Consider the following 144,179-nt stretch of genomic DNA (forward strand, 5'->3'; position numbering starts at 1 on the left):
GGAGCCTCCAGGTAGGCTAGCAGGCAGGTAGCAGATGTGCGCTCCCAGGTGAGCGGGCAAGCTGGTCCATAGACAGACTGACAGGAGTAGGAAGGCAGACCGTCGGACCTCAGGCTAGCAAGCAGGTAGGAGGAAAGTCAGGCAGGAAACAGACAGCAAACTGGCAGGTTTCTGGCAGGTAACTGGCAACGGGACCTGAGGGCTGAAGCAGAGTAGTGAACAGTGCAACAACATTGCTCGGGCACCTCCATTTTGGAGGAGGTGCCTTATATATGGTGAAGTCCTCCAGCCATTGGCCGGGGACTCCTTAGGACGGCGCGCGCGGCCCCTTTAAGAGGGAGGGAGCGCGCGCGCCCTAAGCACAGTGGCCGGGAAGGAGCGCGCGCTGCCAGCAGAGCGGGAGGAGGACGCCGGGCTCGGAGCAGAGGGGTGAGGGGAACAGCGTCCCTGCCTAGCAGAGGGCAGGGACGCCGGCGCTACTGTCAGAAACAAGTCATACAAGAACAAGAGGGAATATACTAGGTAGCTCCTCCCTCCACATTTTGCCTGAACTTAGGTTACCTAGTTCCAGACCGTTTCTAGTTAAAACAGGAATGAACCAAGACAGTTGTCTCTCCAGTTACAGACCTGGCTTGTGTATTTGTTTTTGTCTGACTTCGCTGCTCCTGACTCAGGCTTCGTATTCTGCTCCTGTGCTGCCCAGCATTGACCTCGGACAGTCTGTGCCCTCTGTACTTCTTGTTGTGCCTGACCTGTAGGTCAGCTGCTGCAGGTCCGGGCACTCCCCTGAAGTGACACCTGGAGGCTACCCTAACGGCCTAAAGGCCCCGTCACACTTGGCGACGCTACAACGATCCCGACAATGATATGACCTGTCAGGGATCGTTGCTGCATCGCTATGTGGGCGCTGGTGAGCTGTCAAACAGGCAGGCTCACCAACGATCAGGGGAGCAGCGACATCGTGGAAAGAATCTTTCCACGATGTCCTGCTCCTGGTTACCAGCCTGCTGCTGAAGCAGGCTGGTAACCATGGTAAACATCGGGTTACTAGGGGCACACGCGCACCTAGTAACCCATTGTTTATCATGGTTACCACTCTGATACAGTGAGCGGGAGGTTACCGCTCACTTTAGCAGGCTGGTAACCACGATAAACATCGGGTTACTAGGGGAACACGCGCACTTAGTAACCCGTTGTTTATCATGGTTACCACTCTGCTACAGTGAGCGGGAGGTTACCGCTCACTTTAGCTAGCTCGTAACCATGATAAACAACGGGTTACTAGGTGCGTGTGTGCCCCTAGGAACCCGATGTATATCATGGTTACCAGCCTGATCGCTGCTCCCGCTGGTCACACACAGCGATGTGTGCTGACCAGCGGGAGGGCAACGACCAAAAAATGGTCCAGGACACTTTGCAGCGATCAGCGACCTCACAGCAGGGGCCTGATCGCTGCAAAGTGTCACACATCGCTGGTGAGGTCGCTGTTGCGTCACCAAAACCGTGACACAGCAGCGATCTCGCTAGCGATCTCGCTATGTGAGATGGGGGCTTAAGTCTATCCTCACTATCAGAGGCTCTAGTGAAGACCAGATAGCCACTTAGTTACGCCCCTCCAAAAAAAGACCGGCCACACCCACCACCATCACATTTGCTATAAAGACCGGTGGAGAAAAAGCATGGAATGGAGAAAAAGAAAAAATATATATTTTCCTACCAGCCGACACTGCCACCATTGTCAGTAAACATCCGGTGCCAAGTAGAAAATATGGCCTTGCACGCAACCAGTCATAAAATGCTTGGCAAAGCATTATAATAAATGAAAAATTATTTATACGTGCACTCACTCTTCTGACTGCAAATGTATAGTTGTGGCAGAAGTGTACACCAGCACACAACTGTAATTTCTTCTGTGGTTTCCACAGGTCTTGTACAAATGAAGAGGTGGTGCAGTTCCCTGAACAGGCCTGCATTTCATGATTCACTCTGAATTTATAGCAAGAATATGGATAGCATTTGAATAAAAGATAATTTAAGACCTGATGATTCTTACGACACTTTCTATTATAAAATTGTAATTTTGCTTATATTTTGATGCACAAAAATAAACACCCATAAAGACTAAGACATTGTTGGAAACATTTACTAAAAGAGTGATTTTATTACAGCAAACAATTCATTTTAAAATATCCATTTAAAAAAATTAGCAAAATGAAATTTTTCATAACTATTGACAGTAGCTTGTAGTTTAATGTTAATGGAGTTTATAAGCAAACTAGGAATACCTAGGAACAAACTATAGTGAGATTGTGGATACACACTAAACATGTCTGTTCAAACTCAAGTGTCAGCCCTTCCTATGTTCTTTGAGCAGCAGTTACATTTATGTCTTGTGTCTTAAGGTGCGTTTAACTGGGCAGATTTATGCCCATGAAAGATTTACATGGTGCAATGGACTGCCAACACCAATTATTTTCATACTGGCATAAAAGATTAAATCAGTCAATAAACAAGCATTTTGCTGGTTCAGCAGTATGCTCACTCGAGCTGAAGATCAGGAATGACTGTTTTGTATGAATGCTCGATCACCGATTCGACCTGTGTAAATGGGCCTTTAGTAAGAAGTTACAAATTGGAGGCTTAGTAAAGAATACATTGTAATAAAAGAGCTTTCTATTTATGATTTGTCATTGTAGATTTTCTTCATTACAACTACAAAGTGGTGCTGTCACAATGTCAATAAAGTTATGGTTACTTTTAAGTGATACTATGCAGCAGGTATAGAAATTGCCCCCTTCAGTTGCTGCCCTCCGGCCACACTATTGGCTTCTCTTAAGCCTATTTCAATTATAATATGATAAATCCATTCAGAAAGGAACACTAAAAACAGAATTTTTAAAAAAAATTATACAGTGGTGTGAAAAAGTATTTGCCCACTTCCTGATTTCTTATTCTTTTGCATGTTTGTCACACTTAAATGTTTCAGATCACAAAACAAATTTAAATATTAGACAAAAGATAACACAAGTAAACACGAAATGCAGTTTTTAAATGAAGGTCTTTATTATTAAGGGAAAAAGAAATCCAAACCTACAGGGCCTGTGTGAAAGTGATTGCCCCCTCCCCCTTAAAACATGGTTTATCACATCTTTGGGAAGCTTAGCTCAGTTTCCCTAGCCACACACAGGCCTGAGTACTGTGACACCAGTTATCAATCAAGAAATCATTTAAATAGGACCTGCCTGACAAAGTGAAGTAGACCAAAAGATTTTCAAAAGCTAGATATTACTCTGCGATCCAAAGAAATTCAGGAACAAATGAGAAACAAAGTAATTGAGATGTATCAGTCTAGAAAAAGTTCTAACGCCATTTCTAAAGCTTTGGGACTCCAGCGAACCACAGTGAAAGCCATTATCCACAAATGGCGAAAACATGGAACATTGGTGAACCTTCCCAGGAGTGGCCGACCAACCAAAATTACCACAAGAGCGCAGCGACAACTCATCCAAGAGGTCACAAAAGGCCACACAACAACACCCAAAGAACTGCAGGCCTCACTTGTCTCAGTTAAGGTCAGTGTTCATGACTACACCATAAGAAAGAGACTGGCAAAAATGGCATGCATGGCAGAGTTCCAAGACAAAAACCACTGCTGAGCAAAAAGGCTTGTCTCAGTTTTGCCAGAAAACATCTTGATGATCGCCTAGACTTTTGGGAGAATACTGTGGACTGATGAGACAAAAGTTTAACTTTTTGGAAGGTATATGTCCCATTACATCTGGCGTAGAAGTAACGCAGGATTTCAGAAAAGAAACATCATACCAACAGTAAAATATGGTGGTGATAGTGTGATGGTCTGGGGCTATTTTGCTGCTTCAGGACCTGGAAGACTTGCTGTGGTAAATGGAATCATAAATTCTGCTGTCTACCAAGAAATCCTGACGGAGAATGTCCTGCCATCTGTTCGTGACCTCAAGCTGAAGCGCACTTGAGTTATGCATCAGGTAAATGATCCAAAACACACCAGCAAGTCCACCTCTTAATGGCTTAAGAAAAACAAAATTAAGACTTTGGAGTGGCCTAGTCAAAGTCCTGACCTTAATCTGATTGAGATGCGGTAGCTTGACCTTAAAAAGGCGGTTCATGCTCAGAAACCCTCCAATGTGGCTGAATTACAAAAATGTTGCAAAGATGAGTGGGTCAAAATTTCTCCACAGCATTGTAAAAGACTCATTGCCAGTTATCGCAAACGGTTGATTGCAGTTGGTGCTGCTAAGGGTGGCCCAACCAGTTATTAGGTCTAGGGGGCAATCACTTTTTCACATAGGGCCTTGTAGGTTTGGATTTCTTTTTCTCCTTAATAAAGATCTTCATTTATTGTACTGCATTTTGTATTTACTTGTGTTATCCTTGCTAATAGTTAAATTTGTTTTGCGATCTGAAACATTTAAGTGTGACAAACATGCAAAAGAATAAGAAATCAAGAAGAAGGAAAACACTTTTTCATACCACTGTGTGTATGTGTATATATATATATATATATATATATATATATATATATATATATATATATATATATATATAGTCATATTTTCTTCACAACAGAAAATAGGACACAGATCCGAAGATGAAAGTTAGAATTTTTCCATTTCATTTGAAAAAAATTAAGTGATGGTAGCAACACAGACAGCATAGCCAGAACAATAGGCAGAATTTTAGAAAATAGCAAAAGGCAATGGTACTCACCAGCCAAGGTTTCGTGAGTGTGTGAATTGCACCCTACTGCAAGTTTCATCTGTGTGCAGTTTTAGTGCTAAGCAGTCGCCCCTCCAGTGGGAGTGGGTGAGGGCGATTGTTCATCAGCATTCTGCACCTGTGTTACCTCCTTCTAACAAAAGGGGGCCGGCCGTGTCCTGGTGTGCATTTTTTCTTGAAACCTTGGCTGGTGAGTACGATGGTAGCAACACATTTTAAAAAATGTTGGGAGAGGGCCACGTCTAACATTGTATAGCATCTCTTCTTTTTACACTAGTCTGTAAACGCCTGGGAACTCTGATGTAGGATTTTAGCTGCAGTTCTGGGTCTTTGATGGATTTTTCATTTCATAATGCGACAAATATTTTCTATAGGTGAAAGGTGCAGGAGGGCAATTCAACACCCAAACACTTCTGCGAAGTTTTGCACTGTGATGGATGTGAGCATATAATGCTCAGCATTCATGGTGGGTTTGAAGATGTGTAAGCTGCCCATGTCATAGGCACTAACGCAGCCCCAGATCATCAGAAATGTACGCTTTTGAAATATGCACTGATAACAAACTGGATGGTCCCTCTTCTTGAGTCAGCAGGGCCCTCTTCTTGAAGTCAGCAGGGTATGACATCCATGGTTTCCATACAGGATTTCAAATTTTGATTCATCTGACCACAAAACAGTTTTCCATTTTCCCTCAGTTATTTTAAACGAGCATTGCCCCAGAGAAGACCTCAGCGTTTCTGGATTGTGTTAATAAATAGTTTCTTCTTTGCATGATAGAGCTTTAACTTATATTTGTGGATTGCACAGAAAACTATGTTCACATTCACAGACAATGATTTATGGAAGTATTCTGAGCCCATGCAGTGATTTGTATGACTGACTCATCCCTGTTTTAATGCAGAGCCACCTGTGGGTTTGTAGACCACAAGCAATCCAATAGTGACTGTTGTCTTGCCTTGTCACTTGTGCACATGGATTTCTCCAGAAACTCTGATTATCCCACCATATACATTACAAAATATCATAAAAATATTCCAAGTCTTTGCAATTTTACACATGCTTGTTTTGTCCACAGTCATGTGTCTTAGTTGAAAACTTACCCTCCAGCTGTTTTTCATTAGTACCACTCGCTTTTCAAGCCTTTTGTTAACGAGGTAAGAACTTTTATGAATGTGTTTCTGCCATCAATTTATAAATTAGTTAATTTTTTAAAATTAAAATGGAAAAAGGTCAAACCTTCACCTTCTGATCTGTGTTCTGTCGTGAATAAAATATGGCTATAAGAGATTTCCAAATCATTGTATTCTTGTATTCCTTACATTTTACACAGCACCCCACCTTTTTTTTAATTGGGCTTGTCATTTCATTAATCCGTTCTTGATTTAGTGTTCCTTTAATATGGTCTACATCCAAAGTCGAGCTTTACTTTAAGCAATGTTAGCAACAATGATACATAATAGTTTTTTTATGCACCTTACATTTGTGTGGATAAGACTTGTTACATTAGTAGCCATTCTTGTCATATGTGTTTTTGGCTACCTTTATGTTTAACATGATATGTGTTGTATTGATGCCCACAACAAGGTCACAGACACTGCTATTTCTATAATTTAACATGGATGACATTTTTATTGCAAAAGGCAATAAAGTTAAGGGTATTAAAAGAGGTTTATCCTGTCATTTTGACAACTAGGTACTATCTTGAGCTTATGTGCTCTGAATTAGAGTATAATACTTGGTCATCATGTTTCATATTCCAAAGAATGTACAACTCCAGTACGAATGTATCCTACATATATATGTATATATATTTATAACTATATACAAAAACATGTCAATAATGTATTTTTGCACTTTCATTGAAAGTTTAAAACAAGATAAGATTAGGCTGGCAGGATTACACCAGTTCAGGTGCATAGTTTTGTTTTCTCAACAAATAAAACCTTGTAAAAATAGGTATGATGACTCAGTCAAAACTAAAAAGAAAACTCCTTTACATGGCATTTACCTTGTAAAGTGTAATACTTTTCTTGGAAAACATGAATGGTATATAAAAGAATTATTCCTGGTACATATGACTGTAGCTTAAAGAACACATTCTGATCTAGCCAACTTAAAACATATTTCACTAACATGTTTCAATACTGCTTAGCTGCCCTAAAAATATAATGATAACACAGATGTAAAAAAAAGTTGGTACAAAACAGTACTTTTTGTTTCTTGTCTTGCTTTAACAGCGAAATACTGCTTTATGGCAGTCACCTGGGAAAATGGCCTATTCATCTACAAGTTAACTTACATCAGGCCACTTTCTATATCGTTGCCATCAAGTCAGTAGTGCATCTGGAGGAATGTCTACAGCTCTTCGTGACATTTACAAACTTGCTTCAGGTTCTTCTTTTTTCGTAACAGTTTCAGATGTATTCACACTGCTGTCTGTATTGTCTTCTGCTTTCTCTCCTCTTCTACCTTTCTGCGATGCAACAATAGCCCCCTTCTGTAGTATTTCTGTGGTTTCATACTCTAATACCTCTGAAGGAGTTAATGGATCCAGGTGAATGCTACTTGGCTCACTAATGTCAGAACCTACAGAATCTTGAGCTTGCTTAGTTAAATATTGCTCAAACCCAGCATCATCACCAGCAAGATCTGAATCTGCAAGACCTTCTTTCAGCACCAAACACAAATCAGCTTTCTCGGATGTAACCTTTTTGCTATCTGTAGGTTCACTTAGTTCTGTATTAGTTGTTTCAAAACATATCTTCTCTTGCACCATGTCACAGTCGTCTTTATTATGAAAGTCTTTCGGCTGAACTTCTTTTTCGGATTTTGGAGAGCAGCTGCCTGGAGATTCAATGGCTGCATTTCCTTGCTGCACAGATGTATTGCGTGTGTTACTTAACATTATACTTGTATGGCCTAGAGAGGTCATATTGCTTTCACATGAATTGTCTTCTTTCTTTGTACACTCATCTTCCATGCTAAAAAAAAAGTAATACACAGTTATTAATTAAGTGAAGTGTATACCATAAGATATTAAAAAAAGCATACAAGCACAAATAAATACTGCTAACAAAAATAACTCAGACATAATGTATATTTTTCCCGCAGAAAATTTATTTAATAGAAAGTTAGTTTTGAAGGAGTCTTCCTTTTAACTTTAAAAGGCGCGTCCAGCACCACATCATTAAACAGGTTGTACATAGTACTGCAGCTCGGAACCATTCACTTCCATCTAGTGCAGCTTCAGTACCAAACACAACCCATGTACACGTATGGCAGCCATGTCTTTCTGATCCTGGACAACTTTCCTAAATATCATTTATTTACTTCATGCCTATACGTCTATGTTAATCACAGTTTCATTGTTTCTTTATTTAGACTCTGTAAACTGCTGTTATTTGCATCGCGGATGGCTCTAGTATAGATTTTAATTTAGGGTCTGTGTCCTTTTATTTGCATTTTGCATGGTTCTACTCAGTGACTGACCATGTAATACAATTATATCTGGTTACATTATTTTTACGATTTAATAATAAATGTAGATAAAAAATTGCGCCAAGGCTTCGCAAATTCAAGACGAGTGTTATCTTTAGAAATACATAAGAATCTTATTTTTTTTTCAAACTTCTTGAGACATTAAATATAATAGGTGCTTTTTCTATTAACTGTTAAAACTGCATTAAACACTAGAACTTTAATGCTACATTGAAAGTTCAAGAAGAACAGAACATGTTCAGAATTACCTTTCATCTGTTGCATCAACATAAGAGTCAGTATTTTCCTCCTGTAAATATTAATCTCAATTAGTAAAGTCACATGTATGTGAACCAACTCAACTAATATATTATTATACAAACACAATACACAAAAGAATATCTAATATTACTTAATTATCGTCCCTGCTTAGTCAAAATATTGTAGACTTGCTAGTGGTATCTAGTTGCGAAATATTGGGTTTACAGATTTTCAGATGAAAGAGTAGTGAAATTTTATGGCCTTTCTTGGAAAATAAGGTTAGCACACAAATAGAAGTGTAAACCGTTCTAATTCCATTATTGCTGCAATTGACTATTCATGGCAATACTTCTGTATACGGTCTCATTCGTATAATAGCTAACAGAAGAATAAGCATCTGGTATCAGATCTGATTATTATAACGGCCCTGTGAATCTCTAGGAGTGCACTTTTAACACATATGTGCAAGAGGCCTGAACAAGAGTCTACATAAGCCATATATAATAATAAATAATAATACTAATAAGCCGTTCTAATAAACCATGACATTTAAGTGTAAAGGGGACTGATCATTCTAGCTTTAACTAATGTGTGACTTACGGATATATAAGTATTACAGGTTTAGAGACAATCTACTTCAAGTTAGTGCAGCATATCTGCCAAAATTCTAATTCAGGGGTTTGCTTGATTTTTTCCGCAATTTAATTTGATGCAAATTTAATGTGCTTCAATATGCCTGGAGGTCTTTCTAAAAAAACAAACCCCCTCTCACCTTGCCGTTCACCTGTACCAATGCCACAGCCCTTAAGACCAGTCTGCTGCAGAGCTCCCTGCGGCCTCTTATGTATTGCTCTTTGTCCATCTTAACTCTGTGCATTGCCTCCTAGACGAGTAGGCCACTGATATTACAAAAAGCATTGCCCGAAGCTTCTGATGCAGCGGCTGTGGTGGCAGGACATGCGAATTGCAAGTTGAGTTTTAGTTAACGTTTTGCAACCTAGCTTTGGCCCTCTGTAAATCAGCAAAGTGGCATCCAGACACCATAATTTACACAAAGTGAATCACAACAAAAATTCAGATTTAGGAGAATCTGATCTTTCATGTAAAAACAATTTGCTTATTTCTATGGCGCTCCAGTTCTCAAAATAGCAGCTGATGGAAGAACAAGTGACCATACATCGCTATCAACCTCCTCCAAATGAAAACACTTCACTTGTGAAAGATGCTTTTCAGTTGGAAAAGGCTGATTGACAAGTCTGTCCACATGCCCCTTCATCATCATCAGATAAAGTCTGTAAGAAGGGCTGCACTAACAAGTGTCAGGGGTGGGGGGACATGTAATACTTATATATAACCAAGTGCCACAAAATCATTTCCCCAACACATTTGTAACATAAAGATAAAGAGGACAATCACTTTATTATGCAGCCAAAGCCGGAAAACTGTGCTACCATTTAATGAAGGTTATGTCAGGATTTATACTGTATGTTTCTTTATATAAGTTGTATAGGCTGTTCAAGCTCCATCCACCAGCACTGGTTAGTAATATCTTGTATGGTCCACTCTCCTTTGTCTTATTGTTATGGTCATTACACATTACAGATAATAATAGTCCTTATTTATATAGAGCCAACATATACAACAGCAAACACAACCAGACATTACAGTGTAAAGTCCAACAAACATTTCAGTTAACAGTTGGCCAATACAGATGATTTCCTACATAACAAATGATTGTTTGTTTTGACCAATGGCTGACTGATGAATGTTCGTTAGTGCCAAAAAGCCTGATTGGGCATGATGGATTTTTTTGGCTGATCACGAGCACTGGATAGATCATTGGCAAAAATAATCTAACATCGCCAATTCGCTCTGAGATGCTTTATTTACAGCTAATGAACAATCGTTGGTCTAACCACCGGCTCACCTTGGTCTAATGTATAAGTGCCCTTAAAAAGTAACAATGCAATAAATAGGAAATAGATCCCTGCTCACAAGAGCTTGCAATCCATGAGGAGTCAGGGGTGACATGAGATAAAAGTGGTTGTTTTGCACAATGGTCCATCCATCCGTTTGGAAAATCATGGTAGTACATAAAGCTGGATGAGCCAGGCGTATAGCTTGTGTGCGCATATGAGTGTATGGAGTATAAGGTTGTGTGCACAAGTTCCAGATTTGGTGCACTTTTGCCATGCAGATTTGCTAGCAAAACCTGATGTCAGCAAAATCAATGAGAAACCTGAAGTGTCAGGCACACGTTGAGTATTTTTGACTTGTAGATTTGGTGCAGAAAATATTCTGCAGCATGTCAATTCTCTGTGCGTTTTGCCTGCGTTTTCACCCATTGAATACACAGAAAAAACGCAGGCAAAAACGCAAAGTATCTGAGACTGTGTTTTTCTGCCAAGAGATGCGGAAATGGTGCAGGAATTTCAGCATACAAAATACTAGACGTGTGCACATACCCTTAGGGTTATTCCTAAAAAAATAATGGGTCAAGTTGGGGGGAAAATGGAGAAGTTACATTTAGGAGAGTGTGAAAGGCAGAGAAGGATTTTAAGCAAGTGAAAATAATATGACTTGGAATATACATGGATGGCAATGGCAAGTGGCATAAAGACATCAGCTGCCATAAAAAAATGAAAATATATCTGTGGCCATAAAAACAATATATGTCCATGTACTAATGTATGTAATAAGAGTACAAAATTTAATTTTGTTCCATCACTTTCCCATATCTATAGAACTGCCCAACAAGTTTTTGCAAACAAACTTGTTTTGCATCTTGAGGCTATGGCCCCACTATCAGTATTCGGTCAGTATTTTTCTCAGGAGTGGGTGATAAATGCAGAATTGGTGACTTGTTTCTATTATACCTTTTCTCTGATTGTTCCTCACCTGGTTTTGGTTCCCACTCCTGAGAAAAAATACTGACCAAATACTGATAGTGAGGCCATGGCCTTATGGACATTCACAAAGACTAGTTCCTAATGTAGAAATAAATAAATGTACATAAATAATTCACTGAAAAAATGTGATACTGCTATAAAAATAATAATCCTAAGTACACAATGTTGCAGAAATTCATTTTTTTTTAAAGAATTCCAATGGTACTAAATATGAAGTTGGAAAACCCTCCCCCACTCCAAGGAGGTCTTTCATGACTTTATGTGGGACATGATGGGCAAAATAAACAAACAAAATAAATAAAGACGAAATAAGAAAAATACCAAAATAAATTAAAAAAGCCACTGCTAGACCACTCCTTTAAAAAAAAAACAATAAAAAAACTACACATTTTAGAGGCAAACATATACAGTATACAACCATAAAAAATACAAATGTAAAAATGACATAAAAATTAGGCCCCAAAGATCATGCAAAAGAGGTCAAAATTAGTTGAATAACCCAGAAAAAAATCGTTTGCTCTCCTAAAACCGAAAACCCCCTCAGAAAATGCACCTGATAATAAATGGGAGAAAAAGGCGCAGTCCAGATCTGGTTAAAAATGTATAGCTTTTATAAACATACAGGTTAGATGTCCATTTAAAAAATGTATTTTTTATATATCCGCAGGAAGGAAGATACTTCATGGGCATTGTCTGAAATCTGAAAAACTAGTTCATGCTGCGTAAGTAAATGTCTGATGTAAATGTCCACTTGCGTTTTCTAAAAAACAATGTTCATATAAAGTAAAAAATATTTTCATACCTGTCCACTGATTTGCTTCAGCTTTACTGAAGAATGAAGTCTTGATCTAAAAAGAAAGATTAATAAAGTAGAAAATAAGATTATTTGGTTGAAGAAAAATACACAATCCACAGAAACATTGTGGCAAACATGTAGTGAGTAGATTTTATTACATGTGGCACAATTGTTAAACTAAAAGAAAAACAACATATGATAAAGATAATAAGTAAAAAGAAGATCAAGAAAGGTAGTAATGTCTTATATATATTGTACACAATCTACTTTAATCCACTACACAGAGAGTCTAATCTAAAGTACACAGGGAAAATGTTTCACAGGAGTATTAAGTTATCCAACTCTTATTTAAAGAATCTCTTATCAGATAAATCCGCTTATTTCTCCTCCTGGACTGATCTTTCACTTAAATTCAGGGATAAAATCTGCATTCAGTAAGGACAGATTTCCCCATTAATGAAATAGGGGATGACAGTTTGTGCTTATAAGATTCTATGAAGAGAGAAGAGGGGAGAAGTAGGGATGAGCTAAGGGCAGACAGACATTCTTCTGAATGTTCTCCTGAAACAGTTACAGTACTCCATAGAACTTTATGGGCACCAATTGCCATCTGCCATCTCCAATCTCTGTAATGGGAAAATCTATCTTTACTGAGGAACCATTTTATGGGTGAAATAAGAATTTTGAGAGTGAAAGATTGGTCCAGGAGGAGAAAGAAACAGATTTCGCTAATAAGATAAATTGCAAAGTTTCTTATTTTCATGTGCAATTTGTGATTTAAGAGAAAAAAAAAGTTTTTTTTTTAATGGCCGCAAAGCAGAGAAAGGCATTAAGTTGTCAAAATAGCTTACATTTACCTAGTAAATTCCCCTCCACTCCTGGAGGTCCAGTGTTTTTTTTTAAATTAATTAACTATAAAGCCTATGCATTGTAATATGCAGCCAATCACTGTCCTCGTTGTCAATGGTCAAATGCCTACTGCACGGTCATCACAAATGAGTCTAGTGATTGGCTGCAGCAGTCATATGTGCATGAACAGCACATTAGTACAGTTTACAAAGACTGTGGGCTCACTGGAGTGCTGGCGCTGGTGTGAAGGAATATACCAAGTGTGTATAAATTTAATTTCTTATTTTAAAGCATTTTATGCTGTGTCGCCATGTTAAAAAAAAATTTGGACAGCCCCTTTAGGCTGTGTGCCCACGTAGCATTTTTCAAGCGTATATGCTGCGGAATTTCCGCAGCGTAAACGCTTGAAAAACGCATGTATATCCGCACCCCATGGTCCCCAATGGGATTCCGCAAGTTCTATGCACATGCTGCGGATTTTTCCGCAGCGTTTATGCCGCGTTCAAAAATCCGCAGCATGTCATTTAATTTTGCGTTTCCGCAAGCGGAATTGCCTTTGTCCAATGCATAAAAAACGCAAGGCAATTCCGCATGTGGAAAACGCGTGATAAACGCGCAAAAAATGCGCGATAAACGCGTGCGGAATTCCGCATGCGTTTTTCCGGGAGAGGACTTGCATTTATGCAGCAGAAATTTTCTGCTTCATAAATGCAACGTGGGCACATAGCCTTAACATAGCAGAAAGGAGAATGATATAAGGGAAGGATAGCTTGAAAATGTCCAGTTAATAAGGTTAGTGTTTTTAAAGGCATCTATAAGGACAGATGCATAAAGCATAATAAAACAAAGAGAAAATAATATATATAGTTATAGGTTTTAAATGTTAACTATCTCACCGATTAAAATACAGCCCACCCAACTTACATGGATGAAGAAAATATTTAGACTGTAGTGTATAATTATGTATATATTTCAGCAATTGCCAGTAATTACCTAACCTACCGTACAGCACTATGAATGATTTATTTATTCAAGATACACTGTTGAAGCGATAAGATTGTTTGACAGGAGTGTCCTGTAAAGTCATCAGTTCTAGAAGTCTGGCTAACCTTTAACAAGGATTTTTCTTGCTTTAAGAAATACCAGGCAAAATATTCTATAGTGACTGCAGCAATGAAGTTAGTTGTTATGTGCTGAACTGCTGCATCTAGCCACCACACCTGTCTTGTGGGGTTATTTATCATGGCCTAAATGATTCATGACAATGTTCACTTCTGTGATATTAAGCATACTAGGCTATTTTGTTATATCTCTGCCTAGTGAAAAAGATTAAGTGATATTTTGTTGCAATTTAAGTATCATATTTGTGACTACATTTGTTTAAAAAAAAAAAAAAGACAACTACACAACCCAATAAAGGGTCACCGATCAGTTTAAAGCATTCAAACAACAATAGTAAAAAAAAAAAAGAATAATAAAAAAAATTCAACCTGTAAGAAGTAACTTTTTACAGAGAATTTTCATATTAGGGTTCGCTCCCACTTGCGATTAAATCGGACAAATGCAATCCGATAAAAACAATTATTAATCAATGATTCTGTGCTCATATGTGTTTTTTTTCAGCTTTGATCGGATTGAGTTCAGACTGAAAAAAAACCCCCGCAGCATGCGGAATTCGGATTGCACGCACCCATATAAGTCTGTGTGCGTGTGAAACATCGCACTGCACTCTGATATCACCCGAGTGCAGTGCGATTCCCGTCGACACCGGCAAAAGAGGAAATGGAGAAATTACTTTCTCTGTCTCTCCCGCAGCTGTGCTGCGACCCTTTGATGAAAGAGGATCGGAGCACTGACACTCGGCTCACACTCGCAGCAGAGCAGGAGCTCTCGCATCAAATGTGATACGCTAGTGTGCCTCTGGCCTTCCTCTGTTACCATGGCTTGCACTAAAGAAATAATATCACACATACCAGCCAGCACTTATTCCAATCATAAGTAATAAAATCAAATTGTTGATACCCAAGTGGTAAACTTTCTCCTTGCGTAGATCGCCAAGTTAGAATGGGAAGACTTATAGGACATGCAATGCTCCTCTGTGAATTTAAAACATGCAAATAGCGTATTCTCTTCAGAGTCAAAAAGGGCAGGAACTGTAGTGTCACCTATTGGATGCAATCCTAAAATTCAATATCTTTCTTTTAAAATGGAACCTGTCATCTGATACATGCTGACCAAACCACGGGCAGCATGAATCATATCCTGGCTGCACAACTGTAGCATGGTATATTTTACTCTGAAATGCTCAGAAAAAAATATACTGTAACGAATTGGCCGGGGACCGTAGCCGGAGACAAGACTAGTCCAGATCCATCCCTGTCTGGCTTTACCCAGCACTGCTAGAGGTGATTGACAGGTCTCTCGTTATGGCATCCTGCCAAGATAGCTGTGCAGTGTCTCGAAAGAGCTACAATGAGGGATGATGTCATGGAAAGTGATTTAATTACAGTGCAGATAGCTCATACCAGGAAGTAGCAGTGCCAAGGGCTGTATAAAAAGGCCTGAGAAAAGATATATGCTGCAGAAGGGGCCTCTGTATAATGAGTTCTGTATATAGGGGGCTGAGAGGAGGGATATACTGGAGCAGGTGGCTGAAAGGAGGGATTTACTGCAGGATAGGGCTGTGCTTAAAGGGTTTGAGAAGATATACTGCATAAAAGGCCTGTACACAGAGGATAAGATAAGACTTGTGCTTGCTGCATACTGCAAAGAAATCAGTGATGTGAAACTGCAAATGCTGCTCTATTGATGCATATGACAGAGAATCATCTTTTGCTATATGCATCCATAAAACGGCATTTGCAGTTTCACAAAACTGATGTTAGTAGCAGGCAAGAAACACAGATCTGCACTGCCGTTTTGGAGGAGTGCCAGAAGATTTCTGCTAGAACCAGCTAAAGACGTAAAACCACAATACAGCTATACTGATGTATCTGGTAGATTACAGTGATTCTCAACTCCAGTCCTCAAGACCCACCAACAGATCATGTTTTCAACATTTCATTAGTATTACACAGGCAATAATTCCATCACCTGTGCAATACTAAGGATGTCCTGAAAACATAATCTGTTGGTGGGTCTTGAGAAGTGGAGTTGAGAACCACTGTTGTAGAAGATGAAATTGTTCAGGCCAGGTACTGTATTGGTACAGGGAGTGCACAGATGCTTAGAATTAAATTCTACACTTATATTAGCTTGATGATAACTCGGAGGAGTGGGGCTAGTCAGGGTCACAAAGGAAGGGGAGCGGGGTGTACAGCACTGAGGAGAAGCAAGTATTGTTGGTAAATTTAGTTGTATCAGATAGTAAAAGGACTGAACACATTTTAGCCTAATTGCCTTAGCGTAAAATAAAAAGGTTAATATTAGATATGTTAGAATAACGTCAAATGGAACTTCTCAACACAATCCCCAAACGTCTCCTCAATGTGCAAGCCTTGTGGGGATGAGTTAAATGAGAAGTGGTCTTGCAAGAATAGGGAGGCTGAACAAATGGTGGTGGGCTCCTATTAATTATACAGGATAGGTGCTATATAAGTTATTGTGGGAGAAAACTTTAACATACAATTATAATTGAGAGATTTTCATGAGTATGACAATATGGAAACAGATCTTAACATAATTCAAACAAGGTAAGCACTATGCTAAGCAAAACTATGGCCCACATTTATCAATGTATTGATGCATTCTTCTTGCCGCATTTTACTCCAAAATTATGTCTCACCTGCTGTGTGACATTTATTTACAGCTGCGGCAAAATTTAGAGCTATTTGTGCCATGCATGTCACTTGTTATAGCTGAAGTGAAAAGTGGATGGTTTGCTAAGGATTATGCACATTTATGAAATATAACTTTTCAAAAAGACAAAATTCTCTGGCGTAAAAAAAAGTGGCATCATTTTATCCGGTTAACGGCAGAAGGTCAAGCAGTGAGTGTGTCCGTTTTATCAAAGAAGGGAACTTACAGTCATAGATGTGTCACAATGTAAGTCAAAAAAGCAGTTTAGCTTTAACGTAGAAATGGACTAGAATGATGCCACTTTTGATAAATGTGGGCCTATATTCTATGCCTTGAAGCCAAACACTAATGTTATAGCACTTTGAGGGCAGTAAGTAAAAGTCTAACTTACATAGACATGTCTCCTTGATGAGTTGAGGATAATATGGAAACTGAGATCAAAAGAAAAAAAAAAAAACATGAATTCACTTTAAAAAAAAAAATGTCACTGTTTACAATACTAATGATTAAATTAATAGTGATGGATGAGAAAAGAACTATAAAAATAAATAAGAAGGACAGAGGACAATCTGCTCTTACCATTTTCTGTGACCACTTGGCATGAATGAGAGGGATTTTCACTCAAATGTTTGGCCATGTCATCTAAACCAGAAACGTCAGTCAGGAAATCACAGTTCAGGCACACCACAGTTATACGCCTAATAAAGCAAAAATAGTAGTTGTTATAGTTGTTAAGACATTTATGCATGTAAACAAGTAATTTATCTTCATATCCATATGTCAGAAATAGCTTTACAATGTACATCCAACTTTATTCCAAAATTGTTTTTAGGTCCAAAAAGTGCGGAGTGTGAGGTTTTCCCCTCATACATTTATCTCCGATCTAAAGGATAAGTGATAAATGTGATATTATTAGGGTATTCGCCACAGATTACAAGCAAGGCCCCCTTCACTCGTCCGTATAAAACCGGTACTGGAAAAACAGCACCGTTGTCCGTGTTTTGGATCAGTAAGTCATCAGTGTGCCTGCAATACCACATTTTCGTAGGTTGTATTTTTTTTTAATGGACATTCGCTTTATGGAAAGCAACAGTTAATAAATTAATCTGAGAAACAAAATACATTTTCAAAGATATATACAGTCCAAAAAGAGGTATTCAATTTTAAATATTTCATACCCATTGGCTTAGTGGCTTAGGACGGCGGCATCAGCATCTCTTGATAAGCCCAGTGATTGGCTGCAGCATGCACATGTGTTGAAGTCATGATACCACCGATGCAGCCAGTCAACAAAGACAAGAGAGGCATTGCTGGAAAAGCAGTGGGTGGATAACTGATTATATTATTCTTCTCTAGTGCACTCATATGGGCATAAAATCATTTCAAACAGAAGACCAGGCAAAATATTAAAAAATGTTGTGTTAGCATCTGACTTCCAATTAATAAAATACCTTTTGTCAATAGGGCCCTTCTTAGTGACCTTGGAACGTTTGCTGGAATTCCTGCCGTGACAGCTACATGTGGAGAACAAAAGATTAATTTGTTATAATGTCTGTGAAACAGAGAAACCCATATTGTAAAATTTGTATCTTACTAGCGTCTCTATCATTTTGTAAGAACATGTCAGATATGCCCATTTTAGTGCTGTGTACTTGAAAGTATCCCAGCATTAATACATTCTAAACAACGAAATACAAGCAAAGGAAATGAAGAGTTTAGTTCTGAGATATCGGCCTCCTCACTTACCTCAGCGCATGGCTCGTATACGCTTTATTACAGTTGGTACTGAACTTGCATTTGCTGCAGTGCACATACGTGTGAAAATGACCTTCAAAATCTACCACTTGACGGCGACACTCAATGCATTTATGTATTCCTGGAATAACCCTAGTCAGGACAAAGATAGAAAAAAGAACATCTAGTTCTAAAGATAGTAAGAGAGCAGTTTAACAAGTATTTAATTGTTTAGTGATCCATAGTATTCAAGTTTACTGTGTGAAGTATAAAAAATATGCAGTGAAAGTGGATATATCACTATATTTCACAATAGAAACGGCATACTTTATTAAATAGATCTCCTAGACCTGATGAAACTGTTGTACTTCTTACTTTAAATGGACATATAATCTTTCTTGAAAGTTTCCCTACCTAATACTAAAATTACATTTTGAGTATCACTACACCAGGACTTATAAAATGCTTGTTTTAATTTTAGTATTATACAGTCAATCTGAACTGTAATATCAAAGTTAGTACACTAGTCTCCACAGGTATAGGAGACCTATTTAACCCCTTCACGACCGCCGATGTTGGTGCTTTCTGGGCTTTGTGCAGCGCCGACATTTCTCTACGATCAGCGGTCTTGCAGTGTTTGGGACCCCCAGATTCCTTCAAGCACTGGGATTACAGTGCAGAGCGATAGCTCTGACCAGCGACATCATCGGGACCGGATTGGCTCAGGTCCCAATGATGTTACTCTTGTGTTATCTTCTAGATGCCGCAATCAATAGTGACCATATAAAATTCTGTGACACTTGTGGTGTCAATATGATCATTGCATCCCTAGATGAATTAATTGGGAGGTGTAGTTTGTAAGATGTGGTCACTTATGGGGGTTTCTGATGTTCTGACACCTCAGGGGCTCTGCCAATGTGACATGGCACGCTCATACCATTCCAGCAAAATGTGCACTGCAATATGGCGCTTCTTGTCTTCTGAGCTTTGCACTGTGCCTCAATAGTATTTTTCGACCTCTTATGGGGTATTGGTGTACTCAGGATAAATTATATAACAAATTGTACTGTTGGTTTTCGCCTACTATCTGTCTTGAAAATTACAAACTTGGGGCCAAAGCAGCATTTTAGTGAAAAAAAATGGTAATTTTCGATTTACTCAGCCCAATGTTAAACAATTCTGTGATTCGCCTGAGGATTAAAAATACTCACTACTCTCCTAGATGAATTTCTCAAGAGGTGTAGTTTCCAAAATGAGGTCACTTGTATCGGTTTCTGCTGTTTAGGCATGTCAGGGGCTCATCAAGTGTGACATTGCGTCTACAACCTATTCCAGCCAAAATGGTGTCCCTTCCCTTCTGAGCCGTGTACCCAAACAGTAATTTTCCACAACATATAGGGTATCGGTGTACTCAGGAGAAATTGCACAACAAATTGTATAGTCCATTTTTGTCCTGTTACCCTTGTGAAAATGAAAAATTTGGGGCTAAAGTAACATTTTTGTGGGGAAAAAGTTAAAATTTTCATTTTACCCCTTCCTTTCTTTCCTGTGAAGCACCTTAAGGGTTAATAAACTTCTCAAATGTGGTTTTGAGCACTTTGAGGGATGCCCTTTTTTAAAATGGTGTTACTTTTGGGTATTTTCTGTCACATAGGCCCCTCAAAGTCACTTCAAATGTGATGTGGTCCCTAAAAAAAGTAGTTTTGTTGGAAAAATTAGAAATCGCTGATTAACTTTTAATCCTTCTAACTTCCTAACAAAAAAAAATATGTTTAAAAAATGATGCTGATGTAAAGTAGACATGTTTGAAATGTTATTGTGATATAACTATCTGGTTTAAACTGCGTAAAAATGAAGTTTGAAAATTGTGAAATTTTTGCCAAAATTACGATATTTTCACAAATAAATGCAAAAAATAGCAACCTAAATTTACCACTATCATGAAGTACAATATGTCAAGAAAAAACAATATCTCTGAACCACTGGGATATGTTGAAAAGTTCCAGAGTTGTCTCCACATGAAGTGATACTGGTTAGAATTGAAAAAATTGGCCTGGTCAGGAAGGTGAAAATATGCTCTGGTGTGGAAGGGCTAATAATGTGTGCAGAGTGTATTGTGAAATTTGGAGACAGAAGCACTTTACACCAATATACTATTGCACAAATACAGTGGGAAACGATTCAATTACAGATTTACATGTCCTTCTTGGTCTCGTCCATTTTTCTTTGTCTCTCAAAATAAAAGTGTTGCTGCCAAATTTGTTGTATTGCATCATTGGCCAAGTATCCTGTAAGTTTTACCGCTGCATAGCTCTATGTAAAACCAGAAAGGCATTTTCAAAAAAGTAAAACAAAATTGAAACCATTCATTTCAGACCAAAAATGACCACTCGATCTTCGCCGTGACGTGTGGCTTAGCTTGGGCTTCCAGTGATGGCCTGCAAATTTCTTGTGCGTTATAAATTATTTTATAACTGCAGAGTTTAACAACAACGAAATAAAAAATCCAAGAGAGCAGATCAAGTTTCCATCAGGATTTGCATGTGTAACACCTGTTCTTGTAATGAAAAGGTGCAGATGATAGGCCAAATAAGACCAAATTTGTCTTTATGGCAATAATTTCTAATAACTGTCAGTTTTAGATTGTGTCCTATTGTGCAGTTAATAAAATGATGGGATTTCTATTTATTTCATTGTGTGAAAATAGTTTCTTGGATGCTATAACTCTATTATCATAAAACAGATATTTTTGATAGCATGGTAAATCAAAGGTACCTTAGGTTTTGCAAAGCTGTATTAATTATTTTAGTTCTTCTTGCAGGGTTCACAGATGCAGGCTTTTTTATAGGAAACTTGACTTTTAAAGGATGTGTAATTTTTTTAGCTGTTAATTTCCGATTATTGCTAGGGCCCATAGTTTTCATTACTGGAAGAGATTGGGGTAGCGTGTAATGAGGCAGCTGAGGAGAGGGGTGTGGTGGAGTTGCTGGTAGGTTTCTGGAAATAGAGGAAGTGGGAGAAGAAATGGGAGAAGAAACTTGATTTGAAGATGCTCCAACAGATGCCCGAATTGTGACCTGAAGTTATAAAAAGAAAAAAAATGGATATATTTGATGTATATATTATTTAGCCTTACTTTTGCAAAAGTGTTCTTAAGCATATGTTTTGACATGACAATAAGAAATTACAAAAGGGTCATAAAAGTAGGGTCAAGTAAATTAAGCCCCCAGTGAATTCCTGAAGGAACAGATGCCAAAAATCCCGTCAATAGAGAGATGGCCGCAGATTCCACTCTCCCATCTAAAATGTAATGTTTTTGATTCGTGCACTTTTGCATAATACTCATTAATTCCAATACAATATTTCTACCAGCTTAGACAAGTTCATCAAAAAAGCTTAAAATACAATTCTTAAAACAAAAGCTTAACTTAGTAAGCAAGTGTGACGAAAAAAAAAGTGTTTAATGGGCTGTATGTGACCTGAGCTCACCCATTTTCTCATGTGGTAAAAATGGCTCTCAACACACCTTTGTTCCTGGAGGAAGACCTTCTAGTTGTTTTGGTTTCTTAAATGTTCTGTGATGCTGAGTTTTATGATCCATTTTCTCCTTACAAGTCAAAAACTGCAATCTGCACTTAGGACATCTTAAAACACCTTTATTCTGAAATGGAGAATGTAAGGATTTTTTGATAAAAGAATACAAACAGTGTTCGCATGCATAGAAGTTTTACGTAGAAACCGTAGATATTTTCACTAATAAATATAATACTGACAATTCCCCAACTGTAACTAACCTGGTGCTTCATAAAATGCTGCATGTAAGGCGTTCCAGACTTGATAACTTTTAAACAAAATGGACATAACAAACTTTTTGTGTTTTCATGGGTATTTCGAAAATGATTATCAACATCAACAAAAACTGAAGACCTGTAATTGCACACCTACAAGAAAAGGGTAAAGTAATTAATAAAAAGTGGATCTTGAGATGATATGACAATTTTTTCTATACAGATCATCATTTACATAGATCACCAAAGTTTTTTTTTAATGTAGGATTGGGAAAAAGAGTGATGATTGTTGTGATTGATGCGTGAGGCACTGGGTCATATAGACTATAAAAGAGGTGCCCAAAATTCCATTTATAGTGGATAAAAATATTTGCTGTTAGTAAAAAGTAGAATTATATCCATAAAACACATTCTGGAAATATAAATAACACTTCTTTAAAGGGAACCAGTCATGTCCTTGAACGCTAATAACCTGCAGATATGAGGTTAATTGGCAGGTTAATTGTGTTTTAAAGCTGTGCAGCTCCCACACTGAGAGCCTGGCTGCTGGGAGGAAATTAACTTTATTCCTACCGGCAGCCTATGGCTTTCAGTCAGAGGGTGTGGCCTACGCAGCTTCAGTCACTGCTCAGTATACACAGTGGGTACAGAAAGTATTCAGACCCCTTTAAATATTTCACTCTTTGTTTCATTGCAGCCATTTGGTAAATTCTAAAAAGTTAATTTTTTTTCTCAATAAAGTACACTCTGCACCTCATCTTGACTGAAAAAAACAGAAATGTAGAAATTTTTGCAAATTTATTAACCCCTTTCCGAACTGGTACATAATAGTACGCACCACGTCCGCACCCCCTGTTCAGCGCAGACTCCTGTGCTGAGCCCGCACTGAACCGGGAACATGTCAGCTGATTTATACAGCTGACATGTGCCCGCAACAGCTGCGGGTGGAATCACGATCCACCCGTGGATGTTAACCAGTTAAATGCCACTGTCAATCTCTGACAGCAGCATTTAACATTGCCGCACATGAAGTGCGGCATTAGCCCCACCCATCGGTGACCCCGTTACGTGATCGCGAGTCACCAATGCGTGGGCATGACAACCCGGGGTCTGCAGCAGACCCCTGAGGTTGTCATGTAAAGATTGATATGAGCACCACCTAGTGGTCAGCGCTCATAGCACAGGAGCATTTCTACTACATAGAGGCGATCTGCTCATAGCCTCTATGTAGCAGAGGCAATCGGACTGCTGCTTCTAGTCTCCTATGGAGACTATTGAAGCAAGCAAAAAGTGTAAAAAAAAATGTTTTTAAAAATATTAAATAAATTAAAAAAATATATAAAAAAAAAAGTTTAAATCACCCCCCTTTTGCCACATTCAAAATTAAAATAAAAAATAAACCCGACATACTCATATTTGGTATCGCCGTGTTCAGAATCGTCCGATCTATGCAAAAAAAGAATTAATCTGATCGGTAAACGGCGTAACGAGAAAAAAAATTCCAAACGCCAGAATTACATTTTTTTTGGTTGCCGCAACATTGCAATAAAATGCAATAATTGGCGATCAAAACATCGGATCTACCCTAAAAACATCAGTCTGGCGCGCAAAAAATAAGCCCTCTCCTGGCCCCAGATCCCGAAAAATGGAGACGCTACGGGTCTCGGAAAATGGCGCCATTTTTTTTTTAAAGCAAATTTTGGAGTTTTTTTTCAGCACTTAAATAAAAAAGAACCTATACATGTTTGGTGTCTACGAACTCGTAATGACCTGGAGTATAATGATGGCAGGTCAGTTTTAGCATTCAGTGAACGTGGTAAAAAAAAAAAAAAACAACAACTGTGAAATGGAATTTTTTTTGCAATTTCACAGCACATGGTCATAGGTATTCAGACCCTTTGCTCAGACACTCATATTTAACCCTCCGTCAGGGGCAACTGATCTGACAGGCGCAGCTCACTTAGTTTCATTTCTCTATTTTCAGTGGTTTGTCTGGGAAACACCCTCCTCCCAGTACCTTCCTAACTTTAAAGGCTGTGTGAAACCTGAGAAGCCATTTATTACATTCATATTAAGGTAACTGATCACTTTTAGAGCATTGAAATTTAAAAAAAAGGAAAATATAGCCAATTTTCTAGCCTGTGCCTGACAGGCGCAATGCCTCTAAACTCGTTATGAAACATATTGCCCCTGACGGAGGGTTAAGTCACATGCTGTCCATTTCTTTGTGATCCTCCTTGAGATGGTTCTACTCCTTCATTGGAGTCCAGCTGTGTTTAATTAAACTGATAGGACTTGATATGGAAAGGCATACACCTATCTATATAAGACCTCACAGCTCACAGAGCATGTCACACCAAATGAGAATCATGAGTTCAAAGGAACTGCCCAAGGAGCTCAGAGACAGAATTGTGGCAAGGTACAGATCTGGCCAAGGTTATAGAAGAATTTCTGCATTACTCAAAGTTCCTAAGAGAACAGTGGCCTCCATAATCCTTAAATGGAAGAAGTTTGGGACCACCAGAAGTCTTCCTAGACCTGGCCATCCAGCCAAACTGAGCAATCGTGGGAGAAGATCCTTGGTGAGAGAGGTAAAGAAGAACCCCAAGATCACTGTTGCTTAGCTCCAGAGATGCAGTAGGGAGATGGGAGAAAGTTCCACAAAGTCAACTATCACTGCAGCCCTCCACCAGTCGGGCCTTTATGGCAGAGTGGCCCAACGGAAGCCTCTCCTCAGTGCAAGACATATGAAAGCCCGCATAGAGTTTGCTCAAAAACACATGAAGGACTCCCAGGCTATGAGAAATAAGATTCTCTGGTCTGATGAGACGAAGATAGAACTTTTTGGTGATATAATTCTAAGCGGTATGTGTGGAGAAAACCAGGCACTGCTCATCACCTGCCCAATACAATCCCAACAGTGGAACATGGTGGTGGTAGCATCATTCTATGGGGGTATTTTTCAGCTGCAGGGACACGACGACCGGTTGCAATTGAAGGAAACATGAATGCGGCCAAGTACAGAGATATCCTAGATGAAAACCTCTTCTTCTGGACCTCAGACTTGGCTGAAGGTTCACCTTCCAACAAGACAATGACCCTAAGCACACAGCTAAAATAACAAAGGAGTGGCTTCAGAACAACTCTGTGACCATTCTTGACTGGCCCAGCCAGAGCCCTGACCTAAACCCAATTGAGCATCTTTGGAGAGACCTGAAATGGCTGTCCACCAACGTTCACCATCCAACCTGATGGAACTGGAGAAGATCTGTAAGAAAGAATGGCAGAGGATCCCCAAATCAAGGTGTGAAAAACTTGTTGCATCATTCCCAAGAAGACTCATGGCTGTACTAGCTCAAAAGGGTGCTTCTACTCACTACTGAGCAAAGGGTCTGAATACTTATGACCATGTGAAATTTCAGTTTTTCTTTTTTAATAAATTTGCAAAAAATTCTACATTTCTGGGTTTTTTTCAGTCAAGATGGGAGCAGAGTGTACTTTAATGAGAAAAAAATGAACTTTTTAGAATTTACCAAATGGCTGCAATGAAACAAAGAGTGAAAAATTTAAAGAGGTCTGTATACTTTCCGTTCTCACTGTAGTGAGTGGCAGCTGTATCCCCGCCCCGGCACTGACAGTTGTATCTGTACTGATACACTGCTGAGCTGGCTGTCAGTCAGTGCTGGGGCGCGATTACAGACACCACTCACTACGCAATGAGCAGTGACTGAAGCCTCTATGACTGAAAGCCGGAGGCTGCTGGGAGGTTTAAAATTAATTTCCTCCCAGTAGACAGGCTTTCAGTGCTGCAGCCACACAGTTTTAGAATGCTATTAACCTGCAGATTGACCCCATATATGCAGGTTAATAGTGTTTGAGGATATGACAGGTTCCCTTTAATTTTTATTCCATACAACCTACTGAAGGGAGATTGAGATTTGTGTAAGTGAAGAAAAAAAAACACATTCATAAGTGTCTAAATCCTGGCCATCTACAAGGCACACCTACTTATTATTCAAGTTTTAAGGCAAGGCCTCAAGGGGTTATGACGGAGTCATGTTCCGTTAAAAAAAAAAAAAATCTGTTCGGTTGACTGCATGTGGTTTTTAAATCGAAAAAACATGCTTTGACAGCACGATTTTTTACATGAGCCAATTTATAAGGTCAATTTAATCAACATTACCTTTTGTCATCTGGCCTTACTCTTACAAACTGATGTGCATGGTGCAAATGGTTCTAAACTTTACTGCAAATAATTATTAAATCTGGCTCACAGTAGACTAGACATCATTTTGTAGTAAAATGTGCCATAAAAGGCTCAAATACATTGATTTAATATATGCCAGTTAGTATTCAGGAAATGATCTATTGAAAGAATTGTACATATTCATATGTCAACTACTAAGTATATGGTGTGCAGGTGGAAGAAGCAAAGTCATCAAAGAAGGGGCCGCAGTACTCGATGAAAATAATTTTACAGTCCTTACCTGACAAACATATGGCATCTCCCCAGGTTTATGACTGTCTTTCATATGTTGTAAAAGAATCTGTTCGGAATCAAATGATAATTCACAGATCTTGCAAATGGCTGGAACAAAAACAAAATGATTTTGTTATATGGGACATTTTTCTAGAAAGAAGAAAAGCTTTAGTCTTACTCCATAGTGACCTGTGCATTTTACCACAAGATTCCATGTAGTTTCATCCATTCAGAATTCAACTTGGTTGTCACTGAAAACAGGTAACTTTCTGCAGACACTAGTCGATGTAAGGCCGGTTTCACACGTCCGTATATTTCCGGTACCGGAGATCTCCGTGCCCCGTGTGTGTCTCACACGTGTGGCAACCGTGTACCGCATCAGGATCACACGTACCGGCGCCTAGGAATCAGCGCTATAGGTAGCGCTGTTCTCAAGCGCCGGGTGCTGAACACTGCCCTCATCATGGTTACCTGCCGGCGCTGCGATCAGCACCAGCAAGGATGAGGGTAGTAGTAGTCTGCAATGATGAGGGTAGTAGTAATCTGTGTCCTTGTGTAAAAATAAGATTAAAATAACAAAATCCATATACACACCTGTCCGCAGATGTCCCCCGCTGTAATCCATGTGACTGATCAGCAGAGGAGCCTGGGAGAATGAGCCGCTGCAGCGAGCGGCTCCGGAGCTGTGCTTAGTGAGTGATAGGGCACCACTCCTGAGCTCAGCTCCGGGGCCCGCTCCAGCTGGAGCGGCTCATTCTCCCCGGCAACAGCGGTCAGAGGATTACAGCGGGGGACATCTTCAGACATGTGAGAATAAGGATTTTATTATTTTAATCTCATTTTTACACAGGGACACTGCGGGAGCAGACACTACTACCCTCATCATTGTCCCTGCTGGTGGGATGGCAGGGAACCATCATGAGGGCAGCGCTCAGCACCCGGCGCTTGGGGACAGCGCTAACTGTACCGCTGATTCCCAGGTGCCTGTCTGTGTCACACTGATGCACTTTTGCGGACCGAGCATCCGCAAAAAAACGGACATGTCAGCGTGTGGAGCACACGGACACACGGTCCGAGGAAATACACTGATATGTGCGCAGACCCATAGATTTGAATGGGTCTATGTGTGTCAGTGTCTCCAGTACTTGTGGAAACTGTCACCACACGTACTGGAAACACGGTTGTGTGAAAGAGCCCTAACAGTGTCCTGGGCTTCCACAATGCACTGATTTCTATTGACTGGAAATTGCTTCAAATTCGGAATGTAACTCAAGATTGGTGCAAAGTATTTTTACTTTAGTTAAGGGATTATTCCCATCATTAATTATCACCTCTACACAGGATAGGTCATTTTTTAATTTTTGGGGGTATGACAAATGGACACCCACCAATCAGAAAGATATCACCTATCCTGTGGAACGGTGCTGTCAGTGCTTGTAATAACCTTTCATGTAAGCCATCGCCCATGGACTACAACATGAACAACTGCATGGCTCTGCTCACATTCAGTTTTAGCCATCTATCAAGTATACATTGGGAGCATTTGAATCTTCTGTTGGATGTACTGTATAAGTTGCAAGACATATAGTGGCAGAAGTTACCTAAAGGAACCCACAGAAAAAAAAAAAAAAAGAGCGGTATGAATTTAATTGCTGTTATTATACGCAGCATAAAACATAACGGCAATATACATCTGCCCAGTGCATGAATTCTTGTCATACAATGGGTAGTTAGAGCATTATGGCTACCTAGCACATACAGTACAGACCAAAAGTTTGGACACACCTCATTTAAAGATTTTTCTGTATTTTCATGACTATGAAAATTGTACAGTCACACTGAAGGCATCAAAACTATGAATTAACACATGTGGAATTATATAATTGACAAAAAAGTGTGAAACAACTGAAAATATGTCTTATATTCTAGGTTCTTCAAAGTAGCCACCTTTTGCTTTGATGACTGCTTTGCACACTCTTGGCATTCTCTTGATGAGCTTCAAGAGGTAGTCACCGGAAATGGTTTTCACTTCACAGGTGTGTCCTGTCAGGTTTAATAAATGGGATTTCTTGCCTTATAAATGGGGTTGGGACCATCAGTTGTGTTGTGCAGAAGTCAGGTGGATACACAGCTGATAGTCCTACTGAATAGACTGTTAGAATTTGTATTATGGCAAGAAAAAAGCAGCTAATTAAAGAAAAACGAGTGTCCATCATTACTTTAAGAAATGAAGGTCAGTCAGTCCGAAAAATTGGGAAAACTTTGAAAGTGTCCCCAAGTGCAGTTGCAAAAACCATCAAGTGCTACAAAGAAACTGGCTCACATGAGGACCACCCCAGGAAAGGAAGACAAAGAGTCACCTCTGCTTCTGAGGATAAGTTTATCCGAGTCACCAGCCTCAGAAATCGCAGGTTAACAGCAGCTCAGATTAGAGACCAGGTCAATGCCATACAGAGTTCTAGCGGCAGACACATCTCTACAACAACTGTTGAGATGAGACTTTGTGCAGCAGGCCTTCATGGTAAAATAGCTGCTAGGAAACCACTGCTAAGGACAGGCAACAAGCAGAAGAGACTTGTTTGGGCTAAAGAACACAAGGAATGGACATTAGTCCAGTGGAAATCTGTGCTTTGGTCTGATGAGTCCAAATTTGAGATCTTTGGTTCCAACTACTGTGTCTTTGTGCGATGCAGAAAAGGTGAACGGATGGACTCTACATGCCTGGTTCCCACCGTGAAGCATGGAGGAGGAGGTGTGATGGTGTGGGGGTGCTTTGCTGGTGACACTGTTGGGGATTTATTCAAAATTGAAGGCATACTGAACCAGCATGGCTACCACAGCATCTTGCAGCGGCATGCTATTCCATCCGGTTTGCGTTTAGTTGGACCATCATTTATTTTTCAACAGGACATTGACCCCAAACACACCTCCAGGCTGTGTAAGGGCTATTTGACCAAGAAGGAGAGTGATGGGGTGCTACGCCAGATGACCTGGCCTCCACAGTCACCAGATCTGAACCCAATCGAGATGATTTGGGGTGAGCTGGACCGCAGAGTGAAGGCAAAAGGGCCAATAAGTGCTAAGCATCTCTGGGAACTCCTTCAAGATTGTTGGAAGACCATTTCCGGTGACTACCTCTTGAAGCTCATCAAGAGAATACCAAGAGTGTGCAAAGCAGCCAGCAAAGCAAAAGGTGGCTACTTTGAAGAACCTAGAATATAAGACATATTTTCAGTTGTTTCACACTTTTTTGTTAAGTATATAATTCCACATGTGTTAATTCATAGTTTTGATGCCTTCAGTGTGAATGTACAATTTTCATAGTCAAGAAAATACAGAAAAATCTTTAAATGAGAAGATGTGTCCAAACTTTTGGTCTGTACTGTATGTTCCAAGACCTGTCCTGAAGCATATACCAAATGTGTTCACAACATGTAAAAAGACAGACTATACATAAATTTATTCCAATTTTATTCACTAGCAAACAGGGCTGTAGAGTAGGAGTTGTGGAGTCGGAGCCCATTTTGGTGGAGTTGGAGTCGGTATAAAATGGACCGACTCCAACTCCTAAAATATATAATAAATTGGGTATAGTAGTTCAATGCAGTCTGTGGGGAATATTTTTTCATAAGAATTTGGGAAAGTTATGAAATGTCCTATAAATGTCTGTCCTATTCCTGATCTAAGGGTCTAGACTTTTAGCTGAGATGAATCTGTGCTACGGTAAATTTATCACTTAAACATGAGCCATGTATGAGGGAGTTGGAGTCGTGGTGTCGGTGTCATGAAAATTGAGGAGTCGCAGGTTTGGCTTACTGACTCCACAGCCCTGCTAGCAAAAGCCAAAGAATTATTAATACAATATTTATAGAGAAACTTTTAAATAAGATGAAACAACAGCAATTAATTTTCTCAGTGGAGCTATACAGAGAAGGGAAAGCCCAAAAATCCCAAATTGTTGAACACACTTTTATAGAAAGCTCGGTGGTTAAACATCGGGTTAGGCATTTGACAATGAATTCACTCCACACACAGATAAATAGAGAAGTAGATGAAAGCATCACTCCAGAGTGTTCCCCAAACAAGTTTATTCACCAATATATCAAGAAAATGCAACACTTCAGCTTTCCCATAGAGCTATTTTCAAGCACTCGTTGAAGGATGACCTTTTACTAGTTTGCTCCACTTTCTCTAATTCACTTTAAATGTATATATACAGGAAGGGTAAATGGCATTCAGGCCTTATAGAAAGGTCAGTATATATTTGATATCTGTCTTTCTAAGACATCCCATACAAATCAAGCAGGGAAATGTAAATATTTCCTGCAAAAGTGCACATCATCAAGTATTAGATGAGAGGATCAACTCAATGCGAATCAAAATTAGTATTGCAATCTTGGGAATTCACCCAGTGAATCAGAACAATTTTTGATTCACTTTGTGTGAATCATCAAAAATGCCCACCACTGTTTTACACAATGCAGAAAATTACATCAGTCAGAGAAAGTTGACAAGACGTCAGGCATGCCTCGCAGCTATCACATCACACGGTATAGCACAGCCAATTAAAAGGGACTATCACACACTCTATAATAAGCAGAGAAAGTGAATGAAACAGCCATTTTGGGGTGAATCTGGATAGTGAGAGGACATCAAAGTTTACAGCTTAGCAATACAGATAAGGTGAGAAAGCCATAAAACCAGGGCTGTGGCGTTGGTAACCCAAACCACCGACTCAGACTCTTCAATTTCCGACTTCCGACTCCACAGCACGACCTCACTACTGAGCATGTACATAAAGTGCAGCACAGATTCATCTCAACTAAAAGCCGAGATCCTTAGATCAGGAACAGAACAGGCATTTCACAACTTTCCCAAATTGTTATGAAAACATTTACAGCACATACTGCACTAAACTACTGAACGCAATTTATTATATATTTTAGGAGTCGGAGTCAGTCCATTTTATACTGACTCCACCAAAATGGACACCGACTCCATGACTCCAACTCCACAGCCCTGCATAAAACAGTGGAGAAATTCTATAGATGGTGTGTGTTGTACAAATGCAGTAGTGAAGATTAGTTTTGTCTGTGAAAAAAATAAAGCAGAAATTCAATAAGGAGAAGGAAAAAAATAAACAAAGAAAAAAAAAGGAAAGAGAGAAAAGAAAGACAGCGATAGAAAGAAAGAGCTGTCAGCAATAACTGATCACAACGGTGAATATAGAGCTGCATTTCAGTTGCACATTTTTTTGATTCTTCATGCAGAAGCAAAACAATATTGTTTAAAGAAAAAAAAACTAAACTCGCATGTCTGCCAGACAAAGTGTGCATGTCACAAACTACAGTACAGAGATTGTGTACACCTGTTATTAGTCTAATTTGACATCTATACACGCAACTCCAATACTACAGCCTCTTGCTGCTGCTGCTGCTGTTTTTAGAAAGTCTACCAAGCATTTCTAGTTTAGTCCTTTTTGGGAACGGTAGAAATAATTGTGTTTAAAAAATATAAGAATTTAAAAAAACATGCATTTAACTGCAACTATCTACTTCATGAAGTGTGCGCATCACAAACTACTGATTTTTTTGCACATCTGTTTTCGTCAAATTTGGTAACTGTACATGCCACATCAATTTCTGAGAAATGTACCTAGCATTTCTAGTTCAGTCCTTTTTCAGAAGAGAAGGATTGTGGTTGAAAACAAACAGTTAATTCTATGGTAGTAAGAAATTAAAAATGTATGGATAAAAAAAGTAGTAAAGGTAATGGACAAGGTAATGTAAAAGGAGAAAAAAAAAAACACAGCACATGGTAAAAATAATATGGGAGAGCAAGCAGCAGCCACATCACTGTATTATTCTTTCAGGCAGTATTACTACAAAACGCAGGTCACAACTCGCCTCCTTGACTTTGGCAGGCATATACGTGGGGAGGAAGCGGAGGTCGTTATGGAACATACAGGTGCATCTCACTAAATTAGAATATCATCAGAAAGTTAATTTATTTCAGTTCTTCAATACAAAAAGTGAAACTCATATTATATTGAGCAGGGGTCTCAACTACGCGGCCCGCATGCGGCCCCTCCGACAGCTTCTTGCGGCCCGCAGGCACAGACCCCGTAACGATCGCGTCTCTCTCCAGCCGCCGCCGACATCAGCGCTGTAGCGCAGTGTATTGCCACGCAGAGACCGGCTCTCTGCACAGCAATACCAGTGTCAGCCGCAGGCCTATCAGAGGCCAGCAGCTGACCTCTGCGCATGGCAGTGACGTCATACGCCGCTTCGCTGGGACGCAGATGTCAGCTGCTGGCCTCTGATAGGCCAGCGGCTGGCACTGGTATTGCTGTGCAGAGAGCCGGTCTCTGCGTGGCAATACACTGCGCTACAGCGCTGATGTCGGCGGCGGCTGGAGAGCCGTGATCGTTACGGGGTCTGTGCCTGCGGGCCACAGTTGCATAAAGGACGCCGAGGGAACGGAATACAGGTGAGAATCTTTTTTTTTATTTTCTGTCATGTGAAATACAGCACAGGGGGGCACTGTGCGCAGTATGGGGGGACAGGGACCCTGACGCAGTATGGGGGGACAGGGACCCTGACCGCAGTATGGGGGGAACCTGGATGGGGGACATGTCTGCAAGATAAGGACCTGGATGGGGGACCATGTCTGTAATATGGGGGACCATGTCTGTAATATGGGGGACCTGGATGGGAGACCATGTCTGCAATATGGGGACCATGTCTGCAATATGGGGGACCTGGATGGGGGACCATGTCTGCAATATGGGGCACCATGTCTGCAATATGGGGGACCTGGATGGGGGACCATGTCTGCAATATGGGGGACCTGGATGGGAGACCATGTCTGCAATATGGGGACCATGTCTGCAGTATGGGGGACCTGGATGGGGGACCATGTCTGCAATATGGGGGACCTGGATGGGGGACCATGTCTGCAATATGGGGGACCATGTCTGTAATATGGGGGACCTGGATGGGAGACCATGTCTGCAATATGGGGACCATGTCTGCAATATGGGGGACCTGGATGGGGGACCATGTCTGCAATATGGGGCACCATGTCTGCAATATGGGGGACCTGGATGGGGGACCATGTCTGCAATATGGGGGACCTGGATGGGAGACCATGTCTGCAATATGGGGACCATGTCTGCAGTATGGGGGACCTGGATGGGGGACCATGTCTGCAATATGGGGGACCTGGATGGGGGACCATGTCTGCAATATGGGGGACCTGGATGGGGGACCATGTCTGCAATATGGGGGACCATGTCTGCAATATGGAGGACCATGTTTGCAATATGGGGGACCTGGATGGGGATCCATGTCTGCAATATGGGGGACCATGTTTGTAATATGGGGGACCTGGATGGGGGACATGTCTGCAAGATAAGGACCAGGATGGGGGACCATGTCTGTAATATGGGGGACCATGTCTGTAATATGGGGGACCTGGATGGGAGACCATGTCTGCAATATAGGGGACCTGGATGGGGGACCATGTCTGCAATATGGGGCACCATGTCTGCAATATGGGGGACCTGGATGGGGGACCATATCTGCAATATGGGGACCATGTCTGCAATACTGGAGACCTGGATGGGGGACCATGTCTGCAATATGGGGGACCATGTTTGCAATATGGGGGACCTGGATGGGGGACCATGTCTGCAATATGGGGGACCATATTTGTAATATGGGGGACCATGTCTGCAATATGGGGGACCTGGATGGGAGACCGTGTCTGCATTATGGGGAACCTGGATGGGAGACCATGTCTGCAGTATGGGGGACCATGTCTGCAGGATGGGAGACCATGTCTGCAGGATGGGAGACCATGTCTGCAGTATGGGGGACCTGGATGGGAGACCATGTCTACAGTATGGGGGACCAGGATGGGAGACCATGTCTGCAGTATGGGGGACCTGGAGGGGAGACCATGTCTGCAAGATGAGGACCAGTTCAAAAGGCGTATAGAAAATAAAATGGTATCACTAAAAATGTCACTTTGTCATGCAAATAATGTGGCCCCCCGAATTAAATGTTTTTCCGTGTGCGGCCCATATGCCCATCTGAGTTTGAGACCCGTGATATAGAGTCATTACAAACAGAGTGATCTATTTCAAGTGTTTATTTCTGGTAATGTTGATGATTATGGCTTACACCCAATGAAAACACAAAAGTCATTATCTCAGTAAATTAGAATACTTTGTAACACCAGCTTGAAAAATGTCTTTAAAATCTGAAATGTTCGCCTACTGAAATGTAAGTTCAGTAAATGCTCTCAATACTTGGTCGGGGCTCCTTTTGCATCAATTACTGCATCAATGCGGCGTGGCATGGAGGAGATCAGCCTCTGGCACTGCTGAGGTGTTATGGAAGCCCAGGTTGCTGTGATAGCAGCCTTCAGCTCGTCTGCATTGTTGGGTCTGGTGTCTCTCATCTTCCTCTTGACAATACCCCATAGATTCTCTATGGGGGTTAAGCTCAGGCGAGTTTGCCGGCCAATCAAGCACAGTGATACTGTTGTTTTTAAACCAGGTATTGGTACTTTTGGCAGTGTGGACAGGTGCCAATTCCTGCTGGAGAATGAAATTTCCATCTCCAAAAAGCTTGTCGGCAGAGGGAAGCATGAAGTGCTCTAAAATTTCCTGGTAGACGGCTGCGCTGACTTTGGTCTTGATAAAACACAGTGGACCTACACCAGCAAATGACATGGCTCCCCAAACCATCACTGACTGTGGAAACTTCACACTAGACCTCAAGCAGCTTGGATTGTGTGCCTCTCCACTCTTCCTCCAGACTCTGGGACCTCAATTTCCAAATGAAAATTGGAACTCTGGGACCTTGTGGAGTATGTCAATGACTGCCTTCTGGACATCTGTCAAGTCAGCACTCTACTCCATGATTGTGGAGCCTACTGAAACAGACTAAGGGACCTTTTTAAATGCTTAGGAAGCCTTTGCAGGTGTTTTTTTGGTAATTATTCTACTTTAATGAGTGGTAGAAGCAATGGTGGTAGAAGCATTGATACTTTGGCGTAAATTGAATCAATAGTTACTTTGATCGTAAGTGCGATCATGGTAGATGCTTGATTGTTTGTGAGTCAACAGGAGTATCGTTACCATCAAGGAAAGGGATGACTATTGGATAGCCACGCTCTTAGACCCTCGCTGTAAAAGCAATATGGGGGAATTTTTTTCCGACTTCCGAAAGAATCAAAATGGTGCATTACTAGGATACGCTCTTTTCACTTATTCGGCAATGCTGTAGCAGAGCAGATGCCTGCCACCCTCATGTCTGAGTAGGCAATTTCTTTCCACTTCCCCACCTATGCCATCACTACCTGGACAATGTCATTTTTCGGGGAGATACCCCAAGCACTAACTCCATGGACTTCTGGGTTAGCAGGCTGGACCAGTGACAAGAACTGGTCCAATTTGCTATGGGCATACTGTAATGTACAGCCTCCAGTGTACTGTTAGAGAAGGTATTCAATGAGGGATGTGGCTTTATCACGCACAAGTGGGACAGATTGTTTTCTGCTAGCATGAAAATCTTACATTTGTCAAAATTAATCCGGCATGGATCAGTGACAATTTTCATTTGCCTATGGCTAATACCAACGATTAGATCATTCATTGTGTTCTATATTGTGCTATTGCTGCCGCTGATTATGGCGCCCTCACAAGGCAGGGCACCTCCTGCCTGTCCATCATGTTACCGTATTTTTCGGACTGTAAGACGCACTTTTTTCCTCCAAAATTTTGGAGGAAAGTGGGTGGTGCGTCTTATAGTCCGATATACATAAATACTTTGGCTGTGGGTGGTGGGGGATGTGGGGGAAGTGACAGTGGCGGAGTAGAGGTGCACAGGAGGCAGCAGCCGCCTGCTGCAGCCTACACTATGCTCGCTACTAAAGAAAATGAATATTCACTGCTCCCCACTCCCATGGGTGTGGTGAATATTCATGGCCTTTAATAGCAGGCACGCTGACCACCAAGCGCAGCAAGAGCCGCGCTGCGGCTACAGTGTGCGCGTTATTAGGGAGAATGAATAGTCACTGCTCCCCACGCACGCAGTCCCGGCGTGGGAAGCAGTGACTATTCCGGCACAGAGCAGAACACAGCGCTGGAGGAGAGGAGGTAAGTATGATTGTTTATTTTTTTCTGTGTAGCGTGACGGGGATCAGGGAGTGTCAAGCATACCAGGATGAGGGGGCCATACATACAGGGAAGAGGGGGACCATGCATACAAGGATGAGGTGGGGCAATACATACAGGGATGAGGCATGAGGGGGGCCATACATACAGGGATGAGGCATGAGGGGGGGCCATACATACAGGGATGAAGGGGGTCATACATTCAGGGATGAAGGATGAGGGGGGCTATACATACAGGGATGAAGGGGGCCATACATACTAGGAAGAGGAATGAAGGTACCATACTTACCAGGAAGAGGGATGAAGGTGCCATACATAACATGATGAAGGATGAGGGGGCCATGCATACCAGGATGGGGGATTGGGGTGCCATGCATAAAAGGATGGCAGATTGGGGTGCCATACATATCAGGAAGGGGATGAGGGCCACGTATAACAGGAAGGAGGGGTCCATATATACCAGGATCGGGGATATTAACAGAATTGGGGGACATTACCCCTATAAGTGTGTCAGCAGCAGACCACCTCCCCCTTAACAGGGCATCATGACCACATTTTTTGGTTCATTTTTTTTCTATTTTCCTCCTCTAAAACCTAGATGCGTCTTATGGTCCGGTGAGTCTTATAGTCCGAAAAATACGGTTTATACTGTGAAGTGGCTGCCGATAGAGAGACACAAATCTTTTTCCTATCCATTGTGTTCTAAAGCTATACTGTGTTTCTGCTGGGAACCCTACCCTGCTCAGGGTAAATCAATCTAAATCTGAAACTGCTCCCAAATAAATTATAACTTTTCAACTGCTTGTAAAAAAAAAATCATTGTTTCTTTATTTTCCAAACAACAAACCTGTTGCTGCTCCCAAAAAAGGGATAATTTTTGTACCAATGCTTGTCAAACATGGCTTTTGCATACCCCCTGTGTATAAATATCAACATAGCAGGCACATTTACCCACAAAAGAGAGAGATTTTGGACTATTTTAACATTTTAAAAACCATGAAAAGTCTGTCCGTGCAGTGTGTTATTAAATAAGCTGTTGGCAGTTACTGTCCGATTACACATAGCTATATATGTTGAGGTCACTGATATTACTAAGGCTTTGTTTGTGTTAAAGAACTTGAAAGGGATTGGATAAAAATTCTAGGAGAACTCAATATGCAAATTGCCTCTTCAGAGAAAAAGAGGACCTGTACTCTATAGCGCCACCTATTGGAAGCAGCAATCCTACAAGTCACACTCAACCCTTTAACGAGTCATGAAATATGACTTAGGATAAGAGCCAAATCAGATTCTCAATTTGCAGACACGGTGTTTCGGGCTGTTGGCCCTCGTCAGTGCAAAGTATGAGAACTGATTTGGCTAGGTGAGAGGCTCTGGACTGAGGTCTAAGGCTGCGTGCCTACGTTGCGTTTTTCAAGCGTTTTTGCTGCGGAATTTCTGCTACGGAAACCCTTGAAAAACGCTTGGTAATACGTGCCCCATGGTCCCCAATGACAATCCGCATGTTCTGTGCCCATGCTGTGGAATTTTCCGCAGCAGATTTTATGTGCGGAAAAATCCGCAGCATGTCCATTACTTGTGCGTTTACGCATGCGGAATTGCCTACTCAATGCATTAGAAAAACGCATGGCAATTCCGCATGTACGAAACGCTTCAAAAACGCGTCAAAACCGCGTGTTAAATTCCGCACACATTTTTACTGACAAGGACATGCAGAAATTAAGCGGAAATTTTCTGCTTCATTTCTGCATCGTGGGCACATAGCCTAAGGGGTAACGTTTCTCCTTATGGAGAGTGAATGTTATATACAGTGCTGCTCACCATTATTGTCACCCCTTTATTTTTTTCATAGACAATGTACAATACCTTCAGAAATAAATAGAGATGTACCAAAGTTACAGTACAGACCAAAAGTTTGGACACACCTTCTCATTTAAAGATTTTTCTGTATTTTCAAGACTATGAAAATTGTACATTCACACTGAAGGCATCAAAACTATGAATTAACACGTGGAATTATATACTTAACAAAAAAGTGTGAAACTACTGAAAATATGTCTTATATTCTAGGTTCTTCAAAGTAGCCACCTTTTGCTTTGATGACTGCTTTGCACACTCTTGGCATTCTCTTGATGAGCTTCAAGAGGTAGTCACCGGAAATGGTCTTCCAACAATCTTGAAGGAGTTCCCAGAGATGCTTAGCACTTGTTGGCCCTTTTGCCTTCACTCTGCGGTCCAGCTCACCCCAAACCATCTCGATTGGGTTCAGGTCTGGTGACTGTGGAGGCCAGGTCATCTGGCGTAGCACCCCATCACTCTCTTACTTGGTCAAATAGCCCTTACACAGCCTGGAGGTATGTTTAGGGTCATTGTCCTGTTGAAAAATAAATGATGGTCCAACTAAACGCAAACTGGATGGAATAGCATGCCGCTGCAAGATGCTGTGGTAGCCATGCTGGTTCAGTATGCCTTCAATTTTGAATAAATCCCCAACAGTGTCACCAGCAAAGCACCCCCACACCATCACACCTCATCCTCCATGCTTCACAGTGGGAACCAGGCATGTAGAGTCCATCCATTCACCTTTTCTGCGTCGCACAAAGACACAGTGGTTGGAACCAAAGATCTCAAATTTGGACTCATCAGACCAAAGCACAGATTTCCACTGGTCTAATGTCCATTCCTTGTGTTCTTTAGCCCAAACAAGTCTCTTCTGCTTGTTGCCTGTCCTTAGCAGTGGTTTCCTAGCAGCTATTTTTCCATGAAGGCCTGCTGCACAAAGTCTCCTCTTAACAGTTGTTGTAGAGATGTGTCTGCTGCTAGAACTCTGTGTGGCATTGACCTGGTCTCTAATCTGAGCTGCTGTATATGTAAGTATATAATTCCACATGTGTTAATTCATAGTTTTGATGCCTTCAGTGTGAATGTACAATTTTCAAAGTCATGAAAATACAGAAAAATCTTTAAATGAGAAGGTGTGTACAAACTTTTGGTCTGTACTGTATATCCTCGGGATTTTTTAAATTAGTGGTGCAAAGTAATACAACAATAAAACATTGTTTTTCAACTTCTATGTTGCAATTTCAAAGAAAAAACTGAACAACCAGCATATGCAGCAATAAAGGCACCCCTAATTAATACTTGGTTGCACACCCTTTGGCATTGCTCACAGCCTCTAAACGTTTCTGGTAGACATCCATAAGCTTCTTGCACTTCTCAGCTGGAATTTTCTCCATCTCTGGGTCATTGTCTTGCTGGAGGATCCATGATCTTTGACTCAAACCAAGTTTTCTTAATCTGGGTAGGACATTTTACGGTCAAGGCTTCCAGTACCAGACTCAGCAAAGCAACCCCACAGCATTATGGATGCTCCACCATGCTTAACTGTTGGTAAGGTGTTCTTTTCCTTATAATCTTCATTGCGCTGTCTGTAAACAAACTGTTGCTTTGCATTGCCAAAAAACTCTTATTTTTGTTTCATTTGTCCACAGAAATTTTTCTCAGGATTGTGGTTTGTCAAGGTACTTGTTGGCAAAGATCAGTTGTTCCTTTTTATGTCTTTTCTTCATCAATGGTTTCTTACTTGGCCTTCACACAAAGCTCTGCTCGGTTTAGTGTGCGGTGTATGGTACTTGTTCAAACCATGACCCCAGGCTGTTACAGGTTGGCCTTCAAGTCTTTGAGGAGGCGTTTTTTCCACCATTTGCACCAACCTTCGAAGACATCTCTTGTCAATTTTCCTCTGTCCCCCGCGCCCAGGGAGGTTCTTGATTGTTCCATGCTTGGCAAACTTTTTCATAACATCGCGCACTGAGATACCAAGATTTTTGGAGATGGCCTTATACCGTTTAGAAGTCTTGTTTTTGCTAATAATAGCTGTTCTGATGTCCTCAGACTGCTCCTTTGTCTTCACCATTGTGACAAAGGAACAGGGTCTACCATGTGGCTTTTTAAAACACTGAAGTCATCATTCATTGGCTAATTCATGTTACATGGGCACCGACAATTAATCACAGGTGAATTTCTTTTGTTATTTACCACAGGCGAGTCAAAATGTGTTAAGATACTAAATTAATGTAAAGGGTGCCAATGCCATATTTTTCCCTCTCATTGTTTTTTTGTTTTAAATTACTTTTTATCATTTGTTCTTTTGTATTTAATACTAGTGCTCTTTACAAAAAAACTGCTTCACTTGATTAATTTTTTTTCAGGAGATATTCCACATTATGTACTTAAACTTCATGGGTGCCAATAATGATGAGCAGGACTGTATGTCTTTTCAGACAATTGAAGGCTCTGCACTTAGTACTTGCGATTTACGTAAAATCTGTTCTGACAAATTAGAATTTCAAAGGATTAGCTCATCTCTATAAAATAACCCGGAATGAAATGTGAGGACAATGACACTACAGCACATAGAATATATGTCTTGTCTAAAATTACTTAAAATTAGTGTTGAGCGAGTATGGTCTGTTAACCCTTTCGGCGAGTATGCTCGGGCCGAGTATTTACAGCTGCTCTGTGTTATGTTTGAGTCACTCCCGTGTGCATGATTTGCGACTGTTTGACAGTTTTAATACATGTGAGGAATGTCTATTTCTTTCACATTCCTCACATGTAATAAAGCTGTCAAACAGTTGCAAATTATGCACACGGGAGCGATTCAAACATATCATCGAGCAGCTGTAACTACTCGGTGCTCACCCGAGCATACTCGGAACAGAACATACTCGCTCAACACTACTTAAAATCTCTGTCGGGCTAAACTCAAGATGCCACTGGTTTCACCTGAAGATCTTAAAGAAATAAATAATATGTACGTTGTAAATGATAATAAATGATAAGTTATGATTGGATTACCTATCACATCTCTGACGCATTGCGTAGCCACAAAGGTTTTGTTACATTTATAAGGACAGGTTTGTCCAAAATGGTGATTTTATGGTTCACGACAGATCTTCCTTACCTTTCCATGCCCATGTCTCTTCTGCGAAAGAAGGAAGTTATAAATGTGCCTTTGCACACTTGTAACTTACTGATCCTGTACCAATCTATACAGGGCAATGTTTTCCTGCAAGAAGCAATTATTGTTAGACTGCTTCTGACAGGACTAAAAGTCGTGTTCTGGGACAGAGGCTCTGTACTGTTGAATCTGGGACACTTGGAAGCCTCACTAGAAGTGTTCAAATCCCAATTTTGAGCACCACTGTCATAAAGTGTTAGCGCTAAACTTGTTCTAATAGTTTTTCAATATAAATATTAAAAAATAAGAAAACTATAGATGAAATTTGAAACAACCATCAGATATATTGAAAATAAAAACAAACAGGACATCAATGGCTTAGAAAAAAAATACTATTTTGTTTCTGTTTTTGTTCGAACCATGCCAAACATCAAGAGAGAAGATACTGTGAAGACATGTCTTACTTGTGGATTCATACAAAGTGTGAGAACTCTCAATGTGGCATTGCAGTTGGAACGGAGTGGAAAATTGGCGGTAACAGTGGTGGCAGGTGGTGTGGTTTTCCCAACTTTCTGTGCTTTGCTTCTCGAGCTCCAAATGATGTTTCATGTGGTTCATGAATCTACCATACACAGACAAGAACAGGTGCATTATTGGTAACATTGTATGCTGAAACAACTGCAAAAGTAAGAAAAGTGCAAAAAAAAATCAAACAAAGTTGATTTACATCATAAATACATAGAAGTCTGTATAAACCTTAACTTTTTCAGCAACATAGAAAAAAACAAGAAGATATACGCAAATCAACATATGCAATTAAGGGACTGTGCATTACTACAACCCTTTACTTACATTAAAAGGTGTGGTTCAGGTTTATCATGGAAGTCTGCAATCACTCTATTCAAATGCAGACTTGCACATGCTGTGCGCGCTGTGAGGATTCTCCTGTGTCAGTGGTGAGAAAAAGCAGACAGTTGACCGCAAGTATGTGATATGCATACTCCCGGCCACATTCCAACTAAAGATACCATGCACGTCTAGTCGGAATGTGGCCGAAAGTATGCATATTGCATACTTGCAGTCACATCACCACTTTGTCTCGCCACCGGCACCAGAGAATCCTCATAATGTGCGCTGTAAGGATCCACAAGTCTGCAGTGAGAGTGACTTCAGACTTTTGAGGAAAAACCTGGACATATTTAAAGGGAACCTGTCATGTCATTTGGAGCATGTAAACTGTCCCCAGGTCGATGTTAATGATGCGATGTGCATCATTAACACGCTTTTTTCATGAAAATCGGCGATATAAACCTTTGCCAAAACCACTTTTTACAATTATATCTTACTTGCATGTTTAGTCATAGAGGTGTTCTTCACTGCATTCAGTCACGCTTGTCACCACCCACTAAATTTGAATTATGCCCCCCCCCGTTTGCGCAGACGTCACATGAATATTAGTGTTCAAATCCTGTGCTTGCGCACTGTGTAGTGTGAGCCACGCTTGCGCAATGTGTATGCCAGTATCCGTGCTTGGTCAATGTGTATTCTGAACCCACGCTTGTACAGTGACGATCAGCGATCCACCGTGACGAGCGTGTGCGCAGTGAAGCTGTGTTTAGTTCCCAGCTTTGTTGACTGTGTGTGCATGCGTCACGGCGGATTGCCGATCGACAATGGGCGGGTTCAGAATACACATTGCGCAAAGCCTATCCCCATGTATCCCCCAACGAACTGGGGATAGTTTACATGCTCCAAATGACATGATAGGTTCTCTTTAATAGCATGTTTAATAACACATTTAGATATTAATGGTTTGTACAAGAGAAACAATTGGTTTTTACATGGTTGCGAGTATCCGGCACTTAAAGAGAACTTTTTGCTCTTATTTTATTTCTGCTTCTCCCAAGAATACAGATTTTTATTTTTTTAAATCCGTCATATGGTTTTAAATGCCCATATCTCTTGAACTGCACAGTGGATTTAAATAAAATCAAAAGCGGATTACACAGTGGAGCAGCAGGAAAAAAAATAAAAAGGAAAAACTGGCCACTTTTAACAAAGTGACAAGTCTTCTTTAGAAACTTGCAATAATAAAGTACTGTCTTTTAAACTCGGGTGCTGTTGAAGATAATGGATTATACACAGGCGTTAACTTCACGCAGAAATTTGTAGGTTAAAATTAAAAGCAGGGCTGTGGAGTCGGAGCCCATTTAAGTGGAGTTGGAGTCGGTATCAAATGGACCAACTCCTAAAATATATAATAAATTGGGTACAGTAGTTCAAGGCAGTTTGTGGGGAATATTTTTTCATAAGAATTTGGGAAAGTTATGAAATGTCCTATAAATGTCTGTCCTATTCCTGATCTAAGGGTCTAGACTTTTAGCGGAGATGAATCTGTGCTGCAGTAAATTTATCACTTAAATATGAGCCATCTATGAGGGAGTCGGAGTCGGTGTCATGGAAATTGTGGAGTTGGAGGTTTGGCTTACCGACTCCACAGCCCTGATTAAAATGACAGAATTTGGTAGCCTGATGACCAAAGCAAACTGAGGTATTCTGGAAAAACAAATGATTGACAAGATTTGAAGCTTGATTTGGTTGTGAAATCAATTTAAAAGTATTTTCAACCTACAGAACAGAAACATGGCTTTATAGAGCATGATTTATCTATAGTCTCAGGGCACAGGACTCTAAATGCACTGAACTCATGCAGTACTACATTTCCCTTGTAACACCATTACTTATAAAATGCACAATCCTTTTAAATATTTTGCTGTTTTTTTATTGCTAATATTTCATAAAATGTTATTTTTCATTGTTTGCTTAATTTTAACTGAATTTCTGATAAAGAAAATAACCAGAAAAAAGTACTAAAAAGAAACTGAACATGCAGGAGTAGCTGTGAGATTTCTGCAACAACACTAGCCGAATTGTCAATGCATCATAAAATGCTTTAAAAAGGGGTGCTCTCAAGTTTGAAAGTTACCATCTATGCAAAGGATAAGGAAACTTTCCAATCGCTGGGGGTCCAACTGCCGTGGCCCCCACCAATCCTAAGAGCCCTGCCTAAATGGAACGGAAGTCGATCATGCACACTGCCTTTCCATTCATTCTAATGGAGGGCCAAGATCAGCCAGTCATGGGATCGGTGGGGGTCAAGAGTACATATAATATGCCAAGTTAACCCAACATTGGCACCAGAGAAATCATAGATACTACAACAATCATACAAAAATTAACTAAACTAATCATACAACACTTTTATCAAAATTACAATTTATAGTCGTGCTATTTTACAAGGGGAAAAGACAGCAGGCAAAAAGTCATGACTGACATGTCTTGAATGCATACATTAGTTCCCTGCTGTTTGCAAGACAAATTGCCTGTGCCTCAACCTGCATCTTTGCTTCTAAGTGTATGTAATAGCGATTTTAATGTCTGCAATTACATGAAGCTTTTGTTTTCCTTAATGATACTAGCAAAGGCAAATCTGTTCATTTTAGCTTGCAGACTATGCCCTTTGTAGACTTAAGCCATTCTTCAGCTTCACATTCTGCCATTTCAGCTTCTCTTTGCGGGTCTGTATGCAGAGGAACTATGACCTTCTCTGCCAAGCAGAGGTCCTGAGACAAACCTGTCTCCCTAATGAAGACGATCACAATGTCCTTTTTCTGCTGATTTAGAAACCAGAAGTTATTCAATCAAAACAGCACAATCAAATAGCAGCTTTTATCACAGGCAAAAATACAACAATTATTCATGTGTAGTCCCCAAACAGACTTGTGCTGATTACTGGGAAATGTAATTAATCTGAATGGCAGAGTGCAGCACAAGCGACTTTTACTTGTGGTTGAAGATTCTTCACTGAACACAGTGGGGTCATTTATGAGATCTGACATTATGCCCTTTAACCAGCAGCTATACAAGATAATTCATATATCAGCAAAGTTATGCTCCTCACCGGCCTCCCGCCCTAGCTATGCGGCAATCATCTGGTATATGGGAATTTACCATTTATGATAAAAACATAGCCTGGTTTCATATCTATACCAGCATTATAGAGCACACATTTCATGCCACAAATTTAATTGAATTTTTTATGCTATCTTTATTTGGCTAGGTGTCTGATATACAGCACTGTGCAGAAGTTTTAAGCAGGTGTGGGAAAAAAATGTTGCAACTTTAAAAAAAACTTCTATTTTTTGAAGGTATTAAGATAATTTTGTTATCAATTAACAAAATGCAAAGTAAATTAACAAAAGAGAAATGTAAATCAAATTAATAATTTGCTGTGACCACTTTTGCCTTCAAAACAGCATCAAAGCCTCAATTCTTCTAGGTACACTTGCACTCCGTTTTTGAAGAAACTTGTCAAGATTGTTCCAAACATCATGCAGAACTAATCTTCTGTGGATGTAGGCTTGTAGAAATACTTGACTCTTCATGTAATCCCAGACAGACTCGATGATGTTGTCATCAGGGCTTTTTGGGACCATATCATCACTTCCAAGACTCCTTGCTCTTCTTTATGCTGAAGACAGTTCTTAACCCTTTGTGAATATGGACATAACTGTACATCCTGTCCTGGGGTGACAGTGGGTGGATAATGCTCAGGAGCTGAGCTTCCTCCATACGCGACTGATGCCGGCTATATTTAAAGGGGTTGGCCACTACTTTTACACTGATGCTCTATCCATAGGATAGTGCATCAATGTATGATCAGCCGGGGTCCCGCACGCAGCACCCCCGCCGATCAGCTGTTATCTGTGCCGCCGCCGGCGACCGGAAGTGCTCACCTGCGCGGCTCTGCTGTCAACTGGTAGTGGCCGTCGCGGTGTACAGCAGATCCACCTCCCATTCAATTGTGGACGTATGTTAGATATGGCATGAAAACTGATAGCCCAAAAATGGATAGCAGATCAGGAGCCTATGATATCAGAATTTATTGATAAAGTTAACTGGCTAGTAAATTTGGAAAAAGACATATACCTAAAAAGAGATGCTATCTCTAAATTTGACAAGATATGGGGTCTATGGATTGATGGCTCTGGTTTGACATCTAGTGAACTGAGGACATTTCGCCTCTGCTTGCTTTGAGTTATGTTTATATGATGCCTCAAATTATACTTCTTTGAAAATTAATAAAAATGTTAATAGTACTTCCAAAAGTTATGTGTAATTGGATTGACTATTGTTACTATGTTCAAATATTTGTTCATCTAATTATGCTGGTTTTGCAGTGCCAGGATGTATAAATAACTCATGTTTAATTAATGCTTCTTAAGTTGGGTGGAGAACTGTGTTTCTCCAATGTTTGTCTGGTTGTTGTTGTTGTTTTTTTATTTTTACCATTGTGAACATCTTTATAAAAATTAATAAAGAACATTTGATTTAAAATAATTTTTTTTATATATATAAAACGCCATAATGAAAAAAAAATAAATCAGAATTGCGTTTTTTTCAGTCACCAGTCTTCCTTAAAAAATGTAATAAAAAACAATCAAAACATTTCTTGGATCCCAACATATTATCAAAGGAATCAATAGCTTAAAGAAGTTGGCCACTACTTTTTATGATTGCCCCAATCGATGGACCCTGTGCCCCTAAGTGTTTTTCTAATTACCCCCTGCTGTCCTTCTTGCTTGTGAGCGGCGCTATCACTGGCCGCTCACAGGCATCACGTGACCCACAGTGGATGCTGGGCTGTGGGCGTGGTTACCCAGCGCATCACACCGCGCGGAGAAACCCCGCCCACAGCCCAGCATCCACCGCGGGGACCGTGTCACTGATGTCACGCCTCACTTGATGTGACATCAGCGGGGGGGTCACGTGATGCCTGTGAGTGGCCAGCGGCAGCGCTGCTCACAGGCAAGAAGGACAGGAGAAGGTAATTAGAAAAACACCTGGGGGCTCATAAAAAGTAGTAACCAACTCCTTTAACATGCAAAAGGCAAGCCTTTACACAGCTCCATTGATGGAAAGGTAAAAACAATACAGAACTCAGGAACGGTCAATGGATTTTATTTTTTACAAACATCTGAATTTTTTTTTTACCACTTAAAAGAAACCCCCCCAAAATTATTATCATTATTTTGTGTTTGGGGGACAATAGGAGTCATCAATAATTCTGTGTTTGAGGGGTCATACTGTGTTGGGGGCCATGGGGTGTCATTATTCTGTGTTTGGGGGATCATAATGTGTTTAGGGGTACAGTGAGTGTCATCATATTGTTCTGAGGGAGTCGTCATTCTGTGAGGGCTATGGGGGATCATTTGCACCATTATACTGTGCATACTGGGCTGTGGGGGTCATCATGCAGTTTGGGGGCTGTGGTGATTATGATGTGCTTGGGTTATGGGGGGGAATCATACAGTGAGGGTCATAATTCTGTATATAGTGAGTTGTAGGTGATCATACCGAGTGGGTGTCATTATTCTATGTATGCGGAGGCCGTGGGGTCCAAGATGCTGTGCAGTGAGCTGTGGACCATCATACTGTGTGAGGGGGCTGTGGGGACATTATACTGTTTTTTGGGGGAGTTGTTGATAGTACAAGGGTTGAATAACAGAAGCAGTATGACTTACTATTTATTATAAACGATAAGAATCAGTAAATTATATTGTTTTGATCTGCTCAGTAATAGGCAATAAAATTAATATAAAATAATATGTTAATACGAACATTGAACAGAATTAATTTCAACATTCTGATTCGGCCCTCCACAAGTCTCAGTCTCTAATGTGGACCCTTGGGAAAATGAATTGCCTACCCCTGCCTTAGAATAAAGTTAGACTATTGGCCATTATCGGTTGGTTAGGCAAAGGTGTATGATGGTCTTCTGATTCTTCCCCGACAGATGATGGAGGAGGTCAGGGTTGGGAAGTTCACATTATAAGACCTGATCCTTTGTTATTTGTTAGTCTGGTAGCAGCTTTCTCCCTTTTTGCTTTTGAAAACATATGAACTTTTGACTAAGCTGAACGTTCATGTGTAAGGAGAAGTCAAAGGAGATAGCCATCAACTGAAAGATCAGCCAATATTTTTTTAATCTGTTTGGGGGTGTTAAGGGTTACTCTCAAGTTATCCACCATCTATCCAATTTCTAAGCAGCATTTGAATGAGATCATGAAATATAATTCATAATGCTGGTACTGTAGTGTGCTGTGAACTTTACATCCAGAAAATCTGTAGCACACCTCACCCATTGTCACGCCAGGTGTGGGAAAGACTTAGTGCAACACAGAGGGAAGAGAGAAAGGGAGCCCAGACACTAGGGAAAGGGGTGAGTGGAGACCTCCTAGTCTGTACTAATGTCACCCTGTCTCAACTACCGTCCCTATATTGCTCTTCACTAATCGCGTGCCTCGCCCTGACTTTCCCTGGCATATGGCTAAGGCTAGGGAAGGAAGGAGATGAGCATTAGTCGATCTCCACTAAACTCTATAGACAACAATGGTAGACAAACAGGGGGGAATTGCTTAGCTTTAGACGACTCCAAACAAATGTGCACACGGCCTCAAGCTCCAGAAAGGACGAAGTACAGCTCTTGCTAAAGCCTCACAAGTAGTAATGAATATCGCCGGCACCTCCCTCTCAGACACACCAGGTATTTATACACCCAGGCCAGTGAGCTAATTAGCCAGAGGGAGGTAGCCGCTGGGTGCTAGAGACTGCCAGCCTTTAAGAAGATGTCTGCAATGCCAAACGTAGAGATCTCCTGCAATTAACTGCCGGGCGACTGTCTGTAAAATCTGACACACTTGTGACACCTATGTGGACATACCTTTAGGATTGTTAACAATAATACAATTTAGTTTATGACCATCTTCATGCCTTGTTTACTGCAGTGAAACATTATGACTGGGATGGAAAATGATAACTAAAAGACTTGGGATCTTTTCACCTATGTACTTTTACTTCTACTGATAGTAGAAGCCCTAGCATTATGCCAGGTCCATCATACAAACACTGGTTGTAATGGCACCTGACAGAAACTTGTTTTTTTTGTTGAGGTTTCTGTCATTCTGGCCATCAAAACGAGTTGTAAAGTTTATTGATTCCCCGTTGAAAGATACTAAGGCAAAGGTGAACAAGCCTATTTTCCAGCTTTTTTATATAAAAAAAAAAGAGGTGAGGAGTATGCGACAATTTTTCGTTGTTCATGTGAGGTCAGTGAAAAACACTGGCACATTATAATCTTTGAGGCTATCCAAATGAGATTTTTTTTTGCTGCAAGTGAATGGCTTCGCAAAACTAAATGCTCAGTACTTAGATTCCATCCGTATCTGTATGTATCTGTCTATTTTCTAATTATTGGTTGAAAAAAAAAGAGGCTTTTTTTGTATAGGAGAAAAACAAATGACACACAAATGTTAAAAAGGTAAAAATAGACACAGAGATCAGAAATGCATGAAAATCAGATTCAGCATACTGAAGAAAATCGTCCACATTTTTCGGATGAAAAAGTCATAATGGTTTTCAGTCACAAAAAGCACCATTCTTAAAGAGAAACCGTTGGGTGCCTCAAGTCCCTCAAACTGCAACCATTAGATTATCTATGCCCTATTCCCGCATTTTAATAAAGTTCTTCATGTCCCTAACAAATGCTCACTTCTGTGCTAAAACAAATTTTAATGGATCTCTCATCATATGCTACTTATGTAGAACTAGTTAGAGGGGGTGTCAATTCACACAGATACTGTAATCATGACCTTTTCGATATATATTATATGAAAATGTTGTGCCCAGAATATATTTTAGTTTTATTTCTAAAGATTACCAACTCTTAAGCAAATATTCTGCACTTCTGGTAGAAATTCAATTAATCAAGTACATTTCATGTCCCATTGTTGTCATGACATTTACTGTACATATGTATATTTAATGTATTCTACAATTCGAATAAAATAACTTTGTTACCATGTAAAATAACTACTTTTTTAATTTATTAGTATAGTGTGGGCATAATGTTTATATGCTTGCATTCTCACAAGTGAAAAGCTTAAACTGTGCTTTTTCCTTCAAAAAAATCATGCAAAGATTGATTGTTCAGATATTGATGCACAGTGAAATTACCTCTCTTCAACGATCACACATCTATAATAACCGTGGACTCTTGGCACTTACTTTATATTGTTCTTGAGAAGTTTTTGACAGCTAAAACACTTGAATGTGGTGTGAGTCTTCTCTTCTTGATGTATCAGCTGAAAATCTCCAGCATAACTTCCATAATAAAAGTCACTAACAAGCATGATCAACTTTCCTTTTTCAATATCTTCCGTTGTATTTAGTGGTTTGGAAGCATCAGGGTTTATTACTCCATGGAAAAAACTCTGCATTTTCTCTGGACAACAATACTGTGATAAAAAAAGAAAAGGGACATTTAAGGACTCAGCAATGTATTCTGAGGACAAAAGATTAAAATTCAATCGGCCCAAAAAATCACAATAGCCTATTTTGAGGACATGAATGGCAGGTCATGAATATTAGGTTAGTAGGGGGTCGACTCTGGGAATCCTTGCCAATTTGCTAAGTGAAAAGGGTATGTCTAAATTAATGCATCTACTAGATCTCTGTTGCCGAAAAGGTAGAGGCACAGGAGAGCTGTAAGTGTAGAGCCCACTCCACTGCACTTGCAGCTCATTAGCATACTATTTCAACTATGGATTTCTCTAAAGCAAGAGAGGTAAGGATTTACAGCACCTTTACATACATGCTCTTTGCTTGGGGGTATACAATCCTGATAACAGGTTGCTGTTAGTGATGAGGGAGCGTGTCCTGTTAACCCTTTTGGCGAGAATGCTCGGGTGCTCGCCGAGTATCTTCGGTGTGCTCGAATGTTATGTTTGAGTCACTCCGTGTACATGATTTGCGATTGTTTGACCGCTTTAATACATGTGAGGAATGGCTAAGAAACAGGCATTCTTCACATGTATTAAAGGTGTTAAACAGTCGCAAATCATGCACACGGAGTGACTCAAACATAACATTCGAGAGGTTATATTTATTGCTAGGAAAGCAATAGCACTAAGATGGATGGGGGGGAAGCCTCCCACTATCAACCAGTGGAAAAAGTTAGTGAATAATATAATACCATATGAGAATATATTATATAGAAATAGAGGATGTACCCAGAAGTTCAAAAGGATCTGGGAAAGATGGTGTGACTCGCCCCTAACACACCTATCACCTAATACCATGACTTCGTCAATCTCACATTATGAGCCCTGATATGTGCTCCTTTAAACACATGGAAAGTGATATATGATATATATATAGACTAAAATAGTGAACTTCTGATATAGCCATAATTGGTACGTGTACTGAATTTTGATAAAGAACTAGCTAATTTAGTACAGAGTGCAATGCTTCATGATGGAACCTATGTTTCAATCTTTAATTGTTTACTCTAATTATTGAGAATGTGATGTTACATTTATGTTACTGTATTGAATGGATAAAGGTAAATGTTTGAATTATTCTGACCTTATAATATGACATTATATGTTTGTAACTTTTATCCTGTGGAATCTTTCAATAAAGAGTTTAAAAAAAAAACATAACATTCGAGCACACCGAAGATACTCGGCGAGCACCCGAGCATGCTCGTAAATCTTCAGTAACGAGCATGCTCGCTCATCACTAATTGCTGTATCATTACCATTACCAGGCAACAAAGGCAACTGTATGCTTCACACATAGTGGTAACAGTTTGCATAAGACCACTTCTTGTTCCTGCGTGAAAGTGCCCCTGTGCACTAGGGTAAGATCCGCACAAACTCACATTACCGCACAAAAAACTCCGCTGAACACTTTTAGAATCATAACGCTGACAGCGCACACGTCATCCAACATCAGTGACCAAACACACAAAACCTCCATTGGCTGAATGGGCAAAAGTTCTCAGACACATTCCAAAATCTTGTAGAAAGTTTTTTGGGTTTTTTTAAGAGTGGAGTCTATTATAACTGTAACTTCATATTAGAGGTTGTCCACCTTTAGGGACAATTTTGTTTTCACCTAAAAATGCATTTGGGGCTTAAAGTCAATTTTGCAATTGGGTTTCAAGAAAAATTTTGCAGTAGGTGATATGCTGCACAAAAATACTGATGTGTGAATAAGGCCTTAACTGTAGGCAAGCAGATGACATCTTCTGAGATACCTCAGTGACACGAATGAAAAGGTTTTTAATTTGTCCGTCCACTTAAAGTCCATTAAGTTGTTAAGATAATTAGAAATTTTAAAATGTGATTATAAAACTGACACAAACTCATAATATTTTTGTCCTTTGTTTCTTGACTATTTGATTGCCTGAAAAAGGAAATAAGGTATAGTCAGCAAGCATTATTACCGTCATGTGTTTCTTCATAGGCTCCAGAAGGTTGAAGTGTATGTTGCACTTTGGACATGCCCGAGGGAATGGTGTTCCATTTTTTGTTGGAGTTGTGGCTGCATTAGTACCTAGATATGGGAAAGATGAAACAACCGTCAACTTGTTCTTTAGGGAAATACTAGGTAACAGACATCATTTTAAAATACCTTTAGCAGGTGTATTTTGTAGTAGGGTAGGTTGTTGTTGTCTAGCAGGTGGCGACATTGGGTTAGAAGCAGTAATAAATGCTGTAGCCGGCCTTTTGTCTGCTATATTCTCGTTGGTTTTGGGCTTTTTTGGAGAGACAATCAAGTCAGCAGTTGAGGAGCGTTTTTCTATTAATGCATTTTCATTTCGTCCAATGTTTGCTTTAAAGAGAAAAAAAAATAAAGACAATGACTCACTTTTCCATACATCAATCATACCAAGTCATATAGACATTTAAAGTTAACTTATTGTCATGCTTGTTTTTTTGTAAATCTTTAGTAAATTAGAATATATGAAACTGTGCAGTATTCAGTATTTATTATCCAGAAATCTGGTCAGTCTGAAAAATCAGTTTAGTGAGAAACAGTAACTACTGAACACACAAGTAACTACTGGACAGGTATGAGAAGGGGAGGCGTTACCTGCAGTAGTTTTCCCTCATAGTGCATGTAAGGCTCCTGCTGTGAGATGAGATGGGGAGCAGTAGAGACAATGTATCCAAACATTATCCAACTATTAAAGCTGGATTCACTATATATCGCACACCTACAGCTGTCTAAAAAAGGAATGGAATTGTGCTGTTTTTTTTCTTTTACATACATTTTTCTCTCTTGTTGAACAGGTGTAACTCTGAGTTATTGTTTTTCCTGGTATTCAATATCAGAACATTAACAGCTCAAATTGTGTGGATGTAGTTGTCATTTCAAGCATAAAAATCCATTTTGATACCTGCTGCGTTTTGCATAAACATAGTTTGTTGTGTTTTCTGGGATTGCAGTAGCAAAGGCTGCTGAAGACCTGGTGCTAGATTGCGGAGGTTCTGTGCCATCGATGGGACTGGAGGAGTAGGTCTATGGATAAAACTGGGAGCTGTCCTTGCTGGAGCTGAAACGGGGCGGAATTGGGGTAAAGGTTGCAGTGGCCGAACTAACGGAGAGCAGCTTCCTGTAACAAATATAATATACTAAATTTACCAAAATTACTTTGGTAGATAGTCCTAATGAGCGATTTCCATAAATAGTTTACCAACCTATAGGCCACTGAAAAGCTGGCACATTTTATAAATGGAAAATATACAGAATTATAATTAAAGAAGCACTCACCATCAAAGTTTTTATCCTCGTAATATATTGCAGTCATCATATTATATAGCACTGTGTACTTACAATTGCTCATTTTGCCTTTCTACCCAGTTAATTCTTCTCTTTTCCATTAGGTCTATGACCTCACGTGATTAAAAAATGACTAGCTGAATCCTTCTAAACTCTATGTAGAAACAGGAAGTAAATTTTTCCAGGATGAGTCATGAGTCACTGCAAAAGTCCCTGGTAGGGGGTAGGGGGGAGGAGGGAGCATCTGGATCAGGAGGTGAATGAAAAATGTAAGGAAAGAAGACTTCCTGTTTCTACATAGAGAAGAGAAAAGAAGAATTTACTCTGTAGAAGGGCAAAATAAGCAATTGTAAGTGCACATTGCTATATAATATGATGATTGCTATATATTAAGATAAAAAATTTAGTATTAAATCTGGAAGGGAGCATACTTCCCAATATTAACATTTTCGCAGACAAGCATCCAATGATTTTTTCATTTTATCGTATGCTCGACCTATTACAGATTACTACATCTTTGCTTACACTTTTATTAACACTCAGAGTAATGACTATCATCTCTGGTCTTAGGAAGCCATGACCTGTCTATATTACAGCATATGCTCCATGTGCAAACAATATGTCCCACATAATTCAATATTTCATACAAGCTTGCAGTTAATTTACCACGTTAAATATATATAACGTGACTTTCTTCTAACAGATTAAAGTTTAATAGCCGAATGTAAACCTGCACAAACACTAGGGAACTAGAAAGGCAGCATACATTTTATTCAGAAGTACTGACATACAACACAGCTTAGGTCCTGCTCGTATCAGCACAATTTTTCCCTTCCATTGGGTTAAAATTGTCAACGATGGCAGAAGAGTAAGTTTAGTAAAGATAAAAGGAAAATCTGATTTTTTATTTCCTAAATTAATATAAATTGATCCGTCATACCCATCATGGATACTATAAAATTTGAACCCATGAAACAAATTTGAAATGTTTTAACAGCATTGTCTTTCCATTTTATGTGACTGTAAAACATTGCGATGAACAAATACAGCTCTGGCAAAAATTAAGAACCCACTGCAAAATTTTCAGTTTCTCTGATTTTTCTCTTTTTATTTTTGAGTAAAATGTACATTGTTGTTTTATTCTATAAACTACTGACAACATGTCTCCGAAATTCAAAGCTAAAAATTTTGTATTTATTTGCAGCAAATGATAAAAGCGTCAAAATACTAAAAAATAAACAGTGCTTTCAGACCTCATATTACTCATGTTTTAACTCAGGAACAGTTCAAAAATCAATACTTGGTGGAATAACCATGATTTTTAATCACAGCTTTCACGCGTCTTGGCTGCTTTCCACCACTCTTTCCATGCTTTCCAATAGAAAACTGTTCAGTGGTCTCTTAATTTTTGCCAGAGCTGTATATGACATTAGTTACCATCCATTGAACGTCTGGGCATTACAATTAATGAACTGATGACCCATGATCATATAATTCTGAAGCACACCAAAAAGTCATGAAATCTGGCCATTTTTGAACATGTCTAAATGGGAAACAGAAGTTTTCAGGTATGTGCACACAAGGTCTTTTTCAAAAGCACCCAGAGAATGCTCAAAAGAACAAGCCTATGCTTTTCTGTAAAAACAACCTGCTGTTTGCATGTTCAGGCTTTCGAGCGTCTTAACTGCTTCAGGTTCCCAAATGTCGTCAAGAGGTTAAAAGAAGTGAGCTTTCCGTTCTACAAGCGTTTTCCGCTCTATAGACTTTGCAATACAAGTCAGTGGGAAGGCTCAGAAGAAGCCTGGGAAGTTTTTTGAGCATTTTCTCAGTGTTTTTTTCTTGAAAAAACGTTTGTAAAACTGCACTTAAAAAAATAAAAAAACACCACTGGAAAAACGCTTAAAAAAACTGTAAACTGTCAAAAACGTGAAAAGGTGTTCTGTGAAGAACAACAACAAATGCTAAAAAAAAAAGACACTTCGGGAAAAAAATACATGGGTGTTTCCGGAAGCAGCTTCCTCTTGAAAGGCTTGACTGAAAAACACGTTGTGTGCACGTATCTTTAGTGGATTACATAAAACCATAAAGCAATCTATAAAATAATAAAGAAAAACCCATACCTGCTGGAGTAAATGTTTGCAGACTTTGGTATTGTGTTAATGATGTGTTTGGTCGCAACGTATACATTACATTTGAATTGCTAGAGGAAACTTGGGGAGAGTTCATGATGTAATTCTGAGGGAAAAATTATACATGTAAATATAGCAAAAATGACAGCAAAGAACACATAACCAAAAATATAAATAAAGTCATTGTACACCATTACTTTTTTCTCCCCATTTACACTTAAAAAAAAAAAAAAAAGAGGTGACAATAGATTCAGAACAGGCAGGAATCCTAAAGCATGAACCACCATTCACCTTCAAGTTATAACCTACGGATTAGTATGTACAAAAGCTCATGCAGACAACCAAATGTTTCATTGGAATTTCCCTCTCTTTGGCTTGTTCTATATGGCAACTGTATCTTGCAAAACTCAGCATGCCCTACTTTTACCTCCATTAAAATGCCCAAAATAGGAATGAGGGTTGAGAACAAAAAGACAAAATACTGAATAAATGCTAACATTAAGACACAGTTATACATGGACAAGAAATGCTTTATTTCTTGTACCGTATCACATCCATATTTTTTTTTTTTACTTATGCATGACCAAGAAAAAAACTATATAAAACAGAACAAAGTACAGGGACACCTAAACAACACTTGGTTCCCAACAGGGATACAACAAAAATCAAAATCATTTGAATCCTTAAGGCTATATATACACACCTTAGAACCAATTAAGCATAAGGAGAGCAGAGAGGACAAACCGCACCCCGCCACCCCAGGTATATTATTACAGAGATGATCTGACGAGGTATGGCACGTCACCCTAGGTTCCCAGAAAAACAGTAGGATTGTGAGACAGGATGAACAAAAAAGACCAGAGAAACAGGGCAGGGGTGCAATAGGTGATTATCAAAGTAGATATAAAAGTTGGTCACATTCATCTGGCAACACATAGTTCACCATAAGGGGGTTCTGATAATTGGGAAAGGAATGGAATTCCAGGTGTCATGGATTTAAATCACAAATATCACATACCGGGAGTGACTCAGAACCACCCGCTGTGATCCTTGAAGTGAATAGCTCTCTGCTGCCCCCTATCGTCCGGACAATTACACTATTGGTTGACGATCAACGGAGGAGGCCACAGGCCGTTCGCACTTATTGGACAACTAACAGTGTGCATATGGTATATACACCTCCGGATTCCAACACATGGAATATGTGTAAATACCCCCGTACAATCACCGCTAACTCCACAATAACCCCAGACTACTCGCTGCCACTACCAGTTGTTTTTCATTCAAAATACACAGGCTAATGGGAGGCCTGGTTTCTGGTAGCGTATGGCTTCGAGACATGGTTACAGAACAAAAAGAACAGAACTATTAAATTTTATATTTAAGCCAAAAGGAAGCAGTGTTTATAAAAAATATACAAAAGATTTCACAAAGGGGACAAAACAATACAGCATATACTGTTGCAGAAAATAAAAGGGATTAACAAGAAAACTTGTCAGAAACTCTCAGAAACAATTCAGTTTAGACAAAGGAGAGTGTTTCTTTTGAAGAACGTCCAGCGGACAAGAATCATGCATACACCGAAATGTATCTCTCTACATGAACCCGGATCATAATTCGGCTTGATCTCTTATCTGCCCCTGAGTCCCACCCACCCACTCCCCCGTGATGACCTCACATGGGCCAGGTTGTGGGCTGGTCTCAGCCCTTCACGATTTTATGAATCCCCAACTTATGAGATAACTCCTCTCCGTATGATCGCAGAAGCTCGAGATCGATGCCATATTTTCCATCAGGATTTTAGCTTTACTTAGATAGTAAGCATGGAATAGCTGTTGTCAGTTATCTGGTTAATGTGGGGTTACAGTTATGAAAAATGATGCGTCTTCTTCCCTTGTTAGCCCCGGTGCTGAAAATGTATGTTTCATCAACATCGGATTTATACCAATTTCGATATTCAATATTTCCTTTTGGAGACATATGTCTGTTGCAGGTGCAACACTTCTTTTAGGGACAAAGGTTTCTAGTGTAAATGTAAAATATTTCCTTTGAAATGACAATGGATTTCCTGCTGACAAAAAGGTTTCTTCCACTGCCCTGCTTATGTATAAACACATGTACTCTTTTGTTGTTCAACTTTTAAAAAGATTTCTCCAGTCTAATTTAAATCTTTGTCTTTCTCACAAAAATGCACCTTCTTTCAGTCATCCGGCTTCAAAAGGCCTCCATGCATTTTGACTATGATGGTTCACATCTCATTGTACATTGCCATTTACATAAAGGCAGCTTTAGATTGCTAGCTCCTGGTTCTTTACTGCAAATGGGAGAGGGGAGGAGGGAGAGGGGTTTGGTATCAGGTAGTCTGTTACTCTATCAGCTATATGTTCCCCTGCAATTTCATGTGGCGTAGAGATGTTAATATTTTCTACAACACATATTTCTATGACACCTACTTTTTTATGACACCAGCCATTAAAGGAGTTGTCCAGTACTCCAGTATATGCCAATGTGTTTTAATGATACATAGAAGCTTCTTTCTAATAACCTCCTAGTGCTGTTTCTGCCTGTGAGTGGCCGCTCACAGGCAGCACCTGACCCCCGGCTGCAGCCGGCTCTGACATTCGCTGACGTCATGACAATTCCAGGCTGCAGCCGAGGGTCCCTCTTCCGCGTTCCACCGGCGGCTGCTGGGTTGTGGGCGGGGTTACCCCACGCGTCACTCCCGGCATCCACTGCGCGCTCTCCCTGTCCCCATTCATTGAGAAAGCGTGCGGTGGATGCTGGGTGTGACGCGGGGAATAACCCCACCCACAACCCAGCAGCCACTGCGGGGACCGCCTCACTTGACGTGACATCAGCGGGGGGGGTCACGTGTTGCCTGTGAGCAGCCACCGATAATGCCGCTCACAGGCAGTACTGGACACCCTTTTAACCCCTTTACGACCTTGGAGGTATAGGTGCGTTCAAGGTCTCCTCCCCGTTTGATGCCGGCTCTGGCGATAAGCCCGCATCTTTTCCGACACATGACAGCAGATCTGATAAGCTGCCATGTGCCCCGCGGCTGTTAACATATTAAATGCCGCTGACAAACTCCAACAGCAGCCCTACTATGTGTAACACAGGCAATCAGATGATCGCAGCTTCTAGTTTCCCATGGAGACTACTGAAGCATATGAAAAAAAAACATGTTTTTAAAAATATTAAAAAAATATAAAAAAGTTCAAATCACCAGCCTTTCACCCCATTCAAAATAAAACAAAAAAATCAAAACTACACATATTTGGTATCACCGCATTCAGAATCGCCCGATCAATATAGAAAAATAATTTATCGGTAAACGGTGTAACAAGAAAAAAGGAGTTAAAACGCCAGAATTACATTTTTTAGGTCAGCTTGCTCTTAATCACATCTCTAGCACATGGGATTAGCACCTAGAAAGATATTATGTACAGGAGTTGGAAACTTGTACTATTGTGATAAAAGCTTAGACCTGGTCTCATGACAGTGGGAGTGGATTGACAACTTACGTGGGAGAATGGAAATTTGCTTCCTCTGTTCTCTCAATAAGGAGAGCCCTAAGTCGGCCTCCCATAATGTCATAAAGTGGAGGGATAGTTGGTCCGGCGGATAAGAAAAAGTGAATGACAAACTGTTTTGAGAAACTCTAGTTTCCTCACAAGCTAATTCAAAGGGTGTCCTGTCACTATTAGATGAAGATTTATCAGGCACTCATGAATGGAAAACGAGGTCATCTAATCCAGGAGGGAAATATGGATTCCCCAAGACCGGATACAAAGAAAACTGCGATATAATACGAGAGTGAACCATTGGGTCTTCACAACAGGTGGGAGTATGAGAATGGTCTTTTAGTCATTTTAGAAATTCTAGATCCAACCAAGAAGAGGATAAAGGGAGTATTTTTGTAAAACTTTGCTCAATCTCACACAAGGTACCAGAATAGCTTGTACCTTGTGTAGTCACATTCATATTTCAATAGGTCGTCTGAATGAGACCTAACATACAGTATAAGGGAGCCATATTGATTGAATTTCCACCTCTTTAAATTTATAGTTCATTGTACAGCATAACGAAAATCAGGCAGAAATAAAATGTGGTTAACCAGCGAGCATTTAAGTAGTTTTAAAATTAAAAGCCACAATTTAGAAGAGTCTTATCAGAAATATACACACACACGTATATATATAAGATCATTGTTTTGCTGACAGGACAGAAAGGTGCTGCCCAATACATTTTTCTGTCTTGACAAAAAAAGGGTATCCTAAAAACAAAGGAAGGGTGTACAAAGCCTGACATGTACTGTATTTTTCGTATTATAAGATGCACTTTTTCCTCCAAAATTTCGCCCGGATGTACCTGCTGCGGTTGTGGATGGGAGGTTGTGGGAGCGGCAGCAGCGGAGGAGTGGGACACAGGAGGAAGGAGCGGGCTGCTGCAGCTAACACGTGTGCCCGCTATTAAAAACAATGAATATTCACTGCTCCCCACACCGATAGTCCCTCCCACCTCTATACACTGAAGCCGGCGCGAGAGGTGAGAGGGACCATGGGAGTGGAGAACAGTGAATATTCATTCTCTTTAATAGCGGGCACACATGATCGCCCAGCCACTGCAGGAGCCGGCGGCAGCGGCTAACAGTGTGATTTCTATTAAAGAAAATTAATATTCACTGCTCTCCACTCCCATAGTCCCAGGCATGGGGAACAGTGAAAATTCCGGCAGCTGACCTCGGCGTGTGAGGTCGCATGGTAGTGACATCATGAGCTGTGAGGAAGAGGACGGAAGATAATTAGAATCCTTTATTTTTTATGTGTGCAGCGTGATGGGGTGCAATATATACCATGATGGGGGGCCATGTATACCAGGTGCCAGGATTTGGATGGGGGCAATGTATATCAGGATGGGGGCCCATGTATACCAGGATGGGGGACTATGTATACCAGGATGAGGGGGGTGCATGTATACCAGGAAGGAGGGGGGGCATGTATACCAGTAGGGGTGGGGCATATATACCAGAAGGGGGGAGGCATACATACCAGAATGGGGATCATATATACCAGGATGGGGATCATATATGCCAGGATGGGGGCATAAATACCAGCATGGGGACATATATATATATATACCAGGATGGGGGATATTAGTACAGAATTAGGGGACATTACCCCTATAACAGTGTCAGCAGCAAATCCCCCCATAACAACGCATCATGACTACATTTTTTTGCTTCAATTTTTTTCTATTTTCCTCCTCTAAAACATTGGTGCGTCTTATAGTCCGAAAAATACGGTACGTCTTGCTGTGTAACAGTTTTACAATTTAAAATGTGATTTATCAGTGATTACCTGATTTAGTATTACTGGCTGTGCAGTGATGGTAGCAACAGGTCGTAGAGCTGGCTGAGACACAGAAGGAATTGTAGGATTTCTACATACTGGAAGAGCGTTTGGAACAAACGTCTGAGGTCTACAAACAGTCTGCATGACTGGATTTCCCCTGGGTGGCTGCTGTGCTGGTATACATCCAGCTGCAGGTCTTCTTATAGGTTCTTGCATGCCTACTAGTCTTGGCGATTGTTGAACAGTGGCAGAACTATTTATTGGTCTTGTAACCGTTTGGTACATAGGTCTTACTTGCTGAGTTACAGTCTGTGTTGCAGCAGGGGGTTTGAAGTGGTTATTAGACATCTGAAATGAATTGTTACCTACAAAATAAGATAAAAACTAGTGAAAAGGAGTCATTTAAATGAGAAAACATATGAAGAATTTACTGTAAGTATAAAATACCTCTGTTAGGAAGACCATTCTCTGACTGTGCAAAAGAACCATGTTGTCCTTCTGTTGTCTTGCCTGCTAAAATTAATCACATGTATGTAAATATATTTGCACTAAAGACACCAGTCACAAAACGACTACATGACATATATACATATACACCAATAATTATAACACATGTTTAAAGGTTATCTCAAGATAAATCCTCAGGCGCGCTCCTAAAGATTGACAGTTCGGACCAGGGACATGGTTGCGCCTTGGTGTGAAATGAGCACTCTCCCAGGCTGCTTTGTCTCTGCAGCACGGGAGAAGCTCAGCTGCCTGAAGTTAGCCGAAAACAGAGATGTGGTCAGCTTCAGGGCTTCGCAAGGAGTAATGTAGAGAATAGGACCTGTTGTTGCTGCACGCTCAGTGCCTAAGTAACGGCCAGGCAGGGACTGCAGTGTGGCCAGCAACTTTGGCATCCAGTTGTACCCCTTTAAATAATTTATGGTAACTATGCCCTTTCTCTCCACACTGTTCTCTCCTATTGGGGTAGCTTTGCATGTGTTAAAAATTATACATTTGGTGGAAACCACTGTTGGGTTTTGCTTTGAGTACTCATGATTTTGGCATTTTTTTTTAAGTATAATTAAATCGAGTAAAATAAAATAAGAAAACATTAAAAGAAATGTCACTAGGCTTTTGCCACCTAATCTGAGAACATCATAATACAGGGGCAGAGACCATGATTCCATCAATATGTCATATACTGGGCTGTTTGATGTAGTTTTAATAAAATACTATTTTATCAGCAGGAGATTCTCAGTATAGGACTAGTAAACCTGCTGCCATGTAGTGCTCCATATTCACAATCTCCTTATAGCTAGCTCTACCCCACCTCTGATCATCAACTTTTTGCCTATGCACAGTGTACACTGGAAGTTGCCAATCAGTGGTAACTTTAGCAAGCTGGAATTAGAGTCTCTGCCCCTACATCATGCTGCTCAAAGATGGAGTAGCAGAAATCTGTTGACAGATTCCCTTTAAATTCACTTCTATAAGTTTCTATTTGAAGTATATGCATGCAAATACATGCTGGTCTGAGGAAACATCTGTCCAATTCTGAAAGGTGTCGTATTCCGTATTCATTTATACAATAGCATTATTTATTCCCCATTCTGTATCTTTATTTTTCACTATTAAAGATGCATGGGAATTTGCAACCAGGGCTGTGGAGTCGGAGTCGTGGAGTCAGAGTAGGAGCCCATTTTGGTGGAGTCGTAGGAGCCCATTTTGGTGGAGTCGGAGTCGGTATAAAATGGACTGACTCAGACTCCTAAAATCTATAATAAATTGGGTACAGTAGTTCAATGCAGTTTGTGGGGAATATTTTTTCATAAGAATTTGAGAAAGTTCTGAAATGTCCTATAAATGTCTGTCCTATTCCTGATCTAAGGGTCTAGACTTTTAGCTGAGGTGAATCTGTGCTACAGTAAATCTTAAACTTAAACATGAGCCATGTATGAGGAAGTCGGAGTAGTAGAGTCGGCGTCATGGAAATTGAGGAGTCGGAGGTTTGGCTTACCGACTCCACAGCCCTGCTTCCAACTATCACATAAATTCCAACATGACTGGATAATTTTAAATGTATTCTACGTAGACTGCATCCAACTTTATTCCTAAAAGAAATTGTAGAAGAAATGGCACATTCAAGTGATTGTAGTTCTAATAAAAGAACAGTTCTAACAATTGCTGTTCCTTCTGATATTTCTTATTGAAATGTAACAACAACTGGATGTTACTATTTGTCCTGTGAATTAGGCGTGTTTTTACACCACTGATCCAATCAATATTCAATCTAAATGTGTAACATCCAGGTAAATAGCAACCATGGCATATAGGGGTTATGTAGTGAGGGCTTTGCCAATAATTTTTACGGTTGCTCAGTATGGAGTTAGGTAGTTGTCAGCGTATAGAGCTTTTAGAGTACATAATGGCAGCGTGCATCAGCCTAGCTTTTTTTCACTGCAATGAAAACTATATTGAACTATGCTTTTACTACTGAGGGATTCCATAAAATATTATATAAAGGGCAGCATATGTTCTTTATTTTGAGAGACAGTGTGAAACCAAATAGCATATGGTTGTATACTTTGAGGGGGAAGATTCCGGTGTATTCACACAAATTTAGAGTCTAAAGGAAAATTATTTCAGAGAACCACATTGTATGTAACAAGTAACTATAAAATCACAATGTAAGCAATAAATACAGTGAATAAAGGAAAATTAACCTGATATATTAAAAAAAACAACAATAAAATACCATTGTTCTAAAATGATGAAGTTAAATCATACAAAAGCAGTCTGTGATTAACAAATTTTCTTAGTATATACAGTGCAAGTGATTCCTGTCATCGTATATCTCTTGTCCTAATTGTAGACAGATTCATGTACAGGTGCATCTCACTATATTAGAATATCATCAAACAGTTAATTAATTTCGGTTCTTCAATACAAAAAGTGAAACTCATTCTATAGAGTCATTACAAACAGAGTGATCTATTTCAAGTGTTTATTTCTGTTAATGTTGATGACTATGGCTTACAGCCAATGAAAACACAAAGGTCATTATCTCAGTAAATTAGAATATTTTTGCATCAATTACTGCATCAATGCGGCGTGGCATGGAGGCGATCAGCCTGTGGCACTGCTGAGGTGTTATGGAAGCCCAGGTTGCTTTGATAGCAGCCTTCAGCTCATCTGCATTGTTTGGTCTGGTGTCTCTCATCTTCCTCTTGACAATACCCCATAGATTCTCTATGGGGTTAAGGTCAGGCGAGTTTATTGGCCAATCAATCACAGTGATACTGTTGTTTTTAAACCAGGTATTTGTACTTTTGGCAGTGTGGACAGGTGCCAAGTCCTGCTGGAGAATGAAATTTCCATCACCAAAAAGCTTGTCAGCAGTGGGAAGCATGAAGTGCTCTAAAATCTCCTGGTAGATGGCTGCGATGACTTTTGGTCTTGATAAAACACAGTGGACCTACACCAGCAGATGACATGGCTCCCCAAACCATCACTGATTGTGGAAACTTCACACTACACCTCAAGCAGCGTGGATTGTGGCCTCTCCACTCTTCCTCCAGACTCTGGGACCTTGATTTCCAAATGAAATGCAAAATTTACTTTCATCTGAAAACAACACCTTGGACCACTGATTAACACAAAAAGTCCCAGATCAGGCATTGTTCATATAAATACCGGGGTGCACAGCCGGGGAGTCACGGCCCTGCAACCCCATCCAACTCCAAGTTAAGACATTTAACAAATCAGGAGGAATACGGAGTATTATGGATGCAAATAAAAACAATTTTTATTGGGTATATATTAAAAGACATAAATAGATAAAATGCAGACAGAACAGACAAAAAAAAAGCAGCAGTCCAGGTCTTTTTCTCCTTGGCCCAGGTAAGACGCTTCTGCCGTTGTCTATTGGTCATGAGTGGCTTGACACAAGGAATGCGACACTTGTAGCCCATGTCCTGGATACTTCTGTGTGTAGTGGCTCTTGAAGCAATGACTCCAGCAGCTGTCCACTCCTTGTGAATCTCCCCCAAATTTTTGAATGGCCTTTTCTTAACAATCCTTTCAAGGCTGCGGTTATCCCGGTTGCTTGTGCACAAAGTCCTACCACAGTTTTTCCTTCCACTCAACTTTCCATTAATATGCTTGGATACAGCACTCTGTACTCTGTGAACAGCCAGCTTCTTTAGTAATGACCTTTTGTGGCTTACCCTCCTTGTGGAGTGTGTCAATGACTGCCTTCTGGACATCTGTTAAGTCAGCACTCTTCCTCATGATTGTGGCGCCTACTGAAACAGACTAAGGGACTTTTTTAAACGCATCGGAAGCCTTTGCAGGTGTTTTTTGTTAATTATTCTAATTTACTGAGATAATGACTTCTGTGTTTTCATGGGCTGTAAGCCATAATTATCAACATTAACAGAAATAAACACTTCAAATAGATCACTCTGTTTGTAAAGACTCTATATATGAGTTTCACTTTTTGTATTGAAGAACTGAAATAAATTAACTTTTTGATGATATTCTAATTTAGTGAGATGCACCTTTATGTTTTCATACTGCTCTGTCCTGGCAGCTCTGCTGCATCTCCATTATTTCATGTTATGAATTAGAAATTTGTATGTCTTTTGCAACACTTCATTTTTGTAGTGCTTTTTTTTCTTCAGTTTATGGTGAACCTTATTTATATGTATAGTTTTTTTTTCTTCCTTCTTTAAGAAAGTTGTGTACGCCTTAACTTTCGGCACAAACTTGTAAATTAAATTGCTCAATGTTTTTCCATAATGGCTTTCTTTTGTGTGCAAAATTATAAAAAGAAACTGTATCAGCATTTAGGTTGTGATTATCTGGCAAAACTGACCCTAGTGAAGTTAAAGGGAATCTGTCAGCAGGTTTTTGCTATTTAATCTGAGAGCAGCAGAATAGGGCACAAGAGCTTGATTACAGGAATGTGTGACATATTGGGCTGTGTGCTGTAATTTCAATACAATCAGCATTTTATCAGCAGGAGATCAGCTGGTCTGGCATGCATGTGAAATGTAGTTAAGTAGTCATAATCAGTTTAACCCTGCCCCCACCACTGATTAGCAGCTTGCTGACAATGCACAGCATACACTGGAAGCTGTCAGTCAGGGGTGTGGGCGAGCTCAGCATTTTGACCACTGCTACATCTACATTAGACAAAACAGGAATTCTATGAAAACTACACCAAGCAGCCCAATAAGGGACACTGGAATCAGGCTTTCATGCCCTATAGTATGCTGCTCTCCGATTATATAGCAAAAACCCACTGAGTTTCCCTTTAAAAGAAAATTATTGCAAATGTAGTTTCTAAATCAGTAACAGAGATTCAAATGTTACCCAAATTTGCATGACATCTTTACTTCAGCAAAAATACAATTTATAAAATAAAAAAAAGACAAGTTTTAATAAAAGTACTTTGATTTTATAAAATAACACAATTATTTTTGCGCACATACATTTTGGATACTGTAAAAGTTTGGGCACCCCTGGTCAAAATTACTGTTATTGTGAACAGTTAAGCAAGTTGAAGATGAAATGATCTCTAAAAGTTAAAGATGACACATTTCCTTTGTATTTTAGGCAAAAAATATAAATTATATATTTTCATCTTTTACATTTTAAAAATGACAAAAAGGAAAATGGGATGATGCAAAAGTTTGGGCACCATTGGAGATTTGTGTGCTCAGATAACTTTGAGCAAGGTTTCAGACCTTAATTAGCCTGTTAGGGTTATGGCTTGTTCTCCATCATTATTGGGAAAGGCCAGGTGATGCAAATTTCCCAGCTTTATAAAACCCAGCCTCCTCTAACCATGTGCAAAATACAACAGCCATGGGTTTTTCTAAGCAGCTGCCTAGAACTGAGGCCCATAAAGCAGGAGAATGCTATAAGAAGATAGCAAAGCGTTTTCAAGTTGCCCTTTCCTCAGTTTGAAATGTAATTAAGAAATGGCAGTTACCAGGAACAGTGGAGGTCAAGATAAGGTCTGGAAGACCAAGCAAAATTTCAGTGAGAGCTGCTCATAGGATTGCTAGAGAGGCAAATCAGAACTCCCGCATGACGGCAAAAGACCTTCAGAAAGATTTAGCAGACTCTGGAATTGTGGTACATTGTTCTACTATTCACAGAACAGACACCTACACAAATATGGCCTTCATGGAAAAGTCATTAGAAGAAAACCTCTCCTGCGTTCCCCACCATAAAATTCAAAGTCAGAAGTATACAAAAGAACATCTAAGCAAGCCTCATTTTGGAAACAAGTCCTGTGTACCAATTAGGTTAAAATAGAACTCTTTGGCCACAATAATCAAAGGCATGTGTGGAGAAAAAAAGGACACAGAATATCAGGAAAAGAACATCTCGCCAACCATTAAGCATGGGGGTGGATCAATCATGCTTTGGGGTTATGTTGCACTCAATGACACGGGGAACATTTCACAGGTAGTGTCACGATACTAGTGGATACAACTGTACACCAGTAGCTAGGTCAAAGAGACTGCAGACACAAGGGTTAAACAAGGGTTAAACAAGTGATATTGTATTGATGATTTGAATGCAATATAGCATAGAAGTTCAGATGAGTCTTTAGCCAATCCAACAGACAATAGCGGCAGAGCTTACACTCGGCAATACAGCATGCAAAGTCACTGAGCAATGAGAGCACCAAGATGTCCGGCACTGACAGACTCTCTTGCAGAGCAGAGGAACACAAGCTGGCGGGAGTTCTTACATAACCGCAGGTGTAGTCAGATTTCTGAAGTCGGGTGTTAGCAATCACTCGGTCACCAGGCGGGGATCCAGACGTGCAGGTCGGCAGAGGACTCCGCCGTTAGGAAAGGACCAACAGGGATCGTAAGTCCAGGCTTGAGACTGCAGAGGAACAAGGTCCACAACATAATACACAAGCAAGGAAACAGTGCTGACTTTATATATAGCTTTGGCAGGAAGCAAGATGGCCGATGTGAAACATAAAGATCCATGTTAACTAAGGGCAAAAGAAACAACAGATTCCAGGCCTAGATCCTGACATTACTCCCACCTCAAGAACGGCCTCAGGACGATCCCAGACCAGGCTTGCCAGGGTACCTTTGATGGAACTGCTCAATCAATCGGGATGCATTAATATTATCCACGGGTTCCCAGGAATTCTCCTCTGAAGAATAGCCTTGCCATTTAATCAAGTACTGCAATCGATTTCTGTAGATTCTCGAGTCCAGAATCCTCTCGATGATAAACTGTTCTTGACCATCCACGAGAATGGGATAGGGAGGAGGAGATGAACGTCCTGGAAAAGGATTGGGTACTACAGCCTTAAGTAAGGAAGTATGAAAGACAGGATGTATCCTCATAGTTCTTGGGAGTTTTAAGCGACATGCGACAGCACCTACCAACCCACTGATCCTATAGGGACCGATGTACTTCTGTCCCAACTTAGGGGAAGGGATCTTCATCTTTAATTTTTTTGTAGACAACCAGACTAAATCTCCTACCTTGAATGTTGGTGTTGGTTTGCAAAATCTGTCAGCTGCCTTCTTGTACCTATCTTGTGCGGAAAGCAAAGTCTCTTTCAGAAGTTCAAGGTTCTGCTGAAGTGAAGAGATCCTGTCGGCAACTGCTGGTAATGATGTATCTACCGGTAATCTGGGAAGAATGCTAGGGTGATATCCCAAGTTAGCATAAAATGGTGACTGCTTGGTGGAAGCACTCTGGGCATTATTATACGAAAATTCAGCCAATGGGAGTGGTCTTACCCAATCATCTTGTAGATGGCCAACGTAACAGCGAAGGTATTGCTCCAATGTTTGATTGGTACGTTCTGTCTGCCCGTTGGACTGTGGGTGGAAAGCAGAAGATAAATTAACCTCAATGCCTAATGCCGAACAAAAGCTTCGCCAGAACTTTGAAGTAAATTGAACTCCACGGTCAGAAACAACTTCATCCGGAACCCCGTGCAAACGAAAGATGTTCTGGATGATTAGGTCAGCAGTGTCCTTCGCAGAGGGTAAGCCGGAGCAAGGGATGAAATGGGCAGCTTTGGTCAGGCGATCGACCACCACCAAAATCGTACTCTTTCCCTCGGAAGTGGGCAGTTCCACAATAAAGTCCATGGAAATGGACCCCCACGGGCGAGACGGCACCGGCAAAGGCTGTAGCAGACCTGTAGGGGAGGCATGTGGGATCTTGAATTTAGCACATACCTCACAAGATGAAAAGTACTTCTGAACATCCTTCCGAAAACCTGGCCACCAGAAGAAGCGAGATAAGAATTCTTGAGTCTTCTGAATTCCTCTGTGCCCCGCAACCTTAGAGTCATGAACCAATCTCAACACTCTTAGCCTCATGGTCTCAGGAATGTAGAGGCGCCGTTCCCGGGTCCAAACTCCATTCCTAAAAAGAAGGCTTACCTCATCAGACGGCTGAGACAGGAAAGAGTCGGAGTTGTAAGCCTCTTTGATGACCTGCAACAAATCTTGATTATGAATGACTCCTACAAAATTGCGATCAGAAAGTATGGTCTTAGGTGGAGCATCTGGAACAGCATCAGTGGAGTACATCCGAGATAAAGCATCTGCTTTTCCATTGCGAGAACCTAGTCTATAAGAGATTGTAAAATTGAATTGGCTAAGGAAAAGACTCAGCGGGCCTGTCGTGGGGTCAGACATCTTGCTGACCGGATAAACTCGAGGTTGCGATGATCCGTGAGGACAATGATCGGCTGTGAAGCTCCTTGGAGAAGATGTCTCCACTCCTTGAAGGCGGTGATGATAGCCAGTAATTCTTTATTTCCTACATCGTAGTTCTTTTCGGCTGGAGACAGTCGCTTGGAAAGGAAAGCACAAGGATGAAGTAAGTTCTTCTCACCTGTTCTTTGGGACAGTACAGCCCCGACGGCACAGTTTGAGGCATCTACTTCAATAATGAAGGCGAGTTCCGGATCAGGGTGGATCAGTACTGGTGCCGATGTGAACTTGATCTTGAGCCGAGAGAATGCTTCTTGGGCTTGAGGGGACCAAATAAACGCTGTCTTCTTCTGTGTCAGCCGGGTGATGGGCGAGATGATGTCCGAGAAGTTCTTGATAAAGCGTCTGTAAAAGTTAGCAAACCTGATGAAACTTTGGACCTCCTTGACGTTCTTAGGGATCGGCCACTCCTGAATCGCCTTGATCTTACTGTTATCCATGCTCAGATCCCGTGGAGAAATTACATATCCTAAGAACTGGACCTCAGTCTTGTGAAATTCATATTTCCCCAACTTGATGTATAGATGGTGTTCCCTCAAACGCTGCAGGACAGTTTTGACATGTTGCTGATGTTCCTCCATGGAGCTAGAAAAAATCAGAATGTCATCCAGATAGATTACGACAAAAAGGTCAAGAATATCTCTAAAGATATCGTTTACTAGATGTTGGAAGGTTGCTGGGGCATTACAAAGTCCAAATGGCATGACCAGATACTCAAAGTGTCCATATCGAGACCTAAATGCTGTCTTCCATTCGTCTCCAGGTCTAATACGGACTAGATTATATGCCCTACGTAGGTCCAATTTTGAAAAGAGCTTGGCCTGGCGGACTCTCGAGAAGCTCTGGAATTAATGGCAGGGGGTAGCGGTTCTTGATGGTTAGTTTGTTAATTTCACGGTAGTCAACACAGGGTCTGAGGGATCCATCCTTCTTTTTAACGAAAAAAATGGGTGCGCCGGCTGGAGAGGATGAGGGGCGTATGAAACCTTTGGACAGATTCTCATCAATGTATTCTTTGAGGGTCTTGAGCTCAGGACCGGACAAAGGATAAATATTTCCAAAGGAAATGGCAGCAGCAGGTAGGAGCTCGATTGGACAATCATAAGGGCGATGTAGTGGCAACTTGTCTGCATTCTTTTTATCGCACACATCCGAAAATTCTTTATAAACTGCCGGTAACCTTAAATCCGAAGATGGGTCACCTGAAGATGGTCCACTCAAATCCCCAGAAATTACCTCCCTAGCTGGGAAGCGCAATCTCTTGGTCTCCCAGTCAATAATGGGATTCTGAGCCTGCAACCAGGGTAAACCCAAGATAATAGGGAAGTGTGGGGAGGAAATCAGAAGGAAGGGCAATTTCTCCTGGTGGTCATCTCCCATGAGAATCTTCAGGGGCTCAGTCTGCAGGTCCACTGGCCCCGAGGCCAAAGGAGAGCCATCCACAGTCTCCATCAGAATAGAAGATGCTCTTTTCTGTGATCGGATTCCATATTCATTAGCAAAGGAGGTGTCCATGAAGTTACCGCTGGCCCCAGAATCTATCATGGCGGAACTGTTCACCCAATGTGAGTCAATCCAGATTTTGATAGGGAGATAGCAATGTGAGTCTTTTTTCTTACTGTAGAGGTCTGAAACTGCAGAAGACAAAATAACAGCATTGATAGGTAGCACCGTTTCGGATGTAACAGAGTTCATGTCTGAAAAGTCATAGTCCGGAACAGCTGCTGCAATTCCGGGTGGCCCTGGTTCGGAAACCTCGGAGCGTGAGTCTGAGAAGTCGCGTTCTATCATGGCTGCGGTTATTCTGCGAGAACGGCTGGGACAATTGATAATAAAATGTCCTGACTTTCCGCAGTAGAAACATAAATTCTCTTTTAAACGAAATTCCTTCCGTTCGTCACTTGCTCGACTTAGTAGGGAATTTACCTGCATCGGTTCAGGTGCAGACTCCTGTGGACCTGGATCCAGAATCTCCTTGGGAAGGAAAGGTAGAAGCGATTTATTGCTGCGGTTCATCTCAGACCACCTCTCTAGTCTTCGTTCGGAGATGCGAGCATCTAGGCGAATACAATGATTGATGAAGTCGCCTAGAGCGGTGGGGGCCTCCGCACGTGCAAGCTCATCCTTGATAGAACTGGACAACCCCTTCTTGAATATTGAGTACTTTGCTGCACTATTCCAGGGGGTATCCTGGGCCCACCTTCTAAAATCCATAGCATACTCAGTCACTGGGCGTTTACCTTGACGCAAGTTCAGCAGGGCCGTCTCCACTGTAAGGCAACGGTTCGGATCCTCAAACATCTGCCCCATGGCGTTGATAAACATATTGAAGTCATTCAGACATGCATCCTGCGAATCTATCAAGGGGTTCGCCCAGGCAAGAGCCTTGTTAGTCAGCAACATGATGATAGTCAATACTTTGGATCGATCCGTAGGAAACTGTGTGGCATGTGCAGCAAAAAATAAACGACACTGGTTCAGAAATCCACGGTACTTATCTCGGTCGCCACCAAACCTGAATGGCGGTAGTTTGGGAATGGCAGGGACTGAAGTCTGGGGCTGTGCTTCCAGGGCCGCAACCCGCGCACGCAATTCCTGAATGGTCTGACCAAGTACTTGCACATCAAATTTTGTTTGACCCTCTAGGCCTTCTATTCTGATCTTCCATGTCGGCATCTCAGCGTGTACAGAAACAGTGACATTATTAAGCTTCTTAACACGCAAGTCCAAAGTCTCTGACCCAGCGGCATCCATTTTAGCTGGCTTGTGTATCCTGTCACGATGCTAGTGGATACAACTGGATACCAGTAGCTAGGTCAAAGAGACTGCAGACACAAGGGCTAAACAAGTGATATTGTATTGATGATTTGAATGCAATATAGCATAGAAGTTCAGACGAGTCTTTAGCCAATCCAACAGACAATAGCGGCAGAGCTTACACTTGGCAATACAGCATGCAAAGTCACTGAGCAATGAGAGCACCAAGATGTCCGGCACTGACAGACTCTCTTGCAGAGCAGAGGAACACAAGCTGGCGGGAGTTATTACATAACCGCAGGTGTAGTCAGATTTCTGAAGTCGGGTGTTAGCAATCACTCGGTCACCAGGCGGGGATCCAGACGTGCAGGTCGGCAGAGGACTCCGCCGTTAGGAAAGGACCAACAGGGATCGTAAGTCCAGGCTTGAGACTGCAGAGGAACAAGGTCCACAACATAATACACAAGCAAGGAAACAGAGCAGGTGCTGACTTTATATATAGCTTTGGCAGGAAGCAAGATGGCCGATGTGAAACATAAAGATCCATGTTAACTAAGGGCAAAAGAAACAACAGATTCCAGGCCTAGATCCTGACAGGTAGAGGGAAGAATGGATTCAATGAAATTTCAACAAATTCTTGATGCAAACATAACACCATCTGTAAAAAGGCTGAAGTTGAAAAGAGGATGGCTTCTACAAATGTATAATGATCCTAAACACACGTCAAATTCCACAATACACCACCTCAGAAGGTGCAAGCTGAAGGTTTTACAATGGCCCTCACAGTCCCCTGATCTGAACATCATTGAAAATCTGTGGTTAGACCTCAAAATAGCAAAGCATGCAAGACAACCAAGGAATCTCACAGACCTGGAAGAATTTTCCAAGGAAGAATGGATGAAAGTCCCTCAAACAAGAATTGAAAGACTCTTGGCTGGCTACAAAAATCATTTACAAGCTGTGATACTTGCAAAAGGGGGTGCAACTAGGCACTAACCATGCAGGGTGCCCAAACTTTTGCATCGTCCCATTTTCCTTTTTGTAATTTTTAAAATGTAAAAGATGAAAATATATATGTGTTTGCCTAAAATACAAAGGAAATGTGTAATCTTTAACTTTAGGCCTCTTAAAGATCATTTCATCTTCAACTTGCTTAACTGTTCACAATAAGGCTGTGTGCCCACGATGCGTTTTTTAAGCGTTTCCGCAGCGGCAAAAACGCTGCAGAAACGCTTAAAAAAAACGCATGGTAGAAGGCCTGCCATGTTCCCCAATGATAATCCGCATGTGCTGTGCACATGCTGCGGAAATTTCCGCTGCGGATTATCATTGCGGAAAAAAACACAGCACTACCAATTATTTTGCGGAAGTCCTGCGTTTTCGCCGCCATTGACTTGCATTAGACCGCATGGATTAAGCATCACTGTATATGTAGATGCGCTTTCCATGCGTTCTAATCTACCCAGGTCTAGAGAAGAGGAGACTCTCCTCCGTACCCGGGTACCATAGAAAACTAAAAAAAAGAATAAAATAAATATATACTTACCTTCTGATGGCCCCCGCTCTCCTTCTCTTCACTTGACGGCAGTTCGCGAAGGACTGAAGGACATGCGCTGACGTCATAATCATGTGACGGGTCACGCAACGCTGACGTCGACAGGTCCTTCAGTGTACCGCTGCCGGCAACCAGGACGGTGAAGCAAGACTGCGGGGGCCATCGGAGGGTAAGTATAGATTTATTTTTTATTTTTTGACATTCTCTCAGGTCACACTATATAAATCCATGCTATTTGCATGGATTTATACACTGTGTTCCAAATTATTATGCAAATAATATTTTCTCAGATTTTCCCAAATTACCTATATGAATTGCAGTCATTGTGATTTTCCAGTCAAATAACTATTAGAGTACAATTGAAAGGTTTTTGTACAAACTGCCTATGATAACAGTACATTTTTAAAAAAATAAAAAACTCAAACTGCACTCAAAATGCATGTTCCAAATTATTATGCACAGCAGAGTTTTCAACCTTTCATTTTAAATAAAGAACAAAAAAATGGTCATTTTTGAAATTATAAGCATTAGCAGGTTATTACAAACTGAAATCAAACAGTTTTCAACTCAAAACTTTATTCTAGGTGATGTTACATTTGCACATAGGACCGCTTGTTCGAAAGGAGCTTCTGAACTCTCTCGTCCATTGAATTTGTCAGGTTTTGGATGGTTTCTGCTTCAATTGTTTTGCATGAGGACAGAATACCCTCCCAGAGCTGTTGCTTAGATGTGAACTGCCTCCCGCCATCATAGACACTCCTTTTGATGATGCTCCAGAGGTTCTCAATGGGGTTGAGGTCAGGGAAGCATGGGTGCCACACAATAAGTTTGTCCCCTTTTATGCCCATAGCTGCCAGAGATGCAGATGTGTTATGTGCAGCATGAGACGGGGCATTATCATGCATGAAATGATCTCGATGGTCCAGATGGATGGAGTGGAGGATGGCTGGTTGATGGACACCCCATGCAAACACGGCTAAGGCGCTAACAAGGAGGAGGTGGAGTAATGTTTTGGGCTGGAATCATGGGGAGAGAGATTGTCGGCCCTTTTAGGATCCCTGAAGGGGTAAAGATGAACTCCATAATGTATGTTGAGTTTCTCAAACAGCACTTCCTTCCATGGTTCAAGAAGAAGAACCGTGCATTCCGCAGCCAGATCATTTTCATGCATGATAATGCCCCGTCTCATGCTGCACATAACACATCTGCATCTCTGGCTGATATGGGCATAAAAGGGGACAAACTTATGGTGTGGCACCCATGCTCCCCTGACCTCAACCCCATTGAGAACCTCTGGAGCATCATCAAAAGGAGTGTCTATGATGGTGGGAGGCAGTTCACATCTAAGCAATAGCTCTGGGAGGGTATTCTGTCCTCATGCAAAACAATTGAAGCAGAAACCATCCAAAACCTGACAAATTCAATGGACGAGAGAGTTCAGAAGCTCCTTTCGAACAAGCGGTCCTATGTGCAAATGTAACATCACCTAGAATAAAGTTTTGAGTTGAAAACTGTTTGATTTCAGTTTGTAATAACCTGCTAATGCTTATCATTTCAAAAATGACCATTTTTTTGTTCTTTATTAAAATGAAAAGGTTGAAAACTCTCCTGTGCATAATAATTTGGAACATGCATTTTGAGTGCAGTTTGAGTTTTTTATTTTTTTAAAAATATACTGTTATCATAGGCAGTTTGTACAAAAACCTTTCAATTGTACTCTAATAGTTATTTGACTGGAAAATTACAATGACTGCAATTCATATAGGTAATTTGGGAAAATCTGAGAAAATATTATTTGCATAATAATTTGGAACACAGTGTATAGTGTGACCAAGTTGACAAGCACTTTCCAAGTGATGCTAAAATTGCTTGGAAAGCGCTTGTCAACCCGCATGCGGAAATGCAAGTGAAGAACGCTTCACTTCCGCATGTCCCTGGCAGGAAAACGCATGTACAATCCGCATGCTTTTTCTGCCAGAGAGATGCAGAAACGCTCAGGAAAAAATCCTGAGCATTTCTGCATCGTGGGCACATAGCCTAACAGTAATTTTGATTAGGGGTGCCCAAACTTTTACATGCCACTGTATCTAGAGTGAAAGTATAATCCTGAAATGGAGCTTCCCACTGCAGCATGATCAAACTTTCACCTTTAAATCAAATATACAGTGCCTTGTGAAAGTATTTGGCCCCCTTGAACTTTTCTACCTTTTTCCACATTTCTGGCTTCAAACATAAAGATATAAGATTCTAATTTTTTGGGGAAGAATCAACAACAAGTGGGACACAATCGTGAAGTGGAAAGAAATTTATTAGATATTTTAAACTTTTTTAAAAGATGAAAAACTGAAAAGTGGGGCGTGCAATATTATTCGGCCCCCTTGAGTTAATACTTTGTAGCGCAACCTTTTGCTGCGATTACAGCTGCAAGTCGCTTCGGGTATGTCTCTATCAGTTTTGAACATCGAGAGGCTGAAATTCTTGCCCATTCTTCCTTGCAAAACAGCTCGAGCTCAGTGAGGTTGGATGGAGAGCGTTTGTGAACAGCAGTTTTCAGCTCTTTCCACAGATTCTCAATTAGATTCAGGTCTGGACTTTGACTTGGCCATTTAACACCTGGATGCGTTTATTTTTGAACCATTCCATTGTAGATTTTGCTTTATGTTTGGGATCATTGTCTTGCTGGAATATAAATCTCCGTCCCAGTCTCAGGTCTTTTGCAGACTTCAACAGGTTTTCTTCCAGAATGGTCCTGTATTTGGCTCCGTCCATCTTCCCATCAATTTTAACCATCTTCCCTGTCCCTGCTGAAGAAAAGCAGGCCCAAACCATGATGCCGCCACCACATTTGACAGTGGGGATGGTGTTTTGAGGGTGATGAGCTGTGTTGCTTTAACGCCAAGCATATCATTTTGCATTGTGGCCAAAAAGTTCGATTTTGGTTTCATCTGACCAGAGCACCTTATTCCACATGTTTGGTGTGTCTCCCAGGTGGCTTGTGGCAAACTTCAAACAAGACTTTTTATGGATATCTTTGAGAAATGGCTTTCTTCTTGCTACTCTTCCAAAAAGGCCAGATTTGTGCAGTGTACGACTGATTGTTGTCCTATGGACAGATTCTCCCACCTCAGCTGTAGATCTCTGCAGTTCATCCAGAGTGATCATGGGCCTTTTGGCCGCATCTCTGATCAGTCTTCTCCTTGTTCGAGATGAAAGTTTAGAGGGACGGCCGGGTCTTGGTAGATTTGCAGTGGTCTGATACTCCTTCCATTTCAATATGATCGCTTGCACAGTGCTCCTTGAGATGTTTAAAACTTGGGAAATCTTTTGTATCCAAATCCGGCTTTAAACTTCGCCACAACAGTATCTCGGACCTGCCTGGTGTGTTCCTTGGTCTTCATGATGCTCTCTGCACTTGAAACAGACCCCTGAGACTATCACAGAGCAGGTGCATTTATACAGAGACTTTATTACACACAGGTGGATTCTATTTATCATTACCAGTTATTTAGGACAACATTGGATCATTCAGAGATCCTCACTGAACTTCTGGAGTGAGTTTGTTGCACTGAAAGTAAAGGAGACGAATAATATTGCACGCACCACTTTTCAGTTTTTAATTTTTTTAAAAAGTTTAAAATATCCAATAAATTTCGTTCCACTTCACAATTGTGTCCCACTTGTTGTTGATTCTTCCCCCAAAAATTTTAATTTTACATCTTTATGTTTGAAGCCAGAAATGTGGCAAAAGATAGAAAAGTTCAAGGGGGCCAAATACTTTCACAAGGCATTGTAGATGGTTAATTTTGTTCCAAAATGCACCCGTAAACAAGTGCTCACAAGTATTTCAAAGCTAAAAAAACAGACAAATATAGATCCTTTCCATTTTTTTCTCCGTGTTTAAGATTCAGTCCTGGTAATGGCATACAAACACTGATGCAAAGTACTGACCAAATCTGCCCTGTATAAATGAGGCAGCCAATAACTTCAGCCTTTTATCTCTATTCACAGTTGATGAACAAGTATGCCTTCGTTTAGCACAGTAGTTTATAGCATGTAAGGCCCCTTTAACACATCCGATTTCACATACGTATGTGTTCTATCCATTATTATTTTTTTAGTCTGAGTCTTATTTTTTTGCAGACCATCAGACATGTCCATCTTAGATGGTTTGATCAGCAAATCAAATCAAAGTGCATGGATCACTCTCAGAAAAAAAACCCAAACAAAACACTAGTGAAAGAAGACTTTGATATAGCTAGGCAAGAATTACACAAACTGTAGATTTTAGAGGGCTAATCTGCCCATCTACTAGGCAATCTGTTGCAGAAATCGGAGTTTCAGATGGAGATTTGTATAATCTGAGCTACCTATACAAGGTGCAGTAGTTGCAGCTGGCACCGGGGCCTGCTGTCTGAGATAGCTCAAAGACAAATCTGCCACTGGTGTCACGTAGTAACAGTCCTTTGTTTTGCTGATGTTGCAAACATTTACTTTAAATGTCTCACAGCCCCTGAGATAAAAGGCCTCTAAAATTATGGACTGCTGTAAAACTGGCACAAGCACTACTATAAGTATTTATCCCCATACTCTTTACTTGATGAGTGTCCAAATGCTTGGATCATGGCCAGATCATTATATTTAATCTTTATGTCTGTAACAAAGCATTTGCAGATGGAAAAGGACCCCATAGATGACATGTAATTACCATCAACACATTCAGTAGAATGAGCTTTTAAAAGGCATAGTGAATAACAGGAACTCTCTATTGTATATTTTTGGGGATTGAATTAGAAAATTCTTCATATAGTGTAAATATTTTTCAATATTTTCCCTTAACTGAGAAATCGTAATATACTTATTGACCATGTCATGGCTAAGATGCACTTTTTAAGTGGTACTTTTTTTCAGGAAGGCAAAGGAAAACTTTCAGCTAGAAGAAACTTGTTTGGAAGCTAAGTGAATTGTTAGCAGTTTCTGACAGCTAGAGAATCGTTCAACTTTCATAATTAAATTATGCAAGAATATATACAAAATGTAAAACACACACAAAAAAAGATTTAGCACTTACTATTTATAAAACATGTGCAAAATGCATATTCTCAATATAGTCCTCATGGACAATGGATAGCTCGCTCAACATTTTACAATAACGACACAAATGGAACTGGCCAAATTGTGATTGTCTGTAACACCAGAGAGATGAACGAGAGCAGGTGTGCACAACCTGTGGCCAGGGGCCACATGCGACCTGTGATGGCATCCTAGGAAGCCCCCAGCCATCCTTAGCACCCCCATATTTGGGACTGCTCTTTATTCAGTACTCTAGAAGGTAAGAGATGGGAAAGCATTAATGTAGCTCTCTCCACTGTAGTCCATAATGAAATTTGCATCGCTTCACCCTTTCTGTAACTCAACTATAAAACTGGTATATTTATCATGTCATATTAGTTTTGTGATTGAAATTTGTATGACGTTTCCCAGTAGAGACGCTTATTTCATAGCATAATACAGGTGCATCTCACTAAATTAGAATATCATCAAAAAGTTAATTTATTTCAGTTCTTCAATACAAAAAGTGAAACTCATATGTTATATAGAGTCATTACAAACAGAGTGATCTATTTCAAGTGTTTATTTCTGTTAATGTTGATGATTATGGCTTACAGCCAATGAAAACACAAAAGTTATTATCTCAGTAAATCAAAATAATTAACAAATAACACCTGCAAAAGTCTTCCTAAACATTTAAAAAGGTCCCTTAGTCTGTTTCAGTAGGCTCCACAATCATGGGGAAGTCTGCTAACTTGACAGATGTCCAGAAGGCAGTCATTGACACACTCCACAAGGAGAGTAAGCCACAAAAGGTCATTGCTAAAGAAGCTGGCTGTTCACAAGTGCTGCATCCAAGCATAGTCATGGAAAGTTGAGTAGAAGGAAAAAGTGTGGTAGGAAAAGGCGCACAATCAACTGGGATAACCGCAGCCTTGGAAGGATTGTTAAGAAAAGGCCATTCAAAAATTTGGGGGAGATTCACAAGGAGTGGACTGCTGCTGGAGTCATTGCTTCAAGAGCCACCACACACAGACGTATCCAGGACATGGGCTACAAGTGTCGCATTCCTTGTGTCAAGCCACTCTTGACCAATAGACAACGCCAGAAGCGTCTTACCTGGGCCAAGGAGAAAAAGACCTGGACGGTGGCTCATTGGTCTAAGGTGTTGTTTTCAGATGAAAGTAAATTTTGCATTTCATTTGGAAATCAAGGTCCCAGAGTCTGGAGGAAGAGTGGACAGGCCACAATCCACGCTGCTTGAGGTCTAGTGGGAAGTATCCACAATCAGTGATGGTATGGGGAGCCATATCATCTGCTGGTGTAGGTCCACTGTGTTTTATCAAGACCAATATCAGCGCAGCCGTTTACCAGGAAATTTTAAAGCACTTCATGCTTCCCTCTGCCGACAAGCTTTTAGGTGATGGAAATTTCATTCTCCAGCAGGACTTGGCACCTGTCCACACTGCCAAAAGTACCAATACCTGGTTTAAAAACAACAGTATCACTGTGCTTGATTGGCCAGCAAACTCGCCTGACCTTAACCCCATAGAGAATCTATGGGGTATTGTCAAGAGGAAGATGAGAGACACCAGACCCAACAATGCAGATGAGCTGAAGGCTGCTATCAAACCAACCAGGGCTTCCATAAAATCTCAGCAGTGCCACAGGCTGATCACCTCCATGCCACGCCGCATTGATGCAGTAATTGATGCAAAAGGAGCCCTGACCAAGTATTGAGTGCATTTACTGAACATACATTTCAGTAGGCCAACATTTCGGATTTTAAAATCATTTTTCAAGCTGTTGTAAAGTATTCTAATTTACTGAGATAATGACTTTTGTGTTCTCATTGGCTGAAAGCCATAATCATCAACATTAACAGAAATAAACACATGAAATAGATCACTCGGTTGGTAATTACTCTATATAATATATGAGTCTCACTTTTTGTATTAAAGAACTGAAATAAATTAACTTTTTGATGATATTCTAATTTAGTGAGATGCACCTATATTTGTATAGACTCTTATTGGATCCTTTTACTACCATTTGCTCCCTATTCAACCTTGTATATTTGAAGACATTTATTAAACATCAAGTACAAACATGAAAAAACTTTATTTTTTCGACAGTGAGACTGCGGCCATACACAGTTCCAACGTCCAGCAAATCCAAAAGTGTCGCTTTTTAACCCTTTCCCTACATCCGAAGAACATGTAGGGGTGCATGGAGCAGCCTTACTGCTGAATGGAGCTTGACTTTTAACCTGTTAAATGCCACTGTCAGTATCTAACATTGGCATTATCAGGGTCAGTAAGGGGGTGCATTATTATATGCGGGTTGCTATGACAGCCAGAGATCTGTAGAAGATCCCTGTGTCTGCCATCACGGAGCAACAGTGAAACCCAGCCTGTGGATGGGTTTCAAAGTAGACTATGATATTTCCTATATCCAGCAATACTGAAATATTGCTGTATCCAGTACAAGAAAGCAGAGGATTGCAGGTTCAAATCCCCCTAAGGGATTAACAAATAAAGTAAAAAGTTTAAAAAAAAAAAAAAAAAAAATCGAACATTATGTAAAACGTTCCAATGAAAACTACAACTTGTTAAAGAAAAAACCCTCACACAGCTCTAAAATTTAAAACTCAAAATATGGCAGATCAAAAAGAATTTTTTTTTTTTTTCAGTGTATTTACGGTAGAAAAGTAATAAAACTATAAATTTCTCACTGCTGTAATCGTACTAACCCATGGAATAAATTTAACATTTTATCTGTGCAGGAAATTAAGAAATAATATTCATGACATAAAAAATAAAATAAAAAAATAATTGCTGAATTACATTTTTTTTCTCTTCTATTTCTCTTTATACAAAGTTAGATGATAAGTTATATACACTCCAAAATGGTGTCAATAAACCCTCATATGGTTATGACGATGATTTCCTGATAAAATAAACTGTTGCATTATTCTGATCATTACCTGGATGTTATTATATGAGAATAAGGTTGTAGTAGACTCCCTGACAGAAGTTATGCCGCTTATCCATGTTATGTAAATAAAAGCTTATAACCTGATGTTAAATTCATCCATTGGTTTTATAAATTACTCTTTTGAAAGCTGAAACCCTCCCAAATTTGGTTTAGGTTAAGAAAATAAATTGGCATCAATGCTGAAATATTGATAATTTAATGAACACAGGATGGTTCGATTTTGGCAAGACAAAGTTTTGTCGCCCACAGAAAGTATTGTGATATTCAAACAAATAATTATCTTAAAATACAAATATATGTTGCATAACATTGATGAATGAAGTTGTGGTGCTATTAGTCATATTTAATATTTTGTGTGACTTCCATGAGCTTGAAGGACTGCATCCATGCGGTTCAACAATGATTCATACAATTTATTAATGAAGTCATGAGGAATAGCAAAGAATGCAGTCTTACATGCCTCCCAGAGTTCATCTAGATTCTTTGGTTTTGTCTTCCAAGCTTCCTCTTTCATCCTACCTCAAACATGCTCAATGATGGTCATGTCTGGTGACTGAGTTGGCCAGTCCTTGAGCACCTTGATCTTTTTTGCCTGGAGGAACTTTGTTGTAGAGATGGATGGATGAGATGGAGCACCATCCTGCTGCAGAATTTGACCCCTTTTATGATTTGGAATGTAAGAGGTAGCTAATACTTCTTGATATTTTAGACTATTGATATTGCCTTCCACCTTGCAAATGTTTCGCACACCCCCATACTGAATGTAACCCCAGACCATGATCTTTCCACCACCAAATTTAACTGTTTTCTGGGTGTATTTTGGATCCATACGGGCTCCAGTAGGTCTCCTGCAGTATTTGCGGCGGCTGTGGTGTAATTCTACTGAAGATTCATCAGAGAAATCCACCTTCTGCCATTTTTCCAGCGTCCATCTGTTTAGCAGGCTTTTGGACTTTGCAAATGCCACAGTTTTTTATTTGCCTTTTGTTTAGTGCTGGCTTCTGGGCACTGATTCGACCATGGAGGCCATTTCGAGACAGAATCCTACAAACTGTTCTAGTTGACACAGGGACTTGAGGTGACCAGGCCTGTTGGAGCTCTGCTGCAGTGGAAGAGGGGCTTGCTTTGGATTTTCTAACCAACAAACGTTCCTCCTGAGCAGTTGTCTTGCGGGGTCTGCCGGACCTGAGCTTGTCAAACACATCTCCAGTCTCTTCAAATCTTTTTTTAATTCTTTGTACTTGAAGCTGAGACACATTAAAGGTACCAGCCACCTCTGCAGTGGATCTGGTCTTCAGCCTCTTGATTATCAAGGCTTTGGTCGCAGGGTGGATTTTTGGCATGTTGTCAGGGCTCAAGTTGCAGTTCAAGTGTAGGTCTGGGGTGCTGGGTTTCTTTTTATACACACCCACCAATTAACCAAACATTTACTGAGCACTGGTGAGGATGTAAACCAAGATTGGGTGCATTATATGACCAGGCGACAAAACTTTTGTCTTCCCAAAATCTGACCATTCTGCGTTCATTAAATGATCAATATTTCAGCATTGATGCCAATTTATTTTCTTTACCTAAACCAAATTTTGGAGGGTTTCAGCTTTCAAAAGAGTAATTTATAAAACCAATGGATGAATTTAACGTCATGTTATAAGCTTTTATTTACATAACATGGATAAGCGACATAACTTCTGTCAGGGAGTGTATATCTCTTTAATGTACATAAGATTTTACTTGTTTTAGGGCACGTTCAGTATTTGGTCAGTATTTTATATCAGTATTTGTAAGCCAAAATCAGGAGTGGAACAATCAGAGGAAAAGTATAATAGAAACAAGCCACTACTGCATTTTTCACCCACTCCTGGTTTTGGCTTACAAATACCGACCGAATACTCAACGTGGCCTATCTGTAACAATTTACCAGGGCTGTGGAGTCGGTAAGCCAAACCTCCGACTCCTCAATTTCCATGACACCGACTCCACCTCCCTCATACATGGCTCATGTTTAAGTGATAAAGTAACTGTAGCACAGATTCATCTCAGCTAAAAGTCTAGACCCTTAGATCAGGAATAGGACAGACATTTATAGAACATTTCATAACTTTCCCAAATTCTTATGAAAAAATACTCCCCACAAACTGCATTGAACTACTGTACCCAATTTATTATATATTTTGGGAGTTGGAGTCGGTCCATTTTATACCGACTCCGATTCCGACTCCACCAAAATGGACACCGACTATGACTCCACAGCCCTGCAATTTACTACATACAATTATTTATTCTGAATGTAGAAGACAGAAATAAATAAGCCTTACTAGTATTGGTTGTCTTTGAAACACTAATCTCCCGAACAAAAATTGGTTCGTCATCATCTTCATCATCAATCACAATGGCTTTAGATTTTTGCTGCCATGGTTCTAGCTCTTCTTCTTCACATTCCATTAACAATTCGGCCATCGTTTACTAATAAACACAAGCATTGGAAGAGTTAATAATCAAGGAGTAAGCTGACAGAATTCAATATTTTGCAAAAAAGTATTTTAAGATAATGAAAATGTGGGTAAACCCAAACAAAACAAACGTGTTACACCGCAAAGGACCCAAAGGTATGAAATGGCGCATGCTACACAATTTTCCTTTTGCCTAGGGCTCCAATGTCACAGGTTTTCCTTTCCCCAATGATCAGATGGTGCTTGTTTTCTTTTTTTATAGGGCAAAGAGAACTTTTGGGGTGAACACAACTAACCTGTGATTTGAGGGTGACCCATGTAAGACACCATACAGTCCTAGTGCAAAAGGGTTCCCAGTAAAGAAAATTATGTTTAAACCAGTTCATAGCAGTGTACAAAAATAAAGGCATACTTCCCTCATTGATCCCCCATGATTTCCATTCAGATGTCATCTACTATTCTCTACTTCCTACAGCGTTGAAGACGTTCCAATACAGGGACATGTAGCTGCTATAACCCATCCAGGCTGCATCAGACACCACTGAGGTCATTGCTACAGAGGTCACATGTGGCGTCTGGCAGGAGGGCCAGCCAGCAACAGAACAGGAGTAGCGGGGGATCAATGAGGTGAGCATGCGTATTTATCTTTGCACACCATTTAGGCTATGTGCCCATGTAGCGTTTTTGTAGCGTTTTTGTGGCGTTTTTACGGCCGCGAAAACACTTGTAAGACCGTCTGCCATGCAAAGCAATGTGAATTCGGATGTGCTGAGCACATGATGCGCTAATTAGCGCGCCAAATTCGCATTGCGTTGCAAAACACAGCATGACCATTTCTACTGCGATTACGCTGCAAATTCGCGGCCACTGAGGAAAATTGAAACGCAGTAAACCCGCAGGTATATGTGGATTTGCTGCGTTTCAATTAAATTCAATGGCCGCGAATTTGCAGCGTAATCGTGGCGCGTGTGGTACCCAGGATGAAGAGGAGACTACAACTCCTCTTCATCCCTGCTACCACACGGTGAAAAAAAGAAATAAACAAGTTAAAAATAAAAAAAACTGTATACTCACCTCTCCGGTCTGCTCCCGGTGGCGTCTTCTCTCCTCGGTGTCCCGCGCTGTACTTGCAGGACCTGTGGTAACGTCATTTAATTAGCTGATGGTCCCGCAGGACGCCGAAGAGAGAGGACGTGGCCGGGAGGAGACCGGAGAGGTGACTATACAGTTTTTTTTTATTTTTAATTTTTTAATTCTTTTTTTTTTTTTTTTAACTATAGATGCAGCATTTAAAGCATCTAAGTTGGTCACACAATATAAATCCATGCCGGTTGCATGGATTTATATTGTTTGACCAACTTGTCAAGCACTTTTCCAAGTGATGCTCAAAATTGCTTGGAAGTGCTTGAAAAAACGCATGCGAAAACGCATGTAAAAACGCTGAAAAACGCTTCTCTCTGGCAGAAAAAACGTATGTAAATCTGCATGCGTTTTTTTCTGCCAGAGAGAGGCAAAAACGCTCTGCATCAAATCTGTTACGTGGGCACATAGCCTTATAGTGGATATCATGGTTTTCTTTAGGCTGTGTGCCCACAATGCGTTTTTTAAGCGTTTGCGCAGCGGCAAAAACGCTGCAGAAACGCTTAAAAAATGCATGGTAGAAGGCCTGCCATGTTCCCCAATGATAATCCGCATGTGCTGTGCACATGCTGCGGAAATTTCCGCTCCCTTGCCGGCAGATCGCGTTGCACTGAAGGACCTGCCGTCACATGACTATGACATCAGCGCAGGTCCTTCAGTGCAGTGTACCACGAACTGCCGACAAGGGAGAAAGGAGCGAAGCAAGACTGCGGGGGCCATCGGAAGGTAAGTATAGATTCATTTTTTTATTTTAAACCATTTCTTCACATGCATTTCCGCATGCGGGTTGACAAGCGCTTTCCAAGCGATTTTAGCATCACTTGGAAAGTGCTTGTCAGCTTGGTCACACTATATAAATCCATGCAACCGCCCTGGATTTATATAGTGTGACCGTAAAGAATGGTTAAAAATAAAAAAATAAATCTATACTTACCTTCCGATGGCCCCCGCAGTCTTGCTTCGCTCCTTTCTCCCTTGTCGGCAGCTCGCGGTAGACTGCACTGAAGGACCTGCCGTCACATGACTATGACGTCAGCGCAGGTCCTTCAGTCCAACGCGATCTGCCGGCAAGGGAGAACGAGCGCAGCAGGGGCCGTCAGAAGGTAAATATAATATATTTTTTTTATTTTATTCTTTTTTTCACAGGTTCTATGGTACCCGGGTCCGGAGGAGATTCTCCTCTCCTCCAGACCCGGGTACCATCCGCACAATGAAAAGCGTGGAATGCGCATCTACATATGCAGTGATGAGGATTCCATGCAAGTCAATGGCAGCAAAAACGCAGCACTTCCGCAAAATAATTGGTAGTGCTGCGTTTTTTTCCGCAATGATAATCCGCAGCGGAAATTTCCACAGCATGTGCACATGCGGATTATCATTGGGCACCATAGCAGGCCTTCTACCATGCATTGCCGCTGCGGAAACACTTAAAAAAGCATCGGGGGCACACAGCCTAAGTAAACATTTTAAAATATTAAAAAAGAAAATCAAGACATTATTGCCTTCTGTTTGGATGCCGATCAGGTTGGGACATGCACTTTAGGCATGACTGCAAAATTAGTTTTGAATCTGTTGTTTTCAGCTACAACTAAAAAAAGAAATAAAAAACAATTCAAACTAAAGATTTTGACAGCTTCCAAAGACTGCAAATCCAACTTGAAAATAGAAACCCATGTCTGATTAAAGGGAGAAAAAAAGCACATAAGACCTCAATTTATTTTTAAAGTCAATTTCTTATCTGGTCTTTCCCTTTTGCGCTGGCAGACTTTGTACCAAATTGATGAAAATGGGCACATGTGATTCATTTTTGCATCTTTTGAGAGTAAAATGTTAGACAATGCTTTCAACAAAATTAAAAATGTTGAACATTAGTCTTTAATTGAGAAAAAATACAAAATTTGGACTCTGGTAAGGCACTCTCTTTTGTAATGGATAAAGACTGATTTTCCAAGTGAATGATGAAGGCAAGAGCCCATAGGCGGTTTAAAATGTGTCAGATGCATTTTTTCACAGGGATACGCTCTATGAATGTTATTTAATGTGCTTTTTCAATAAAAAGTGGATTTTACATTTTCTGTAGATGCTGAATCACTCGAAAGATCTACTCTTTTATAACCCTATATGAACTGTAATATCCTGGTGAATGGAGGTCACTTGTTGGTGCCTGCTGGAAAGCTACATGTTTGTAGCCCTCCAAAATAATGACACGTACCAATGTACTGCCAATCCTATAGACAATCAGTGAAGTGGAGGCGTACAGATGGGACCTTTCTGCTACTAAAATGGAGGACTCCTGAGCCTCAGTCTTGGGATCCTTAGAGTTTCGGTAGTCAGAACCCCAGTTAGCAACAACCTAATACTTATCACATGGATACAAATCAAAAAAATTGAGTCAGCACTCTAGTAATTCACATTTAAAATAATGAAATATGTAAAACACCCATGCAACAACTGAAACCTTTATCAAGCACCAAAAGAGGTTTTTTTAGCAACCACTACTTGCTTATGGTGCTACTGAATTTTCTGATACTATCCTGTGGATACTTGTTAAAATGATTAGTCCACCATAACAACCTAAGTGCAGAATTCATGAGGTATGTCTTTCAGAATTAGTTTAGCATGACCATAGACTAAGAAGTGTGATTCCTTATTGCCCAACGAGATCAGTCAGAGTTCAGGACCTCCTTCCATTAGCCAGAAGAGCCCTAAGAAATTCCAAGCCACAATGTATAACTTTTGCTTATTCATTTGAATGGGCTACTACAACCCCTGGCAAAAATTATGGAATCACAGGGCTCGGAGGATGTTCATTCAGTTGTGTAATGTTGTTGAAAAAAAGCAGATCACAGACATGGCACAAAACTAAAGTCATTTCAAATGGCAACTTTAGGGCTTTAAGAAACACTAAAAGAAATCAAGATAAAAAATGTTGTACTCAGTAAAGGTAATTTTTTTCACACCAAGCAGAGGGAAAAAATTATGGAATCATGAAAAATAAACACACAAAAGAACACTCCAATACATCACTAGTATTTTGTTGCACCACTTCTGGCTTTAATAACAGCTTGCAGTCTCTGAGACATGGACTTAATGAGTGACAAACAGTACTCTTCATCAATCTGGCTCCAACTTTCTCTGATTGCTGTTGCCAGATCAGTTTTGCAGGTTGGAGCCTTGTCATGGACCATTTTCTTCAACTTCCACCAAAGATTTTCAATTGGATTGAGATCCGGACTATTCGCAGGCCATGACATTGACTTCTTTCAAGGAATGTTTTCACAATTTTTGCTCTGTGGCAGGATGCATTATCATCTTGAAAAATTATGTCATCATCCCCAAACATCCTTTCAATTGATGGGATAAGAAAACTGTCCAAAATATCAATGTAAACTTGGGCATTTATTGAAGATGTAATGACAGCCATCTCCCCAGTGCCTTGACCTGACATGCAGCCCCATATCATCAATGACTGTGGAAATTTGCATGTTCTCTTCATGCAGTCATCTTTCTAAATTTCATTGGACCGGCACCAAACAAAAGTTCCAGCATCATCACCTTGCCCAATGCAGATTCGCGATTCATCACTGAATATGACTTTCATCCAGTCATCCACAGTCCACGATTGCTTTTCCTTAGCTCATTGTAACCTTGTTTTTTTCTGTTTAGGTGTTAATGATGGCTTATGTTTAGCTTTTCTGTATGTAAATCCCATTTCCTTTAGGCGGTTTCTTACAGTTCGGTCACAGACATTGACTCCAGTTTCCTCCCATTCGTTCCTCATTTGTTTTGTTGTGCATTTCCTGGTTTGGAGACATATTGCTTTAAGTTTCCAGGCTTGGCGCTTTGATGTCTTCCTTGGTCTACCAGTATGTTTGCCTTTAACAACCTTCCCATGTTGTTTGTATTTGGTCCAGATTTTAGACACAGCTGACTGTGAACAACCAACATCTTTTGCAACACTTTGCGATTTACCAATTTACTTCCAGTTATTTGGGTATTTTGATTGTTTTTGTTTTTTCTCTGTCTAGTGGCCTTATGTGAACATGCATTTACATTTTGCAAGCACATCAATTTACGTTTCAGTTCAGACTCCCGGGTTTTTTCTTTGCAGTTTAGTGTGCTTTAGTGCATTTAAGAGTGAGGCCGCCCTTTGAGCTGAAAGGTTCATTCTGCCTCTCAGGTCTATGTCTCTTATTACGGGTTCAGTCTCTCTGCCCTTGTCCATGTGTATGTCACTTGACAAATGGTAAGGTTTTAATATTAGAGTTAGGACTGTCCCATAAGGGTTACCGTGAAGTGGTGGGATGGCTTTTACATTATTTTGATCAAAATTATGTTAACTAAATACCCTTTATTATTTATCATTATTTTTGCACTGTGCGATTTACCCATTTACTTCCAGTTATTTGGGTATTTTGCTTGTTTTTGGTTTTTCTCTGTCTAGTGGCCTTATGTGAACATGCATTTACATTTTGCATGCACATCAATTTACGTTTCAGTTCAGACTCCCAGGTTTTTTCTTTGCAGTTTAGTATGCTTTAGTGCATTTAAGGGCGTGGCCTCCATTTGTCTGAGCTGAAAGGTTCATTCTGCCTCTCAGGTCTATGTCTCTACTACGGGTTCAGTCTCTCTGCCCTTGTCCATATGTATGTCACTTGACAAATGGTAAGGTTTTAATATTAGAGTTAGGACTGTCCCATAAGGGTTACCGTGACGTGGTGGGATGGCTTTTACATTATTTTGATCAAAATTATGTTAACTAAATACCCTTTATTATTTATCATTATTTTTGCACTGTGTGATTTAACCATTTACTTCCAGTTATTTGGGCATTTTGCTTGTTTCTGGTTTTTCTCTGTCTAGTGGCCTTATGTGAACATGCATTTACATTTTGCATGAACATCAATTTACGTTTCAGTTCAGACTCCCAGGTTTTATCTTTTGCAACATTGCATGATGATTTACCTTCTTTTAAGAGTTTGATAATCCTCTCCTTTGTTTCAATTGACATCTCTCCTGTTGGAGCCATGATTCATGTCAGTTCACTGCAACAGCTCTCCAAGGTGTGATCACTCCTTTTTAGATGCAGACTAACTAGCAGATCTAATTTGATGCGTTAGTTTTGGAAATGAAAATTTACAGGGTTGTTTCATATTTTTTTCCTCAGAATTGAGTGATTCCATAATTTTTTCCCTCTGCTTGGTCTGAAAAAAATTACCCTTACTGAGTACCACATGTTTAATCTTGATTTCTTTTAGTGTTTCTTAAAGCCCTAAAGTTGCAATTTGAAATGACTTTAGTTTTGTGCCATGTCTGTGATCTGCTTTTTTTCAACAACATTAAACAATTGAATGAACATCCTCTGAACCCAGTGATTCCATAATTTTTGCCAGGGGTTGTAGTAGCTCTGCAGCAGCCACAATGTCTAAACCACAGATGCTTCACAAAAAGTCCTTCCTTCAATACCTCTAGCACAAGCTGGGACAGGGCTATCAGCATGAAGTAAAGGCAGCACAGCAGACAGAGTTACTGATGTTAGTTACAATCAGTGGACAATAGAATAAAGCCTTGACTAGAAAGACATCACTGCTTTCCTGGCAGGAAAAAAAGGATATGATGTAAAAATATTACCCTACAAAAAATGGGCTGACTTAGATCACTCTGTAAATATTTGTTTCAGAAGTGGTTTCCCAACATGTGACGCTCCTTTAAAGAGAGATACATGCCATAATAAATATAAACCAAGGATGGACGCTTCCGTATTTCAACCTTGATAGGTGGCAAATACAGGTCATAAATAAGAAATCTGGTGGTGGGGTTATATCAAAAATGGGGGAAATGAGGGCATGTTACTCAAAACAACCAGAATAAAGCCTACATTTTTAAAAGGTAGGGCTATGTTCACACATCATGGTTTTTTCAGCGTTTTTTTTTATGCAAATTTTGAGCTGCCTTTTGCAGTACCAGCAAAGTCTATGAGAAACCAGAATTCTCTGATCACACATCATGTTTTTTTGTTGTTAAGGATTTTGTGCCTTGCATGTTTTTTTGGAAAATAGAGTATGTCACTTCTTTCAGCGTTTTTTCACCTATAAGAAGTAATGGGTGGTGAAAAAAATGCATCAAAATTTGTATCAACGTTTTTTCAACGTTTTTGATGCCAAAATAGAATGTGGTTCTTTTTTTTTACCAATTCAAGATTTTTATTAAGAGATTTTTCAAGGTAATACATCAAAGAATCATAAGCAGAAACATGTTAGATAATCAATATAACAGCTTTTCAACGAATGAAGCAGGCCTAAGACATTTAAGCCAGACATAAGTCAAAGACAGGAGGAGGAAGGGGAAAACTTGCAAGAAATCATGTGATGGACTTCAGCTCCTAGAGGAAGGGGGCCTTAAGAGGTAATACACGGCAGGTGGTACTGACAGAGAGCTAGCTTAAGATAGTCCTATATACAGGGGGATGTCAAAAAGGTCCATCTGCACGCCAATCTACCCTTTCTTCACACGAGGGAGCAATCAACGATTCCATACGTTGTTTTTTTTAACACAACTTTATGTACATGCATAAAAAGAGACAGAAGGACAGTGAAAAAAAGCAGGAAAAAACGCATCAAAAAAGTACCAAAACTGCAAGAAAAATCCTGAACAAAATGCCCTTGAAGATCAGGTTTTGCTGCAGAAAATTGACGCCAAAAAACCATGATGTGTGAACATAGCCTTAGTCTCATCTTATTTCAGAAGCGACCACATCTCAGCATCGCAATTTCCTGATTGCTCGGTGGGCACTCCTGATTCACAGGTTGGACCTGCAACTTTATCATGTTGTTGGTCCGAACTACGGGCTTCTGTTGCATCTATGGGAGGCAGCATCAGATGCACACTGGCACTCAGACTGGCCAGGATTAAGCGTTCCAGCTTCATAGGGGTGCTTACAAGCTCAATAGAAAAGAACGCTGCATGTTCAGACATGTTGATAAACTGCAGCAGTAGACTGTCCCCCAGGCAACAAGCTTTACAATAAATAAATTACTTAAGATTATTAACCCCTTCCGTTTCTGTGTTTCCATTTTTTCCTCCCCTTCTCCCAGAGCAATAGCTCTTTTATTTCTCTGTACATATTGACACGTGAGGGCTTGTTTTTTCCGGGACTAGATGTACTTTTGAATGACACCATTAATATTACCACATAGTATACTGGAAAATGGGTAAGAAATTCCAAGTGGGGTGAAATTGTGAAGAAAAAAAAAAAGCAATTATTTTTTTGGGAATTGTATTTATGGTGTACATTGTGGTTAAAATAGCCATGCAATATGATTCTCCTTATCAATATGATTACAGCGATAACCAACATGTCCAGTTTTTTTTTATTATTTTAGTAGTGAAAAAAAATCAGAAGTTTCCAAAAAAAAAAAAATTTATGTTTTGGGTTGTGTCACCATTTTCCGAGACCCTTGACAATATTATTTTTCAGCCAATGGAGCTGTGTGATGGCATATTTTTTGTGGGGCGAGACATCGTTTTTATTAATACCATGTTGGAATAGATGGGAAATTTTGATTGCTTGTTACAGCCTTTTTTGTGGAATTGCGGAGACCAAAAAAAACGTAATTTTGGCGTTCTTGAATTTTTTGGTTTACTGATCAGGTTAATTGTTTTTATATTTTGATGGATCAGACTTTTCTGAACTCAGTGATACCACATATGTGTACCTTTTTAATATCTTTATTTTCAATGGGGGAAAGGGGTCGATTTGAACATTTTAGGTTTTTTTTGCCATTTTTTTTATTTATTTTTTTTACTTTTCACAGTTATTGGTAGTCCCCTTACGGGTCTTGAAAATGCGATCGTCCCATCGCTTGTGCTGTGCATATAGCAAAAATCACTGTTTCCTTCAAAGCCCGGCCACAGGCAGGGTTTTAACGGAGCTCCATAATAACAGGCATGGGGGTCATCAGCTTACCCCCGGCTGTCATAACAACCCATCGGCGATCCGCGATGACGTCACAGGCACGCCAATGGGAGGAGAGAATGACGCACCCCCATGCCGTTGTGTATTAAATGCCACTGTCAGAGATTAACAGCGGCATTTAACAGGCTAACAATCACGGGCAGTGCACCGCTCCACCGGCAGTTGTTAGCGGCGGGTCCTGGCTGTGACACACAGCCATCACCTACAGGGTATGGAGCCCGCTCCATAAATCTGCTTCCAACTTGCGCCATACAGGTACGGCGGATGTCGTGAAGGGGTTAAAGAGTAACCATCATTTTAATCTTGATTGGAAAAATCAATAATACATACATATGGAAATAAGCAATTTTGTTATCTATCTTATCAGAGAAATCTGCTTCTTTCTCTTCCTTGACTGAACATTTATTGTCAATTCACGGCTAAAATCTGTAATCAGTGAAGACAGATTCTTACATTACTGAGATAGATGACAGTTGCTACTGATAAGATGCTACATACAAGGAGGGAGGAGGAGGAGAAGGAGGAAGAAGCTAGAGGCAGATCTTCTCCCCCTCGTCCTCTCCATAAAATGGTATAAGCACCAACTGCCATCTTCTATCTGACTAATGTAACATTCTGTCTTCATCGACTACAGATTTTACCTGTGAACTGAGAGATTTAAAAACAAAATGATCAGTTCTGGAGGAGGAAGAAGCAGATTTCTCTGATCAGATATATTACAAAGTTACTTATTTTCATATGTACTATTGATTTATAAAATAGAAATTAACACAATGATTACTCTTTAAAGACATTTTCTCATGGTCTCTCTGTAGAAGCACATTGCTTCTCTGCCTCCAGGTCTCCTGCTTGCCAGGGATGAGTTAAGTGCACTCTTGACTGCTTGACAGTCTGGATCAGCAGCATGACTGCACCGCTGCACCGAACAGTGTGTTCTTTCGATGCTGCAACTAGAAGCAGGATCACTGAATCTGGCCAGATTCAAACAGCTTCAGATCAGCCCTTACAAGCTCTATAGAAAAGTGCTTGCGTGTGTTGCGCCCTTCGCCTAGGATTCCACTTACCAGTGACAAACTGTAACAGTGGCCAGTAACCTAGGCAACAAGCAGTAAACAATAAAATTAATAATGGTTTTCCGGGCTATACCTAAATTTCTCCAGTGACTCTATCAGACTCCAGATAGCTTAATCCTGGTAGTGTGTAACGTTTGCATACTTGCAGTCATGTGCCCGACAACCATCCCCACTTCTCTTAATTGCAAACCGAGAGGAGCAGGAAAAGTTGCCAATTGGAAAATAATCACAAGCATCCAAATTGCATACCTGCAGTCATGTGACAACCCCTCGAGAAGGTAAGAGAATCTTCACAGTGTGCCTATTACATACTGCTGGAGTTGGCTATCTGCAGAACGATAGGATTTCAGAATTTCAGGTTTATAAAGGAAAAAAACCCTTAAAAAAATCCATTTGTGAGAATGATTTTTTCATAAAAGGTAAATTGCAAAAACTACTTTATTCAAATAAGCTGATTAGACATTCCCTTTAAGAGAATGATGTAAAAAATGGGAGCACTTTCAATTTAAATCTTTCTTTGAAGATGGGAGCTACCCTTTGGCTGGATTCTCTACTTGCGAAAATTGTGTTGATTCTACCTCAATGTGCAGCTTTTCTGAAGCAGAATCTGCAGTTGAATCTGTGCTTTACATGCTGATTTTAATACAGATTTGGTGCAAAATTCACCAATTTCAGTTACAAAGGAGGAATTCTGTGCTGATTCTGCATAAAGAATTTACATGTTGTGCATTTGAAAAACAATTTCCAAACTAGACTCACACAACCCCCAATCCCCGCCCACCCCCAAAAAAAAAACAAAAAAAAGCAGCAAGCAAATGAGATTAAAGCAGCACTCCCACTAACTTTATTGATTAAATGTGTGTGTATGTGCATGCAATGTAGTGTGAGTGTGTTAATATTCTCACCTACCCTGCTCTCTGGTGTCCAGCTCCATTCTTCTGCTCTTCTGAATGACGTCACCGCCCTGTAGACTGTGCCGGGCGAGCTGCGCTCTCTCTGACCCGGAAGTGACTTTTACAATGTCAGAGCAAGCCTTTATAAGCTTTCACTGTAAAAAAAAACCTTCCGGCTCACGAATAGAACATAGAATGACCCAGCTAATCTCATTTGCAGTGATGTCACTGTTAAGAGGAGCAGAATGGCACTGGACACCGGAGAGAGCAGCAGTAAGTGAGTATAATAACACAGTCACACTACAATAAATGCACATACACATATGTAATTAATAAAAAAAGATAGTGGAAATGCTTCTTTAAATTAAAATTCACCTACTTTGCTAATACTATAAATGCTATGGTTTATATGTGCGGAACATCAGCACCAAACATGTGACATGTTAACCTAGACTTTAAATGCAGTTTATAAAGGGAGCGCTGATCCCTGGCTGCTACGGACAACTTCATGTCTCAGATGCTTTTGATAAAGGCAGCACAATGGCCCAATTTATTAATATTGTCATTTTCTACCACGGTTTAATCAAGGAAGTGTGAGACTAAGATGCACCAAATTAATTATCAGGTGTGCATCTCCTAAAAAACTTGGTGCATGTTTTAATTCAGTGCTCACCTTGGGCCTGTCATACATAGTGGCTTGTGAAAGTATTCACCCCCTTGTTTTTTTTTAATCTATTTTGTTACATTATAACCTGTGTTTAAATATTTTTGTAATCCGATTTGTGTGTGATGCATCAGTACTAAATAGTCTAAATTGGTGAAGTGAGAAAAATATAGGCATAAATTAAATGTATGGGATCAAATAACTTAAAATTGGCATGCACATATGTATTCACGTTTTTTGCTATAAAGCCCTAAAAAATTCTGGTGCAAGCAATTACCTTCATAAGTCACATGCTCAGTGAAAGGAAGTCCACCTGTATACAATCTATGTCACATGGTCTGTCAGTATATACACACCTTCTCTGAAAGGCCACAGAGGCTGCAACACCATTAAACAAGAGGCACCACTAACCAAACAACACCATGAAGAACAAAGATCTTCAAACAAGTCAGGGACGTTGTTGAGAGGTACAAGTCACGGTTGGGCTATAAAAAATATATAAAATATATATATATATATCTCCTCTGATGATCCCCTGGAACACTATCAAATCCATTATCATCAAATGGAGAGAACATGGTACCACAACAAACCTGCCAAGAGAGGGCCACCCACCAATACTCTCAGCCCGGGCAAGGAAAGCATTAATCGGAGAGGCAGCACAAAGATGAAAGGTAACCCTGAAGGAGCTGCAGATTACCCAAGCAGAGACTAGAGTATCTGTCCATATGTCAATAAGCCGTACACTCATAGAGGTGGCCACTATGGAAGAGTAAGCAGAAAAAGGCCTTTACTTACACACAAAAATTGTAAGGCTCATTTTGAGTTTCTCAAAAGACATGGTCAGATGAAACTAAAATTGAACTTTTTGGCCACCAAGGTAAATTCTATGTCTGGCGCCAAACCATCACCGCTCATCACTCCCAGAACACCATCCCCACAATAAAACATGGTGGTGGCAGCATCATGCTTTGGGGATGTTTTCGGCAGCAGGGACAGGGAAAATGGTTTGAGTCGAGGGGAAGATGGATGTTGCGAAATATAGGGATATCCTTGAGCAAAACCAGTTTCAGTCTGTCAGTGATTTCAAACTAGGACGGAGGTTCACCATCCAACAAGACAATGACCCAAAGCATACTGCTAAAGCAACACTCAAGTGGTTTAAAGGGGAAACATGTAAATGTTTTGGAGTGGCCTAGTCAAAGCTCAGACCTTAATCCAATTGATAATCTGTGGTCAAACTTGAAGATTGCTGTTCACCAGAGGAAACAATCTAACTTGAAGGAGCTGGAGCAGTTTTGCCTTGAGGAATGGGCAAAATCCCAGTGGTAAGATGTGGAAAGCTCATAGTCTTATCCAAAGCAACTTGCATCTGTAATTGCCACAAAAGGAGGCTCTACAACGTACTGAATTTAGAGGGGTGAATAGTTATGCACTGATGCATAACTGGGCTGGCATAACAACTGAAAAAAAACAAGATTTATGCTCAACTTTGAGCTGCGCAAAAATTTTGCAACATTTCAAGCAGTTCTACAAGAGAAAACGTTTTAAAATTTCATGATAAATTGGGGCCAATGTGTTAGGCTGTGTTCACACTATTGTAATTCAAAAGCGAGTGTACAACATTTCAGCCATTTATTCTGACCTTCATCAGGTAAACTCCAGTTCAATTCCCCGTTCAGCGCCGTCTCCTCCTGCTTGACTGACAGCCACTATGCTGTGTGATTTCAGCCAAAGGAGTCGTCAGTCAAGCAGGAGGAGACGCCACTGGGGAATAAAGCTGCCATGACAGAGGCTTCAGATCTACAAATAGTCCTTCATCCTAATTTGCGTATTACTTTAAATGCTGATTTCTCAGTAAGAGGAAGGGACTGGACATGTAAATATATTGTTAGACTTGTATATTAAAAAGCTACATGCACAAACAAATACTTTGGAGTGTGAAATGGTGTTGACAAATTACCTTTGATGCTTAAGGCTTCCATACACATTAGACTGTTGGCTGAACCTGCGATATCAGTGGGTTTGGATGAAGTTAACCTAATGCCTATGGGGGTTAAAGAGAATCTATCACCAGGTTTTTCCTATATAATCTGAGAGCAGCATGAGGTAGAGGCAGAGACCCTGATTCTAGGGATGTCACTTGCTCAGAAACTTGCTGTAGTTTCAATACAATCAGTGCTTTATTAGCAGGAGATTATCACTGACAGACTAGGCGTCACGTGCAAACCAGTCAGGCTAATCTGATCACTGATTGGCTGCTTACTGACAATTCAGTCTACACAGCAAGAGGCCAATCAGTAGTGTGGGCGGGTTATACAGGGCTCAGCATTCTGATCACTGCAACATCAGAGAAAACAGGGATTCTATCAAAATTGCACCAAGCAGCCCAGTGACACATCGCTGTGAACAGGCTATCAGATTACATGGAAAAACCTTGTGACAGATTTCCTTTCAATCTAGATGGAACATTTAAGCTGCAGACTGTCAAATTCTGTAAAATCTGCACCAAATGCTTTGTATTTGCCACAGATTATCCCTTCGCATTTCAAAGCGAAAAGAGCACAACCTCGACAGGTTGTGCGGCATAGTGATGACATTTTGTACAATTTCATCCAAAGCGCTGCTACCGTAACACACAGCAGTCTCATCCGCAAAGTCCGAGGCCTTATTCAGATGCAGCTGTGCACACATTTGTACCTATTAGGGTTATGTGCACACGATCAGTAAACGCTGTGGATTGGATGCAGCACAAACCTCAGCGTTCTACATTACAAGCAAAGTGGATGAGATTTCAAGAAATCCCATGCCCACTATGCGTCCCTGTGCACCTGCGGACACGGACATGCGGTGCTTCTTTGCAGAAAGCAGCATGTCAATTTCTCTTGCGGAGTCGCTAGTCTCCCCAAGAGAAATGAGATCCGTGCAATGTATTGAATGCGGTGAATCTACATGGTTCAATCAATACATGCGGACTCACCTGCGTGCAGCGCTTTGGATGAAGCATAAAGGATACTGCGTTCAAAGCACTGACAGCATGAATTGTGTGCACATACCCTCATAGTCTATGGGGCCGTTCACATGTCCTTGGAGACATCCCGGATTTTGATCCAAATCACGGACCAAACTTGCCAATGAAAATTGGTTTCAACTCTTTTCATGGCCTGTTTGACTAGAGAAGCTTGAGAAACAGGTTTGTTTGTTTGTTTTTTTACAAAAGAAAAAAAAACAATGAAAAAAAAAAACACTGATGAAAATGAGATCAATAACACTGATAAAACAAATCGGCCCTTTTTCTTTTGCGAACAAGAAAAATCACTGCTGTGTGAACGAGCCCTATTGTGGTCCATCAGTGTTGTGATATTACTGTCAGACCATTACAGACGGCAATATTCTCGCCATCAGAGATGCCATCACCCGCACATTGCCCACCAGAAGTGGCGACCCCCGAGGCGTCAATGCCAGGTGGAACCTGGGGAGAGATCTAAGTGGTGTACTGTCCTAAGGTGACAATGAGAAAGCAGCGTGGGGAGGAGGCGTAACCCCGCGGATGGGGAAACACTCGGATTTACCATGTTGTGACTATATCAATCCCATTATGATAAAGATGGAGATGTGTCTTGCACTCCTCTCCTCAGGTGCTGCAGATGTGAGGACCCGGGCTGGCACCTCGGTGTGGGGTGGCACGGTGCCAGCTCTGCCTTCCTGCTGGAGAGGGTGGGACTGACTGTGTAAATCACGCATTACTATTATTATGTACAGCGGAAGATGAGCTGCGACTTATTAGGAGGCATCAACAAGAGGCGCAGGTAATGCGCCCACCGGCGGGGGAGGGGGCGCCGCCACCATCCCCCTCCTTTGTGTGGCAGCGGCACCACCATGGGCAGCGGCGGGCACCGCACAAGGCGCGCGTCAACTTAATGACAGGAAATTCGTCCGTGTGACGCTTAATAATCTGCTCTCAGCTCCTCACCCACCGCCTGCTTGTACGGGCAGCTGCAACAACACGCACGGCTCACCAAAGATGGCGCCCGACATGGCCGCTGGTCGGCAAACCATCTCTGGCGTTTACCCCACCTCCCCCTGCGATGCCTCAGCTCGGGGACTCCAGCGCAGGCCGAGTCAGGGGGACCCGGAGACGGGCGGCTGCGGCGGGGACGGAGAGAAAGCAGGCTTACCGTGGTAGCTATGGCGGCCAGCAGGGCACAATGGCTCGGGCAGATAACGCGCCGCGCCGGGGCTGCTAACGGGGAGTTCGCGTGAACTCGCTGCGGTGAATGCTGGGTAATGGTAGGTCGGACAAGGCTCTAGTGTGCTGGAGGCGCGCAGGCCGGGGAGCATGTGCTGTCCTGCCCCGGCACAGCGCCATTTGTAGGCAAGAGGCGCAGTGCGAAGGAAAGGGGAGGACACCATCGCCATGAGGAGACCACAGGCTCCATCAGCTGAGAGAGGAGCCTAATGGCGGCGGCCACACTCACAAGCAGGACACAGCACCTCTTTTTTTTTAATTGAAAACTTGAAAAAAATATATATTTTTAGCTGATGTTTTTTAGAAGAAATTTATAATTTTCAAGGTTGTTGTCAGACACATGGTTTTACCATTGGCCCGCTATGCCAGTGTGTTACCAATGGCGGCACCCTACCTCCTCATAGAGTGTAAGCTCTTGTGAGCAGGACCCTCACTCATCCTGACACATTTCACCAATTTGGGTCCGCACATGAGCCCCCTGACACTGCCGCTGAATATGCCGGTGCTATCGTAATAAAGATCGTAATTATTAGCAGCACAATTCTGTGCTGAGATTCTGGTCTTCACATTTGTAAAAATATTGACAATTGTGCGAAGATAATAAAGTAACTTTTACCTGTTAAATTCTCCAACAATGGTGGTCCCCGCTGGTCGTTGCTTACTTGCCTGTACATGTGACCACTGCATCCAATCGGTGACCCATGACCACTACCCTCAATCTCTAGAGTAACTCATGACCACTGCAGTCAATCAGTGGTGTAACCTATCACCAATACTGCTAATCACTGGTGTTACACGTGACCACTGCAGCTAATCAGTGGTGTGACCTGTGACCATTGCAGCCAATGAGTGGTCTCACACATGAGCATGGCCCTTAATTGTGTGGCCTCAATGCGTGACCCATGACCACTGCCCTCAAATGTTAGTTTGACCCACAACCACTACAGACGATCAGGTTTATGACCAATAACCACTTCATCTAATCAGTAGTGTGACCCTTGACCACTGCATCCAAGTAAACAAAGCCTGCCAGAGTGGTCACATGATAGTGGCGAGGAATTTAACAGGCAAGTCAAGTTTCTTTTAGTATTTTTCACATTTCCTGCATTGGACATTGTCAAGGTGAACATGGGGGGGGGAGTTGCACAGCTGCCACCAGTTTGTCGCTGATAACATCGGAGAGATCACACAGATCCCACCTCTGAGAGATGGGCGAGTCTGCGCCTGCTTCCACTACTAGGCCGGTTATTGGAGAACTCCCAGTGAGCGTATGGTATATACACCTCCAATTCCAACGCATGGAATATATATATACATTATACCCCGGTCACTGCCAACTCTACTTTAACTGAAGGAACTACTAGCTGCCACCACCAATCGTTTATAGAGACCGATTAGACACCCATTACAGGTAGCGTATCGCTTCAGGGATGCGGTTTATAAAGCAAGAGGAACAGTGCTATTATGTTTTATATATTTAATCCGGAAAGTTAGGCAGTGTTTATAAAAATTATACAAAACTGATACAAAATGAGAACAAAACAATATGGTAAATACAATTACATAAAATAAAAAGCAATAAAGAAAGAGAAGTACTAAACCTGATGTTGCAGGAATGGCTCTTATTTTAGGGAGGGAAGCACTCCGATTAGGGAAACGGAACACGCTCACAACGAACTGTGTCTTCCAGAAAATGAAGAACATCAGACACCCAAACTTTGTTTTTTATTAGATCAAGGTTACGTCCACATAGCTCCCCTTGGTGAGCGTGGGATGTGCTAGGCCTTTAAAGAATTATGAGATCCCCAACTTTCAGGATATCTTCGCACCTGGGGGTCCCAGGCAGTAGATATTGTTATGTTTCATATTGCAATTTTACCTTTCTATAGAGATGAAACATGGCATGGATAGCATCATCCACCGGACCAATATTAAGTTGGAGGGGTTCTGCCGGCCTTACGGTGATGTGAGTGCATTATGTTCATCCCTTTCGCTACGACGACCGTAAATATATCTCCCATAAATATTGCATCAGTGCAAATCCCAATATTAATCACTGGCTCCAAAAAGTCTGCGATCACTGCTTTGAACAGAGGACGCACTTGCATTGGAAGTATATTTCTCCACCTCTGAATATACAAATCTGAGTCTTGGCTGGTTCTCAGAGCATGTCCCTAGTCCCTACCTCAATGGAGGTTGACATGTCAACTCTTTCTCAATTCCCCAGTTCTAATTAATCCCATATGTTCAATATGAGGGTGATATGTCTCCTCTCCGGAGAGGTCCAAAAAAAGTCTCAGTTTTCTAGAATCTACAACAACAACAGCATTTGAAAAAAATCTTAGGCTGTCCCTTATATCTAAAAATGGTTTACAGAATCCATGTGTTTTCCGCCAAAATATCCCTGATTCAATAGTCTTTTTTCCTGCAATCCAGTATTCACCAATAGTAATATTGTTACACTCATGAAACGGTATTTGAACTAAGTGCATTTACCATCACAAGGCAGTCGGTGTTGTTACAGTAAAGAACCCCGTTCTGCTGTATGTTGGTGTAGAAATGATCTTTACCTTTGTTATAGTGGATGCTCCTTAGACAAAATCCTGGGTATAAATTAATTAAAAGTGTTGCTTTGGACTTACATATTGATGAGCTCTCCACTGTTAAGCAGATAAGTGATAAACTGCTTTATTCGTCAGCCGCCAGTATGTACTATGTCGGATGTGGGTGTACAAGTGCTTCTCGCTAAATTAGAATATCATCAAAAAGTTAATTTATTTCAGTTCTTCAATACAAAAAGTTAAGCTCATTTATTATATAGAGTCATTTCAAACAGAGTGATCTATTTCAAGTGTTTATTTCTGTTAATGGTGATGATTATGGCTTATAGCCAATGAAAATACGAAAGTCATTATCTCAATAAATTAGAATAATTAACAAAAAAAAACCTGCAAAGGCTTCTGATGCATTTAAAAAGGTCTCTTAGTCTGTTTCAGTAGGCTCCACAATTATGAGGAAGACTGCTGACTTGACAAATGTCCAGAAGGCAGTCATTGACACACTCCACAAGGAGAGTAAGCCACTAAAGGTCATTGCTAAAGAAGCTGGATATGGAGCCCTGTTCAGATAGACTGGAGCAGCAGCCACTGACAGTTCTCACGCTGCACTCCGCGAGAACCCGGCTGCTGTGGCAAGCGGTGACATCAGTAAGGTCACTGCAGTTCAAAGCCACTGGGTCACACACAGTACAGCAATAGGCTGCAAGCCAGACACTGTGCATTACACATGTCTGTGTGACTGGCGCCCTAAGCAAACTATCGGTGTGCATGTATAATACTACACAGCCACCCCCTCCATGAATTGGTAGGTTAGTGAGTGGCTGTCTGCATCAGTATCCTGCACATGTGCTGCCCCCGCCTTTATCATGGAGGTTTGCTGCATCCTGCAGTGCATTGGTAAATCCGACCTGGTGTTGGCAAGTCATTATCTTTTAGGCTATGTGCCCACGATGCAGAAATGCTATGGATTTTTTCCTGAGCGTTTCTGCATCTCCCTGGCAGAAAAAACGCATGCGGATTGTACATGCTTTTTCCTGCCAGGGACATGCGGATGTGAAGCGTTCTTCACATGCATTTCTGCATGCGGGTTATCAAGGGCTTACCAAGCGATTTTAGCATCACTTGGAAAGTGCTTGACAACTTGGTCACACTATATAAATCCATGCAACCGGCATAGATTTATATAGTGTGACCGTAAAGAATGGTAAAAAATAACTTACCTCCTGATGGTCCCCGGAGTCTTTATTCGATCCGTCCTGGCTTGCCGCCAGTTCACGGTACACTGAAGGACCTGCCGTCACTTGACTAAATGAAGTCAGCGCAGGTCCTTCAGTCCACCGCTATCTGCTGGCAAGTGAAGACAAGCACACTGGGGGGCCATCAGATAATATCAGTATAATATTTATTATTTATTTTATTCTTTTTTTACAGGTTCTATGGTACCCGGGTCCGGAAGGGAGTCTCCTCTTCTCCAAACCCTGGTACCATCCGCACATTGAAACGCTTGGATTCCGCATGTACAGATGCAGTGATGCATAATCCATGCGTTCCAATGCAAGTCAATCGCAGCGAAAACCCAGCGCTTCCGCAAAATAATTGGTAGTGCTGCATTTTTTTCCGCAGTGATAATCCACAACGGAAATTTCCGCAGCATGTGCACAGCACATCCGGATTATCATTGGGGAACATGGCAGGCTTTCTACCATGCGTTTTTGAAGCGGAATTGCCGCTGCGGAAACGCTTAAAAAACGCATCATGGGCACACAGCCTAACTGTGATGATTTTTGAAATGATGTCCAATGTTAACCATTTTTAATATTTAGTGTTAGGACTCGCAAGTATGAGGACCCTTAATGTTGGGTTGCGAGCTTGCATATTTTGGCCAAAATATCGACCAATTCCTCATGTGATGCATTTATCTTATACACTCTTTTTCATCTTTTTTGCACATTTTAATGCAGGATGCGGCCAGGACTCTTTAGTGTTGGCTGGGTGAATTGGGGCGTCTGTCCTGTGGGGGTGCACGTATATAGTGCTGGGCAGCCCGCCTGATCTAATAGTATGGGCGTCATCAATAGGCTGCAAGCCAGACACTGCATCACACACATCTGTGTGACTGGCGCCCTAAGCAAACTCCATCAGTGTGCATGTATAATACTACACAGCCACCCCCTCCATGAATTGGTAGGTTAGTGAGTGGCTGTCTGCATCAGTATCATGCACATGTGCTGCCCCCCGCCTTTATCATGGAGGTTTGCTGCATCGTGCAGTGCATTGGTAATCTGACCTGGTGTTGGTAAGGCATTATCTTTTAGTGTGATGTTTTTTGAAATGATGTCCAATGTTAACCATTTTTAATGTTTAGTGTTAGGACTCGCAAGTATGAGGACCCTTGACATTGGGTTGCGAGCTTGCGTATTTTGGCCAAAATATCGACCAATACCTCATATGGTGTATTTATCTTATACACTATTTTTAATCTTTTTTGCACATTTTTAGCTGTGTGTAAGTGTCTCCAGTACATGTGAAAACTGTCACCACACATACTGTAGACACTGACATGTGAAGGGGGCCTAAGGTGAATCCCCACCCTCCCCCAAACTACTTATATGAGTATGCAGGGCTTTTATATATAAATCCATGGACACCTTTATATCTTCTCCCTGCTGCTGCATTCATGAGTAATTAGCTTTGTAATACATATGCAAATGAGGTGTTAAGTGCTCTTGGCCTAACAGAGCACTTAAGTAATCATTGCCTTGCCTCCCAAGGTTGTTTCTTCGCTCAGGAGCAAGTTTTTTAGCTTGATTGATAGTTCACTGCTAGTGTGAGGTCAGATGCCAGGCAAAGAAATGGAACAGAAAGTTATCAGTCAAGCTAAAGAGACTGGTGCTGGGCGGGAAAGCAACCTTGAGACAAAGGTCAGCTTAATGCTGTGTCATACCTAGAGCACTTAATACCTCATTTGCATATGATTCAAAATGCTAATTATTTGGGAATGCGCAGCAGAAAAATTTTGAAACAAATTTCCAAAAAAACTATATGGTGTAAAAAAGTTTCATGAATTGTCCTGATCTTAAACCAGGCAAATCATTAGATAAATCTATAGTGGATACAGTGAAAGGTTTTTACAATACTGATGACGTGAGCTGAATTATACCTGGCAAGAAACACTGCGTGTCTATGAAAGTGAACTGTAAGAAACCTAATGTCTATAAGAGGCTGGTTCTTCCCAATTTAAAAGAGACCTATGAATTATTTTTTTTTAAATTCAACTTCTGCCAAAATAGGATTTTCAAAAATGTGCTGCCCTGCGACCTAAGAATTGTGTCCTGGCTGGTGGTAGTGGTGCACAGAAAGTATGCGTATGGACAGCCCACCAGAACACTAAGCTTATGATTGAAGGAATTAAGCTGAAAGATTCAGTTTTGAGTCCAACCTTGGTGATTATTATTATTATTATTATTTATTATTATAGCGCCATTTATTCCATGGCGCTTTACATGTGATAGGGATATACATAACAAAAGCATTTACATAATCTTAACAAAACGAGTCAGCGACTGGTACAGGAGGAGCGAGGACCCTGCCCGCGAGGGCTCACAGTCTACAAGGGATGGGTGAGGATACATTAGGTGAGGGTAGAGCTGGTCGTGCAGTGGTGTTTACTGCAGGTTGTATTACAAAGTTGTATTACTGCAGGATTACAAAGTATGTGTCTCAAATAATGTATTCAGAAAAGAGTTCAAACTGTTATCTAAATATCTGCAAAAAATGTCCTCCAGTAATGGCTCTCTAAGAAAAATATTAAATCATTTCGAAGAGGCTATGGTAGATAGTATAACTTATAGACAGTGGATATCTGGTGACGGATTGACTTTTGACCAAGGCTGTGGAGTCGGTAAGCCAAACCACCGACTCCGACTCCTCAATTTTCCTGACTCCGACTCCGCAGTACTGGTTAGTACTGAGCATGTACATAAAGTGCAGCACAAATTTATCTCAACTAAAATCCTAGATACTTAAGATCTGGAACAGAACAGACATTTATAGGACATTTCATAAATTTCCCAAATTCTTATGAAAACATTTACAGCACATACTGCATTGTACTAATGAACCCAATTTATTATATATTTTAGGAGTCGGAGTTAGTCCATTTTATACCGACTCCACAAAAATGGACACCGACTTCAACTCCACAGCCCTGCTTTTGACACTGTTTCTAAAAGTGAAGACTTTGTAGAACATTTTTGTGACCAGCTGATAGTCCTTAAAGTGTTAGTCTGAAACCCAAAAGCAAATTTTAATTAATAAATCTTTAAAAACTAATAATTTTTGTAATTCAAGTCATGGTAAAATTCCCTACCATTCACTCTGCACTGCAGCTTGGGGTTCTGTTTATATTACCCCCTTCCTATGACGATTCGTTTGAGAATCCCAGTGCATGATAGGACACTCAGACGAATCGTCATCTGCTGGCTGAAACTGCTGTCACTTCCCTTCACACCCTGAAACGAAGCGTCATCGAAGGGGAGGAGGCAGGGATATCCCGACACTCCCCTTGATTTGTTTGCTGCCCTGAAACAAAGTGTCATCAGTTCCGCTAATGTCAGGGGCTAGTCCCTGCCGTGTCTCCTTTGTGCAATGTCTCCTCCAGCGCCCTGTGCGATGAGCGCAGAGTCCGGTCTGTTCTCTGCTTAGCTGAATAATAATAAGCCGGTCCTGCTTACAGTCAGAAATAAAATACAAAAATGTAATTATGATATCTGGGTGCTTACTTCACAATTCAATAGCTGTTCATTTGTTCCAAAAAAAAATTGATTTCAGTGATAAAACTGACATCCTACAAAGCTTGAGCACGGTCTACTAATTCTCGGATGGCTCTTCTGCACAGTATAAAAATAGGAAAAACTTTATAAATGTATGCCATCACAAGAAGGATTTTGGAGTGGAAAGTGAATGGCACTTTTTTTTGCCACAGCTCATGGTAAAGGTGTATGTGATGGTTTAGGAGGCCCCGTGAAACGCCTTGCAGCTCGAGCTAGCCTCCAGAGGCCATATTCACAATAAATCTTAACTCCCTTGCAACTTTTCAACTGGAGTGAGAAAAATATTCCTAACATCCAGCTCATGTACTGTACAAAGCAGGACTATGAAGAAGAGGAGAGTTTGTTATAACATCTGTTTCTGGAAGCAGAACCCATCACAGGAACTCGGCAATACCACACTTTCATTCCCTGCAGTGAAACAGAAATAAAAACAAGGATTTAAGATTCAGCAACGAGAGTGAAGTCCATGAACTGATTGAAGGTGGCACAAGATTGGCAATGGATGACATAACTGACTATGTGACCTGTGAATATGATCGGTAGTGTTGAGCATTCCGATACTGAAATATCGGGTATCGGCCGATATTCACTGTATCGGAATTCCGATACTTAATTCCGATACTTTTATAATATCGAATACCGGAATCGGAAGTTCCCATAATGCCTGCGCTCTGCAGTGTCTCTGAAGGATGACAAGCTGGATGGCAGCGCTCAGCTGCGATCCAGCTTGTCATCAGAATGCCATCCCAGCGTGGGAGAATTCTCCTGATTGTTTAAAAGCCGGCGCGCGGTAAAAAGCCGCCGGCTTTTAAACAATCACGCAGCCCCATACTGCTTCCCCGCAGCCTCCCACCCCGATCCTCCGCTCCCCTCGCCACCTCCCATCCCGATCGTAAATTAGGACCGGGCGGGGAGCGCAGCACCAAGGAGCGAAGGACCCGGGCGGGGAAGCCGGCAGTGAAAAGACTTCACCGCCGGCTTTCCCGTTCTGTGCTGCGCTTTCCCGCCGGTTATTTCAAATGAACAGCTGAGGTATCAGGTGATGCCGATCAGCTGTTCATTTGAAGTAGCCGCGGTGCCCTTAGAGGGTTCATGTGAGTTCATGCTTGACTGCATGAACTCACATCAACTTTCCCACGGCCGCACAGGTCAGCCTCACCTCCCAGACCCGTCATGATTAGTGTGTGCGGGGTGTGTGTGTGTGCGGGGTGTGTGTGTGCGGGGTGTGTGTGTGTGCGGGGTGTGTGTGTGTGCGGGGTGTGTGTGTGTGCGGGGTGTGTGTGTGTGCGGGGTGTGTGTGCGGGTGTGTGTGCGGGGTGTGTGTGTGCGGGTGTGTGTGCGGGCAGACATAGGCCGATGTGACACTACTACTCCCATCGGCCTATGTCTGTCCCCCGTCCACTCCTGCCAGCAGGATCAGCTCAATGGGAGCAGTAGTTCCCATCAGACTGATCCTGCTATTTAAATTGCCCTACTGTGTCCCCAATAAATGTTAAATACACGTCATTGGTGGCCAGTGGTTACCTAAAAGAAATTAGTTCATACATTACCTGTCCCCGCCGATCGCCACCTAAAATAAAGTAAAAAATAAAAAACTACACCTATACTCACCAAGACACCTAATTCCCCGAAGCCATCGATCTCCTGTAATAAAATATAAAATAATAAACCACAACCTTATCCTTACCCCTCCGTAGTAGTCCACGAGTGTCCCACGAAGATCTCCAGTTCAGAGCAGCCACATAGAATGTGACCGCTCTGAACCGCTGCCGCCGCTAGAATGACGGGGCCGTAAGGGTTCACCGGAGTTCAGGCAGCGCTGCTCCGGTTAGCTCCTTTACGGCACTGCTGTATCGTGAGAAATTCCCACGGTACAGCACTGCCGTAAAGGAGGTCTCCGGAGCTGCGCTGCCTGAATGCACTCCGGTGACCTCAGTCAGTGGCTCCCGCTGCCGGGAGCGGACGTGTTCCCGGCAGCCTGAGCTTACAGCAGCCATGCACAGCTGTCACCATCTCCAGATGTGACAGCTGTGCATGGGAGATCAGCGCAGGAACGTGGACAGGTAACTATTTTTTTTTTAGTAAACTAAGAATTAAATAAAATGGTGTTTTATTTCAAATAAATTATTTTTTTCTGGGTGTAGTGTGTTTTTTCTTTTTAACACTTTGTAGGTTAGTAATGGGGGTGTCATATAGACGGCCATCATTACTAACCTGGGCTTCATGGCAGCTGGCGCTGACATGAACCCCACCACTATTACCCCCTGCCACCGCACCAGGGCAGCGTGGAAGAGCGAGGCTAAGTGCCAGAATTGGCGCATCCTATGGATGCGCCATTTCTGGGGCGGCTGACGGCTGGTGTTTCTAGCCTGGGAGGGGGCCAATATTCATGGCACCCTTCCTGAGCTATTAATATCAGCCCCCAGCTGTCTGCCTAGCCTTTGCTAGCTATTAAAATAGAGGGGACCCCACGTCATTTTTTTTTGGGGGGTCCCCCATTTTAATAGCTAGTAAAGGCTAGGTATTCAGCTGGGGGCTGATATTAGTAGCCTGGGAAGCTCCGTGGGTTTTACCCCCTTCCCAGGCTTCAAACATCTGCCCCAGCCGTCTGCTTAACCTCCGCTAGAGACTAAAATTATGGGGGATCCCACGCCATTTTTTTTTTAAATAAATCCTTTATTTTAACACTAAATGACATTTGAGGACTTAATAAAGATGCAGTCCCTAAATTATTATTTATTTTTTAATAAATTTTTCCCAAAACTTTTGACGTGGGCTTCGCCATATTTTTGTATGCCAGCCAGGTACAGCATCCAGCTTCTATGAACGCGCCATTTTCCGGGGCGGCCGCGGACTGCAATTTTCAGCGGGGGGGGGGAGGGCAAAAAGCTTGGGCCTCCCTGCGCTGCAGATTCCATCCCCCAGCTGCCTAGTTGTACCTGGCTGGACACAAAAATAGGGAGAAGCTCCACGTTTTTTTTTTTTTAATTATTTCATGAAATTCATGGAATAATTAAGAAAAAAAGGGCTTCCCTATATTGTTGTGTCCGGCTAGGTACAAATAGGCAGCTGGTGGTTGGGGGCAGCCCGTTCCTGCCTGCTGTACCTGGCTGGACACAAATATAGTGTGAAGCCCCACGTCAATTTTTTTTTAATTATTTCAGGAAATTCATGAAATAATTAAAAAAAAATTATGTGGGGCTTCGCCCTATAATTGTGTCCAGCCAGGTACAGCAGGCAGGAACGGGCTGCCCCCAACCACCAGCTGCCTATTTGTACCTAGCCGGACACAACAATATAGGGAAGCCCTTTTTTTCTTAATTATTCCATGAATTTCATGAAATAATTAAAAAAAAAAATGTGTGGCGCTTCGCCCTATTTTTGTGTCCAGCCAGGTACAACTAGGCAGCTGGGGGCTGGAATCTGCAGCGCAGGGAGACCCAAGCTTTCTGGGTCCCACCCGCTGCAAATTGCAGTCCGCAGCCGCCCCGGAAAATGGCGCGTTCATAGAAGCGCCATCTTCTGGCGCTGTACCCAACTCATCCAGGGCCCTGGTGCGGTGGCTCACTGGGTAATAAAGGGGTTAAGGCCAGCTTGGCATTATCAGCTGGCCCTAAGCCCGAAATTCATGGGGTCACGCCAATATTAGACATGACCGCCATGAATTTCTAGTAAAGTATTTAAAAAAAACACAAACACCCAGAAAAAAGTCCTTTAATTGAAATAAAGACACAATTCTTTATTGTTCTAAATTAAACCATACTTACCGCCACACCCATTCCAGCTGAAGCCAACGATCTCCTGCAATAAAAGTAAAATAATAAAGCAACCTCATCCTTACCTTTCCATGGTTCCCAGGACAGCTTCAGCTCTGCTACATCGAGATGACAGGCTGGACCGCAGCAGAACGCTGCCATCCAGCCTGTCATCCCGCGGACACTGAGAAGCGCAGGCATGCTTGCGCTCCTCAGTGTCTTTCTGTGACGTCATCCAGATGAGCCGAGGTCATGTCCAATGAACTCAGCTCACCTCATGCACGTCACTGACAGCGTGGGAAAATTCTCCTGCACTCAGCGCTTCAGCGTGAGAATTCTCCCACGCTGTCAGTGACGTGCATGAGGTGCGCCGAGTTCATGGGACATGACCTCACCTCATGCACGTCACTGACAGCGTGGGAAAATTCTCACGCTGAAGCGCTGAGTGCAGGAGAATTCTCCCACGCTGTCAGTGACGTACATGAGGTGAGCCGAGTTCATTGTCGGCTCATCTGGATGCCGTCACAGCCAGACACTGAGGAGTGGAAGTATGCCTGCGCTTCTCAGTGTCTGCGGGATGACAGGCTGGATGGCAGCGTTCTGCTGCGGTCCAGCCTGTCATCTCGATGTAGCAGAGCTGGAGCCGTCGTGGGAGCCATGGAAAGGTAAGGATGAGGTTGCTTTATTATTTTTCTTTTATTGCAGGAGATCGTTGGCTTCAGCTGGAATGGGCGTGATGGTAAGTATGGTTTAATTTAGAACAATAAAGAATTGTGTGTTTATTTCAATTAAAGGACTTTTTTCTGGGTGTTTGTGTTTTTTTTAAATACTTTACTAGAAATTCATGGTGGTCATGTCTAATATTGGCGTGACCCCATGAATTTCGGGCTTAGGGCCAGCTGATAATGCCAAGCTGGCCTTAACCCCTTTATTACCCAGTGAGCCACCGCATCAGGGCCCTGGATGAGTTGGGTACAGCGCCAGAAGATGGCGCTTCTATGAACGCGCCATTTTCCGGGGCGGCTGCGGACTGCAATTTGCAGCGGGTGGGGCCCAGAAAGCTTGGGCCTCCCTGCGCTGCAGATTCCAGCCCCCAGCTGCCTAGTTGTACCTGGCTGGACACAAAAATAGGGCGAAGCTCCACGTTTTTTTTTTTTTAAATTCATGAAATTCATGGAATAATTCAGAAAAAAAGGGCTTCCCTATATTGTTGTGTCCGGCTAGGTACAAATAGGCTGCTGGTGGTTGGGGGCAGCCCGTTCCTGCCTGCTGTACCTGACTGGACACAAATATAGGGCGAAGCCCCACATCAATTTTTTTAAATTATTTCATGAATTTCCTGAAATGATTTAAAAAAAATTGACGTGGGGCTTCGCACTATATTTGTGTCCAGCCAGGTACAGCAGGCAGGAACGGGCTGCCCCCAACCACCAGCTGCCTATTTGTACCTGGTTGGACACAACAATATAGGGAAGCCCTTTTTTTCTTAATTATTTCATGAATTTCATGAAATAATTAAAAAAAAAAAATACGTGAAGCTTCTCCCTATTTTTGTGTCCAGCCAGGTACAACTAGGCAGCTGGGGGATGGAATCTGCAGCGCAGGGAGGCCCAAGCTTTCTGCCCCCCCCCCTCCCCCCGCTGAAAATTGCAGTGCGCAGCCACCCCGGAAAATGGCGCGTTCATAGAAGCTGGATGCTGTACCTGGCTGGCATACAAAAATATGGCGAAGCCCACGTCAAAAGTTTTGGGAAAAATTAATTAAAAAATAAATAATAATTTAGGGACTGCATCTTTATTAACTCCTCAAATGTCATTTAGTGTTAAAATAAAGGACTTATTTTAAAAAAAATTGACGTGGGGCTTCGCCCTATATTTGTGTCCAGCCAGGTACAGCAGGCAGGAACAGGCTGCCCCCAACCACCAGCTGCCTATTTGTACCTGGCCGGACACAACAATATAGGGAAACCCTTTTTTTCTTAATTATTCCATGAATTTCATGAAATAATTTAAAAAAAAAATGCGTGGGGCTTCGCCCTATTTTTGTGCCCAGCCAGATACAACTAGGCAGCTTTCTGGGCCACCCCCGCTGCAAATTGCAGTCCGCAGCCGCCCCAGAAAATGGCGCGTTCATAGAAGCGCCATCTTCTGGCGCTGTACCCAACTCATCCAGGGCCCTGGTGCGGTGGCTCACTGGGTAATAAAGGGGTTAAGGCCAGCTTGGCATTATCAGCTGGCCCTAAGCCCAAAATTCATGGGGTCACGCCAATATTAGACATGACCACCATGAATTTCTAGTAAAGTATTTAAAAAAACACAACACCCAGAAAAAAGTCCTTTAATTGAAATAAACACACAATTCTTTATTGTTCTAAATTAAACCATACTTACCACCACGCCCATTCCAGCTGAAGCCAACGATCTCCTGCAATAAAAGTAAAATAATAAAGCAACCTCATCCTTACCTTTCCATGGTTCCCATGACAGCTTCAGCTCTGCTACATCGAGATGACAGGCTGGACCGCAGCAGAACGCTGCCATCCATCCTGTCATCCCGCAGACACTGAGAAGCGCAGGCATACTTCCACTCCTCAGTGTCTGGCTGTGACGGCATCCAGATGAGCCGAGGTCATGTCCAATGAACTCCGCTCACTTCATGTACGTCACTGACAGCGTGGGAAAATTCTCCTGCACTCAGCACTTCAGCGTGAGAATTTTCCCACGCTGTCAGTGACGTGCATGAGGTGAGCTGAGTTCATTGGACATGACCTCACCTCATGTATGTCACTGACAGCGTGGGAGAATTCTCACGCTGAAGCGCTGAGTGCAGGAGAATTTTCCCACGCTGTCAGTGACGTGCATGAGGTGAGCTGAGTTCATTGGACATGAACTCGGCTCATCTGGATGACGTCACAGAGAGACACTGAGGAGCGCAAGCATGCCTGCGCTTCTCAGTGTCTGCGGGATGACAGGCTGGATGGCAGCTTTCTGCTGCGGTCCAGCCTGTCATCTCGATGTAGCAGAGCTGGAGCTGTCCTGGGAACCATCGAAAGGTAAGGATGAGGTTGCTTTATTATTTTTCTTTTATTGCAGGAGATCGTTGGCTTCAGCTGGAATGGGCGTGATGGTAAGTATGGTTTAATTTAGAACAATAAAGAATTGTGTCTTTATTTCAATTAAAGGACTTTACTCTGGGTGTTTGTGTTTTCTTTTAACTTTGACTATGGGGTTAGTAATGGGGGTGTCTTATAGACGCCTCTCCATTACTAACCTGGGCTTGATGTCAGCTGGCATTATAAGCTGACATCAACCCCAACCCTATTACCCCCTGCCACCGCACCAGGGCAGCGTGGAAGAGCGAGGCTAAGTGCCAGAATTGGCGCATCCTATGGATGCGCCATTTCTGGGGCGGCTGACGGCTGGTGTTTCTAGCCTGGGAGGGGGCCAATATTCATGGCACCCTTCCTGGGCTATTAATATCAGCCCCCAGCTGTCTGCCTAGCCTGTGCTAGCTATTAAATTAGGGGGGACCCCACGTCATTTTTTTGGGGGGGTCCCCCATTTTAATAGCTAGTAAAGGCTAGGTATTCAGCTGGGGGCTGATATTAGTAGCCTGGGAAGCTCCGTGGGTATTACCCCCTTCCCAGGCTTCAAACATTTGCCCCAGCTGTCTGCTTAACCTCCGCTAGAGCCTAAAATTAAGGGGAACCCCACGCCAATTTTTTTTTAAATAAATCCTTTATTTTAACACTAAATGACAAGTACAGTAATCAACACTGTCACTGTACTTCATATATATGTGACTGACATGTTTCTATCTATCTAATCTATGTGTGATTCTCTATTCCTTCTATTCTAAATTGTCGGGTACAGATGCTGAATTGCCGGCCGGCTTTCTTAAAGAGACGGTGCATGAAAACACTATTATTTTTTTAAATAAATCCTTTACACTAAATGACAAGTTCTGTAAGCAACACTGTCACTGTACTTCTTATATATGTGACTGACATGTTTCTATCTATCTAATCTATGTGTGAAGCTCTATTCTGTCTGTTATAAATTGTCGGGTACAGATGCTGAATTGCCGGCCGGCTTTTTTAAAGAGACGGTGCACGAAAACACTAATATTTTTTTTAATAAATCCTTTACACTAAATGACAAGTACAGTAAGCAACACTGTCACTGTACTTCATATATATGTGACTGACATGTTTCTATCTATCTAATCTATGTGTGAAGCTCTATTCTTTCTGTTGTAAATTGTCGGGTACCGGTGAATGCCGCTGATGAATTGCCGGCTTTTCATGTCATTCTACATTATTCTTAGTTGTTTTACTTCATGTAGAATTAACCTACAAGGAAAGAAAGGGTTTATTTTCATTCCGATATTTGTGTCCCATTGACTTGCATTGGTTTCCGGTATCGGAATCGGCGATATCCGATACTTTTTGGGTATCGGCCCGATCCAATCCGATACGATATTTCCTGATATCGGAAGGTATCGCTCAACACTAATGATCGGCACTGGTGGCTGCTGGCTAATGGACTCTCCAAAGATTATGACAATGAAGAAGTAGAGGTGACTTTCCTGCACCTTCTGGTCCATCACCAGCCTTTGTGTATCCAAGACAACCAGACATTTTAAAAGTAACCAAAAATCAGATATTAACTCACTTGGAGCCAAACACCATAACAACAGTACATACTGACACAAGGAAACAACCATTGTTATAAGAGATTGTGGACAAGATTACATTTCACCCAGTAGCAGTGACAAATTGATGATAAAAGGTCAATGTAAAGACTTACTATTAGTTGTTTAAGACCAGTTCAAATTGTTTTATTTTATTACTTGATGATTTAAGTACTGTATTATTGTTTTTAAAAACTTGAAAAAGGACATGACTAGTGACTTAATAAAAAAATGTTACATGTATATTTAAAAAAGTGTTAAAAATATTGATTCTTTTAATTTAACATTAAACATATGATTAGGATGAGACTGCATTTAGAAAATCACGCTTCAAAATATGATCCTATGGAGATCCCAACTTGAATCCCTGAACAAATGTAACCAAGAACACAAGTAACAGATGTGAATTTTTTTCAAAATGTATAACATATAGTTTTTCCGAAATTGCCCATCAAAATTTAGAATTCGACTCCTCAAAAACAAAAAATCAACAAACATAGTCTTGTGACATATAAAATTAAAGCCTTTGCAATTCTGAGCTAAATGAAGCATCCTCTATCTCTTTATCCGAATTCTAGGCCAAGATATAATAACAAATGTAAAGTCATGCAAGCTCAAAATCAGTTTTTTTCAACATTTTAGAAATTTATAATAAAATTAACTAAAGAAGATAAAAATTCAAAACTTACTATTTTTAATTCACTAAAGTAGCACTGCAAAAAACACCAAAGAAAATAAATATCGTAAGATATCAGGTAAAAAAAAGATTCAGATTTGGATCACTTGAAATGGAATGACCCTATATAGTAATTTAATGGTGTCATTCAAATCTTCAGTTAGTCTTGTTAAGAAGTTGTCCACTACTTTTACATTGATGCCCTATCCATAGGATAGGGCATCAATGTATGATCGGCCGGGGTCCCGCACGCGGCACCCCCGCCGATCAGCTGTTATCCGTGGCAACGCCCAGCAGCCGGAAGTGCTCACCTGCGGGGCTCCGCCGTCGGATAGGGCATCAATATAAAAGTAGTGGGCAACCCCTTTAAGGCCTCTTGGAAGAAGGGGAAGAAAAAAACGAAAGGGCAAAAATGAAAAATAGCTCAGACAGGGACAAAGACACATTACTAGTAATTAAACCCACAAAGCACCAAAATGAGTCCACAATGGCCACAAATTATCATAAAATACAGTTGTGCTCAAAAGTTTACATACCCCAGCAAAATTTTTCCTTTCTTGGCCTTGTTTCAGAGAATATGAATGATAACAAAAAATCTTTTTCTCCACTCATGGTTATTGATTGGGTGAAGCCATTTATTGTCAAGCTACTGTGTTTTCTCTTTTTGAATCTTAATGGCAACCAAAAACATCCAAAGGACCCTGATCAAAAGTTCACATACCCCAGTTCTTAATACCGTGTATTGCCCCCTCTAATATCAATGACAGCTTGAAGTCTTTTGTGGTAGTTGTGGATGAGGTTCTTTAATTTCTCAGATGGTAAAGGTGCCCATTCTTCTTGGCAAAAAGCCTGCAGTTCCTGTAAATTCCTGGGCTGCCTAGCATGAACTGCGTGCTTGAGATCTCCCCAGAGAGGCTCAATGATATTGAGGTCAGGAGACTGAGATGGCCACTCCAGAGCCTTTACTTTGTTCTGCTGTAGCCAATGACAGGTCGACTTTGCCTTGTGTTTTGGATCGTTGTCATGTTGGAACTTCCAAGTACGTCCCATGCCCAGCTTCCGGGCTGATGAGTACAAATTTGCCTCCAGTATTTGCTGATAACGTGCTGCATTCATCTTTTCTTCAACTTTTACCAAGTTTCCTGTGCCTTTGTAGCTCACACATATCCAAAACATCAGCAATCCACCTCCGTGGTTTACCGTAGGAATGGTGTTTTTTTTTCATCATAGGACTTCTTGACCTCTCTCCAAAAGTAATGTTTATGGTTGTGGCCAAAAAGTTCAATTTTGGTATCATCACTCCAAATTACCTTGTACTAGAAGTTTTGAGGCTTGTCTCTGTGCTGTTTGGCATATTGTAGGTGAGATACTTTGTGGTATTTGGGCAGTAATGGCTTTCTTCTGTCGACTCGACCGTGCAGCTCATTTTTCATCAAGTGCCTCCTTATTGTGCATCTTGAAACAGCCACACCGCTAGTTTTCAGAGTCCTGAATTTCAGCTGATGTTATTTGTGGGTTTTTCTTTGCATCCTGAACAATTTTCCTGGCAGTTGTGGCCAAAATTTTTGTTGGTCTACCTGACCGTGGTTAGGTTTTTACAGAACCCCTGATTTTCCATTTGTTAATCACAGTTTGAACGCTGCTGACTGACATTATAACAGAATGAGGGGGCCATATATACCAGGATGGGGGATATTAACAGAATTGGGGGACATTACCCCTATAACAGTGTCAGCAGCAGACCCCTTCCCCTTAACAGTGTATCATGACCACATTTTTTGCTTACATTTTTTTTTCTATTTTCCTCCTCTAAAACCTAGGTGCGTCTTATGGTCTGGTGCGTCTTATAGTCCGAAAAATACAAGTATATTCAGTATCTGTAATAATGTATACGTCCATCTTATGTTTAAATCATTTTGTGAGGATTGTAATTTAGTGTATTAAAGAAATTGAAATATGTAAATGAGTCTTTAGAGTTGTAGGAATTTACAGGAACTGGAGACTTTTTGCCAAGAAGAATGGGCAGCTTTACCATCTGAGAAATTAAAGAACCTCATCCACAACTACCACAAAAGACTTCAAGCTGTCATTGATATTAGAGGGGGCAATACACGGTATTAAGAACTGGGGTATGTGAACTTTTGATCAGGGTTCTTTGGATGTTTTTGGTTGCCATTAAGATTCAACAGCTTTACATGAATAAGTATTAACAATATATTTGATTTCATACAGTCTCCTCGTAGGGTATTCTGCTTTAAAAATTGCTTGTTGCTTCAAAACCGACATTTAAATTTATTCAATTGTAGTTGAAGAGCGACATTATATTAGATAGTTTCATTGTTTTGTTGTAGGAATAGGATGTTTGAGTCTTTTGTTTAAAAATTCAGTGATGAATTACTTTCAGTATCTGCTCGCTAGTACATATAGTGACAGCCACTGCAGCTCGCTTTATGATTAGATAAAGATGTTATCCCACAAAAAAACATTTATCAACTATCCACTGGAAATTGATAAATGATGTCCCACAATTCAGTGTCTATGGGGCAGATGAAGACCACAAAGTACAGTGCTGAGCGGGGCTTCCTAAGATCAGTCATCCTTTATTGTTATTATTTATTTAACTACTTGACCCCTGGGAATAAGATAAAACCACAAGATTACCAATTATCAGAACTACTAAACTACTAGGCATTGACAAGGTTTCCTGATCCCAAGGCTTGTATGTTTTAAATGACAAAATAATGAATTATATTAGCAAAGGAAAAACGATCATTGCTAGGATATGCCTGGTTTGATCTCCGGAATTCCAATCGCTTTGAGTCCTGTTTATCACTAGAACAAAGTGTATCTATGCAGGAGCCATATATTTAGTGCCAAGAATAGGGTGATGCCAAGGGCCTGTGCACACGTTGCAGATTTGGCACTTTTTTCCTGCTCAGATTTGTCACAAAACCTGAGGGGTTTCCTGACTTCAGCAGAGTGAATGAGAATCCTGAAGTCTCATACACACGTTGCTTATTTGTGACCTGCAGATTTAAATCTGCAGCATGTAAATTCAGCGTTTTTGCTGCAGACTTCACCCATAGTAATGAATGGGTAAAAATCTGCACACAAAAAAAGCAGGCCAAAACCGCACATATTTTATGCTGCGTTTTTCCTTCAAAGAGATGCAGAAATTTCTGCACCAAATACTTAACGTGTGCACAGACCTTAACAGTGAAGGGCTCCTGTGCAAGACTCGTGTCTTGGCCCCATCAATGTAAACACATGCTCATATGCATTCATTTTCAGCAGAATTAGTGCAAATTAATTGACACATTCCACTCCATCGGCCACAACAGTTGTCTGCAACTAATGCATGGGAGTGGGGGACTTGATTCTTTCCTGGCGGCTTTTCTTTTGATTAGCTGGTTTGGTGTGACATAATATTTGCAGCGTTATGCACATGTGACATCATGCTAGGCCGGCTAATCAAAAGAAGAGCCATTAAGGCAGGCAAGCAATGGACCACTTTAATGGCTGATGGAATGGGACAAGCAAATCGATTTGCACCAACTCTAATATTCATGTTAGGTACAAAACAATGAAATGTTTACATACTAATATCATACACGTATTTACACACTACACACACATATACTGTACATAGTATACACATCACACAAGCATGTATAAAATGTACCCTTCACATAAATATACACAATTACACTTTTAGTGATGCACTTGTTCACATGACCAGATGATTTTTTTTGTTCATTCACTCACAGATGTAACAGCCATACCTTTTTTTTAATTAAGCTTCACTATATGAGATCTTGTTTTTTTGCGAGTTGAGTATTTTTGTACAATTGAATGAACTTTTTTTTTCTTCATTATAATCATAAAAATATTATACAGGCTGTTATGATTACAGGGATACTAAATATACTTGTGATTTACTGATTTGTGGCATTTATTTAAAAACATATTGATTATTAGAATTGTTTTTAAATATTTTCTAGGGAAAAAAAAAAACTTTTGTTGTATCCTTAATACAAAGATGTACTGGTATATAGAAATATATCTCTATGTAACAGCACAATATGCCTGTAAAGAAGAAGTCTACCATTTAGCTCTTTGGATAGAAAAAAAATACTCCAATATCAGAAGTGAAGCCTGTGGCTCATAACTAAAGACCCTGCCTACCATGCAAGAGGTTGTGATTTTAAATCCTAGTATAAGCCCAAGACAATTAATTAACTATATATAAAAGCATCTACTGAGTATAGAGAGATGTAGGAAGCCCTTCCCCAACGTCTTGATCCAGAGAAGGAGAATCTACACAAGGAGAAAGTGAAATCACAGCAGGGCTTAAGATACATGCAGTGTGACTGGGCAACCTTCCCCCATAGGCTCATGTGCAGCTGAACGTCTGCACAACATATACACTGCTTCTGCAGCTATACGACTGCACATGTATGTCTGCCCCTCGATTTTAAAATCCAATGGGTTGTCTAAAAGCCCTATTTGGCAAAGCCTTTCCTTATCTCATAGCATCTAATCTGAGCTCAACACTTGATGTTCCTACAAAGCACATGTCAAGGTCACTACAAGAAGAATTGATCAGTGTTTGCAGATTCCTCATGCTACATTCACACGTCCATGGGCTGATTTATAAATAAAGTGTAATGCACACGCCCGGACTGACTGGCGTGTGCGTGTATATGTAGTGATTCCACTGGACCGCACCGGAGAGTGAATGCCTGGAGGGGCGTAACTAAGTATCCACCCGATCCGACCAAGGTCGCATGACGGCATACGACACCAGTGCATCAAGGAGGGACCGAGCAGAGGGACCAGGTGCTACTCCAGGTCAGACCCCGGACACAGCTGTTGACCCACACCAGGGAATACAGGAACAGGCAGGTTAGGCTGGCTCACAGACTGGTGGGTACAGGCAGACACGGCAGGTATGCAGACGGGTGGATGCTGGCAAGCACGACTGGTATGCAAACGGAGGTACTGGCAGGTACGGCCGGTATGCAGGCAGGTGGATGTTGGTAAGCACGACTGGTATGCAGGCAGGGAGGTACTGGCAGGTACAACAGGTTGGAGCACAGAGTGGATAGGACCCAGTACAGACTGGGACTCAGGAACAGAACCGCAGATGTGGTGGACAAACACAGAAAAGTGAGGCCGCCCGGAGCGGCGAGCAAGACGAGACCGCCTGGAGCGGTGAGCGAGAGTAGAGCAGGACGAGGCCGCCTGGAGCGGTGAGCAAAGGGTCAGAGCGGAGCGACACTGCCGGAGCAGCGAGCGAAGGGTCAGAGCAGAGCGAGACTTCCGGAGCAGCGAGCAAAGGGTCAGAGCAGAGCGAGACTGTCGGAGCAGCGAGCAAAGGGTCAGAGCAGAGCGAGACTGCCGGAGCAGCGAGCAAAGGGTCAGAGCAGAGCGAGACTGCCGGAGCAGCGAGCAAAGGGTCAGAGCAGAGCGAGACTGCCGGAGCAGCGAGCAAAGGGTCAGAGCAGAGCGAGACTGCCGGAGCAGTGAGCAAAGGGTCAGAGCAGAGCGAGACTGCCGGAGCAGTGAGCAAAGGGAGAACAGGCAAGAACCGCCGGAGCGGTGAGCAAGGCAGAGCAGGCAAGAACCGCTGGAGCGGCGAGCAATGCAGAGCAGGCATGAACCGCCGGAGCGGCGAGCAAGGCAGAGCAGAGGGGACAGGGCTCTGTTCACACGGAACAGACAGGAAGGGAAAGGCAGAACCAGATACCCACAGGGTACTTGCAGTGAAGTAGCGAGTGGACCACAAACGGAAGTACAGAGACAAAGAGCAGGAGTAGGTACGAGTTCAGACTCTGTAGAAAAAAGGGAGATATGGGCGTAGAGAGAAACGGGAAACAGGCTGGAAGATAGTTAGGGCAGGAACAGACACTGGGAAAAGACACAGACAACAGATCTAGGTATATGGGAGATATGGGCGTAGAGAGAAACGGGAAACAGGCTGGAAGATAGTTAGGGCAGGAACAGACACTGGGAAAAGACACAGACAACAGATCTAGGTATATGGCCCCTAGAGGGCAGAAGGAACAGGCAAAGAGCGTGTTTACACGGGCCTGGAAATACAGCCTCCAGGAAAGGCAGCTGGCTAGAGTACACAGACAGGACGCAGTTCAGACACGGGAACTGATACCGCAAGGCAGGAAACATAGACAGGACCTGGCACATCAGTGACTAGAAGCCAACCGACAGAACAAGATGCTCAGGCATGGATTCCAGGGAGGAGCTGGGTTAAATACCAGTTGACAGACAGCAATAAGCTGGTGACGCATTAGGGGTGTGTCTGCAGCAGCTACAAGAATCAGGAAGTTCGGCGGGCGTCGCCCTAAGCAGACAGAGGAGAGCAAAGCAGACCATATGGAAGGAAGCCAAAGTGATAGTCTGGACTGGAAATCAAGTGCGCGCTCTTGCACAGTGGGAGATGGACCACTATGCAAGGACGCTGCCAGGTATGTTACATAAAGTTTGATTGATCCATAAACAAGCATGTTTTAAAAATGGATCCTTTCGTCCGATCCATGAGACACAGAGCATATCCTGTTCTCTTCTGTTTTTTGGATCAGACTCGACTATTATAATCTATGGCGATCCATTAACCACAGATGAAAAACGGAGGACGTACTTTCTATTTCAGTGGTTCATCCATTTTTCACTGATCCATTGTTGAGAGTCAATGGAAATAGAATGTTCTGGGGGAGAAGAAGGCACGCTCGCTGAAACGTGCTTAGGGGCAGTGGCACCATCGTTTGGCACATGTATTATGTGTGGGGTTTTTTTGCTTACCTATGTTTATAACTACTCTTGATTATGGTGGTATGACTAACCTCTGACTAATAGAATGTATTTGCACTTAGCACTTTATTACATTTAATATATGTCAGTATACCTGTGTCTAATCACTGCAACCAACTACCTCATTTAATATTTAGATTTTTCTATGTAATATCATGTACACACGTGGTTAAAATTTTTGGTACCGCTCGTTTAATGAAAGAAAAACTCACAATGGTCACAGAAATAACTTGAATCTGACAAAAGTAATAATAAATTAAAAATCTATGAAAATGAACAAATGTAAGTCAGACATTGCTTTTCAACCCTGCTTCCACAGAATTTTTTTAAAAATTAAACTCATGAAATAGGCCTGGACAGAAATGATGGTACTCTTAACTTAATATTTTGTTGAACAACCTTTTGAGGAAATCACTGCAATCAAACGATTCCTGTAACTGTCAATGAGACTTCTGCACCTCTCAACATGTATTTGGGCCCACTCCTCATGAGCAAACTGCTCCAGTTGACTCGTGTTTGAAGGTTGCCTTTTCCAGACAGCATGTTTCAGTCCTTTCCAAAGATGCTCAATAGGATTTAGGTCAGGCCTCATACAAGGCCACTTCAGAATTGTCCAATGCTTTCCTCTTAGCCATTCTTGGGTGTTTTTAGCTGTGTGTTTTGGGTCATTATCCTGTTGAAAGACCCATGACCTGCAACTGAGACCAAGCTTTCTGACACTGGGCATGTAGTTTGTCAAATTCCAGTCTGGCTTTTTCATGATTTTTTTCAACAATGGTATTCTCATTAGTCATCTCCCATGAAGACCACTTTGGATCAAACAACGACAGATGGTGCGATCTGACACTGATGTTCCTTGAGCTTGAAGTTCACCTTTAATATCTTTAGAAGTTTTCCTGGGCTCTTTTGTTACCATTCGTATTATCCGTCTCTTTGATTTTTCATCAATTTTCCTCCCGCGGCCACGTCCAGGGAGGTTGGCTACAGTCCCATGGATCTTAAATTTCTGAATAATATATGCAACTGTAGTCACAGGAACATCAAGCTGCTTGGAGATGGTCTTATAGCCTTTACCTTTAACATGCTTGTCTATAATTTTCTTTCTAAACTCCTGAGACAACTCTTTCCTTTGCTTCCTCTGGTCCATGTTGAGTGTGGTACACACCATGTCACCAAACAGCACAGTGAGTATCTGTAGCCCTATATACAGGCCCACTGACTGATTACAAGATTGTAGACACCTGTGATGCTAATTAGTGGACACAACTTGATTTAACATGTCCCTTTTGTGACATTATTTTCAGGGGTACCATCATTTCTGTCCAGGCCTATTTCATGAGTTTCACTTTTTTTTTAAATTAAAAAATGGTGTTCTACTTGGTCGTCTCCCATGAACTCTACTTTGGATCAAACAGCGACAGATGGTGCGATCTGACACTGATGTTCCTTGAGCTTGAAGTTCACCTTTAATCTCTTTAGTAGTTTTCCTGGGCTCTTTTGTTACCATTCATATTTTCTGTCTCTTTGATTTGTCATCAATTTTCCTCCTGCGGCCACATCCAGGGAGGTTGGCTACAGTCCCATGGATCTTAAATTTCTGAATAATATGTGCAACTGTAGTCACAGGAACATCAAGCTGCTTGGAGATGGTCTTATAACCTTTACCTTTAACATGCTTGTCTATAATTTTCTTTCTAATCTCCTGAGACAACTCTTTCCTTTGCTTCCTCTGGTCCATGTTGAGTGTGGTACACACCATGTCACCAAACAGCACAATGAGTATCTGTAGCCCTATATACAGGCCCACTGACTGATTACAAGATTGTAGACACCTGTGATGCTAATTAGTGGACACAACTTGATTTAACTTGTCCCTTTTGTCACATTATTTTCAGGGGTACCATCATTTCTGTCCAGGCCTATTTCATGAGTTTATTTTTTTTTTTAATTCTGTGGAAGCAGGGTTGAAAAGCAATGTCTGACTTTCATTTGTTCATTTTCATAGATTTTTAATTTATTATTACTTTTGTCAGATTCAAGTTATTTCTGTGACCATTGTGGGTTTTTCTTTAATTAAACGAGGGGTACCAACAATTTTGACCACGTGTGTATTACAAACCTAATCATGTATATGACGCGCCCCCTGGGCCTGTGTTGTGCAGGGGAACCCGGAACCGGGCCTGTTGTAGAATGCTGGGGGTTGTAGTCTCCGTGTGGCGGTGACCCGGTCCGTGCCCAGGGTGGTCAAACCAGTGGCAGTCTTAATGTATAGCAAATGTCCGACTACGCCACCCGTGGATTGCGGTCAGTGGGGACCGCCGCTGCGCTGCCGACCGCTGAGGCTGATGTTGTTTGCGCAGCCGAGTATGGGATAACTCCCCACGGGAGAAGTATTGCCTCAGGGCAGCTAATGTGAGAGATGATGGGAGTGATGGTGTGAGGGTCCCAGTGCTAATGGTGCTGGTGCGGCAAGGAATCACAGAGACGTGAGGTGCAGTTCAGGGTCTTTACTGATGGTACAAGGCAGACCCTCCCAGGAGTACTGGCTAGTATAAGGGGCCTGGTCAGTCTGCGAGCAAGCAGGAGTTCCCCTGGCCAGGCGGAGTTGTAGGCCTCCCCGTTTATCTGCACTCTTCCTGGCTACCTTGCTGTCAGCGGTTACAAGTAGCCCACGTCCCTGAGTATACCGTGTGGTGCTCACCCGTATGGCTGGTGACTTGGGGCCTTCTGTTAGCCTCCGCTCCTGGATGGCGGCGCTGGTCCCTTCTTTGTGACTGAGCCTCCGGGCTTCTCTGGCCAGAGGACCTGGAATCCCCTGCCGGCTGGTTTCTGCTGCTGGGTATATATCAGTCCCCACAGCCTCGGACTCCTGTGTCCGGTTTTAGTAACTTCAGCCAGGGCGAGCTATATCTCTGCTCACAGCCCCTGGCCTTCAGCTGCTGCTCCTACAGAGCTCCTGTTCTCACTTTCCCTCTCCAGGCTCTGACTGCTCTGCTTGTTCTGCAGGCTCTGTCTCTGTCTAACCTAATCCCGCCCCAGACCCAGTTTATAAGGGCAGATTCCTCCCCTCCCAGGTCTGGGTGGGCCGTGTTGCATGCTTAGGGCTCCTGACCAGAGAAACCTCCCACTTGCTCTCAGACATAATATCTCTTTTACTGTGGCAACCAGACCCCTGGGGTGTCACATTCCCCCCTAGTAAATTTTAGTACTCCGGGACTAAACACATTTTTAAAACATAATAACAGGGTATAAACAATAATACAATAACATATTTACAAGAAGCTTTAGTTCTTTAAAGGTCACGGCGTGTCCGCAACCGGGTGTCCATATCACCCAAGGTGAAGTTTTTGAAACAAGAGGGTGTCCATGTCACCCAAGGTGAAACTTTAAGCGAAGTAGGGGACCTGTCCAAAGCAAACACCTTGCGTTGGCCTTGGGCGTGGCTGCAAGGGTAGACTAACTACTTTGGGCCGCAAGGAGGCCACGCCAGACAGGTTTTCTCTTCCGCGGCCGTCTTCGCAAGAGGCACCAAGGTGCAACTATCTACAAAACTGTTCCGGTTATCCAGCGTCCATAACCTGTTAGTCCATAAAAATCTGCAGGGTAACTGAGAAACATAATTAATAACAGGCAACAAACATAAACCATAAACAGTTAGCAGATAAATTCACAGTGCATTAGTTTAGATTCTCCAGCGAGCGGGCATCTGACCTCTAGTGACTCTAGTGGACCTACGGAGCTCACTAACTGGTTCTGCACTACAGGGTGTAGGAGGTGTTATGGGTAAGCTGGGCAGCTGTCTGCGCACTCTTTGGCTCACTAGGGGCACGGCAGGCTCACTACTAGCAGAGGGTTGATCCTCCTGTACTGCTGGTGTGGACTCTTCTGCCTCTTGGGCCGGCTGCTCTTCCAGCTCTACCGGTTCCTCTGTAGGCACTTGCGGGGCTGGCTGGAGAAAGGTGAGGACGGGTACCACGACAGCGCCGTTTACTTGTGTCCAAGACCGGGGGAAGTCTCCGAGTACGGTACTGATCATTTCTTCCCTTTCCTCTGCGGGTTGAGGGTTTTCTTGATCTTCTTCAGGGCTTTGCAGCTGCTCGGGACACTTCTTCAGGTGGTCTCTGGAGACAATGGCTGTGGTTTCTCCTCCATCCTTACTGATTACGCAGATTTTTGGGTTCTCATGGCTTGATGGCAGTACGGTGTACGGGTCCTTCTCCCACTGGTCGTCCAACTTGTGGAGCCGCCTCTTCCTCTTCAAGACCTGCTCTCCAGGTACCAGGGGAACAGCGGGAGCATGCTGGTTATAAGCCTTCTCTTGCCTTTCTCTAGCTTGAGACAGACTTCGCTCGACGCTCTCCTGTGCTTTCCGATACTGCTGCTGCCGTTCTGTATCCCAGTCTGCCTCTGGCGAGGTGTCCTCAGGCGTCAGGACTCCCATATCCAGGTCAATAGGCAGCTTACCAGGTCTTGCTCTCATTAGGTAAGCCGGGGTACAGTTGGTGGAACCTACAGGGATGTGGTTATACAGGTCCACCAGATCGGGCAGTTTCTCAGGCCACAGACTGCGTTCTTCCAGGGGCAATGTTTTTAGCAGATCTATCACCACCTGGTTCATCTTCTCGCAGAGTCTATTGGTTTGAGGGTGATAGGGCGTTGTTCTTATCTTCTTTCAGCCATACAGGTTGCAGAACTCCTGGAAGACCTCCGCTTCGAAGGCTGGTCCTTGGTCTGTCAACACTTGGTCCGGGTACCCGTGTGGACGGCAGAAGTGCTGCTGGAAGGCTCTAGCTGCTGTTTGAGCCGTTAAGTCCTTGACTGGGACCACCACCAGGAACCGGGAGTAATGATCTACGATTGTGAGGGCGTAGACATACCCAGATCTGCTTGGAGCCAGTTTCACATGGTCCAGGGCTACCAGTTCCAGTGGCTGTCTGGTGATGATGGGCTGCAGGGGAGTCTTCTGGCTGGCTCGGTCTTTTCTTCTCAGGTGGCACGGGCCACAGTCTCTGCACCACCTCTCGATGGCTCCTCTCATGCCTACCCAGTAGAACCGTTCACGCAACAAGAACTCCAGCTTCTTCCATCCGAAATGCCCTGCTCCGTTGTGGTATGCCTCCAGAACCATAGCCGCGTCTCGTTTTGGGACCACTACCTGCCAGGTCAACTCATGTGTTCGAGAGTTAACCATTCTCCGGCACAGCTTCTCCCTGTAGAGGAACAGCTTACTTTTCTCCTTCCACAGTTGCTTGGTCTCCTCCGGAGCATCTGGGTCAAGACGGGCATCGGCCTGGGTCAGCATTTCCTTCACCAAATGGACTGCGGGATCACTGTCTTGCGTCTCCGCCCAGTTGTAGTGGGGCAAGGGATTGAACGTCATGGAGCGCCTGTCCTTCACACGGTGGGAATACAGGGTAATCCCATGACGGTGGAACGCAGGGAGCTCAACTTCTTCCAGATCTTCTGGATCTTCCCCTACGTCCGGTAAGTTCGGCATTCTAGACAGGGCATCCGCGTTGGCATTTGAGCTTCCTGCCCGGTATTTGATGGTGAATTCAAAGTTGGACAGGCGGGCCATCCATCTCTGTTCCAGGGCACCGAGCCTTGCAGTGTCCAGGTGTGTCAACGGGTTGTTATCCGTGTACACGGTGAATTTGGAGGAGGCAAGGTAATGCTTGAAACGTTCGGTCACTGCCCACACTACTGCCAGGAACTCCAGCTTGAATGAGCTATAATTCTCAGGGTTCCTCTCCGTGGGCCGTAGTTTCGGCTGGCGTAAGCGATTACCCGTTCTTTTCCTTGCTGGATCTGGGACAGTACGGCTCCTAGCCCGATGTTGCTTGCGTCCGTGTGGAGGATAAAGGGCTGGCTGTAGTCTGGATATGCCAGGATTTCATCCCCCGTGAGGGCCATCTTCAGCTGGCAGAAGGACTCCTCTTCCAGCTTTTCCCACCTAAAGGGTGGCTTCTGGTTTTTGGCTTTCCGAGATTGACCTATCAGGAGGTCCTGCATAGGGGCTGCCATTTTGGTGAAACCGGGAATGAATCTTGGGTAGTACCCTACCAACCCGAGGAACTGCCGCACTTCCTTTATGCTGGAGGGTCTTGGCCAGTCCTTAATCACGGTGATCTTATCAGGGTCAGGAGCCACTCCGTCAGCACTCACCACGTGTCCCAGGTATTGCACCTTTGGTTTCAGGAGGTGACACTTGGAGGGTTTCACCTTTAGGCCGCAGTTTGCCAGAGCTTCGAACACTTCTGCCAGGTGTTTCAGGTGGTCCTCGTAGGTCTTGGAATAGACGATGACATCGTCCAGGTATAACAGGACCGTCTCGAAGTTCCGGTGTCCCAGACAGCATTCCATCAACCGTTGGAAGGTTCCTGGTGCGTTGCAGAGCCCGAACGGCATACAGTTAAATTCGCTGAGACCCATCGGGGTGGTGAATGCGGTCTTCTCCCGGTCCGCCTCTGCTACAGGAACCTGCCAGTACCCGCTAGTGAGATCCAAAGTAGAGAAGAAGTTAGCAGATTTTAATGCAGCTAAGGACTCTTCTATCCTTGGTAACGGGTACGCATCTTTGTGTGTGATACGGTTGACCTTCCTGTAGTCTACACACATTCTCATGGTGTTGTCTTTCTTTTTCACTAAGACTAGTGGAGCTGCCCAGGGGCTACAGCTGTCCCTTATTACCCCAGCCTCCTTCATGTCTCTAAGCATCCCCTTGGCGTGTTGGTAGTGTGCCGGGGGTACGGGTCGGTATCTCTCCTTTATGGGAGGATGGTCACCCGTGGGGATGTGGTGTTCTACCCCCTTTACTCGCCCGAAGTCTAGCGGGTGTTTACTAAACACTCTCTCGTACTCTCGAACCACCCGATAGACTCCCTGTTTCTGGTGTGAGGGAGTGGAGTCAGTACCCAAATGCAGTTGCTGACACAAGTCCTCCATTGGTTTCTTAGAGCCGTTACCTTCCTCTGGTTGAGATGGAGGCAAGGGTTCCACGGCCTGTACAGAGTTCTGGTTGATGGTGAACAATTTGGCTAGCGTGGCATACCGGGGCCGGTGTACTTCTCTCTCCCCGATATTTATTATGCGAACGGGCACCCTCCCATGGCGTACATCGACCACCCCCCGTGCTGTCAAAATGGTGGGCCTACTGTCTGAGTAGACGGGTTCTACCATTACTTGGTACCATTGGTAGTCTCTACCTCTTAGACCAATAGCTGCCTGGCACCAAATCATCATCTCACTTTTTGGGGGCATGGCAATAGGGAACGGGTCACACATTCTCACGCTACCTATCTCACCACCAGATAGTTCCACCTGTTGCCGCCTCATCAGTGCCCGGATCTCTTTTTGGAGCACACGCTGCTGGCCGGAACTGGCGTTCTTGGCAACCTGCTGTAAAATGAGAATCACCTCTGCAAGACAATTTTCAATCACATTAGTTCCCAAAGTTATTCTAGGGTGACTCTCATGACGGTCTATGTCCACTATAATCAGTCCTTGTGTCGCCAGTTCGACTTTACCGATCTTAATGGTCACCTCTTTGAATCCCACCTGCGGCACGGGCTGACCATTGCTGGCGATGATACTCAGGTCGTCATCTGGGTAGTGGGTTATGTCCGAGTCATTCCAGTACTGTTTAAAGAGCACGTACGGGATGGTGGTCACCTGTGACCCAGTGTCTAGTAGGGCACTCATAGGAATGCCATCCAGTACCACAGGCAAGATTGGACGTCCCCCTACGTATTTATCACGCCAGTTTGATGGGCCTGATGGTCTTATGCCTGGGGGTTGGCCCTCTACCCCAGGTTGTGCCCGTTTAAATGACAGTACCTTGCCACATGTCCGGGTTGATTGCAGCGGCGGCAGATGGGTCGTCCGTCCTCGTTGTATCTGTCACTGGGTCTTCCTCTGGCCGATGGGGTCCTCATCAGTCGGCGCCACGGGACGTCCTCCGGTCCGGATGCCAGCTGGATCTTTCCTGGAGAAGAGACCTGTAAAGACTGCACAGTTCTGGTTAGCGCGGCAACGCTCTTAGTCAGCTCTTGGACCTGATGGTGCAGGTCTGTAGCCGGGTCACTGTTTAAAGCCTGCGCATCAGCTCCCACAGGCCCTGCAGACAAGGGCGCCGTCTCCTGGTGGTAAGTGATAGCAGGGCGCCTGTGGGTCACAGCGCCACCTGGTGCCGGTTCTCGGAGCACCCGGATGGCTCTGTCCTTGAACTGTGCAAAGTCCAGGTCAGGGTCCTGTAAGGCCATTGCCCGCAACTGGGTTCGGTGGGTATTGCACAGTAGACCCTCAATAAACTGTTCAGTCAACAGCTTATCTTCATTTCCCACGCTGTCAGGTCAGGGTCTGCCTGCTTAATGGCTCTCAGGGCCTCTTGTAGGTTTAGAGCATAGTCTCTTATACTCTCATGTGCCTGCTGTTTACACCCGTAAAATCTGAGCTTTATTTCGGCTGAGGTGCGGGTATCAAATGTGTCTTTCAGCCGGGCTAGTATTTCTCTGACAGTCCTCTTCCTCCCAGGTGGCCAGGACTTTACCTCCCTTTGGGCTGCCCCGATTAATTGGGCCACCAGGATGCTCACTTTTTGCTCTTCTGTGAGGGGGTACGCCTGGAAGAGGCTATCCAGTCTTTCTCTAAAGTCATTTAGAGTATGTGACTCCCCTGAGTACTGGGGTAGCCAGGTTGCCCCCGGGATATAGGGCATGGTGAATGGCATGACTGCTGCAGCGGTTGCGCTGGCGGTGGCTGTGGCAGTGGAGCTCCCCTCGGTATCCGGCATCCTCCTCCCCCCTAGTGGACCGTGGCCTACCTTGCGATGCTCTTCTTCCGTAGGCCGCGGCTCCGCAGTCGATCGTCGGGGTTGAGGACCTGGCGTCGCGCTCCGATGACGTCAGCGTCGCTCTTCCTCCCTTCCAGGACCTTGCGCAGCGTCAGAGCGTGGGGCGGAGCTTCGGATCTCGCGCGCTTTTGGCGTCCACGCCCCTCTTCTTCCCGTGCGGCGTCCCGAAGATGGTTTCCGAAGGCGGGAAGCAGCTGCGGATGGCGGGAAGAAGGCAGAAGACGGCGGGAAACGGTCCAAGATGGCGTCTGATGGCGGGAATCGGCTCCGGATGGCGGGAAACGACTCCGGACGGCGGGAAACTTCACCACAGGTAAGTATAAAAGTCTCTTTTTCAGGCACGCAGTACCCGGTGGTTGCGGGCACGAAATCCTGCCAACTACGCCAAAGTTGACGCGCCCCCTGGGCCTGTGTTGTGCAGGGGAACCCGGAACCGGGCCTGTTGTAGAATGCTGGGGGTTGTAGTCTCCGTGTGGCGGTGACCCGGTCCGTGCCCAGGGCGGTCAAACCAGTGGCAGTCTTAATGTATAGCAAATGTCCGACTACGCCACCCGAGGATTGCGGTCAGTGGGGACCGCCGCTGCGCTGCCGACCGCTGAGACTGATGTTGTTTGCGCAGCCGAGTATGGGATAACTCCCCACGGGAGAAGTGTAGCCTCAGGGCAGCTAATGTGAGAGATGATGGGAGTGATGGTGTGAGGGTCCCAGTGCTAATGGCGCTGGTGCGGCAAGGAATCACAGAGACGTGAGGTGCAGTTCAGGGTCTTTACTGATGGTACAAGGCAGACCCTCCCGGGAGTACTGGCTAGTATAAGGGGCCTGGTCAGTCTGCGAGCAAGCAGGAGTTCCCCTGGCCAGGCGGAGTTGTAGGCCTCCCCGTTTATCTGCACTCTTCCTGGCTACCTTGCTGTCAGCGGTTACAAGTAGCCCACGTCCCTGAGTATACCGTGTGGTGCTCACCCGTATGGCTGGTGACTTGCGGCCTTCTGTTAGCCTCCGCTCCTGGATGGCGGCGCTGGTCCCTTCTTTGTGACTGAGCCTCCGGGCTTCTATGGCCAGAGGACCTGGAATCCCCTGCCGGCTGGTTTCTGCTGCTGGGTATATATCAGTCCCCACAGCCTCGGACTCCTGTGTCCGGTTTTAGTAACTTCAGCCAGGGCGAGCTATATCTCTGCTCACAGCCCCTGGCCTTCAGCTGCTGCTCCTACAGAGCTCCTGATGTCACTTTCCCTCTCCAGGCTCTGACTGCTCTGCTTGTTCTGCAGGCTCTGTCTCACCTAATCCCGCCCCAGACCCAGTTTATAAATGCAGATTCCTCCCCTCCCAGGTCTGGGTGGGCCGTGTTGCATGCTTAGGGCTCCTGACCAGAGAAACCTCCCACTTGCTCTCAGACATAATATCTCTATTACTGTGGCAACCAGACCCCTGGGGTGTCACATATACATGCCAACCTATGGTGCCTTATTATTGGCTGTAGCCACTAATTATCTTTCGCCACTGATCCTGTTTTTTTAATGTGTTGTTTTTAATGGTTTAATCAATAAAGTGTATTTTTATGCTCCATAATTAGTTCTTGATACATCGTTTTTATTATGGTCTGTAGAAAAGGATGTATGAGTGTAGTCTTATATCAAATATGGTGATTGTGTTTTTCCGAATTGTTGGCTGGCAGACTGCATTGCAAGGACTTTTTCACTTATCGAACCTTGTATATCAATGTTCTTTTTTAATAATCGTTATAATTACTCCAATTGGAGAGGTTGGCAATATGTACTGTAAGTAATTATAGTGATAATATCAATGAACTTACAAAAATACTGCTCTAATAATTATTATGAAATACATGTAAATCAGGTACATGTCTGCCAGCTTCTCCATGATAGATTAAAAGCCTTTTCTTGTCGTCTTTATTGTTGTTTCTGTTGTTAATGCTATAATGTTCTATATGTTTTGTATTATTCCCAACGGATTAGTGGGAGTTGTTGTCAGAGGCACTGTGCAAACCAATATTGATAAGAGTTATAATAAAAGACTAAGAATAGGTGTGTAAAACACAGCAGGGGAAGCAATAATGTAGAAAGAGCATGCATCTATGTAATATCTATGGTAAATTACACAGTGTTTGAATGTTGAATTCAAAGAGAAGTCATAGATGACAGATCAGCAACAGTGGTAGTTGTCCACCTGGTAAAACAAGTCAATCAAATTAAAATATAGCAATGGAGGTAACAGGAGGTAAATAAATTACAGAGACACAAAAATCGCATTTATTCAGCATAAATGAAATAGACCATAAAGGATAATAACATTTCAAAAACAGCTATCATCAGAGATTGCATTTTGGAGCTTAACATCTGTTTAAATACTTTCTCGCAGCGTGCTGGAACCACAGGATGTTCCATTTAAAGTCCTCCCACTTCCCAATTATGTGTCAGGTCTTTGCAGGTGTCTTTATCTATTGCTGCAAGAATCTGACGTCTTTAAAACAAAGCATAATGTTAACCTGTTTATTACTGGAGTATTTTAAGCTTAAACTTGGTTATGTTACATTTTTTTGGATGAGGGTCAGTGTGTCAGAGCAATGAATTTAGTTCTTTTGTAGATTTCTGAGATCCACTATCTTAAAATGTACTTCTTAAACAATGGAGATGCCTTCAAACAAAATCTATTAAAAGGAAATTTCACTGGATTTTTACATTTAAACTGAATATCTCCTCTAATTGCTGCTGTTTCACTGATTGCTGAACAGTTTTACTTTTTTTTCTGGGCCCTTCCATTCCAAAGTTATGCCCCCTGGTAATAAAGATGCAAATTGTCCCTTCAACTAACTGGGCGTAAACCACATAACTTCTATCATGGAAAATTAAAAGCAAATGCCTGTTCATGCAACTTTTTTTGTTCTTATTGGAATGTGTACATTGTAGATTTAGACCGAAGGCAGCAAACTCAGGAAGGGAAATATATGAAAACAAGAAGTAAAGGAACATGTGAAACACATGAGAATATGTACTAAACTTTACATTCCTAAAAGTACCCCTTTTACAACAAAAATAGTGCTCCCACTAAGTGCTAATCAGATGGGATAGCTTATCTTTGCAGAATGCTGTGGTAGCCATGCCTTGAATTTGAAATAAATTACCAAGTGTCACCAGGAGATCACCATCAAACATCCCCCCCAATGCTTCACAGTGGGCACCACACATTTCAGCATGTCACAAAGACATGGCAGTTGGTACCAAAAATCTCAAATTTGGACTCATCAGTCCACAGTACAGCTTTCTATTGATCTACTGTCCAGTCCTTATGTTGCTTGACGCAAACAAGTCTCTTCTTCTTGTTTGCAGTCCTCAGTAGTGTTTTCTTCGCATTGATATTGAGTGGTCTTCCACTTGATGTGTGTGCATTACTTCTGAACTCATGAGGGATGTTACCTGTCAATTTACAGTTTCTAAGGCTGGTAACTCGAATGTACTTATCCTCTGCAAATATGGAAAGAGAAAAAAAAAAAACCAGCTCACCTCCATGAACCAGCTGGGTGTCTCCGGGATCCGTGATCAGCGCTGCTGCTTGCGCTCAGTAGACTGGTAATAGGAAAGACGATGATCCAGCTCCACAGACTCCAATAGTAAAAATAAATGTCTTTTATTTAGAATTTTTTTTTTAAATATCCAAATGGCAATAATGTAACTCCTGCTGGTAAAAAAACAATACTGAAAGGGAAACATAGGGGCACCAAGAAGGGGTGCGCTCCCAGACGCGCTTCGAGCGAAGACCGCCCTTAAGCTTGGTATGAATAAGTGTCAGTCATAAGGGGAGAATCCCTTCTTATGCTGGCACTAATCAAGAAAAGGTGCTGCAGGTGTGTAACAACCCAAGATAGCAAAAAGAATTGTAAAAGCAGTAAATTAAAAAAACAACGGGAATATTAAAAACAAGAATGAGACACCAAGTCAATAATGTAACATAAACTCTTTTCTATAATTTAAGCCTGAGGGAATTCTAGTATCCAGTACAAAAATCCGAAACGCCTCCCTATTTCTGAGAGTATTTTGTCTGTCTCCGCCACGGATGTGGTGGGGAACATGTTCTATAGCATAAGCTAATAAGCCTTTAGTACATTTATTATGACAATTAATAAAATGTCTGGAAGCACCAGACATACTACGATTAGATTGATGGGAAATATCATATAAATGTTCCCTCATGCGTACTTTAAATATCCTAGTAGTTGATCCGATATATTTTAGATTACAAATAGTGCACTCAATCATATAAATAACATAATCAGAGTTACAATTCAGAAACACTTTTATTGCATATACTTTAGAATTATTTTTGTCCATAAATGTTAATTTTTTTGATGAAACCAGACATGATTTGCAGTTGGTAAAACCGCACTTATGGTAGCCACTAGTTGATAGCCAGTTACCAGTCATTTTGATGGACTTTGCTCTGTATAAACTTGGAGAGATTTTGTTGCCTATTGTTGGTGCTCTACGTGGAACTACCCTAATTCCGTTCTTTAATATTGCATATATGATTGAATCCTCTCTCAAAATATCTATGTTGCGTTTTACTATATTAGATATTGCAGAAAAGTGAGTATTGTAGGTAAGAACTAATGTTGGAATATTAGAGACGGTGTTGTTGTGGTGGTTCCTTTTAGTAATGAGATTGCTTCTAGATTTACTATCTACTATTTTTCTTGCTCTATCGAATTTATATCGTATTTGAACAATAATGAATTTAATTTACGATTTACATACACCATCAACCGTAATTCTACTACTTTTTTGGACTTAGAACTAAACGGCTAAAATAATGAACTGATCACTTCTAAAACGTTCAGGAAACCCACATCAGGGAATACAATTTTGCATGCACACAGTTTTCACCCACCCCATGTCCTAAAAGCCATTCCAGTAGGAGAAATTACTAGAGCTAGGAGGAATTGTAGTGATTCCATTTCCTTTTCAAAAGAATGTACTTCCATTAATTCTGGACTATCATGCAAAAATTATCCAAAATGGACCTTAGATAGAGCAAGAAAAATAGTAGATAGTAAATCTAGAAGCAATCTCATTACTAAAAGGAACCACCACAATAACTCTAGCTCTAATATTCCAACGTTAGTTCTCACCTACAATACTCACTTTTCTGCAATATCTAATATAGTAAAACGCACTTGCGCTCAACACTAGTCGCCATATCGTCATCTTTTTTTTTTACTTTTTTAAAAAATCCCAACCCTAACCCTAGCCCAATCTTAGCCCAACCCTAACCCTAGCCTAACCCCAACCCTAACCCTAGCCCAACCTTAACCCTAGCCCAACCCTAACTCTAACCCTAGCCCAACCCCAACCCTAACCCTAGCCTAACCCCAACCCTAACCCTAGCCCAACCCTAACCCTAGCCCAACCCTAACTCTAACCCTAGCCCAACCCCAACCCTAACCCTAGCCCAACCCCAACCCTAACCCTAGCCCAACCCTAACCCTAGCACAACCTTAAACCTAACCCGAGAGTTTATTTTTTACGCCGTTCCTCGTACGGTATAAGTGATTAGACGACTTTATTCTTCAGGTCAGTGCTATTACAGCGATACCAGATTCATATCGGGTTTTTATGATTGACAGCTGACACACACTAAAAGACGCATTTTTTTGTAAAATCTAGTTTTTGCATCGCCATATTTTGAGAGCTATAATTTCTCCATATTTTGGCTGACAGAGTCATGTGATGGCTTGTCTTTTGCGGGATGAGTTGACGTTTATTGGTGCCATTTTCAGGCACGTGACATTTTTTGATCGCTTTCTATTCCGATTTTTGGGAGTCAGAATAAACAAAAAACAACAATTCAAGATTTATTTATTTTTTGTAATTTTTGTATGCTGTTCCGCATGTGGTAAAATTTATATGGCAGCTTTATTCTTCGGGTCAGTACGTTTACAGCGGTACCACATTTATATAGTTTTTCTATGTTTTTGCATAATAAAAGCTATTTTATAGAAAAAAATATTTTTTTTCATCGCTTTATTCTGAGAGCTATAACTTTTTTAATTTTCATCTGATGGAGCTATATGGTGGCTTGTTTTTTGCGGGACAAGATGACGTTTTCAGCAGTACCATTTTTATTTATATTCGTCTTTTTGATCGCGTGTTATTCCATTTTTTGTTTGGCGGTATGATGATAAAGCATTGTTTTTTGTTTCGTTTTCTATTTATTTTTTTTACCGTGTTCACTAAAGGGGTTAAATAGTGGGACAGTATTATAGGTCAGGTCGTTCTGGACGCGACACTACCAAATATGTATACTTTTATTGTTTTTGTTTTTTTTCATAATAATATTTATTGATGGGTACATTATATTTTTATTTTTGGTGGATTATTATTATTTTTTTTTTTTTAAATATTTGTACTTTTTTTTTTTTTTCACATTCTGACACTTTTTTTATTTATATATTTTGTCCCACTATGAGACTTTCACTTTTTTTATTCTGATCACCTGTATAGCACAGGAATTCAGCACCATTCCTGTGCTATATAAACCTATAGAAAAAATGGTGAACCCCAAGAATATGACTACTATACTCAACAAGTAAGTTAAAAGGTATATATTTTATTTGGATCACAATAAAAATCGAAAAGTACAAACTTTAAAAAGATCAGTGGGTATAGGGTGGGAAATACGTGAAAGGATCACAGGGGGGCACAAAAGATATGGGCAGTCCATTCAAGTCGTGAGGCTAAGAAGTGCCAGAAAAACAGTGTTCACGACTTAACTATGCCTAAGTGCCCTAGACTTCTAAGGAAATAACAGTACCATGGACGGCACTTTAATGCCAGAAAAATGTATGATGCATATAAGGATAGTAATATGGGCATCAATAAACTCAATGCCTAGCAGAAAATGAGTCAGGCTTACCCATAGTACGTGTATCCGACTGTGATCGCGCCCCGACGCGCATTTCACGTAGTGGGCTTCTTTTTAAAGTTTCTACTTTTCGATTTTTATTGTGATCCAAATAAAATATATACCTTTTAACTTACTTGTTGAGTGTATTAGTCATATTCTTGGGGTTCACCATTTTTTCTATAGGTTTATATTGTAAGATGATATGGTAATCCCTCTTTTCCCATGAATGGGATCATGAGAGATAGATTCACCCGCTGCGTTGGTTCTATGTTCATACCATTCCTGTGCTATACAGGCTGTCAGCGCTGCACAGGGAGAAGATATTTTGGTCATGCACTGCGCATGACCAAAACATCTTCCTGCTGTCTGGTGATCCGGATGTTGTCATGACGACATCGGGTAATCATGGCAACATCCGGGAAGCCGCGGCAGACAGCGCTGGAGGCGGTGAGTATTGCAGTCACCTCCCCTTGCCACCGCAATGCTGCGATCGACTTTGATCAGCAGCATTGCGGGGGTTAATGTGCCGGGAGCGGTGCGGGACTGCTCCCTGCACATTGTCACAGCTGACACCCGGTGCTATCAGCTGAGACCCGGCGGCGATCGCCCGCCCACAGCCTGTGTGCGCGTGCGATCGCAATGATGTATTAATACAGGTCAGCCTTTTAAAGCCCAGGGTGCAGACGCGTATTAATACGTCTTGGGCTTTAAAGGGATTAAAGAACGGAATTAGGGTAGTTCCACGTAGAGCACCAACAATAGGCAACAAAATCTCTCCAAGTTTATACAGAGCAAAGTCCATCAAAACGACTGGTAACTTACTATCAACTAGTGGCTACCATAAGTGCAGTTTTACCAAATGCAAATCATGTCTGGTTTCATCAAAAAAATTAACATTTATGGACAAAAATAATTCTAAAGTATATCCAATAAAAGGGTTTCTAAATTGTAACACTGATTATGTTATTTATATGATTGAGTGCACTATTTGTAATCTAAAATATATCAGATCAACTACACTCCCAAATGTGGTTTAGGTTAAGAAAATAAATTGGCATCAATGCTGAAATATTGATCATTTAATGAACACAGAATGGTCCGATTTTGGCAAGACAAAAGTTTTGTCGCCCACAGAAAGTAATGTGATATTCAAACAAATAATTATCTTAAAATACAAATATATGTTGCATAACAATGGTGAATGAAGTTGTGGTGCTATTAGAGTCATATTTAATATTTTGTGTGACTTCCATGAGCTTGAAGGACTGCATCCATGCTGTAAAACAATGATTCATACAATTTATTAATGAAGTCATCAGGAATAGCAAAGAATGCAGTCTTACATGCCTCCCCGAGTTCATCTAGATTCTTTGGTTTTGTCTTCCAAGCTTCCTCTTTCATCCTACCTCAAACATGCTCAATGATGTTCATGTCTGATGACTGGGCTGGCCAGTCCTTGAGCACCCTGATGTTTTTGGCCTGGAGGAACTTTGTTGTAGAGATGGATGGATGAGATGGAGCACCATCCTGCTGCAGAATTTGACTCCTTTTATGATTTGGAATGTAAGAGGTAGCTAATACTTCTTGATATTTTAGGCTATTGATATTGCCTTCCACCTTGCAAATGCTTCGCACAGCCCCCATACTGAATGTAACCCCAGACCATGATCTTTCCACCACCAAATTTAACAGTTTTCTGGGTGTATTTTGGATCCATACGGGCTCCAGTAGGTCTCCTGCAGTATTTGCGGCGGCCTTGGTGTAATTCTACTGAAGATTCATCAGAGAAATCCACCTTCTGCCACTTTTCCAGAGTCCATCTGTTTAGCAGGCTGTGGGACTTTGCAAATGCCACACAGTTTTTTATTTGCCTTTTGTTTAGTGCTGGCTTCTGGGCACTGATTCGACCATGGAGGCCATTTCGAGACAGAAACCTACAAACTGTTCTAGTTGACACAGGGACTTGAGGTGACCAGGCCTGTTGGAGCTCTGCTGCAGTGGAAGAGGGGCTTGCTTTGGATTTTCTAACCAACAAACGTTCCTCCTGAGCAGTTGTCTTGCGGGGTCTGCCAGACCTGGGCTTGTCAAACACATCTCCAGTCTCTTCCAATCTTTTTTTAATTCTTTGTACTTGACGCTGAGACACATTAAAGGTGCCAGCCACCTCTGCAGTGGATCTGGTCTTCTGCCTCTTGATAATCAAGGCTTTGGTGGCAGTGTGGAATTTTGGCATGTTGTCAGAGCTCAAGTTGCAGTTCAAGTGAAGGTGTGGGGTGCTGGGTTTCTTTGTATACCCACCTACCAATTAACCAAACATTTACTGAGCACTGGTGAGGATTTAAACTAGGATTGGGTGCATTATATGACCAGGTGACAAAACTTTTGTCTTGCTAAAATCTGACCATTCTGCATTCATTAAATGATCAATATTTCAGCATTGATGCCAATTTATTTTCTTTACCTAAACCAAATTTGGGAGGGTTTCAGCTTTCAAAAGAGTAATTTATAAAACCAATGGATGAATTTAACGTCATGTTATAAGCTTTTATTTACATAACATGGATAAGCAACATAACTTCTGTCAGGGAGTGTACTAGGAAATTTAAAATATGCCTGAGGGAACGTTTATATGATATTTCCCATCAATCTAATCGTAGTATGTCTGGTGCTTCCAGACATTTTATTAATTGTCATAATAAATGCACTAAAGACCTATTAGCTTATGCTATAGAACATGTTCCCCACCACATCCGTGGCGGAGACAGACAAGATACTCTCAGAAATAGGGAGACGTTTTGGATTTTTGTACTGGATACTTGAATTCCCTCAGGCTTAAATTATAGAAAAGAGTTTATGTTACATTATTGACTAGGTGTCTCATTCTTGTTTTTAATATTCCCGTTGTTTTTTTAATTTACTGCTTTTACAATTCTTTTTGCTATCTTTGGCTGTTACACACCTGCAGAACATTTTCTTGATTAGTGCCAGCATGAGAAGGGATTCTCCCTTTATGTCTGACACTTATTCATACCAAGCTTAAGAGCGGTCTTCGCTTGAAACGCGTCTGCTAGCGCACCCCTTCTTGGTGCCCCTGTGTTTCCCTTTCAGTATTGTTTTTCTACCAGCTGGAGTTACATTATTACCATTTGGATATTTTAAAAAAAAATTCTAAATAAAAGACATTTGTTTTTACTATTGGAGTCTGTGGAGCTGGATCATCGTCTTTCCTATTACTTATCCTCTGCAGCAGAGGTAATTCTTGGTATTCCTTTCCTGGAGCGGTCGTCATGAGAGCCAGATTCCTCATAGTGATAGGTTTTCATTACAGCAGTT

General features: G+C 41.7%; 1 protein-coding gene across 6 annotated transcripts; it reads right to left on the reverse strand.

Annotated features, from left to right (window-relative positions):
• Positions 1 to 2,127: 2,127 nt before the first annotated feature.
• Positions 2,128 to 101,943, reverse strand: ZNF280D (zinc finger protein 280D). 6 transcript variants are annotated; one of them, XM_073652924.1, is made up of 21 exons: positions 101,669 to 101,942; positions 85,611 to 85,758; positions 62,620 to 62,682; positions 62,179 to 62,537; positions 56,807 to 56,921; positions 54,304 to 54,519; positions 53,535 to 53,735; positions 53,347 to 53,456; positions 51,123 to 51,352; positions 42,461 to 42,618; positions 26,855 to 26,955; positions 22,374 to 22,520; positions 22,106 to 22,240; positions 21,355 to 21,656; positions 18,592 to 18,732; positions 18,297 to 18,359; positions 17,425 to 17,543; positions 17,237 to 17,276; positions 12,205 to 12,250; positions 8,502 to 8,542; positions 2,128 to 7,736 (listed from the first exon to the last, which is right to left on the reverse strand). In XM_073652924.1, the coding sequence occupies exons 2-21, from the start codon at positions 85,750 to 85,752 to the stop codon at positions 7,130 to 7,132; spliced, it is 3,336 nt and encodes a 1,111-aa protein (XP_073509025.1). In that variant the 5' UTR covers positions 85,753 to 85,758; positions 101,669 to 101,942; the 3' UTR covers positions 2,128 to 7,129. The 6 variants fall into 6 exon arrangements, with proteins under 6 accessions (XP_073509025.1, XP_073509021.1, XP_073509023.1 ...); XM_073652920.1 differs by having other exon boundaries at positions 62,620 to 62,685; XM_073652922.1 differs by lacking the exon at positions 101,669 to 101,942 and adding an exon at positions 101,464 to 101,573 and having other exon boundaries at positions 62,620 to 62,685.
• Positions 101,944 to 144,179: the final 42,236 nt, after the last annotated feature.

Source organism: Phyllobates terribilis, unplaced genomic scaffold, assembly GCF_046119375.1.
Source record: "Phyllobates terribilis strain yellow unplaced genomic scaffold, ASM4611937v1 Scaffold_11__3_contigs__length_659146591, whole genome shotgun sequence".
In the NCBI taxonomy this organism is placed as follows: domain Eukaryota; kingdom Metazoa; phylum Chordata; class Amphibia; order Anura; family Dendrobatidae; genus Phyllobates; species Phyllobates terribilis.

Bases quoted from the DNA above. Each gene is read 5' to 3' on its own strand.
- ZNF280D (XM_073652920.1), bottom strand. From the start codon at position 85,752: ATGGCCGAATTGTTAATGGAATGTGAAGAAGAAGAGCTAGAACCATGG. The intron at 56,922-62,178 runs GTAATCACTGAT...TTTTTCCCTCAG, and splicing joins AGCCAGTAATACTAAATCAG to AATTACATCATGAACTCTCC. The intron at 42,619-51,122 runs GTAAGTGCCAAG...TGTGTATGGTAG, and splicing joins CTTCTCAAGAACAATATAAA to ATTCATGAACCACATGAAAC.